Source organism: Melospiza melodia, chromosome 1 (assembly GCF_035770615.1).
Source record: "Melospiza melodia melodia isolate bMelMel2 chromosome 1, bMelMel2.pri, whole genome shotgun sequence".
Classification (NCBI taxonomy): Eukaryota; Metazoa; Chordata; class Aves; order Passeriformes; family Passerellidae; genus Melospiza; species Melospiza melodia.
In genome coordinates, this window is record NC_086194.1 from 126,680,959 (window position 1) to 126,825,137 (window position 144,179).

Here is a 144,179-nt window from a genome sequence, read left to right on the forward strand (position 1 = left end):
GGGAATAAATAAGTGGCCTAAAGTCTGATACTAACTGAGTTTTAGACTACTGGGGTTTCTAAATGAAGGTTTTTTTCTTACACAGGGAAGGCTTACAGACACATAGGGTCCACCCATTCTCTGCTGGTGGCTGCTCAAGGACCTGCACAGGGGAAAGCAATTTCTGACTGCTGCACAGCCACCATGCAAAAATTAGAGAAACAAACTATGGAGGAAGAAGCTTTTAGTTGCCATTAGTGTAGAGGCTGCAGCTTCTCCCACCAAATTTAACTAATGCAAGGCCATGCCTCCAGGATGGCCGTGCCTGTGAGTCTCATTCTCTCGTGCTTAGAGGGATTGCACAGCTTCCAGCTCAGGATCATGAGATACATGACCTGCGGCTGCAGGTCCCTCCCACTATCCAGTTACCAGGAATTTTCCAGTAAGTGAGACCCCATAAAGAGGTATCAGTGATAAAAGCCAACCTGAGAAGAACCCTCTCAGCATCAGCACTGAGCACACTAATAAATCATTTAGCCCAGCACCTCCTAAATCCCAGCCTCAAAGCAGCAATATTTACACAAGTTTCTCCAGCCCATGCACAGCTGGTCTCTGACTGCTCGTGTCAGAGAGCTCTCAGCATGAACAAGTGCCCTGGGTGGGGAACAGCTCAGACTTTTCACAGGGACAGTTTGCATGGTTAGCTTTGGGTACTAAACAGTGCAAAGTAAAGCAGAGAATATTTCCTAGGAGTCTGGGGATTCTGACTTAATTCTAAACAAGCATCTGTTTGCTCCAAGCATCAAAGCCATGAATAAGCACAGTAAAATCCTTCTTCTAAGAGTGATGGAAAGCTTTCAAACCCTTCAACATTCCCTTTCAGACTCGTGTGTTGGGGTATCAAGCAGAAATATCACCTCAGCACCTGCTAGGACGACAGGCTGGGTTGGCTGTGACGCTGTTTGGAACACCTGAGCCACCACCCAGCTGAGAGGACAGGAGATTGAACAGGTGATGCCTCATGTCCTCCCACCAGGACAGCAAACAGCACAGTGGAAGCAGGTCAGCCTTATCTCCTTGTCTGCCTTTTGGGACAAGTGGGACAGTTTCTCTCCTGCCAGCATTGCTCAGTGTGAGTAGTTGGTCCACACTCTCACTTTCCCTCAAAAACATAACATTTTAAAGCCATGCATTAATACAGACTGTCCTAGGAGATGCATCATCAAAGGAGATGCACACACAGCTGGGGCTGTGACACTGTCCTGTGCTAGAGTCTTCCACTGCAGCCCTAGGTTAAAAAAAAAATAGAAGCATTAATTCCTGATTTCTAATCTTTTGCATAAAAGAGGCAATAGCAAACACAGAAAAAAACCCCAAATCTAACCAACCAATCAAAAAAAAACCCTCACCCAAAACCCACAAGAAAAGAATCCAAACCAAACCAACAACAAAAAGGAAGCAATAAACATGTCAGTTCCATAGGGCTGTTTTGGAGGTGTCCAGGAGGCAAGGTTGGGTTTACCTGATGGTGTTTGCAAGTTGGGCATACAGCATCATTTGGCCTCCTCTTTTTCTCTATATTGTCATCTCCTCTTTGCTTCTGTTGGAGCCTGTGCTTCTGCAACTGCTTTGATAGGCAGAAAGCTCACTCAGAGTCCTGCCTGCAGGATGGGGACAGGCATCTGTCCCCATCTGCATCACACTGCACTGACATCCAACCCCACATGCAGGAATGACCACACTACAACAAAGCAGGAACATCCTCTGCCTCCAGCCGCTGTGCCAGCAGGAGTGTGGAGTACCACTCTACATGATAGTATCTCAGTATACACCACTTTTCAGCCCTCACTGACATTTTCAGCTCCTAGATGGGTGTGAGTTAGGATTTAATTCTACCCAACAGCCTCATGATAAGAAAAAAATTAAAACTTGGAGGAGCATAGTAATTTAAAAGTCATAACACAGAAACTGTGGACAATGCACCGGCTGCATGGAGTAACATGGAGCCCAGAACAACATTGCCAGGGCCCAATACCACCATGCAATTTTCCTTGCAGGTCTTTTGTCCCATTCTGCAGCACATTGCACACCTCAGACTGTTCCCCCTTTTCTACAACAGACCCATCTCCCTGGCTTGTTCCTGTATGCCAATCTCCTCTCTAATGCCAGAGCATTTCTAGCTTACCTGAACTCTCTTCTCTGAGACTGGGAAGGAGAAATTCCTATGGTCCCTCATCTCTTCCTGTGCTTAGATAAACAGTTTCCTCTTAGTTTAGTAACTTGGGATAGCAGAGCTGCCATGAACATGGGGTCAGGGAGTCTCAAGAGACAGGGGAGACCCCCTTCTCCATCCTCCTGTGCCACCTGGGGAAAGGGGGAGATAAATTGGGAGTGAAGTTAAGCCCAGGAAGAAGGGAGAGATGGGAGGAAAGTGTTCTAAGATTTGGATTTTATTTCTGATTACCTTGCCCTGATTTGATTAGTAATAAATTAATTTCCTGGAGTCAAGTCTATTTTGTCAGTGATAGCAGTCGGTGCATGATCCTTATTTTGACCCATGAGCTTTTCTATATATTTTGTTACTTTTTATCTCCCCCACCCAGTTGAGGGTGTTGGGGCATCTTTGATGAACCCCTAGCATCCAACCAGGGTCAAAACACCACAGCCTGTGACTGTGCATGCTGTAAGCAAAGGAACAAGGATCTGTCTGGCATCCACCCAATATTTAGTCCGCTCCCTCAGCAGGTAAATACTTCTAGAGCAGGGATTTCTAGAATACGTGCCAGGGAGATGCACAGCGAATCACAGAGGTCAAAGTAAGCAGTCAATAGAGTGACCCAAATGCAAAATGGTCTGGCACAATCTGTTCCACACCAGCACACTGAGCACCCATTCATGCTGCTGGAACAGTCTTCCTCACTCAGAGACAGACCCCAACAAACCTTCTCTTCCACCTGGGTGGAAATTTTGAGAATGGAAGGCAGCAGTAGGAAGAACACCTCCACTAAACCACTGCTGTGCCTTGAAGAGAGAGTCTAGAAAAATAACAAAGTGTAGCAAAAGTGTAAGTAAAGTGTAGCAAGCCATTCTTCCTGCAGCACAGCATCCCAACTTCCTGAAGTTCAGAGGTTTCTTGCACCAGAAGTTATTCACTGGACCATCATGTGAATACACAGCTTGCTCTCACCCTCCATGGAGGAGGGAGGCTTGTTCCCATGTGAAATAAGCAGATATCTCGGTGGAAGTGAATAAAATGTCTCCAAGGGACGCTGCCACCTCATTTGCCCCAACACCAAGGCTCATCAGCATCCTGCCATCAAGGCTCATCAGCACCCTGCCATCCTGCCCAATGCTGGTGCACCTCGGAGTGAGCTAAAGCTGCGAGTCAATAGCAGGATCCCCGTGCTGTGCATTAAAGGAGATATTTCCATATTCTCCTTTCAGATTGTGTTGAGATTGCCTCTGTGCTGTGGGCCTGACTTGGTAATGCTTGCTCACAGCAGGAAAAACCCAAGTGTCAGGTGATGTGGAATCCCTTCCAGGTCTCACCTTAGGTCCCTCAAGCAGAGGAATGAGCTGTAGTCCAGCAACAGCTTGAAGCCAAGGAGAGGGAGCAGGCTAGCCAGCAGAGGCTGGCAGTATCACAGTGACTTGTGACCCACCTGGAGGTCCTAGGAGGAGCTCAGGAGGTGCAATGTTCAGTTGCAGAGAGGGACTTTTCTCCCTGACAGCCAGAATGCCAGCTTGGGGCACTGCCGCTTTACACCAGCTGAGCTGATGTTACAAGTATAGACTGTTTCCTAAAAACCCTCAGGGAAAGCAATCTCCTGCCATTATGCTGAGGAGGAAGAGGATGCAGTCCTCAGAGAAGCCCTGCTGGAAGCTGAAATCTGTCCACCAGACTTTACCAGCTGGATTAGGACAGGCAGGGGAAGAAGAGAGTTTCCTACAGCCCTTCATCTCCTTGTTTTGGCACGTGCATGGCTCCAGACACAGGCTTGGATCTGTGAAGGCTAAAATTTGGTTTTAATCACATCTCTAAGAGAATATGACAAAAAGCTGTTAGCATATTTGTTTGCAGTATGAATAACTAATGGAGCAAATACCAACCAAAACTGAAACTGTCGTAATTAACCACAGTGTAACAGAGATTTCAGTTCATCATCACAGTACTTTTAAATTAGGGAGTTATCTGCACATAAATTGTAAGTATTATTTAGAAAGGGATTAATCTTAGAACAACTTGATTTGCTCTAGGAACACATTCTGGAAGTCAAATTTCTCTTTATTTACAGACAACCAAAATGAAAATATTATGTCTATTTTCATGTGACAGGCTTAGAAAACAAAAACAGTCACAGGAAAAACATTTGTGATGGAAAGTTACTGTCCTCTCACTGGGACTTCTCAGACTGTGAGAAAAGACAGAAATGGGAGGGAAGGAATATATATATATATATATGTGTGTATGTGTGTGTGTGTATATATAGATGTATATATTTATCAATATATATTTAGTGCATGTTTATTTATGTATATTTATGTAGAGAAGTAAGAATCACAATGTTGGGGGAAACCAACATGAGTATTTTTAGTTGACATGAGAATAAATAATATTGTTTCTTAGGCTGGAAGGGAGCAATATGTGCACATAAATGCATGCATCCCTGGTGGGAACTGGAGCCTGAACTATTGTAGTTTTGATGATGGCACAAATGGAAGACAACTAAATCCAGGCTCCAGTTGCCACCATAACTCATGTCCTGAAGGCTGGGTATGGAGAAGCATGAGGGGGGAGCTGCAGTCCTTCCCCAAGTTTCCCCTGCAAAACCTTCAGAGGAGATATGTGTTCTATAAAGACCTTATACACGGCACTCTGTGAATGTGGAAAGTGACAATTAGCATACTTGTCTCCTTTCCCTGTAATAAGGAACATCTCTAAGAGAGATACACAGAGAGAGAGGGAACAGAGAGAGAGCAAGCAGCTATCTCACTCAAACTCCTTTGTTCTGCTGCACCCTGTATTTCCCCAGCTTTGATTAAGCCAGTCCCAACAAACACCAGCCCTGACCTCGCTTCTCCCTCCATCTGCCCCAGGGGCTCAGCCCCTCTGTGAGGAAAGACAGGGAAAGAGAGAGGCTGTGGCCCAAAAAATCAGCATGTCAAAACATCAGCCAGGGCTTTTATAGCTGCAAAGGCAGAGCCATTGGATGGGCCCCTGAGAGGCCAGGGGGATGCTCGGAGCCCACGCCTGTGCACAGACACGGTGCCACCTGCGCGGGTGGGCGTGCAGCGAGGCAAACCTCACGTGCAGCAATGCTGCCTGACTTGTGGAGAACAAAACCCTCCACCAACCCCTCCAGAAAAGAAAACAAAAGCCTTGAACAAACCATGCCCGGGCCATTTCAGCCAGCAACAAAGCTAACAAGCAAATCAAACAGAGAAATATCCCAGCAGACCTCAAATGGCTGAACAAACAAACGGAGAGACTCAGGTTCCAAAGAGCAGGGGAGCTGGGTTATGAAACAAGATTTTTGATACAAAAGGAAGCTTACAGCTATCGCTGGTGATTAGACATGGAAGAGAAAGGTCACTCTGGGTGCTAGACCACACTTCACACACACATACACACAGAGGTTATTCAATCAATATTTGTCCTGGAATCACATGCGGCAGAAAAAATTTCAAGTGAATGGTCAGCAGAATTTAATGCTCGCATTCATTCATGTTGTGCTCTTGGATGAACTTGTGTTTTCATATCTAGTACAACCTAAGCTTTAGAATCCTGGAGGTTTTTAATCAAAATACAGGCAAGTCTTGGAATTAAACACTACGTTAGTATATGCCTTTCACTTACATTTTCAGCAGGACAGGAACACCTCACTATTTTAGAAAGGGATCTGTGACAGGAGGGAGATTATTTGAATCTCCAAGTTCTGGAACTAAGAGGAAAAATAATTCAGTTAGTGCTCCAGAAAGACAACACTGTCCACAGAAACTTCCCCAAAGCAGAAGGGAGGGACTTATTCCTGCCACTACTGTGTTCTCCAGCCATGCTGCTGGGCTGGCATTAGAGGTTTTATTTAGGGTCACAGCAGTAACAGCAGGCAGATATAATCTTCTGATGAACAAGCAGCTGTTACCCCCTGCCTTTGTGAAAATGATGATCTCAGGCTGAGGATATTGTTGCCTTGAATCATCATATTTTTTTATCCCCCTGTGAGTTTGTCACAACAGACTGTTTGCTTATATTCAGATCATAAGACCATGGCTCACTTTTCTCCCCTCAGCAAGAGTTAAAGGAAATTTGACCATAGGTACCCTAACCATGGACTTTAGAATTTGGGTACAAATAATGATGATTAAAGCACAAACAAAGCAAAACAAAGACAAAACCCAACCCTCTTGCCTAGTGACTTAATTACAAAGTATTTGTGAGGCACAGCAGAACATCCAGTTTGGGTTATGATATACCTGATGGGTGGCATTCAGAAGACTGCCACAAAGGCAGGGTGCCTCCAAGTCCTTCAAACAGTGTCACAGTGTGACTGAAGTGACATATTAGTGCTCACTAAGGTTGCAGAGGGGTTCATTTCAGCTGCTCAGGGGACAGCCTTGGAGAGGAGAGCCACACTGAACATCACAGAGAGTTACAGCACAAAGGCAAATACGGGGTGGCTGCTTCAAGGCAGAAGCTTTTGGGGAGAAGTTTATTTTAATATCCTAGTTGGAAATTCATTGGGAAAACAGTTCCACTAGTCCTGGTCAGGAAGAAAGAGAGGGCAAAGTTTATGTTCCTCTGGCAGTCGGTCCTGATGAAGCTCCCGTGCTCCAGCTCAGGACAAAGTGTTGCCACGTCCTGCATCCAGTGGCTGTGCTTTCTTCCTCATGCAGCTAACGCAAAAGAAAAAAAGCCGTAAGTTGGTCACACTGCGCTAAGGATCGCTTTGATGGACTTAAAAGAGCCTGCTGAAATCACTGCTGTGCACGCAGTGCCACTCTGCTGCCAGAGGAGATGCTGCAGGAGGGCAGGGAGCAATCCCAGGTCCGGCACCACGTCCCGTTTCTCCTGCAAACCATTTTCCTTCACCTGCACACCTCCTCCCCTCCACAAACACCCTCAGGGAAGGGCTGATGACCCACGGCGCTGTCTGCGGAGAGGAAACTCCCTGTTCCAAGCGGGACACCCTGGCACGAATCAGGGCTTATCCTGCAAATGGGCTGGCAGGTTTCACACGGGGATTTGCTCTTTCTAGGTTTCACCCACACGAGGCTATTGAATTTATATTTTGTAGCACTTGTAAGGGAATATTCAAGGCGGAGAGGGAAAACAAAGATTTTCCATGGATGTGATTTGTTACCCTCGGAGATTTGGCTCTCACTCTGTTGGGCATTGAGCACTACAGTGCCCTGCCTCACTGCTTCTCCAGCTCAGCACCGGGGCAAAACTGCACAGATTCAGGCACAATTAATATGATGTTTCATGGGAGTCACTCAATGCTCTGTAATGTATTTCCTTAAATAGCCACAGATTTGGCCTAATATTACTTGGCTTGATGCCCTTTAGAAATGTCCACTTCAGAAACAATTGCAAGCTGAATTTGAGCATTTGAAGTTTTGGGGCCAATTACCCTACATGCATTTGTCTTCCTCTTACCTTTATGGGCCATCATCCTCTTCCTTCCCTCTGCAATCCAGAAATATTGTACAGAGCAATAAAAACAACATATCCCTCACCTATCTCATTCTATTGGCAAGCAAATACTAAAGGCTCAAGACCAGCAGATGGCTGTTCAAACAAATTCAGGTCTTATCGAGCCTAGGAGGGATGGACACACCCATGTTTTCACTGTGTGGCTCTCCTGTGAGCCGTAAGGGCCGTTCTGAAGACAGAAACTACAATTTGTTTTTTCCAAGGGCAGAGTATGCTTCAAGATACAGTATCAAAAACTGCATTTGGTCCATGGAAATGCTGATTAGGTGTCAGGCAGTTTAAAATTCCTATGAATTCTGAAGAACAAAAACAGGGAGAGGTGACAACGTCATTACAGTTTAGAGCAGCATGAAATTTAAACTAGGAAATTTCTTGACGTTAGAAAGAGGAAGTTCAACACTAATTGAAGTTCTGCCATTTTCGAACATTTCTCTACAGCCTGTTCCTCTTGGCATTTTTTTTCCTCACAAACATGCTTACACCTCCCAAAATACACAATCATTCAGGTGAAACTGTACAGGCAGGTGGCACCTCAAGGCCTCTTGTGAGCTGCTGAGGTGGTCAAAAACACCAGTACCACAAAAATCAGTGAAGACAACTCCTGAAACGTGCTTCAACTTTCTCAGCACCAAGTGTCAATCCCACCACAACATGACCAAAAATCCCCTTGGATGTTTTCACTGGTGCCTTAAACATAAGGGTTTCTTAGACACCTTTAGGATTTTCTTCTTAGGGCCTCCTCACCACACTCTTCCCTAAGGGTGACAGGGGAAATGACACTACAAATGGTCCCCACACCTGTAGCATGTTAACATCTCATCCTGGCCCTCAGAACCTCAAGCAGGGTGCAAGAGAAGCTGTCTTGGTTTAAGAGCAGCAGTGAGGCCAACCAGGGCTATGTCAGCAGGTGTAGAACAAGATACAGATGAACCAGGACTAAGAACAGAGCCAGAGAAGGCATTTGAGCAGTGGTTAAGAGGGTTCTTGGAGTGGTAAGACCCTGACTGGAAGACACAGCTCTGACATCCTTGTTTTATTTCTTTGCATTGGAAAACTTGTATTTCTGCACTCCTAGTACTAGATGGAACATAACGAGACCACACTTGGGGTTTCATGTACAGATCTACCCTTGATGCTCAGGACTTCTGACTCCTTTTAACTGTGTAATTCCCCCAGCTTACAATCTTGCCTTGAAATCTGAGTTCTAGCGTCCCTCTAACTTCCAGTCTGTTCATTCATTGCCTGCTGACAAAGAACTGCAGTTGAAGTTCTGTTTCCCTCATATCACTTACAGACATAAAAACTACTTTGCTGGCAATTGTAGCAGCTCAGAGTTAAAAGCAAAGCACAGATATCTTTGATCAGCTTCACATCAGGGAATGAACACTCAGAACACAGATTCAAATAAGTATTCAGCTAACTGTAGCAATTGCTCTGGTCTCTGACCAACTGGGCAGATGAGTGTTTTTCTTCCCAGAATCCCTTCTTTTCAAGGCATATCATAGAGCTGCAGAATATCCCGAGTTGGAAGGGACTCACAAGGATCACTGGAGTACAGCTCCTGGCCCTGCACAGGACAAACCAAGAATGGAGTGCCATGTGCCCGAGACCATTGTCCAAATGCTTCCTCAGCTCTGTCAGGCCGGGTGCTGTGCCCACTTCTCTGAGGAGCCTGTTCCAACCTCTGGGTGAAGAACTTTTTTCTAATGTCTAACCTAAACCTCCCCTGACACAGCTTCATGCCGCTGCCTTGGGTCCTGGTACCAGAGAGAAGAGATCAGTACCTGCCCCTCCATTTTCCCCTGAGAGGAAGCTGTGCACTGCTAGGAGGTCTCCCCTCAGCCTCTTCTTCTCCAGGCTGAACAAGCCAAGTGACCTCAGCCACTCCTCATATGGCTTCCCCTCTAGGTTCTTCCCCATGGAGCCTCCTTTGGATGCTCTCTCATGGCTTTGTAACTTCCATATATTGTGTTGCCCACACAGGGCTCGAGGTGAGGCTGTCCCAGTGCAGAGCAGAGCAGAGCAGGACAATCCCTGCCCAGCTGGCAATGCTGTGCCTGAGGCACCCCAGGACATGACTGGCCCTCCCAGCTGCCTCATATCCAACTTGCCATCAACCAAGGCCCTTTTCCACAGTGCCACGCTGCAGAGTTTCATTCCTGCCTGTACACAAATCCAGGGTTGCCCTGTTCCAGGTGCAAAATCCATCACTTGTTAAACTCCATACACTTGGGAATTGCCCAGCCTGATGTCACCCCACTCACTTTGCACTCAAGCTGTGAGCAGTTACTCACCCATCCCATGATGTTTATAATATTCAAGAGAGCTTTGAAGTTCCAGAGTTTTCTTCTAGAAAACATTGTTCGCACTACAAGTCAACATTAAGACAACATAAAACACTTAATACATACAACACAAGACCTTGTTTTGCAGAATAGATCTGCATTTAGGGCAAACTTTAACCTAAAGCCAGACTCCAGCGTGCTCCCTCCCACAGTACTTAAATCAAGCAGTAGTCCCATTAAAGCCTATGGGATTACACCTGCAGTAAGGCACTTTTCACTAGGATTCAGCTCTGAGAAGCAACAGTGTGGTTGCATGGAGGGTGCAAACAAGCTTTTACTACCCAGGATCTCCTCGTTAGTCCTAATGATGGTTTGAATGTGACTGATTGCACCTTGCCTCGTTGGCAGAGTGAAAAAGAACTATTTCAATTAGTTTTGAAAATGAGCGAATTTAATTAGAGTATTGCAGAATGCTCCATATTTACAGAATATTTAATTTTGTGCTAAACACCAAGTTTTTAGCCAGGATTTTTGTACTCTTGCTATAAAACTCTGTTGCTTTGAAGGAGCTTGTTCCCATAGGAACACAGTCACTCTGGCCACATGGAGACAGCTCAAACATTTCCAAAATCATAATCCAGCAGAATAATTCTGCTATGTATTCCTTCTACTGCTCTGGTTTGAGTGTATGTATTATGTCCTATTATATCTAATTGGAATTACATGCCCACAGGGCAAAGTGAAAAAAAAATATATAGTTATGTACAAACACACACACACACACACACACAAACACACAGAGACACACAGACACACACACACACAGAGAACCAAAATCTTCTTAATTCTTTCTGCTGTGCACCTAAACTGTTTCCTTTTTCTTCTCTTTTTCCTGGGGGACTGGCCCAAAAAACAGCCATCTTCAAAGACATTGCAGTAAATTAGAACTAAATTATTCACCTTTAGTTTGGCCGAAGGAATCACCAGTGTGTCAAACATCCCAACAGAGACACCTGCAGATGCACCAAGTATGTACCAAATGCCACGCCAGGAGAGCTGTACCCTCCTGCTACATTGCCATTTCTTTCTGTTTCCTTTCTGGCCCCTAAGTAAGTTTTATTTTGTCATAAGTTTTAGGATGGATCAGACAGATTCTTTCCAGGTCTTACTCTTCCCAGGTCTTATTTCTTCACAACCTAATGGATTTATCCTTTCCTTGGGGCTCAAGGAAGCATGAATTTTAGTTTTTCAAGTTGAAGGCCATCTCTCTCTTCCCTTACTTTCTTCTACACTTGAATGCTTCATTTATTTAACAACCTCATTGATCTCAACATGAAAATTATTACACTGAGGTGCTATTCAATTTGAGCAGAGAAAGCATAAGACTGGATCTGTCTTGCCAGGGGATTGCTTTCCATTTATGTATTTTCCATTTGTTGCTTACAAAACTTCCCTGCCAAAACACTCAGAGCACAAATGTATCATGTTTAGACCAATTTTTAGCAGCTTTAATTGCTATCAGACTATGTAAAACATGTATGTGGCAAGTTGTGGTTATTGGGGGTAGGACTGAGCTGCTGTTTTTCCCTGCAATGGCAGTAAGACATGCCCATGCCACAGGCAGCCCCCTGGTCCTGGCAGGCCCCTCTGGGCACCCATGGCCATTCCTCTGGAGGAAAATTTGCTGCTCCTCTAGCAGCAACATGAAGGCAAGCGGGAGGATTTGGGAAGTGGAGGCAGCAGCCCCACAAGAGCACCACAGCCATGGTCCAGGGCAGCAGGGAGCAGTGAAAGACCCCTGGAGGGCTGTGATGGGAAGCCTGTGCCTTGACCTGGCTGTGATGAGAACTGCAGCCTCTGGCAGCTCACAGGTCTGGGGACAGAGAAGCTGCCCATCATCCTCCTCCCACCCAGCCTGCAGCTGAGGCTGCACCCAAATTCCCCTGCCACCAAAGTTGCTGCCATTTCACCTTCCTTCTCAGGAGCCCAGTCACTTGTGCCTGCTTTTCTGACCACTCTGGAACAGAGGCAGAGCTGACGTGGCTGGGTTTTATCATGTTGGAAATTTGCCAGTGGCAAATATTTAGCTGGGAATATTGCTCAGGGGATCCAGGCAGAATCTGTGCCCTATCCTGGGGGCAAGGTGAAGTGGCTGCAGACCTTTGGGACTCCCATGCAGGTGGCCCAAGGTGGCAGACCACAAAGATGCAGGCGCAGGTTTTATTTCTCCCCTCTGACTGCAAGCTTTCCACACCAGCCTGCAATGAGCACTGCCCACTGAGGATCTTCCAAAGTTAAAAAGGCTCTGAAACCTTCCCCAAAATTTTGCAATGAACCAAGTATGGTGCTCGTGGGATATCGTGTTGCCTGCAGACCGGAAACCGCCACGAAGCTGAGCACAAAAACCCAGCCTCTGCCACCAGAAGTTTTCCATTTGCTTCCTTCATTCCCCTTGGAGTCACACTCCTTGAATATTTTCAGGAGGAGGGGGAAAAAAAAAAATCCTTTGAACATTTTTTTTTCTTTTTCTTGGATATTAAACATTTCCAGTCAAGCTGAACTTGTAGGAGAGTCTCTGAAACACTCCACCAGCATGTCCCTCTGGGAACTTTAGATTCTATTTATTTAGTGTTTTTACTCACTGAAGGCTGTGTCTGAGAAGGTGTCAACAGTGTTTTCCTTCTCATCCAGCTCCTTGGGCTGACTGTCCTGTGAACTGGAGGGTTTTCTTAGCCTCAGCAACCAGCAAACTGAAAGACTTGCCAACATGAATGTTTCAGAGACCTGCAGCCTGTTTTAAAATTATCCCGAGGTGATTAAAAATTAACAGACACTGTGACAAAGATGGATGTTCTTCCAGGCTTCCCTCTGAAATCTTAATGTCCAGTGATTCTGTATTTGATTCCAAATTGCCTCAGAATGGTAAAGAACAGGATAAATCATTGCTGTCACTTAATGAAAACCTTAACACAGCTCTTCTTAGCAACGAGTCATTCTGTTCTACTGCAGTTGGAAGTTGGTTTTTATTTACACCACTGCCTAAGGTGATTTCCAAGCAAACAGGACATTTGCCCCTTGCTTGTTTCAATAAAGATTACTCCATTTTGAACCTCATGCCTATGTTAACTTATGACACTGAAAAAAACCCAAAACCCAAACTCTGATTTCAAAGAGGAAAACTGCAGGAAGACAAGGACAAACAGAAACAGGGGTTGTTTTCTGTACAAATGCCCACAGTTTTTGTTTTTCAAGGGAGGGAGGAGCTATGTGGCCCTGTTCCCATTTAATCACTCTAGTAGAAGCCAGTAGGAGCCAGCAACAGCCACATTCCAGTTGCAGTTCCTACATGGCCACCCTCCTTGTTTTGTCTAGTTATCCTGCAAGCTCACTGAGACATGGGAGATTATTTCAGCAGCACCCAGTAAAATGGAGCTTCTGGTGTGGTGTGTCTAAGGGATCCAATAGTATATAAAGTGAAAAAACAACAATAGCAATAACAAAAACCCCCTCAAAACCAGCTTAAGTTGAATGAGGAACTTTAAAAATTCAGGGATGCAAGAAAGAAGTGAGGAGGAATCCATGCTGGATGTGCAAGCCCTCAGTCCCCCCGCTGCGTGCATGCATGTTTTTCATGGTCTGGGCCTTGGAGCTCACATAACCATTTTGACCAGTTTCCCAAGAAATGCTTGTCCTGAATCAGATCTAGCATGGATCTAGCAATGAAAAATATTAATTATCCTTACTGAAGGTGCAGTAAATTGGAATAATGATACAGAGGCCAGTTTTGACTTAACTAGAATGTCCTAAATTCCTTAAGAGACAAACAACTATCAAATTGGTTCTACCACCAATAGACTGGTAGTGCACGTGTGTGCACTACCAGCTCACTGATGATCTCAGGAACTCAACACAAACACAAACACCGTGCATGCCACACCTCTGACAAGCAAAATAATTGGCAGGTTGGGTGCCCTGACCATCCACACTTCAGCTGATTTGAGGAAACACTGTTTCATCTTTGCTGAGGGCACCTGCCTCTGTCTTTGGGTCCTGCCCCACAGTCACATACACCGCTCCAAACATGATGGTTGGTGCTCACAAATTTCTGTCCCTTTCCCACTACTGCATTTGAATCTGGTTTCATGTCGATTGGTGATGTCAGCACCACTTGGAATGATGCAAGCAAAATTAGGTTCTGCACAGAGAGGCAAGCATGGACCAGTCCTACCCAAGGAACACTGCTTTTCCAAGAAGGTGACACTCTTCTTAGTCTCAAAATTCTACATTTTAATTAGCAAAGGTGACCCTTAACAAGCAAAACATTCAGGCTCCTCAAAAATCACCAGTGAAAAGCACAAGCACTTAGCATTTCCGAGAATCAGGCTAAATTTACAACAGACTGAAGGTTTGGGCCTGGCACTAAAACAGGTCTTGCTATCCAGATGCAGTATTAGTCCTTTGTAAAGAATTTGTACGGTCTTTATCCAATTTCCATTCTTAACTATGACTCTCAGTGAAATTTCTTCCAACTCCCCCAACTTTTTTTTCTGCCAGGCACTCCTTCTAAACAGAAGGATTATTAAATTCACATTCCAAACCTTCTCCAATGCTACAACTGCTGTCCCCTTTCGAAGTGCAATTCTCTTCTGCAAAGTAAAGGAAAAAGAAAGTGATTACAAAGATTGGATTTGGATTGTTTCTCCAAAGTCTTGCACAGCAAGATTAGAGTACTCACATGCTACAGGCACTCTGCCTGGCTATGGGGATCTGACAGTGATATCCAAGACCACTGGTAATAATGATCTCTGTTCTCACCTACAGGAGCACTATCACCAGACATCTTTGCTGAACTTCACATAACAGCATTACCTGACTGAGCCTGACAGTCAGAAAACAAGATTGTCAAAATTACAAGTAACAATTGCATTTACTCTTTCTTCCCCCAGCTGCCCAGGTCCTGCAGCTCTAACAAGTACCAGTGACAATAAGAAACTTGTTTTTGTCCCCAAAGCAGGCAAGCACGGTGCAGAGGCCATTCAAGAACCAGCCTGGTGACTCACACTGGTGACTCAGGACTGGTTATTCTCGCAGGGTTAACTCTCAGTATAACACAAATCTTGCCTCTAACTCAAATCCTGGCTGAAGTTTTCAACTCATCTGCAAAGATATTTTTAAGCTTGGCCTGACAAACTACTCAGGACCCCAACTTTATCTCAAGGTCTGTGGCCTTTCTGGCTGGCTTTTCACATCCTGCTGGCCACACTTGCCTTGCAGCAAGGACTGCACCCACACCATTTAAACTAAACTGAAGACAACATGAGGATTCTACACATGTTAACTTTCCTCTGAGGGCAGGTATGTAGAAGCACTGTTTCTCTGATCTCATTCTTCAGAAAGGTAAACTGCTGAGCTTTTGTTTTTGTCCAAACTCCCTCCACCCTCTTCAATCTCTACAAAGAAAGCCTCTCCATCACCTGTGTTAACAGGACCCCCAAATTCCATGCTGCCACTGAACACCCACAACCAATGAGTCTCTCCTGCAGGTCTTGGTGCACTGGGTGAAAAAGCCATCATGCTCCATCACTTCCATTACCACTTGTCATCTAAGCACTTACATAAGCCTGTGACCTCTGAAATAAAAACATTTACTTGCACTTGGGTAGAGCTGGTTGGTTGGAAGAGAACTTGGAGAAGGAAATGATTGAAAAAACAGTCACAGAAGCAAGCTTCCAGAATGTGCCTTTTTGGTTTTCCTTTCAACTTTGCTATTTCCTCCAGTCACTGCTTCTCCATCAAACAAATGTTTCAACCAGCAAAATCAATTTGTTTAACATTTTCACATATCCTCCAGCACACAGGACCTCTATAGCTCATGCTTTCACATAAAGTTTTGCTAAGCACAGATCAAGAGGACATAAGTAACTGGAAAAAAAAAACATACTATTTTGTGCACATAAATTTAAATTTGCTACTAAATGTATAAATAGGTCTAGAGAACCGGGAATTTCTAACATGCCAATTATCTTTGTACTGTGGTACTCCACTTGTTATCAAAAATAGTTTCAGACTGGAAAAGTAATTTTCCTCTTGCATGTGGCTTTCTCAAATGGATTTATTTTCACTTGCAATGGATGAGATGTTTTAACCAACCTTCAGTGTGATTTTTGGAAAAGACTATCCCCCAAGGCAGCTTGTGCATATTAGACCAGAGCATCTCTTTGGATCCATGGGAGGATTTAGGATTTAGTGGGCACAGACAAGCACTTTGCAAAGTGACAAAGTGAGCTCAGCTGGATGAGCCAGGCCTGGAAACACCTACAATCCATCCTGACCACTCTAATTTTGATGTAAGGAAGTTGATAGGCTCAACCATTCACATAAGTGTTCCTGATAGCAGAGACTGTAAAAAACGATTTTGTAGAATTCAGGTGCCAAAATCATTTGGATGCACACATGGACAAGGGAAGGGCTAACATTTCTCTCTGGGTCAGCTGTAGAGGAGCTCTAAAATATAGGTTGTGGCTTCATTTAAAATAATGCTTCCAACAGACAGAAATTTACTGCATCACAAGAGTAATCTTGTGAAAGGAGTGCACACTTCTGCACTCATAAAAGATGTCCTAAGTTAAATCAACTTCTGGAACCCCATCTGGCATTTTGGTGGTGGTTCTCTTTCCCAGACCTGTGTACTGTGAGAAGCTGAATTTGGGAAATACACACCAGCACTCAGCTGCCATACAGAGTTTTTGAGCTCCAGAGGAAAGTACACACTGTTGCTGCTGCCCTACAGAAATGCAAGAGGAAAAAAATATTCCAGTGTGTGTATCTTACTTGGTTCCAAGGTGGGAGGCCTGAGTTCCATCACCTATTTACCATTTGGTAGCAGTCCCTGGACCAGGGGTCAGCATTCAGTAACATACCAAGTGCCAGGTTACAGAGCTGTGACATTTTTCTGTGACCCAGGAGTCCTCCTCCAGAAAGTCCTGAACTCTTTCAGAAGTGATAAAAGAAGCCTGGAACTCCTCCACAGGAGCCAAGTGCATCAGTGCCCTGACATGTCACAGGTTGCCACAGCACGGACAATGCCTTAGGTCAGAAAAAGGCATTGCCATCAAATGAAGGTGGCAGGCCTGAAACTCCTCAGCCTACCTCTCCAAAACAGAAGTTTGAAGGAACCACTTTGCAACCACAGGGGTACAGAGCATCCTTCCAATAGATGGGACATGTCAGTTAGGCTTTTCTCTGGGGAGGAGAGTTTACCACTCTGGCCTACCTACTTTCCATCCAAATGATCCATCCTTGACATGCCACAGGGACAGGCACAGAAGTACCCTCTGGTAAGAAAGAAAAAAGCAGTGTAAACCTCAAGAGAGCAGGCTGAAATGAGAATGCCCATCTCAAAATAGCACTCACCTACCTCTCTAAGAAGGTGTGACATGGAAAACATCTCTTTCCTCCATCATTTCCCTTCCATTTCTCACTGCTCCTGCTCAGGATGCTGCCCATGCAGCGTCCCTTACCAATAAAGTATCACACACCCAGTATAAACTTGGGAGTTATGGTACTCAGTGTTAGTAAAGGCCAAAGGTTCAGAAGTAAATCCAAGTCAGTGTGATTCTAAGATCTTTGAATGTTCAAAATATCACTTTTGAGAGAAACACATATCTGGGTCCAAACCGTCCTCTAACAATGGGATCGGGTTCTTCTTTCTGATCAATCTTTTTTTTTTTAAACATCAAATTAGCAAGGTTTTGATAAAATTGTAGGAGACATCACAATATTTTGTGACAGTTTGGGATGGCTTGTGAATCATCCACCAGCTATAACTGGAATGCAATACAAGCCATTGTAATGCTTTATTAAGAAAGCGCGTGCCGCTATCTTGCGACAACCATATGTTCCTCTGTTTGTATGTATCTGTTATCCAACCCTTACATAAGCCCTTGATGAAATTATCATCACAGGACAAGCATGCTTATAGCACGGTTGAGTTGATCACAATAAAGTAATGAAGGAATGGAGGAGCTCGATGCTGAGGTGGACTGGCCACCTGCCTTGGCAGGCCTCAGCGGCAGACGGTGCAGACCTGCAGTCAGCTCTGCTCAACAGCCTTCACTTTGGGGGCGACACGAATACAGATATTTGGGGCTTGGGCTACATGCCCTTTTGGGAAAGAGTGAAGCAATGTGCTTTTTCTGGTGCAGGAGAGAGGGAAGGGCTGGGGACGGAGTTGAAGGAAAGGCTGGGGAGGAGGCTGCTTTAACGTTTTAGAGAACCCGTGAGATGTTACTTTCACACACAGAGGCACTCGCACGCCTCAGACGGCAGCAGGGGCAGCGGGGACCGGGACAGCCCAGGTTTGCCGCCCCGCAGAACGCACCGTCGGCACCCAAGCGCATTCCCGGGGGCCGCTCCCCGTCCCCGATTGTCCTCCGTGCCCACCGGGCACTACAGCGCCTGTCCCGGGCACCAGCCCCCGCTCGGGAAAACCGGCGGGCAGCGCCAGGGCCGCTTGGCACGGCACGGCTGCATCCCGGTGCTGCTCCCAGTGCTGCTCCCGGGGCCGCAGACGGGCCGGGCCGGGCCGAGCTGCAGCCCCGGGTCGGGGCCGGACTGTGCCGGGCTCTGAAGGCCATGTGCCGAGTACTACGGGCACTGACTCCACCTTCCTCGGCTCCCGCCCGCCCCCACGCATCCAGGAAGGGAAAAAGAGGAGGAGGAGGAGGAGGGAAGGGGGTGAAAGGGAAGAAAAAAAAAAAAAAAAAAAAAAAGAGAGAGAGGTTGAAAGGAGGGAGCTCGCCGAGACCCACCCTTCTCCCTCCTCCTCCGGGCTGCTGGCCGGGCTTTTGTTTTCCTCCAGCGCCCCGTTTCCCACACGTGATTGCCGTGTTATTGCACAGGGCGCTCGGCGGCGCGGCTGCTGCACCTATAAATACGGAGCGGGCGGGCGGCGGGGGCCCGGGGCAGCGCGGCGCGGCCGGGCGGAGCGCACCCCTGGGCACCCCCATGCACCCCGCGGCGCCCCTGCCCCGCCGCCCGCCCGCCTGACGGGCCGGCAGCGAGAGCCAGCGCCGAGGGGAGGGGGAGCCGGCCGACAATGGCGGCGGCCGCCACCGCCGCCAGCCCTGGCAGTCCTGCCGCCGGGCCCCTGCCGCCGCCGGCGGAGCCCTGCCCCAGGAAAGCGCCGCAGCCGCCGCCGCTGCAGCCGCCGCCGCCGGCGCGCAGCGACCCCCGCCGCAGGCAGGCCGCGCTCTCCTTCCTCACCAGCATCTCCCTCGACGGGCGGCCCCCGCCGCCGGGCAGCGACGGCCCCGCCGCCCGGCTCCGCCAGGCGCAGCCGCCGCCGCGGCTGGGCAGCCCCCCGGCGGCGCCCGCCGAGCCCCCGGAGGAGGAGGAAGACGAGGAGGAGGAGGAGGACGCCTTCGCCCCGGTGCAGGTGCCGCCCGCCGTGTTCCTGGGCGCCGCGGCGGCGGGGAGCCGCGGCCGCCTCAACTCCTTCACGGCGGGGGTGCTGCCGGCGCCCTTCGGCCGCACCAGCCCCCAGGGCAGCATCGGCGGCAGCGGGGAGCTGGGGCAGCCCGGCCCCGCCGCCGCCTTCGAGCTGCAGCGCTCCCGGTAAGCAGCGCCGCGGGGATGAGGGATGCTCGGCATGCGGGGATGAGGGATGCGCAGGATGGCGATGGGCTCGGTACGGGCGGGCACGGCCGGGGGAAGCCGTGGGGAGAGGGAGGCCCGAGAGCCGCGGGGCGGGAGCTCCCTCCGCGGGGCCGGCCCCGCTGCCGTCCGCCCGGGGCAGCAGCAGGAGCGGGGATGTGCGGGCGTGCAGGGGCAGGTCCGCCGAGGTGCCCAAGCCTCCCGGGCGGCAGCAGCCCGTCCGTCCGTCGGTCTGTCCCGCCTGGGCGCGAGTGGCTGAAAGTTTCCCTGCCGCTCAGCAGTGCGGGCGTGCGGCTGCACAGCGCCGTGCCCGCCGCAGCCCAGCCCAGCCCAGCCCAGCCCCGCCGCACGGCCGCTGTCACCCCGCGCTCCCGGCTGGCGGCGGGTTCAGCCCGCCGTGCTGCGTGTCCTGTCGACAGCAGGCTGGGAACGGGCTCTGAGTCAAGTGAGCTGTAGCCAGGTCTGGTAGCCCGCAAGGGGGAAGGAAATCTTTGCATGGAAATCGCGGATTACGGTGCGAGCGCATGGTTCATAGCAGCGTCTCGCTACCACCCTAAATAAGCTCTTTATCTCCAAGCACTTTGTTCTTCTGGGTTGTTTCTTGCCGACGGGTACTCTTTTGCCTTTTAATTCCCAAAGGAACAACCTCACCTGCTTCAGCTCTCAAGCTGAGACTTCTGGCTAAGACGGTGCAATCATGTAAAAATGTGTGAATGCCTGTGGATACAGAATCACCTTCCTTCACTTCCTCAACAACATACTCAGATATCAAAGACGGAGGGGGGGAAGAAGCTGGAGGAAATGACTGTGCTCCCCAAGCCCACATCGGCAGCCACTCCCACATTCCCCATTTGCCACACTCCCTCCTTGTTTCTCCCTTGGACAAATAGGTAGACTTTGAGTCACATGTTATTGCAAGGGTTTATAAGGGTAATTGAGCATAGATCGCGGTAGAAAAGTCCCTTTCAAAACCAACCAGCTTGGAGAAATTGGAAGTATTCCAGGGGAAAGTTATCTTAGCTGCATGCCCCACCGTTGGTTGTTTGTTTTTCCCCCTCCCCCCCCTTCCATCTGGGTTGTATTGGTGGCTTTTTTGGGCCCCTTTTCAGGTGCTGTGCTAGAGGGAGCCCCACCTTCCCAAGCAGTGTGCCTGCTGGTGAGTTGCCACCCTTCTTCTCCCAGTCATGTGTCTCTCAAAACATTTTCTGCAGTGACAACCCTCTAATTGCTCCGTGGATCAACTGCACAGCTGTGTCACACACACACACACACACACACACACACACACACACACACACTCGTGCATTTCACTCTGTGATGTGATTCTGCCCACAACCTTGTGGGGGAGAAGTGACCCACAGACCATGATTTGGGAAGTGCTTTTCTACTCTTGAACTAAGCATTCAAGAGACTGGGTTCTTCTCGACCTTCTACTTAGTGAGTTTATTATTGATGCAAGACTCCAGTATTAATTTTCTTGATTCCCAGGGATCATCCTTGGTTTTTGTTTCTTGCATGCTTTGATCTTCTGCTTGGTTCTGGGAAGGATGCTTAGATCTCACTGATATCACTTCACTTAGCCCTTCCTCTCTCTTCCAGTCATTTAGTCCCCTTGCTCCTTTTCCCTGCTTTCTGAAGGTTTTGTACAGCTACCTATGTGGGGTTTTTGGTTGGTTTGGTTTTTTTATTACATGAGAACAGAGTGGAGTTTAAGAGGGAAAGGTAATTACTGTTCTTGTTTACAACCTAGAAATCCAGAGTCTTGCAAGTTCAGTTGTGCTGCTAGTATGCAAACAAACTGAATGGATAGTCCAAGTCCATGGCAAGGGAAGTCACCTAAGGAAACCTTTCCAGGATGCTCCTCCACTCCTAGGGTGGCTGTCATTTGTGCTGTATAATTTCTTGTGATGCAGGCTGCAAGGAAAGTGCTGGTCTTCTCATACTGTTTTGTTTTCCTGAGAGCTGGATTCAGTTGTGGTGAAGACTTTGCATTACTGCACTGACAAGTTTGAGGCTCTCCGTTGTAGCACTGGTGCAGGAGAGCTCTGGATAGTGTCCCCTGCCTTTGCTGGCTGTCCTGATGCTGCACATGTGCAGTCCAGGACAGAATTTCCCTTCAATAGATCTCTTTCTGTTCTGGGAAAAGTGTATATTTTTAAACACCGGGAACGGGCAGCTGCAGACCACAGAGCTTGCACAGAGCGTTAGCAGCTCATGTTCTTAATGAAAAGGTGCGGCAGGAGCTCTGGTTTCTGGGTTCACCCGTGCTGCACAGAAGTTAAATCACAGGCATGCACCGGGCTGGCACAAGCCCAAGAACAGAGGGTTGCGGCAGCCCTTCTGCTGCTCTCTTAACAGAGGAGAGGAAGGAGCCAAATCCCCCGCACACAGCCAGCCCTTCTCAGGGTGACAGGGTGAAAGTCACAGCACTTGCCTAGGGACAGGCATTAGCTCATCTGAAGGATGATGCAGGGAGGAAAATTAGATTTTTTTGGTAGTTCACGTGTGCACTGGCTGCCTTTCCTCCCACCCTTCTGCTCTCCTTGCAGTGAGTGAGCTTGAAATTGAATTTGAGGAGTTGTTTGACAGACGAGTCCTGTGTGCTGAGACACAGAAGTTATAACATGAAACCTTCTTCTGTTACAGTATCAGGCAAGATAGGTTGTCTTATGTTATTTTTATTTGGTTTTCAGAAACCATTGTGAATGTATAATCAGAGTTCCCTGGCTTTTTTGTTTGTGTTAGCAGTTTGTATAATTGCACACTAGTTTATATTTAACAAGGTTATCATTAACGTGGTTTGGGTTTGTGTTCTATGTGTGTTCACAAGAAACAAACAATACAAAAAAAGGAACATGGAGCTTCTAGCTGCTTGGAGGCTAGTATGTAATTATATGTAAATGGCAAAAAATAGGCTTGTTCAGAGGTTGGCTGGTTGGTGCCGAAGGCTCCTGTCTTCCTGCAGGTGTTTATTTCAATTTGTGGTGAATAGGTGGACAAGGACATGAGTTTATTAGAAGCTATGGCCAGGATTTCTTTCATGTGAAATTATAATTCATTTTAATAGAATTATCTGAAATTAGTGAGGACTTCTGTGAAGCCGGGTGTCAGCAACAGAGGTTTAAAATAGTTGCACATCCTGTGCATTAGAGGATGGTCCAGGTACCTGGTTTTGTTTATGCCTAGAATTCTTCTTGCCATAGTTTTATTTGGGAAAAATATTGCTGTTTCCATATGTGAAGTTTCCTTCTCCAGTGGGACAGGTGGTAAGAAACAAGCACATGCTTTTTTTTTGTTGTTTGGTTTTGGATTTTTTTTCTGTTTTGCTAAGGAAGCGAATTGGTGATTGGATTTGGAGTTCAAATGTTGCTTGCAGTTTAATTTGTCTGTGCCACCACCATGTCAGGTTTGAAGGCAGATGGGCAGAAGAATTTCTTCTGGGAGCAGCAGGTGCTGGGAAGCAAGGAGAGATTATCTGCTGAGTAATCACTGAGGAGGGGTCCACTCAGAAGGACACTGAGGTTATCATGGTCCAAATAGATTTTTCTTCAGAATTTACTGACCTACAATATACCTCATTTCCTGATTAATTCTAAAATTAATTTACAGTTAGTAAAGCTTGTGAAAATTCAATTTATTTCTACCTATTAGAAAGGACATAGATGCATTTGGTTTGCAAAGTTCAGTGGGTTGTTAGTGCTGGAGGAAGCCCTCAGGATACTGAATGCTGCCATTAAGTATTTGTGATGGAGGGCTGAGAGGTCAGAATCCAGTTCTGCATGGCCCTGGGCAGGCAGGCAGTGCAGTGTCAGCCCACAGCAGAAGGTGCCTCCAAACTGGACACGCAAGAGACAAAAGAAGAGTCTCTCAGAAACAAGAATCTCACAGGCAGAGTCCTGAAAGGGGAGCAGAACAAAGAGCTGGGGGCACCCTCCACCCTGTGGGGTCATCCCAGCATCAGGAGGTGGCTTGTGAGCTGCTGGAAACACATCAGCCCTTTGGTGTGTGATGGACACTCTGCTATTCACTGAACCTAAAGCCCTTTGGGCAGCCTGAATTTCAGAATGATGTATACAAGCATAGCATGAAAACAGTGATTTAATGGTCTGAGAAGTCAGTGGGAAGTGCACATGCTAAACGAAGTCTTTCCTTAGGTGTGTGATCTTGTGTACCACGGATAGCTGCTGGCTCTAAAGAAAGGGATGCTTGTTGACCTCAGCTGTGACTTCAGGAGGCTGAATTCCTGTGCCTCCCTGAAGGGGGAATGTTCAACAGCAGGGTTAAGGCTCAGGTAGTAAGGGCTGTTTCAGTAGTAGCACACAGTGTACAAGCTCCATGAGTCCTGAAAGGAGCACGTCCTTCAGCACAAGCACGCTGAGAGGCTGGGTCCTCACGCTCACCATGAGCTGTGCAGGGGCACTCACTGATGCTGCAGGGCTCTCTGGGCTGTGCAGGGGCACTCACTGATGCTGCAGGGCTCTCTGGGCTGTGCAGGGGCACTCACTGATGCTGCTGGGCTCTCTGGGCTGTGCAGGGGCACTCTCTGAGCTGTGCAGGGGCACTCACTGATGCTGCAGGGCTCTCTGAGCTGGGCGTGTGCTGAGCATGGCCAGCCCCACATTGCAGGGCCTGGCTTTCACCACTGCTGGTCTCTGCCAGTCATTTCCCTTGCTCAGGGCACAGGTGTTTGTGCCTCCCTCTGCTACTTCCTTTGAAACTGGTGGAAATGGGGTCATCTTCCAGGTGTTAGCTGAAGCTGACCAGTGGTTGAGAAGTCACTGGAGTAGGATGGCACACACATGGATGCACACCATAGATGCAGCACCCTTGTTCCCTTAGTACACAAGCTTTTAAAAACAAATCCCACAGGAATTGGCTCTGGCGTATTTTAGGCTCTTATTATACTATTTAGTGAGCATCTCTGTCAGATAAAAAAGGTTAATATTCATCAGACAAGGAAAAGAACCCCTTTGCTGTCAATTCTGAAGAGTAGAACAGTGGGACAGAACATGGTGTTCATGAGTACTAGGGAATTAATTAGAGAGCTTCAAAGAGGGACAGAGGCTGAGAGGCACCTGTGTCTGCCAGAGCCTCAGGACTGTGCAGGTTTCAGAGTGAGTCAGCCTTGGAGCTGGACAGGTGAGAGGGATATTCCTGTGTGGGTGCACAATAACCCTGTGAGGAGACCTGAGCTGGTAACACATGAAAAGTCCTGTGTGCCCTCACTGGCTGCCAATTCAAAGCTTCCTAGGTCCAGCCATGCCTTGGGAGGTGGTGTGGTTATACCACACTGGTGTGCAGTGACCCCTCATTAGCTGTCGGGGGAGCAGAAGGAGCAAATTTCAGCGGGTTTGCTTATGTGGTGGGTGCATTTCCACTACCTGATCTTTCTTTTCACCCTTTTCTTCACCAGCAAATCTCCTGTGCAGGCAGCCAAACTGGGTCTTTGCCTTAGAAGCCTGCTACACAGCTGTTGTCTGCACATTAGTAGTGTTGAAAGCACCTTGAAATGGTGAAGATTGGTAGCAGCTGTGTGAGTCACTAGCCCTCCAGACCATGACAAAAACAGTTCCATGGTAGATAAATAGGATAATGACAGATCGTAGTTTGATGATAGCTTTTGAATATGAAGTGTGCTTTAGTCTGCAATTATTATGACTTTGAGAATTCTTCTGGTGGAAGATACTGCTTAGCTTGGAGCAGTTCAAAACACCTAAAACACAAATATGAGATTGCCAAGTGTGCTCTCTGAAAAGAGAAAAAAACAATCCTCTAGTAATTCTGTGATTTCCTTGTTTCGAAAAAGTAGATATCAGCTGGGCTGTCTGTGGATTCAGTAGTGCAGTATGATGGAAGGTAAAGATGAGAAGAACCAAATCTTGATTTATTTATTTTCTTTTTATTTTCTCCCCTCTGATTTCAGCTGTACTACTCTTGTAGTGTAAGTTCCCCACTACACAAATGAAAAGACTACTCTTTATAATTTAACCAAAAAATGCAGAAGTTGGTTTATATGTTGGGACTTGGATACCCTGAAGCTTCTGTAGGCACCAGCTTGTCCCTTACGAAGCGTGGGAAAACAGATTCTATTTGCAAATGGGACAAGCTGGTGTCTACAGAAATCTATATGCAAATATCCACAGAATTCACCCCTGAACATTTGCCAGTACCTCTGAGGGTGTGCTCAGCCTTTATGACAAACTCTTTTCTGGACCCAGAATTGCTATGGATGGCTGTGGGGCTGCCACCAGATACCAGACTTAGCAACGCAGCAGGTGCAGCAAGACACAGAGCTGGCTCTTTTCACAACCCAACTGAAAAAACCCTTGCCAGTTTGCTGTGAGAAGTATTCTTTCTAGAAAATGGAAATGACATAATTTGGCATATGGAGAGTATCTGCTTGCTGGCCTGTCGTTTGCAAATAGCATGCTGAGAAATTTAAGGGATGGTATTTGTTTTCATAGGAAAGGCTTTCAGAAGTTTTCAGGGTTTTGTGGTTATTTTTTTTTTCTGTTTTTGTTTTGTTTTGGGTTTTTTTTTTTTTGTTTTTGGGGTTTTTTTGTCTGTGTGTGGGGTGGGGGGGTGGGGTTTGATTGTTTAGTGTTTTCGGAGGGATATTTTCACTCCAAAGGTAGGGTAGAGAGCCTGGTCAGGCATTTAGCAGAAGAAAATTTAATGATAGTTGGAGAAAATGTGATGTGCCAGTGGGAGACTTCCAGGACTCTTGTGATTTGCTTTTCAGTGTGCAATATGCAGATTTAGGGGGATACATATTTAAGAAGCTGAGAGGTTCCTTCACAAGAGCTACTGTGTTATGTTCGTAGCAACTGCTTTCCTGTCATCAATGCTAAATGTATTTTCTGTTCTCATTATGTATTTCAAAGCCAGCACTGCTTTTAGGAGCAGTGTTTCAGGGTGTTTACCTAAGGAGGGGTTTTTGTTGTGGAAAATTGAGAAGTGAATGACTAGTGAAGCAAAGACTACTTCTTTTCTAGAAAAAGTATTTTTTAAAAAAATAACCTTTCGCCTCCTCTGTGAATATAAAGCACAATTGCATGTTCTTAGCAAGCAGTGATGTTTTCCCCTGTGCTGTTACAGATCAGGCTAGCAATTTTGTGAAATTGAGGTTTGGGGAAAGATTCACTTACCACAATTGAAATGTTTTCCACTCATTGTCTTGGATGACAGAAGAAGGTATGTCCTCTCTGACAAGAGAACCTGAAAAGCCTGGGCTGTCTGTTTGCTTATATATAAAACTGCTCAGTTAAATCAAGCACCAGTGTATGATGTTTTCCTAGTAAGTAAATCTCTGCAATATCAGGGATTTGACTCTATAGTATTGGTGGGATTAAAAAATGGAAAGCTAGAGAAGTTTATCATAATTTTTCAGTCAACAATGGGTTATATTTTGGTGCTCCTAGAGATAATCATATTACCAAGGTAAATATGATTAAATTTTCGAATCTACATGCTGTCAAGGCAAATCAGACATAGGCACATTGATTTGTAGGTAAAGGCATTCAAAAGAAGCATACATTTTCCTGCAAAGGAAAAAAATCCCCTCATTGTGTAGCAGGAAAAATCTGTAAGGTGACATTATGACTTCTTTCTGCACCATGTAGCTGGAACTGAGCTGTATGAAACAAACAGGGATGAAGCTCTTGAGCTTGCTTTTTCCTTTCTCTGGGTTTTGGGTGGGATGCTGGGCCCCAAGAATTCATCAGTGCCTCTGGGTTAGCAGCCTGCTTGCACTAAGCTGTATTTTTCTGCCATCCGTGTGCTGTCTGCTGTGTGTGGCTTCACCTGTGACTCTGCAGGTCATACCTGCAGATTTTTTGTGTATGCAAGGGACAGAGAAGTGATACTGGGATGTGGTGGTGGTGCAGCCTCAGTAGGTACCAACCACAGGCACTGTTGCTGTCCTTGCTGCTTGTGTCTTCTGTAGTGTGGCAAGGCTGGTGAGAACTTTCTCTCTATCTTCTCCCTTCTGTGGGGCACCATTTCCTTTTCCATTCCAGGATGAAGAAGGAGCCACTGCAGGTGGCTAACAGGGTTAGTAACTCCCAGGAGTTACTAAGGAGATTGAATGGACAAATGTCCATCAAATGGAAGACTCTAGCATTTCCAGCATCATTGTTTCTGATCGATCTGCCATGGGTGGAAGTGCAGGGAGATGTCCCAGCCCTCCAACACGGCTGCATGACACAGAGGTTCATCCCCCAGAAAGGGGAAAGAAGTCAAGAGACCCCAAACTGGGTTCTCTCCCTTTTTGACAGGAGGTGTACATGCTGGCAGAGTGGCATGGATTTAGTTTCATCATGATTGAAGGGTCAGATATTATTACCATTGCTTTTTACAGAGATAACTCACAGCACTGGAGCAGTCTGTTGCCCACTGCAGCTGCTAGCAGAGAAGTGGATTCTACCCCCCGCCTTGTGGTGTGCCCTTAGAAGGGTGCAAGCAGCACAGCTTCACCAGCCTGCTTCAGAAAGAAAGCTGCTGAATTTGAGTTTCTTGGGTGCATGGTGCTGGAGGAGGGGAGAGCAGAGCGTCACTGCCCCAAGGAGATGGGATGCCTTTGGCACTCAGGAAGGACCACTGTGGCAGCTGGAGGGTTGTCTGGTTTCATGCTGTACCTCCAGCACATGTAGGGATGGAGAAAGGGGAGCCAGGGGCTGAATGTCACATAAGGCCCTTTGCCTTCAGGCCTGCTTGGATAATTTACACACATTTGCATATGCACAGGTGCAGCCCATACCTACAGTTCATAAAGCTCTCATTGCTCCCTGTTCACAAGGACATGTTCTAGGCACCTGCCCTCCCCACCCCACTGTACTCAGCCTGTGTGAAGGTGGAGCATAAAGCAGAAGCTTGATGTCAGCTGTGGTCTGAAATGTGTCTTGAAGATATCTTTTTGGGGTTTTAACTCACCAACTTTATTCCTTGTGTTTTGTCAAACTTTATTTTCCTGTTGCTTCTGCACCTCTGTTAGTACCTACACACAAAGGAGATGAATTTCCTCCTTTTCCAGTCAAGGTTGCAATCAGCTCCACCCAGGCAAATGCTGGGTGACAGAAGTACTGCCCACGTGTCCGTGGGGTGTGGTGGATGGGCACAGCAGGGAGTGAAGTCCTCATTAGGTGACAGCTACTTGAAAATGAAGACACCCATCTTGATACCTGGGACGTGGGCACAGTTGAGGAGGTTTGGTAGTTGCAAGCACGCTCTGCAGTTCCCTGAATTTAGTTAAGTGAATGATACCATCTCTGACTAGAAAACATGGAGGTGTCTTTTGGGGTAATAGGAAGAGAGGCAAAACAGCCTTCAGGTGCTACAGTGCAAAGTGCAGTTTAATGGCTTAGGTAGGTGCGTCATGTAGGTGCTGCATCAGGTTATGTAAAAAGGTGTGGAAAACTCTCCATCTACTATTAATAGACTTGGAAGTGTGGCCTTTAAAACACAAAGGGTTGTGTTTGTATTTTTAAAAGTACAAGTTGAAGTAAGCCTCTGTCTTCAGCATTGTGGAACCTCCTTAATTTTATGAGGCTGTTTTCCTAAAGCAAAACTGGGTTTGATTTTTAATTGATGGTGTTCACTGCTTTGTAGAATCCCATCTTTTAGCATAAGCTAATCCAGACGAAGTGGCAGCTCAGAGGTGGTTGCTTTAAAAGGCAGAATTATTTACAGCAGAACACAAAGTGCCACTCGCAAGTACCTCCATTGTGACCTTTGAGATTTATTTGGAAAATCTGTATTTTTCCATGTGCATGCGCTGCCTCAAGATAAAATATTCTCCTATTTTAGAAGGCACTCCAGGTACTGCAGAACTCGAGAGCAGCCTCACAAGTAGCAAGTGACTGCACACATTTGTTTTAAGGACTAGACTTCATTGTCCCAGGCTTTTTGCTTCTGTCGATTTTAAGGAGATTATTAGAAATACTAGTTTCTTGTTTGTTCGTTAGTTTCATTATTGATGTTAGGCTATTCAAATCAAAGACAGTGGTAGGGTGCAACAGGGAGCAACTTTGAGCAGATGTGTTTGAAAATAAAAACTGCAAACTGTATAACTGTATGAATTTGCCAGCACCCTTGAGCAGGCACTTGCAAGGCAGTGTTTTCTGTTGCTGCCTTCATGCTCTGTGGGAAGGTTGAATAGATGATGTGAATGGAAATGTGTATTTTCTTGCAGTGTGTTTGTGAGCTCGCAGGCGTCCTTCTCCTGGAAGATGTAGCGTTGCAGCAGGAGCGAGGATGTTTTCCCAGTGCAGTACCGGGGCTGTGCTTGGTGCTGTACAAAATGCCATTACTCCTCCATGCTCCTTGGTGCTAAGCCCCAAGCCCAAGACCTGTTTAGTGCAGTAGGGCACTGCAGAAGGGTGTGGGTTGTAACTGGAATTCACTCCCTTGAGGAGGATGGGCTGAGAGCAAAGAGGCTGGCGTGAAAAAGTGCTTGTAAGCCGCTGCCTGTTTGCAAGGATCAAGGCATCTGAAAACGACCAACCTCTGCAGTAATTGCAGGGTTGCTCAGGTACAAATGAGAACAGGATTAGACCTGTCTTTTCTATTTTGAGTGCAGAGGTAGTATTTCCAACCCTTGGAGCGATTGCATATCTTGAATATCTTACTGGATAAATGAATGTGATAGCAACACTCAAGGGTGGCACGGTCTTTTTTGTAACTGGCACTAACCTTGCAGTTCTTGCAGTTCTTTGTTTTGTATGATTCCCCAGGAATATCTCAACACAGTCTTGCCTGGCTTTTTATTTGCTTTTTTTGGGTTTTTTTGTGTCATTTTCATATGTTAGAAGAAGCTGTCTTTTGAGAGGCTTTTGACCCTCATATCCACTTTCCAAGATGAGGGGTTATGGTAGTGAAAACTTGATTCACGTCCCTGGTGATGTGGAGAGGGAACTGTTTTCTTTTTACTGGTCAGTTGTGGACTCTCTAAATTTTAATTTTGTAATGTGGTAGATTCTGAAAAAATTGATATTATATTTTTTAATTAAGTTGTTCACATTAACAGACATATTTCCTGTCTGTTTAGTGGAAAAGGTGAAACAGGAAAACCAAAATTTCAACATTTCAAAACTGCCATTGCACACTGATGGCAGTTTGTGAGCAGTGTAGTGGTCTGATGTCATACCCAGCATGGTCTTACCCTTGTCCAGGGCTTTTTTTAGATGTGAGCATGCAGTGACTGAGGAAGTAGTGGTTTCTGTTTGTGTGGTCTGGCAAGGGGGGGGCTCATTTTTTTAATCAAAAGAAAATAAACAGCCCAATTTTATACAAATTATAGCTGATTTCACTTTCAGTGGAAGCAATAAGGCAACATTTTACCTGTGACTTCTATGTAAGTAGCTACCAAATGAGCCTTCATGTTGTATCTCTCCAGAAATTTGCCAGGGGGAACCACACTAAGTCACAGAGTGGGAGGGTTGTGGTCTTCTCTTGGTGCTGCTGTCTGCAGCTTCTCAGCCTTGTGAGAAGCACCTTTGTGTTTCTTCCTTATCCCAGCCAGATGCAAGTGGGCTTTGGCGAGCACATCTCTGCGTTTATCTGTTCTGACCCATCCAAGCACAAAGCCATTCCACCCTTTCCTCCGTGCTAGACAAGCCCATTATTGTTCAGGTCTGAGGAGGCAAAGGGTGACAGAAGCAAAACAGTGCAAGTTTTGCATAATCTGTTTTTTTTCCTGCGGCTCTGGGGGCCGTGGCCCTTGTATAGTGGCACTTTGTTCAACCTTCTTCCTTTGCAGAGACTACTGGGAACAACAGAAATGCTGTGGGTTCTCGGGCAGTTGAAGAGACAGCAACAGAAGTGTGGTTTTGGTTCTGTATCTGGACAGATTATTAAGGACCTGCTGCTTGAAACCGAAAAATAAAGGCATATGAATTGCCTGTTTTTCAAATAGCAGTTAGCAGATCCTGCCAGGAAAGGAAATCTTCACAGATCTCATTGTTGCTCTGCCACAGGTAGCTGAGTGCTGCTCTGTTAGCACTTGCGTCCCTCATTTTACTTGTTGAATTTGTGGAGATGGTTTCCTGCTGTCAGATCGAGTATCCCAACTACCACTGCTGGCAGTGCTACCCACTGCCCCACAACCACGCCCGTGGGGGACCCTCAGCATGGGCTGCACACCCCGTGTCTGCTGCAGCCTCCTGACGCCTCCTTGTCCTGGAAAGCTCCACCACAGGCTCATGGTGGTGACCATCAGGTTACCTGACCATCCCTTTCCTTGCTGACACTGTCCTGGCAGTCTGCAATGCTGACAGAGCCTGGCAGGGGGCTGGAGCTGTCACTGTGAAAGCTTTGGATGTGCTTTTCTTCAAACAATAGCTGTATGTCTACGTTATATTTGTTCTTATTAGTACAATCAAGGATGTTTATTCTGTGTTCAGAGCTGTATTTATTCTTTGTGAGGTGCACAAATAAGTTTTTCTGGTTTCTAAAACAGTTTTTCCTGTCTAGAACTGCAGCAGTTCTACCCCCAAATTTCTTCTCCATTTTTTTCCCTTTCTTTTTCTTAAAAACCTTCAAACTATGTATGCTTGCTATGGTTAGGTGAAAAATTAGTTCATATATTAAAAAGAAGGGAAGGAATACTCACTCCTAGGGCAATTTCTCTATACTCCTCTCTAATACAAGTACTGAAAAGATTTTGCATGCAAGCAAGTTTAAAAGGATGCTGAACAACTTGTATTCCTGTGTTGTTACATTGTCATCAGGATACTACTTTCTGTGTTTTACTTACCCAGGTATTACATTACATATAATTTGAAAGCTTTAAATTACCAAAAATACTCTATAGGGGTTTCATGGGCTCATACTTAAAGCAAAGACAGAGAGATTTGCGGATGTACATTTACAGATGATAAAACTTAATGTTTGGGGTAGGATTACTGTTACTTTAATTGCCTGTCTGATATCCTCCTTGGAAGATTAAGTATTTTTGGTAGCAGCTTTGTGGTCTGTACCCTGTTGGCTTAATATCTGTCAGAAAATGATGTAACTGTTACTGGCACAGGTAAAATTGAGCTTGTGTTCAGCTCCCTGGGAGGGTGTTGTGAATGGGAAACTGTTGTATGTACATAATCCCATTAGTCAATATTGTTCAAAATCCTTTTTTTTTTTTTTCCCCTTTCTCCTCTCACAACAAAGCTCCTAGGTCTGTGGTGAAGTGTTTTGTGACACATTTTTGAATGGGCCTTTTGCCCTGCATTCAGTTCTTTAATGCAAGAAGCTTTACCAGGAAACAAGAATCTCTTTCTTCTCTGTCTGTGTTTTTTCAGCTTGGGGCTGTGATGTTGAATATGCAGACAGACACACAAGTCAGATGATCTGAGATGTGTGATATTATGAGGTTATCCATTTCACATGATTAGTATCTGTACTGGAGTTGTTCGGTCTGCATTTCATGTCTGTGCCATCTAAATATGTCTTAATCCTTTTTAAAAGATAGTTTTTTGTGTGTTTTAGCACACCCTCAAGGCTGTTATAAAGTAAATCTTCCTTGTATTATATTTAGTGGCATCTCTTGAATGAGGCAATTTTTTAAATTAGCTTTTGTCATTGATAAAAGACTGTATAAAAATAGAGCCTGATCCTGCAAACACTTACAAATATGTTCAGTCTTACTTTTCCAGGTAACTTGTTGCCTTTGACTCATAAAGACATTACCTAAAATAGTAAAATTTAGTAGTTTTGTAGTTTAGGCATGCGCCCCATCGGCTGAGGTTTCTGCAGAAATGCATCATTAGTCATGCAGTTAGCACCTTTGTTAAGAATACTGAAGTGTGTTGAGTTTTTACAGGATTGGAACAATTTATTGCTATAAGTGGCTTCTTTGCACTACTAGGCTGGTATATTTTAAAATCTTAAAGTGAAAGATTTGAGATGTTCTTGTAAATGAATGTGTGCAATTAGTTCTTGTAATACTGAAAGCTGAATGTGGCCTGCGAGAATACTGAGCACTAAATCTGAAGTCTGACAAAAAATCATTTTTATCCAAAGTGGGGTCAAAATTAGATTTTTTGCAAGGCACTTCATGCTTTAAGTTCTTTTTAATATACTTAATCTAAGAAGACATGATGAGCTGCTGTGAGGCTTTCCCCAGCTGGTTTTACCTGTAAGAGTTTTGTTGTCTGGGTAATGCTGCTTATAGAGCAAAGATTTTCTGCCTGGAGGCGCCTCTAGGTGATTTGGGGCAATTAAAGGGATTAGTGGCCCCAAAGCAGAGCCTCACTGAAGCAAATATGTTCAAAATTCCAAGATTTTATTTCACAACCCAAAGTATCACCTTAAGCTCAAATAGCTGCTGGGTTAGCCAGCAGAGAGGTCTGCCTCTGGTCTCACATTACCTACCCCACATTTAATTTTTTCAGCTTTCAGAACTACACAGCTTAATTGATTGAATGGAGTAGGGGAGCCAGATCAATATTAACCATTTTCAGGGATTCAAATTTTATTTCTTTCTGCATAAGATTTTAATATGTTTTTTCATGATGGTTGGAGGCATTAGTAACATTTCTTAGTCACATGACCTAATAAAGGGTCTCATGTCTCCTTTCGATCTTTGTGGCAGAGGAAGTTATTTCAGTATTTCCAGCTCCAGAATCTTCCAATCTATGGTGGAGACTTTTCAAAGTCAGTGGATTGTTGAGAAGAGGTGGAGATGCTCAATCTAATCCCCTTGCATTCTGCCATTTTGACAAAGTTTCTAGCTTTCAAGATTAAAAAAAAAAAATAATGTGCTCCTGAAGAGCCACATAACAGAAGGCAGAAAATGAGATTCATTAAGGATTCACAGAAATTCATGAATGTTTAATATGTTTTAGCTTTATTTTTGTTGTTTAAACAGAGTCACAGATCTCTCATGCCTTCCACTTTCAGAGAATCAGCGATGAATACTGAATGCAGCATAAGCACATGCAGAGTCTTTTTGTATACGTTTCATAGAGATGAGGCTCTCTGGAAAATGCTGGATATCTCCATGGAAGTGGTCACAACTGTGCCCATTGCAGTGCTGCTTTTAGTGTCTGCCTTGGTCCTGCTGTCATGGGAAGATCCATCTGCTGGGGCAGCTCAGGTGCCAAAGGGTGCCCCAGGACTAGGGAGGGCTGTGTGGGGAGCTGCCTCTGCACTGGCACCTGGAGCCAGGGTAGATGTGGAACTGGAAAACAAGCCACCACACCCTAATGGTCAGCAGTTTGTAGGAGGAGGTAGGGAAATGCAGGGGGAACAGTGCATCCTTCTGGCTGCTTGACTCTGTTCTTGCATCTTCCACCCACCCACCCACCCAGTGGTATTTGAGGTTATGGCCTGGGTGTGTGGACAGCTTTTGTTCTCTTCTCTCAGAAACTTGTGATACTGAAGTCCATCAGGAGGGACTTCTGATTTTATTTCTTTTTTATTATTACTTTTCTTTTTCAGCAAGGCAATTACCTCCTCTTTCAAAACCACCTTCTTCTGGATGTGACCCAGGGCCACCGTTTCCTGTCACAACAGAACCAGCCAGCTGCTCTGGGGCATGCCAAATCCCCAACAGGTTGTCAGCCTGTAGTGAGATGGGGTGTCATCTCCTGCTGGATGGAGATGTTCAGATCCAGCTTGGAGCTTTTTCAGAGTTACCTGTTTTGTGGTCATACCCGCAGCAGTGCCTGCGAGTAGCTCGCCGCCTGCTCTTGCTGAAACTTGTCCCAGCAGCAGCTGCTGCTTTGTGGGGGCTGTGGGGCTGACAGTCCTGGCTTTGGGGTATGAACCCTGCTGCATGGTGTCTGATTAAAATGCCTGGGTGTGGTTGAACAGTCTTTGACAATAATACATTCACTGACAATAGTGAAAGTACCTTGAAAACTGAGCAGCGGCACTGCAGGGTTGTCCCAGCATGTTTTGTCAGGCTGGGACAAACAGCTGCCCCTTGAACTTGTGAGCCTTATTTATAAGAATTTCTCTCTAGTTGTTGCTGTAATCTGTGAATCGGAATAAAGTCGTATCTCCTCCTGAATATTCATGAACTTAGGCAATTCCATGGCCAGCTTCCCAGTCCATAGCTTGGGAGCTTGGTATTACTGAATTTCCTTTCAGTTTCTGATTTTTTATGTGTGTATGGTCTGTCAAATCATTTGTCCATGGAGTCAGAAGTTAGAGTGAGCATCTTTGAGATGAAGATAAGTATTTTGAAAATTTAAGACTTGATTCTGTGGAAAGTTTAATGGACTTTTTGTTATGCTCTGGAGTAGTTCACTGGGCTTCAAATGGGAATTAAAACTAAATGCTGGGAGTGACAGTTGTTTTTGCAGAGGATTCTGCAGCCCAGCAAAAGATGCTGCTTCAGCTCCCCAGCAAAACTGGCAGGGACAGGGTAGATGATTTAAAAGGGTAAAGGAGGATAAGGCTTTTTTGTCCATCATTTTACAGGACAGAGGAAAAGAAAGTATCTCCTGTTACATTCTATGTATAAAGTGGAGATCAAAGCTTTCAGAAGAGATACCAGGTTGGGAAGGGGAAGCAGCTGTTTCCTTCTTCCTTCCACTTTCCTCTTCACTTCCCTGTCCTCCCCCATAGCTGGGAGGATCTCAGAATGCTGCAGAGGTTTGGGCTCAAGACTTCTGTGGTGAGATGTGGATTGTGAGAGTGGTTGGGGGATATGGCTTCATGTGATTTTTCCTACATTTGCATTAAGTGCAGAGCTGGGGACACCATTCCTGAAGCCTGCCCCAGAGAGGTGGCAGTTGTGGTGTCATCCTTGTGTTGCCGTGGGAAACTGAAATTTCATTGACACAAAGTGTCTCTTGACTGTTCGTCTTTAAGAAGAGGATAGATAATTTGGTGTTCCCTGGTGAAACCTTGCCACCTCCAAGTGTTTGATTACTTTGCAAAATAATTTGAAACTATTTTTTTTCCTTTTCTGTCCTCCACTGGAGGACAGCAGTAGCAGAATACCTCCTGCTCCTCCTCTAGTTACAGCTTGGAACTAGCAGCTGAAACAATTTCTAGGGAATAAAATTGAGGGGTAATAGAGGATAGAGAACAGCATGGCCACACTTCATATGTTATCTGTGATGCCTAACAGAGCTTCTTTAATAGAAGACAATTCTTCTCTGCTGTCCTTGTGTTAGCAGGACACAATCCTACAAGAAAAAAATTGGATAAGTGAATATTAATGAAATCTGTCATTAATTATCACCAGAGCAGACTGAGGAGAATTGGGTTGCATTTTCAGTGGATTTAAACTTAACTTTGCTTATGCAATCCTGTTAAAAATTGTTGAAATATGTCACTGAGAAAGCTCATTATATTTGCTATATAAAGATTACGACTTTTGGGGGAGATTAAAGTTTTAGCAGCAGCCGCCGTCTTTCTTGTGGCCACAACAGCGACCTGTTAAATGTGGAGCAGGGGGAGGAAGCTGTGGGTAAGCCAGATTTTCTGTCTGTCTGGAAGCACAGCATTTAAAGCTGTTAAGCCAAACCAGAGGAAACTCTGTGAACTTTTTTTCAGGAAGCAAAATTCTTCAGAAAGGAGGCATGCTCAAACAGTGGGAAACATTCTTTTGTTTTCCTGAGTATGTATCTTTTGTATCGTAGATATCATAGATGAAAGTGTATATAAAAAGAAAATAAAATCTAATAAAACATTGGCTTTGGGCAAATCAAAATGCTCTGTTCCCCATGAAATAGGAGATTTTTTGATGTGAATTTTGATGATTTTTTGCTGTGAATAGTGTCAAAAATAAAAGCAGAAAGTGGGAGCTGGGTGCACAAGGAGGCAGGGCTGCCTTGGCTCACAGCTTTCGTGTGCTGGGATGTGTCTCAGGGGGCTGCTGTGCAGACACTGCCCTGCAGGGTATTTTATTCACCCCAGGCTGCACTTGCTCCAACAAGTCATCTGCCAGTCTGAGTTAAAGCAGTGTCTGCAGATCGATAGCTCTAATTAGACACAAGGCACCTGGTGTAACAGTGATTAAAAATAAGAAACATTATGACTAGTTATTGTACAACTTGCTAGAAACCACTGTATAATGATGGTACATTTGCCATCAGATTAGGTCATGAAGCAGCTTTACTGCAGCTTGGAAAATTAGGATCAAAAATAGTCCTCTGATTAAAACTTGAGCTTTTGAAAGCTCTTCAGAGAAGATATGCAAATGCAGATGTATGGGAGAAATTAAGCAATCTGGATATGCATGATTCTTGAATTTAAAGAGAGTAATTGATGTAACCACTGTGCTACTCATTTCTCACAGTCACTCTGTCTTAATACAATTAAATGAAACATCAGAATGAGTTGCCTAAAATACAATCCATAATGACTCAATAGATTAACTTAGGAGTTTGTGGTCATGAGCTCTTCTGCATGTACCAATGTCAGCTTGCAATGGCAGTTTTCTTGAGTTAGATTTATGAATTTCTCCCACATTTAAAAAAATCCCATAACTTTATCACATATTTATCAGCAGTCAAATAATTTCTCTTTGAAACATTTGCCTTCTGATATCCTCAGGAGTTGGTCTCCTCCTCCTTTGCCCTTTGCTGCAGCAGTATGATTCTATCAGCCTCGGGGCATCCTCAGGTCCCTTACATCCTGTTCAGGCAATTTTTAAACACTGGGAGAAAAATTATTATTTCAACCAATGGGAAAAATTTGGTTCAAAGACTGGATGTGACCAATATTAGCCACAGGCCTGTTTGGCATCTCTGTCTGTTGATCTTGAAGCAGCCCAGCCTATTCCCTGTGGCTGCTGTAGATGCTGCTCATGGCTGGGTTGAAGGAGGTGCAGTGGAGGAAGGTGTGAGCACAGCCAGCAGCTACAGGAGAACCTCCTGGGATGCAGGAACAGTTAAGCACTTCCTGTGATGTGGGGACTGTTTTGTGCTGACCCCACTGAGCACAGCAGATCTTTTCCTCCCTCACAAAACCCAAGAGAAGCTGATCACTAATTGTTTGTGTGCTTCCCTTACCTGGCTGGCTGCAGGAGACCTGCTGGTGTGATGTAGGGGGTGGTAGATGGCTGAAGCAGCACGGTGCCTTTTAGTCACAGCATCAGCTTATTAGTATAAATGAGGCTGTTTTAAACCAATCTGAAGCTGTAGTTTGCAGGAGGTCTTTGCAGGGGCTGACCTTTACTTTGCTTAATCTTACTCTGATGTCAGGATATTCTGCAGGTCTCCAGGGGTTAAGTTGTCCATGAAGACAGTTTCTCTGCACATCAAGCCTGCAGTTGTGGGCTTGTAAGGTTTGATAAGATTTGTAAGGTTTGATAAGAGTTTGATAAGTCTTGACGGTATTCACTTCCTATAGCCTAATACCCATTTTAGCTGAAATTCAGCGCTGTGTTTGTTGACATGTGTTTAGCTGATGTTTGTTTACACCTGGCCCCAGCCCAGTTTTGTGTTTTAGAAGTGATGCTCTGTTGAAGCAGATGTTGCCTGTTGTCTGTGACATGACTTGATTTATGCTGCTCATGAAGTGCCATGGTCATGGTGACTCCAATTGCTGCCTGCTCCCTGTGCAGCAGCTCCAGAAGCCTGAACCACCTCCTAGTGTGGTCTTGGAGAGGAGCAAGGAATTACAGAACAACATAAAATCAACTGATGCTGCAAGCAAGCAGTGTCCAGTAGGATGTTCCCCAAGTTCAAACACGATGTGCCCCAAAGTCAGAGGTCAGCACAAGTCTCGTGCTTATTCAGAAAATTCCCACAGGCTGGGCTGGAAAGGGCAGTAGTCCTGGCAGTGAGCACACTCCCTCATAGCTGGGGCAGTCACATCCCTTCCCTGTTTATCAGTGCTCCCAGTCTGAAAGGCTGATAGAAAGAGCTTCCTGATCAGCATGATAAATGGAATTTAGCATGATAATTATGTTTACAGAAGGACAGATGTACTAATGACATGTTCCCTAAAGACTTCAAATGAGCTATAAAAGAATCAAATCTCTGCTGAAAATGCTGGCAGCAGTATTATTGATTGTGTAAGTTACAGCTGATAATTGTCTTGTTTCATTTGAATGAGACAGTCAGCTATTAATGGCTTGTGCTCTGTAATACCAAAACAGCAGACTGTGCAAAATTTGTCAGTCTGGATAATATAGTTGTATATTAGCAATGTGTCCTAGTGGACATACTCTGGTGGCTAGGGATGGGAAGAAGTGTTACAGTTAATTTCTAATGCTGTTTCATCTTTTCTATCAAAATACTTGCGTATGGGCCTTCAGGAAGAGAACTGGTTTTTCTTATCTACAAATTGTTTGATGTAAGACAATGCCTGCAGTAAAAAAACAAGCTCTCTTTGTGGTTATCGAGGATTGAAATGGAGAATGACTAATTAGCTGTCTTGTTCCACTTACCTCTTCCACAGTGGTGAAATGAATGAAAGTCTTACCCTTTTTTTTCTGTGAGAGAGATCCCACAGATCTGTTGTGCAGATCTGTTACAGAGCATCCATAAGTGTGCAGTGGCATAGACATATATATACATATAATAGAGACATGACCTGAAAATCTGTTAGTAGTTATCAGGCCTGATTTTTAAAATAGCAATAAAATGAATTTCAAATTGGAAATCGTAGTAAGTATAGTACCAGGTTTACAGTTAAATAAAGGTCTTGTATGTAACTAACCAAATTCAAAACCCCACTGCTGCAAATTGAATTACTTTTTGTGACATCCTATTTCATTTGCATTCCCAAAGCACGTTTCATTTCATCTTGGGTAAGTCGAGCTGCAGATAATATCCCAGAGGAGCACAGTTCTTGTAGTCCTAACCTACATCCATGCTCTGGCTGATTAATCTGTAAATCCTTCAAAATTTCTCTCCCCTGCTATTACATCAAAGCATGCCTGAGTAAAAAACATGTGAGCAGAATCCTGAAATGTGTTCCCATAGCATGAGAAGGACTCTTTGTGTGTTTCATTAGGCAATACTTTGGGAATTTTTTATGGGGAAACAGGCGGTTGGCTTTCTAAAGAGTGTGAGATGTGTTCCTGGGTTAGCAAAAGAGAGCTGATGGTCTGGAAAAACTGCCTGGAGATGCTTTGTAAAAATTGTCCTTGGTTCCTTGTGACCTTTCATCAACTTAATTCATTGCTAATGAGCTGCAAATTCATTGCAATTCATTGCAGAGCTTTAAAATTGCCACTGAGTCAGATGACAAAGTGCCTTGTTTTATGTTATCAAGAAAAGTCCTCTGACTGAGGGAGGACTAGGCCATAATGCAACTCGGAAAAAAAGTCACAGACCCTTTGTCTCTAAAGGCTGCTGGTGGAAGTGCAGAGATTTTGAGAAGAGAAGAGGAGGGGGAGACCAGAAAAAGTGAAAGTCTGACATCCGCATAGGTTCTATCCGTATGCCTGTTCACCCCAGGGAAATGGTAATGTGATTGATTTGTTCCACATAGCTAGGCAGAGACTTTAAAAATCAAATATATCCATTTCTGCATTGGCTTAGTGGTTTTTCTTCCTAAAGCCATTTTAAAAGTGCATGTATATAAAGAAATTAAACACCAACAAGAAAAAACACACACAGAAAAGGGTCTCCGCTAAGGAAGAATTAAATATGTTTTTGCCTCTACAGTCATGGCATTTGCCATCCAAAGGTCTGCCTAAGGTTGTGCTTAGCATGGCTACAGTTACAGCCACAGCACTACTCTTCCAGACCCTGGAAATCACTCAAACTAGGTTAGTTCAGACTAACTCAGTGGACCACACCTCAGCTTTGGAGGAACCAACCACCACATCAGCTCAGGGCCCCTTGGCAGGTGTTTTTCAGGTGTGGTGCTGTGATTTGCTCCTGTGCTTCCCAGATACTTGGAGACAGAGACCTTGGGCAGCCAGTTTTGACTGCTGGGAAGATTTGATGTGTGGAGTGGTGCTTTATGCCCTTCTGAATGCTTTTTTATAAAGCTATTGACAAGGGGATGTCCTTCATCAAATGTGGGATTATGGAAGCCATCCCTGCCTCTCCTGAGCCTCAGAAGAGGAGGAGGGATATGCACTATCAAACTGCCTGTCCTGGGACCTTACAGTAATTTTTAGACTTTTTGCCCCCACTTCCTGAGTGTATAGATGTCTGAAGTAATGCACAGGTTATATAAACTCATCATAGCTTAAATGTTGTGTTGTTTGTTTGTGACAGGGAGAGGTCGGTAACTCAGGTCCTCCAGACTTCCTGTAAGGTCAGGGTGTGACTCCATTCCAATTAATCATCTCTACCAGGAGATGGGTTTGTAACTGCAGTTAATTGTTGTCTATTTTGCTTTAATGGTTGCTTTATCTATTTATTTGCTTATATGCTCTGTAGACTAGATCAAACTGGGGGCTCAGGACACATTTGAAGTGGATCACTGTGAACATTGGGGTTGGTCAGCCAACCTCTATCCTTCCTCTTTGCAGAGTATGGATGCAACAGATCTTTTGAGTGGGCTGGCAAGACACTGAATAAGTCAGGAATCATCACTGAGGTTGTTTGGTATCAATGGTGCTTTAAGGTGGCTGCCTGCTCTTGCATCTGCCAGAGCTGCTGCCTCTGATCCTTCTGGCACAGCATGAGGAAACCAAGACAGGGAAACATAGAAAAAGTGAAATTTGTATCTTGTGCTGCATTCTAATATCAGTCCCCTAAACTGTTGTTGGCCAGCTTTGTCACCATGAGATGCTCTTTTGTCATTCTGATAATATAAAGTATCGGTAGACTCAGTCTAACAGAGTGCTCTGGCAATTTTCCTCACTTCTGATGTGTTAATGAATCTGCATTTAGAATAAAATAGAGTAAAACATTGCAGTTGGAAGGGGGCAGCAAGGATCATCTAGTCCAACTGCCTGACCAAAAGTTAAAGCATGTTGTAAGGGCATTGTCCAAATTTCTTGAAGTTTTTTTTGTGTTTTCTCCCCCCAAAAACTGATTAAAAGCTGGTCTCTCATTGCTGAGTATTTCCTAACCAGCCAACTTGCTGGCACCCACAAAAATTCAGTTCTCCAGTAATTACATAATTTACTAAGTAGGAGATTGCTCCGATTACATTTTATAACCTAGCACTGTGGCAGTATGTGGGGAATATAGGAAAATAAAAGGCCATAAATTTGGAAACCATTCAAGTCTGCACATGCAGCTGTTTGTGGGGTGGCAGAGCAGCATGTGTTCCCTGAGTGAGTGGGGATGGTGCCCTGCAAAGATTGTTTTCAGCAGAGAGCTGGGGGGTGCTTTCTGGCCTCTGGCCTCAGCCCATTGCCATGTGTGCTCTTGGGGGCGTATTGATCCCGGGAAAGGCAGTCCCCAGCCTGCAGATGTAGGCTCCATTTGCCAAGTCAATGAATTGTTCATTAGGGGGCCTGCTGGGTACTCTCTGTTGTGAAAACAGGTGGGGAGGCTTCTTGGCCAGCTTCTCTAAATATTGGAGAGGACTGAACCTACCGTACCTTCAAAGAGAGCAATGATACAGCTCACAACCAAATGTTGCCAGTGTTATGAGAATTCCTGCATACTTCCTTACTGAAAGTAGGGGGAAGTGAGGGTTCCCTGTGGAGATCCAATCTCTTAAATGTCACCTTTTAAACCATGATTAGTCTTTGTGCACCTGTGATAGGCTGAACCACGGTGTTCAGTCTGTGTGTGGTCATTCACCTTGCAGAACTAAATGTTCACAGAGGAGTAAACTGGTTCTTGGAAACATTTACATTTTTATTGGAGTTCTGTACCAGGAGAGTGTAACTTCAGACTGGGAATGAGCCAATTGTGTAAGCCATGCTGAGCAAAGGACCTCAGAAGAGAGAGAAGAAATGATCACTCTGGCAGTTTGTGGTTTTCTCAAATACTTGGTTTGAAAGTTGATGCTTCATTTCTCTGGGATGTGGTGTTTAAGGGGAAACACTGCTTTTGAACAGAACAAAGTATTTATTGTTTTGCAGTGCACAGAGTTTTGTCAGGGACAAATGATACATGAAGAATCTGTTAGATTCATGTTAATCCAACGAAGGCTCTTAGGGTGTGGGTTTTGCTGCCACAAAAGGACATAAAGATGGACAGTTTGTATGTTCTTTACACTGCTATTGTATCTGCTTTGGCAAGCATTCTTGTTTTCATAAGGTCGGGTGATTAATCTTGTTGTTTGCTTCTTCCCTAGTTTTGAGTGTCTGTAATTAAGCTGATGCCCATTGATGTCTTACTGTGATAATGTGTGTTAGGTTATGAGGTAATGGTTGTTCTGAAAAATACAGCTATGGCAGTGTTGGGGCACACTCGGAATAAATCACTGCCTTCTGAAAGCTATCACACTGCTGCAGAGTCAGTAAAGTGAAGACAGTGAATCTGTAAATCACTGGATAAAGGTAACAGGATGTAGATTTTTGTCGCTTCAGCATCTGTGGGAGCTGTGTGTAAATGAATCTCACTAAATTGTGGCTGTAGCTCCTCATTATGGCTTGGGCAGAGCCAACAGTATGAGGATTGGCTGCAGAGGCAGCTGCCTGCAGAGGGAAGATAGCATCACTGAATCATGTAATCATTTAGACTGACCTTTAAGTTCATTGTGTCCAACCATTAGCAAGCACTGCCAAATCCACGACTAAACCATGATGGTAGGTTTCAAGCAAGATACATCTTTGAAGGACTGGGAATCCTACAGGGGGAGGTGAATATTAAGTGTTCCCCAGAGTTAGCAATATGTGGTGATTGCTCTTCTGTTCTTCCTAGAATAAACGCTGGGAGTTGTTTTCCCTTCACTAGAGATTTGTTGAAATCATGTCTTCTAGAAAGACTGACAGTGTGTCAAGTTGAACTGTGCATGATGCTAAAAAAGCCCAAAAAGTCCAAAAATCCTATTCTCCCATACCTTCTGGTTTTCTGCACAGTTGAACATACCCATTCACACTTTACAAATGCTTTGTCAGTGAAGTGCTTGCTACTCAGCACTTGTAGTGAAAGTTCCTTATCTTTTTGGAGTGCTGGTAATCTTGATTTTGTATTTGATTTAACTAGACACAGATGATCCCTCTGGGGCATTGGGACAGGGCTGTGTTAGAATTTTGTGTGCTATTTGAAGGATCATGTGTGTAAAACTGCGTAATAATATGTGAACATAGCATTGTGTTGCATTGTGAAAGGTCGGTGAGATATTTTGGTATTGTCATGTTTATTTTCTTCATTGTTTCTTAACCTCTTTCCTCATTCTTACTTAATAAATTTTTACTTACATTCTACCTCTGGGATGGCAGTGTAAGTGTTTTTCATGTTGAGATATTATGTGCAGACAGGTCAGGAGGCAGCAGTTCAAGTACTGCTGTATTTCAGAGTTTCTGCCTTGGATATTGTGGGAGGATGAGGCCTGGAGAAGGAGTTGGATGACAATATAGGTGAAATACTAAAATATAGGTGAGTGCAGGGGGTACCCTTGGTTTAGGAGGAGGGTGTAGCATGGAGCCATGTTCATGCCATACTCTCCTGTATTCTCTTTGTTTCTATCCATCTTCCTGCTTATGCCCAAAAGGTTGATGGAGACATTTGGCATGGCATTATTCTCCTAGTTATCACTAGATTTGAAGGTCTGTCTCCTTGCAGTGCATATCCCAGGAAAGCAGGTTGTTGAGAGTCCTGCTAGCTCAGGATCTCTGCTTCCAGGACAGCCCACTGCAGAAAGCTGTGGTCTTAGCATGTGTTGGCATCCTGCCTGCACACAGGTGACAGCTACATGGAGGGCTCTCAGTATGTTCTCTGTGTGTTTGGGTTGGGCTGCTGAATTAACAAAATAACCCATTTTCAGCATGTGCCAGATGCTTTTAACTCCCATTGTGTGCAGCCTTGACAATACACTGCACAGTGTGGAAGTCCTAAATGGAGTTTGATGTTCTTTGCAGATAATGGCTCTGCTGTGTAATTATGATAGCACACAATTAAAAACGGCTTTATATCGCTTTGGGTAGCTCCTGGAAATTCTATTTCCCTTAATAATTTTCAATAGTCTCAGGGTTTGTTTTTCCTGTGTTTGTCTTCCTGTAATATTGGCAAAAGATAGGAAGAAAATGAGCTGGGACATAAGAATCCCAGTAAAAATTTCAGAGGGAGGGTGAGAGGTGACTCATTAGCGGGTCTTTCATCTGGGTTCATGCTGGGGCATGGAGTCAGGGGTCAGGAAGTGAATGGGGATTCGTTCACAGCTGATGTCTTGTATAATATTTCAGAAGAGCGAATTAATTGTTGCAGCTTAGCCCAGGAGTTTGGGCAGAGGCGTTTGGCTGGCTGGCTGAGGAGGACTTGGAGAGAAGTGGCATTTGAGTTTCCCTGGAGTGACAAAGGGGCTGGAGCTGCAGGGGACAGGGCATGGCCTGTGTCTGGCAGCTCTGCTTATACCTTATCCCCTGGCCACAGAGGGGCAAGAGAGCCAGCAGCTGCACTTCTGTTCATACCCAACGCCAAAGGAGTTAGAGAAGAGAATGGCAAATGATGACTTACTCACAACTCAGAGAAGCCTGCAAGATATGTTTGTAGCCATAGTGCTGTAATATATAGCATACATATATTTGCATATATTATTTACTTTTAGTGTTTGGTTTTTTTGTTTTGTTTTTTTGGTATGGTTTTTTTTTTGTTTTGTTTTGTTGGGTTTTTTTCCCATTCTACTACATGGAAGCCTGATCTTAGATCTCACTGAATGTTCTCCTTGTTCTCCTTTTACTGTTCGAACCATTTTGGTACTGGAAGAAACAATAAGAAGCGCAAATGAAAAAAAAACAGCACTAGTGTTGCTGTTCCCACAGAGCATCAAGGTGATGTTCTGCCTGGACTGACCTATGGAAACTGCAGGTCCAGAGTATGTTTTGGTAGCTCCTGGGGGAGCGCTTGCTAAGGACAGGTTGGCTTTTGAGCAAGACCTCTCTGAGTCTGGAGCTGGCACCTTTCAGAAGTGAGATGGATGCAGAGGGAGACCCTTCACTTGCACCTCTAGGCAAGCCCTGGGTATCCTTACGGGTATCCTGATCTCATTCCCAATCACTGTGAGTTTATGGTTACTTTCTTTCCACTCCCCTTCTGCGCCTATCCAGGGTAGTGTTTCTGTGTGTAGGACACATCTTTTGTGATGAAGGCACTGTGGAAATAAAGAATCTGACATTTTCAAAGTGTCGAGCAGTCCTGTGCTTGTCTGATGCTTCCAAGCCACATTTGTATCAACACAGCTGTGATCAGAAGGGAATAGCCCAGAGGTTTCTGCCCCATGATTTTGCCTGGCCACCTGAAGGGAGGAGGTAGCCCAGTGGATGTGGGGACTGCCAACAGTCCTCAGCTCTGGAAATGTCTCTGTCCTCCCAAGCTCTCCCGTCAGTGTTAATGCAGCCAGCAGGCATTCAGATGGCTGGCACTTGTGTGTCCCATGTCACTGCGTCTCTGAAGGGATGCAGGTGTTCCAGACAAAGTGAAGAAGCTTATCCTGAAGGGTGTTTTTTGTTCTGGGAGCCAGCAGCACCCACACTGCTGGCTTCAGCTGTTACAGGTTTGTGATTTTAACAGAAGCAGGGGGGAAATTAGACTCCCAACTTTCGCAGAAATTAGTTGTATTTGAAATATAGCTTTTTCTTCCTGGTTTTGTAGCTGTGCTAGAAGGTCATTACACATGGATTTATTTTTCCTTATCTCTAGGATTATCATTTGCTTCCTTCCTTCCTTCCTGGATGAATTTATCCAGTGTTCTCATTGCAGCTCCTTCTTTTTTTTATCACCTCCTGTCTATGTGGCTTAAGATTTTGTGTGTTTAACATAACTGAACTGAGTATTTTGCAGCAGCTGAGAGCAAAGATAATATTCCACGGATTGATGAGGTTATGGTGAATATATTTGCAGTCTACTTGCTTTGGCTATTTGCTGTTTTGGCTACAGACCTGCCTTATTTCATTTTTCCTTATATTTAGTTTGGTTTTTTTTTTCCCTTGTATTTTATTTAATTTTTGCAACTGAGCCACACATGAATCTGACTTTGGAGAGGGGAAATGAAGACAACATTTTAGCTTTAAAGAAACCTCCACAGAGATTCAGACAGCTGGTCAAAAATAAATCCAGTATGCAAGCAGAGTCATGAGTATCTTAGAAAATAGCCATTTAAAATACTATAGCATCAAATGTTTCTCTCAAATGTTTTTTTCTTCGGTCTGCACTTGGAATTTGATTGCAGGGTACTGGTTATTTCTGGGCACATGCACAGGGAACCATCAGCAAGGAAACAGACGAAAAATGTTTTAGGTAGGTGTTGAAGGGAAAGTGATATTATTTGGTTTTTAAACAAAACAAGTCTGTAAGTTGCATGAAACTGTGACCATTGTCCTGCAAGGGCTGATGATTAGAATGAGGGGACCATCATCTTTCCAGCACTGAACTGCCTTTTTCTGTAGGGAGCAAGATGAGTTTGCTATACCTTGAATGTAGTAATAAACTAGGAGGAAGTTTTTAAGGCTTTCTGTGGACTAGGAGAAATTAACATTTTTGTTGAAGCATCTTTAATTTGGTTATTAAAGTCAAATGTATTTTTTGTGTTAGTTTGACATTTAGTCTACAAAAGTTTTAAAGCATTTTGTATTGAAGTTGCATCTGCTTAGAGACTTACCCCAAAGCCTGAATCCTGTGTGAGTCACACAGTGCTGTTTTGTTTTGTTCTGCATATATTCTTCCTCCACAGTAGAACGATTTTTCCCATAATTATTATTGAAATAGGGCATTTTTAAACACAAAATAGGTATCAACACAGCTTTACATCAGAATGATGGTGATGTGTGGTATGAAACAGTTTGGGTTATTTCAGTGCAAGTGTCTACATATACCAGCTGCTATACCATGCTAATCAATTTTTGAAAAATAACCCTTTTAGGAGTTCTATAGACAAATCCTGGCTGCTTGCCTGAAGAGAGAAAGATGATTAATTTAAATACTAAACACCAGTTGAGGTGATTAATTCTTAATGAAGTTAGTGGAAAACTGATTTTTCTTGTATTCCCTGGAAGATCCTTTCAAAAGCTTTCCTTTTCCAGAGATGTTTTTTGTCCCATGTGTGTGGCACAGGATGTGACTTTGTTCACAGCAGGTAGGTTCATTAGTTGGCATTTCTAGTATAATATCCAGCTGTGGAAAGCTTATAAAATACTGGTATTTAGGTCATCTTAATTAGCCTTGAAATAAAGATTTAAGATAAAGTGGAATAATTGTACATCCTTCATTGCAGCTCAGCTTCTTCAGTGAAAAGAGGATGTGATTCCTGTACAATATGAACTGATTTCAACAGAGTTGCTCCAAATCCACCTCTCTGGTGCTCCTTTGACAGTGCTGGGAGTTGAAGTGATTAAAACTAATAATTCTGGGGAGAGCTGAAAGATGTGGCAGTTTTCAGCTGGGTTAGGGGCTGGGCTGGATATCCTTGCTCTCACTGCTACCTGTGTCAGTACCTTTTATTTTATGTGTGTTTTCTTCCTTTCTTCCTGGATGGCTTTATCCAGTTATGCTTGTCTCATGCCCTGATTGAGAGGGACCACAGGTATAAGCGCTCCTTTCCCAAGTTGGGGTGAACAAAGAGTTTCCCCCACTCCTTTGTGCCAATTCACTTGCCATGTAAGGTACCCAAAACGCTGCAAAATCAGTACTGGTGAAAATTGGTGTGAGGTCCTTCACGCTGAGAGAGGTGGCAGGGATTCCCACCCAGCCTATGCTGCACTCGAAGTTAGCAAGCAAAAACCAGGAGGCAGCATCCCTGGTGCTGGGTTTAAGAAGCTGAGAGCAGTGAGGGAAGGCAGAGGAGCCCAGCAGGCAGCTGGGTGACCAGCTGGTGAAATGCATTTGTGTGTGCTCCTGCCATTCACTGCCACCCACTGCATGTGCCTTAATGACAGATGCAGATGTAGGATCTTCAAACCCATGTCTGACAAACTGTCAGCAATGAAGCTGAGGATGGTGTATAGCTTTGGGCAAGGAGACTCTTGGAAAAAGGCTTCAGTGGCAGCTGGAATACGCACCTGATGCTGTATTAGCACCTGGCATCTAAAGGAGATACAGCATGACTAATTTGATAAATGTAGTATGAAGAAGGTGGTAAGGTTGTACCATTGTTTATCTCCCTTTGACTAACAACATGCCAAGAATGCTTTTGGTGTTGTAACACCACAAGATGGGAGCATGCCATTATTTGTATTATTAAGCTAATGATGTGTAAAGAGGTATTAAAAAGCCAACAGCTATCATCTGCCACGTCATCTACTACTTGAAACTTCCAACTTTTGCTTATGGATCAGTGAAACTGAAAAAGTAGGAGGAGCTCCTCCTGATCTGAATTTCTCCCAATAAAAGCATTCCTGTATCCTCGGTGATTATGGATGGAGCTGTGGGAGCACCCATGGGTGCAGGAGACAGGTGTTTGGTCTCTTCTCCTTTGTCTATGCCAACACATCCTGAAATGCAGACTCTTTTTTTTTAGCATTTTGAAGGTGTATCCTATCTTGCACCAGGTCTTCTAAAATCCTAGTTTAGACAAAGCCTGAGGGGATTTAGGTTTGCATATTTTTCCTAAGAGGATTATGCTTCACACTTAGTTGATCTATAAATTGTTTGAGGGGTTTTCTGTGATTTTCTAAGGACAGAAGCTGCATGCTCATTCAAATTGTCCTGAAATGTGTTGTCTCTGGGTTAGGGATGGAAATTTGGTGTTTGAATTAATAACAAATGGAATCACTGAACCTCAGGGTTATTTTGAACTGAAAAACATTTTGGTAATCAGATTTGCAGCACGGCTGCAGGAGCAGTTGTAGCAGCACAACTGGAGGGGTAAGGGAATTGCAGGAAGGATTAGCAACTGCTTACACTGGCAACAGAAAAAACAATTTATTGTGAAAATGCAGCCCAGAAATAAATTAATGAGCACATAGGAGTGCATAATGGCATATAGGAGTGCTCATGACATTCTTTAAACTCTTTGCTTGCCGATGAAGGGAGTAAGGCAGCTCAGTGGGAATTGGGCAAGAAGCAGTAATAGTCTTTGCAGACTTTTGTCATTCATACCCATGAAGTCACTGGAAGGTGCTGTGTGCCTGAGCCATGGCCCTGGGGATGGAAGGGTGCTGGCACAGCTCCTGCCAGCCGGGTGCAGGGGCACAGTGCCACGGCTCTGCTGGCTGCTGCAGCTGCTTTGACACCCATCGACGACAGAGTAGCTTCCATGATTGCCAGCTTAATTTCTCTTTGTGTGCCTGAGGGTGGGCTGTGTCTTACACATTCATTTATGGTATTTACTGTAGTTTCGTGGAGGGTTGGGTGCAGTTCTTGTTTTGTGCTGCTGTCGGGGTGTTTGGAGGTTGTGCAACAGCAATGGCTGCTGAAACAAAGACTGTACTGGGGCATCTTCCCCGCTTGCTAGAACAGCCAGAAAACCTGTAATGCTAAGATTTCCATAATTATTTCTTTGAAGGTGGAGGAAGGATGTGACTCAGACCTAGGAAAATGGTTTAAAACAGAGCTTAGCTCACCTGTGCTGCTCATGGGGATGGTCAGAGCTTTTGTTTAAACTGCTGCTTTATAACCAGTGTCGCTGGCACTATCATCTTTCATCTCACTTCAGACACTCCTCACAGGAGTGATGAGATGGACATCATGGAGAAACAAGTGGCACTTGCTTGGTAGAAAGTGCAAGGGGCAAAGAGAAGTGCCCCTGTGGCAGTGTGAAGGACAGGCAGTCTCTGTGGATCTACGTCTGCATTATTTTGTCAGAGCTCTATACTTGTAACATTGCCAGCTGTACTGCAGCATATGTGGGACTGTGTTAGATGGGTGTTAAACCCTTGAAGGAAGGGGAGCACAAACTGAGGAGGAGCTGTTGCAAAGCTGAAGCTTCTGCTGTGCTGTAGCAGATTGTATGGAGTAAGTTTGCTTCTGGGTGGAATCAAGCAGATTAAGATAAGCAGAACAGAACAAAATTTATTAATATCCAAAGGCATGGCTTGGCTAGTGAAGGGCAGTTTGTGATCTTTACTCAGTAACAGCTCTGAGGACTTCCTTGTACCCTCTAATCAGCAGTGATGTTTTGTGTTCTGCTTTCTCTGCAGACGTCGGCTGATCTCCCAGCGATCTTCTCTGGAGACTCTGGAGGACATCGAGGAAAACGCCCCACTGCGGAGGTCATTTTATTTACTCTCTCTCTGGCTTCTTGTCTCTAAAGCACATGCATGGCAGGCTTGCTCTCCCTCCTCATGTTGAAAACTAGCTGGGTCTTCACATTAAGATATCCTTCATAGTGAGTAAAAGTGTTGAAACTTCACATGCCCTGCGAGGTGGTGGCTGATATGAATTGCACATTCCCTGGCTTTAGGTCATTAAACAAAAAGGCAGTATTTAGATGAAATGTCAGGAATTAAAATGCCAGATTTGACTAATAGAAAAGTTTTGTTTTTACCAATATGAATGACTAGCCCCTAGTCAGTAGTAACCTAACATCTGTTGTACATTTTAAAAGTATGTTCAGATGGTTAAATACCAGTTTAAATACAAGTAAGTTTTTGAAGGCTAGTATTTTTAATGAAGTTTTAGTCTAGTCTCTCAGCACATGCAAGCTTATTTTTTGGTTACCAGCATTGCTGTCTGTGTGTTGGCTGGTAGGTTTGTGACTGCTACCCCACTAATAAAACTGCTCCCATCCTTGTTATATTGGCCGCTTCAGTGTGGTTTGATCTGTGCTTCTGGGAGACCACAGCTTCCTCCTCTGGGGACCACAGCAATTAGTCTCTAGGCAATCCTCTGGGGTGATGGAAAATGGAACAACTGCTTAACAGGTCAGAAAGTGGCTGGTCAGTAATCTGACCAGTGCATGGAATGCTTCCAGGTCAGCTGTTCCGCAAGACAGCAGCCCAAGTTTGACTGCCTCTTTATCTTAGGACCTGTAATTCAGCTGGTTTATATTGGTGTTTAGCCTGCAGCCTTGTTTATCCGCATGCAGATTGGCTGTCTCTCCTTACCTCAAAGCAAAGAATAGCAGAGGCTGTACCAATTGGCTTATTACCAAAGCTTGATTATTTTTACAAAGCTCACTGTTGCATGCTTACCAGCATGTTATGAAGTGTTCCCATAAGTGATTCAAGCATGTATAATTGGTAAAAGATATAAACAAAGTATGGTTTGCCAGGCAGTATTTTTGCTTGCTAATTTGCAGAATTGGTGGTAGAATGTCTCTCTTGGTGCCATTTTCTTGTGAAGAATCTAACAAGGCTAATTGCAATCAGAAGGTGAGGCAATCTCAAAGCCTTTACTAGCAGGAGGAAGGCAGAAATTGATGGGGTGCCCCTCTTGGGGTGTGCCCGTGCAGCGCGATGGTACAAGTGGAAGGGACTGGCACAGTGTCTGTGGTTTCAGTCCAAGATAATGACCTCATGGAGCTGCTGAACTGTGCCTGTGCAGGGAGAGGATGGAAAAGAGAGGTTAGGGAAGCTCACCATGCACCAGCAGAGGATGCTGGTCCTGTGGGTGCCACGGAGGATGCAGCAGCCACGGTGCAGCCCTGGCTGTGCTGGGAGCACAGGACTCATCTCCAGTGCCTGCGAGGGAGCTCTGCCTCGCCCTGCACCAAAACAGGCCTGAGATGAGACAGAGAACGCTTTCACATGCGCTGTGCTTTCAGCTGATTAGAAGGAGCAAGGGTGGAAGGCAGGGGGAGGATATTGCTGTTTGTCTCATCTCTCCTCCCTCTGGCAATTTCTATCTGTAACTGCAATTTATAAAGCCCATTCAGATGTAAAATAGATTTAAGGCTTAATGTTTTGAAGAACGATTACTTTTTTTCCTGGGGTAGTTTATTTTGTTTTCAGTTGTTTGTGTACTATCAGGAATGTGAAAAGTAATATTTAGAGTTAAAATCAAATAGGAATTATCTTTTTGCAAATAGGAGATTTTTAATCTTTCTAAAATTAAAACAAGAAAGAACTTCCCTCAATGGCTCCTTTAGCAATAGCTGAGGAGCATGCAAAAAGCGTGGGTGTTGGTGTGAGCGGGGAAAATTGCATATTTACTAGGTTTTGGTTTGGTTTAATTTTTTTTTTTTCTTCTGAAAGCTTGGGCTTAGCTGTCATGGCAGATTACAGGAAGTTTTACTTTGCTGAGATTATTTTATGATTTTTTTTTTTGCGTGAAGGGAGGGGGATGGTGCCTTTTCTCATTATTACTTTAAATATTTTTTTTTGTTTGAGCTGTCACGTTTCCAGACTTATTGTCTTTATTGTTCTTGCTGATCCCTAACACAGGGTGACTTGAATCATTTGTCTCGTCTTTCCTTCCTGCTTTTGTGTAGGCTTCTTGGCGGTACAGCAGGGAACTGAAAACTTTTTTTTCTTCTTCTCCCTCCCCTGCCTTGCAACTGATTTATTTTTCAGATGTCGGACACTCTCAGGATCACCCAGACCAAAGAACTTTAAGAAGGTTCATTTTATCAAGAACATGCGGCAGCACGATACCAGAAACGGCAGGTACTGTGCATGCAGGGGCTGCTTCTGCAGAGGCAACCCCTGGGGTGTGAGGGAAGGGGCAGGATCAGCATCCCCCTGCAGCAGCACAGCCATTGCCACTCACCACCCAATGGTCCTTGCCAGGAAGTCCCTGAGGGTGCAGGCTGCAGTGCGTGCTCCATCCCCCAGGGAAGTACGTGCCAATGGAGGTGCTAGCCCACAGATTTTAGGACCTGTGTCTCCAAAATGCAAATAACCTGCAAAAAAGGAAAATCTGTGATGATGTCGGAGCAAATGAGGCATAATCTGGTTGTGTTTCTTCAAGGATGCTGTCAGGTTCTAAGTATGAGAGGGGCATACAGCTGAACCTGTCTGGACCAAGTTTAGCAATGGTTCAAGGATACTGCCAACATCTCTTAGTGGACACAGCTTGCTGGTAAATGCACAGCCCAGGATGGTTGTGGCAAGATGAGGCATGTGGGATCCTAGTTTCCATGGCAGATGTAGGCAGAGATGTAGGCTTCCAGGGGATGTGAGAGAGGTGTGCCTGTATATGCAGCACACCCTGAGCTGGGATGTGCCCAGCTTACAGCCACAGGCGCTGGTGGGACCTGTGCAGCAGCCATTGGCCGAGACCTGGCTTACTGCAAAGGCCTATTCCCTTAGCTGAAGGTGCATCCATCAGCAAAAAGGGTTCTCTGCTGTGGTGTCATCCAGCTCAGAAGTGAAACTGGCTCCTCCCTGCTTATAAAGAACATAGCTGTCCTCTCTGATTTTTCCAATGACAATTTCTCCCTGTGCTTCATGATTGTTTTTACTCTTGTTCTTCCAAATTTGAGTAGTTTTGAACTAGACCACCTGAATAGGTTGCATGTAGACTAAACTACCCCAGTGAGAGTTGACCCTTGCACGTGCCTGTTCTCGTAAAACTGAGAACCATGGCTGAGAACCATGTATGCTCTGTTGGACTGATTTGTGCCTGTAGCCTTTGATTTCCATCAGACATGGAACAATGTCAGTAGAAATTCTAACATTGCATTGAGTCACAGGTTTTATGAATTGAGTTCTGATAGGTGTTAATTGGCTCAAGAAAAATTTTCTTCACGGTTATTCTCACACATATGATTGAATGCAGTGAAAGGTAGTAATCAATATGAATGTTGTGCAAGGTGGCCCGGAGGGATTTTAGAAACGGCTTTTAGACCCAGCTTTAGTATCAAACAGACGCATGCAGAACTATTGAACTGTTGACTATTGTCTGACTAACTGCTGATTATTGTCTTTATAAGAAACACATGTGGAATCAAACACTGCAAAGCAACCCTTTAATTTTAGTCCATTTTGAGCATAAGTAGATATATGCTCTGGGAATTTCTTACAGCAAAATATACTTACGAGGTATTATGCAAATTCCACAGAGAAAAATTTCTGAGATGTGTACATAAAATCTAGGCATGAACTTGATAGAAATAATACCTGCAAAAGAATGAATAAACATTTGATTTGTAAACTTCTTTCTCAATGTTTTGCAAAGAAGTATTTGTAGCATATATGCAACATTTTACCTTAATTCAAAGATCAGTCATTATGTCTGACAATGTAACTGAATATTTTTCTTGCTAAGAAAGCTGTGAGAAAGCTTCTGTTATTCAACTGGCTTCTTATCTTTATCAGCAGACACAGCTTTCCAGAATATTTCCACAATCATAACAAAGATCTCTTTATCTAGAATACAAATACAGTAAGAATGAGAGACACACTTTTGGCAATAGTTTTCATCCTACAGTCGTAGAGCCGCAGTGATGCTAGCTAAAAATGAAATGCAGAGTTAACACTTTGTGTCACCCCTATGTCTAGCAGTAAGTAATTTGAGTGCAGACTGCTTTTCCCAGGGGTCTGGATGTAGTCACTGGAGTTAATAGGCATTCTGGATTAAAAGGACCTCTGGAAATACAGGTGGATCTCCTTTGTGTATTCATCCTAAACTCAGCAGTGTTTTTGAGTACGTTAAAACCTTTGAAGCTGGTCTCCTCCCCAGCTGCCTCTGACACAGAGGAGCACAGGTGTTGTAATGGATAGAAAACCCTCCTGGGACTCCTTTGCTTGCTTGAGACCTTCTCCCAGGTGGCTCATGCATGGTTGTGCAGGATGCAGGTGCTGAGCTGGGCTGGAGTCAGGCTCTGAGCCCCCTCCAAAACCCCTGATCCTTCAGTCACAGCATGTCAGTCTTTCACTTAAGATGAGGAACCCAGCTTTGAAAAAATCTACACTGAATAGTTTTGGGTGGTGAATTTGATGACTGGGCTTTAAAATAGCCAGTGCTTTCAGAACTTGTTTCACTGGCTTGTGACTGTGTCAGAGCAAAGAAAACTGCAGTGTGAGTGATAGCTCAGAGCTCCTCTCGCCCGTAGCTGCCTTTGTTTGCATCTCTCAGCCTGTCAGGTGATGTGTCCTTGTCCTGTGGCACTGAGAGCTCTTCCCCTCTCAGCCTCAGGGGTGACATGTGTTGAGCAGCGATGCTCTGGGTCCAGCCTTTGGCAGTCCTGCAGCAAGGCAGGACTTGCTGTGGTTAAAATAAGAGTTCAGCTATTTAACACAGAGAGAAAGCTCATACAGAAAAATACACAGACTGGAGCTTAATCAGTGAGTCCTTGTAAAGCTTCCTGTTGATAGTTCTGATCACTGGTTAAACTGGTTTCTGTGGATTTCTAGGTCGTGGCTTAATAAAGGAGTTGGAAAATGAGGGTTCCTAGACTATGCTAGCAAAGCAGTCTTGTAAAACAGCACAAAATAAATTTTCCCATTTAAAGACAAAGACAAGTCAACCCTGACATACAAACTAGCAGAGGTAGGCACCAGCATATGGTTTTATCCACTTTACTCAGCAGGTTTATTGGTGATGTCCTCCGTAAACAATGAAGCAGAGGATTAGCAAAAATGAGCCGCTGAAGTGGCAACCTGAGCCAGCTGAACAAACAGTTACTGGTGAGAATGGGACAAGGACTTCAGAGTTAACATATATGGCAGGTATAAAAAGCAGTAAAACAATGTTCCTCTCCCACCCCCATGCCATTGCTTTCTCAGATTTTTTTGTTAGCAAACACATCTGAGTGAAGGCCAAACACCATCATGAAATATCTCTTTTGCTGCTCTCTTAATTGCACATACATGCAGGCTAAGAGGTTGATGATTGGCAGCACCCTCATGGTTCATAATAACTCTCAGCCACCTTCTAATTGCCCTTGAACTTCTGACACTGCAAAATGAAGGCTGCCACCCTGGCAGCATCCGTGTTTTTTGTGTTCACCTTTGTGTGCAGGGCAACAGAGCCCTGGCAGTCAAAAATCATCAATCAGTAACAAGAAAAGAGTCTGCAATATTCCACATGTGGATGGTATATATGATGTATATTGTATTGCCTGATGGCAGCCTTTTGGTGGAACACAATCAAACCTAGACAGATGCTGGGAGAAGCAGACATTATTCTTCAAGTCTATCAAATTACTGATTCTGTTGAGAGCTTTGTGCTCATTAAGGTTTTTTGCAGTATACACTTCATAGAGAAATTGGAAGATTAGTTTTTATAGCCTTTTGCACATTGTCAGAATTCTCTTGCAAAATAATGGTTGCTCTGAACTACAATAATTAGTACAACTTTTCAGTGAAATGTGAGAATTAAAGAATTAAAATCTTTTTGTGAAGTGGTTTTAAACATGTCTAGGTGGCACAATTGGAATCAAGGCATGTAAACACTCTAACACAGCTTCTGAGATAACTCCTTCAGAGGTGTGCAGGATTATAGTTGCCCTTTGTTGAAGAGTTGAAATCCAGGAAAATACTTTTCTCCCATAAGCAATAATTTTATTTTCTTGAGCAGCAATGGACTTCCACCATGACTTCTCCAAAGCATACTTTGTGGCAAGTTTCTGGACTTTCTGCCCCAGCAAACCATTGCAGGCCTTCAGAAATTTTTCTGCTTCCATGAATGTCATCAGACCTATACATAAAATGCTGTTTTATCCTTCCATGATGAGTATCTGGCCACTTCCTTTCCAGTCCAGCTTCTAAAGCTGTTTTGCATCACTGTCCCTTGGCAGCTTTGCAGATGAGGTTTTGTGGCATCCTAGCAGTGGAGGCTGTGGGCTCCTCTCGTGCTCTGCCTGGGAGATCTTTGTGTAAGGAGGATCTGCTGATTTATGGAAAGAGAGGCAATACTTGGGTCCCAAGGGAAAGAAATCTGAAAAAAAATACAGGCTGGGCTGGTGCTTTTTATTTCCTTTCTTGTCTGATTCTTTCTGATACACACAGTTCTGTGGTAACTTCCTACTGTTGTCTTTGCTTGTGGACATGGAAGCACCAGTTTGTTTTTCTTTTAAGTATTAAGAGTTGAGTGGTATTTTTAGGGAGGTGTAGGGCGTTGGTGGAGGATCTGTATTTCCAGAAGCAGCCAGAGGGAGGGGGATAATGTGCTTAGTGGGTACTGTGGTTTTCTGAATTCAAAGATGCTTTCTGATGTCAGCCTCGAAACCTGTGCCAAGTTTCATACATCAGCAAACAAGGCTTCCAGTGAACAAGCAAGCTGTTGTGAGTAGCAACCATTCAGCAGTAAGCAGTGGCAAGCACAAAATTAATCATATGCCAGGGTTTTTTTGCTTGTGGATTGCTGTTCTCAAATGGGAAAAATCATTCCTCCCTGCTCTGTAACTCAGTGCCGCACCATGAGACCATCTTGAAGGATCTGGCACTGGATGTGGCACTTGCTGCCATGATCTAGTTGAACAGTTAGAACATCGGCTGGACTAGATGATCTTATAGGTCTCTTCCAGTCTTGAAAATTCTGTGATTCTGTGATTCTGTGATCTGAGATTTCCCTTAGGTAAGGAGTGTTACAGCATTCAGACAACAATGAAATTATACTTCATCTGCTGCAGGAGAGCTTCCTAAAGCTGTATGTGTGTTTATTATTGGAAACCCTTCTTCATTAAAGGGTAAATCCCTCTTTGCTTTCAAACGGGGTTTTAAGGAAGAAGATAGGATTGCCATAATGGAGTAATCCAGGAGAAGGAAAATCGATCATTCTGCATTTTTCCAAGGATTACAGCAGCAGCTCTCTTGGGGAGCTAAACCTTTTCCAAGAATGATGACTAAGCTGGTCCCTTAAGGAAACAGTGTTCTAATAACAGGGTGACTGGTATGAGATTCATAGGTGCATGTGCTGGTTTTCAGACAAGAAAGAGCAAAAGGGTTTGTTGTCCAGCTTTGACCAGTGCAGGACAAAGGATGAAAAATTCACAGAATCACAGAAATTCAGGTTAAATCCTCACATACAGATCTGTGGGACACAATGTCAGAAAAATCAATGTTGGAGAGCGGAGCAAGGAAGTGCAATAGCCCTGACAGCCAATGTAGTGGTGGGTCCTAGCATTTTCACCACAAGTGGAGATTTTTAGAAAGGTAAAATATCAGAAAACTCTAACACTAATCGGGTCAGAAAACATCAGAAATTGCTGTCACTGTCTTAGAGGAATTTGACATGGTGCAGCCTGTTAGCCAGCTTTAGAGGGAGGAATGGTCAGTTGTACAATGGTACAATTCTCGGTGTCCTGATGGTAATAAGGAAAAAGGGTCTATTTGTAAGCAGTTACTTACTGGCATTTTATATCTTACTTCTTGACCAAGCTTCTCTTGGCTTCTTGCAAGTCTGCATCTCCCAGAACTTTAATAATGTAGCTACTGGCATCCCACTCTGTTTTATGGGAAGTGGGTCTTGACTTCAAGGTGATTTTGATGTTGTTTAATATGTCAGAGCCTGACGGCTGAAGGCAACAGTGTGGCTGTGTAACAGACAGGTTGCTCCAAGCTATTTGATTTAAAGGAGATGAACTCTATCTGAGCTGAAACCAGGACAGTATCACACAGTGACTTTGCAGATGTTGCAGAGATTTAGAGACTGGTTAGAAATACAAGGCACTTTCTTTAACTGTCCTGGATTCTGAGATAAGCTCTCTGCAGGCAGATGATGTATGATTTCATGTAGCCAAATCTTGGCTGACTGCCTATGAGGAGCAAAGGCAAGCCATGCTTAGAGGAGGAGGGATTCAGCCCTGACATTGACAGACAGGAGCTGTGGGGTCAGTTATGCCTGAGTATCAATGCAACATCATAACCAAGAGGGCTAATGTGATTATTGAGCACAGAGGCTGGCAGGGTGTCATGGCTAGATGCTGATCTTAAAGGTAAGGCTGGAAGATGTGCAGCTTCTGAGGTCAGGGATAATGCCTGGAGACCAAGAAAGGTGATGGGGCAAAACTGGAGAAGACTTAAAAGAGGAAGCTTGGAAACAATGAAAGGATCTGGAAACATTATAGCAAACCTATCCTGATTGATGGATAAGGCCTATTTCAGGAACAAGAAGCTGACAATCAAGGGAGTCCTTTGGTTTAGCAGAGAAAGGTCACAACCAGCAGCCAGAGTGTCTATCAGTGGTATTTGTTGGTGTGTATCACCTGGTTGCTGCTGGGTTTGTCTGTTGGGTTTCAGGCATTGTAGTGAGTTGACAGAATGGTCCCGTGCCTCTGTGGGTAGACTCCTTTCACTAGGAAAGCATCTGTCCTGCATTCCAAGTCACATATTCAAGATAGTCCTCCTAGAAAGCCTGTAGAGGGAATGGGGCTCTACTACTCATTCACTGCTCATTTGCTGTGGCACAGGCTTCAGCACTTCTGTAAAGACTCCGTAGCACAATATCTGCAAGATGTAAAAGAAGACAGAGAAATCGTCCATTATGGAAGTTATGTGATTGCAAATTCCTCAATGGTAACATCTATTGCTTTGCTTATTGTGGTGGGATTTTTAAATTTTAGTCTTTGATTTCTTTTATTTTCTTTTATATTTTAGAATAGTCCTTATCAGCAGCAGAAGATCCTTCTGTAGCATATTTTCAGTGCTGCCATATCGAGACTGTACCCAAGTCGGGTATGTATATCCATACGTGTACTGCATAGTCTTTCTGGGCCTGCATGTAGACCTGATAACAGAACACAGCATGATGGAGCCTAATGCTTTTACATGTCTGCTCTGAGAAGAGATAAATGCTCTTAGGTGTATTTGCTTTGTGGACTATTACCAGGTTAAAATTACAGCTCTCAGTCCCCACTTTATTTATATGTGTTGTGGTATCTTTGATTATTAAGCTGGAGAAAACTACTCCCATGAAATCAATGTTCTTGAAAAAAATGCACTTTTTTATTGTTTCTTCTGGTTTCACTCGTCTTTGACAAAACAAATACTCTAGTCAGCATGACTTTAATTGTATAAGATATCTTAGCTGTCTCTTTCTCCTAGGCAAACATAGTGCTACTAAATCTAGATTTCTAGGACTATGAATATATACTTGGATTTAAACAGAATACTTTTGTATTTAATACTTTTAGTCACAGGTCAGATAATTTAGTCAGTGAAAGCATTATTTTGGTGATAATTTTGTACAGGTTCATAGCTGTCTGTGCAGCTGCCTCGCATCCCCTGACATGCTGAGACTCTGTAACTCTGATAGGAAAGTTCCTTTGGAATGAACAAGTTCTCCGGAGACTGAGAAGGCTTTTAGCTCTTCCACTGAAACCACAGAAGTGGCAGGAACTGGATTTGGCTGGGAGATGTGGCCTGGCAGGCTGTGATGGCCAGCTGGGTGCAGAGCAAGGCTGGGATGGGCAGTGCTGGTGGGCAGCAGCTCTGTGACCCTGGCACAGGGGAATAGCACGGCCACCATGCTCACTTGCCAGAGACCTGAGAAGTCCTTGTGGTTGACTCAGAGCACAAAATGTGTGGGAAAGAGTCAGATGATACACTGAGGGGGGTTTGGAAGATCCACAAATCATCTACAGTCAAATCTTTCCACTGTATAAAAGACAAATTTGGCTCATACTTTCCAGCCATCTATTTAGTTCTGGAGAGCGATTTGTCACAATCTCCTTGTGCACCAGTAATCCAAAACAAAGGGAGATTATTTTTAATGCCCAAAGGAAGCACCTTTGTCAGGAGGGTGACTCTGTCTGCTCACTCTTACAGTAAATTTTTTCCCTTAATTAAACTGTGATGACACATCAGGCAAATTCTTGACAGACTGGCAGATTTGTTCTTTGTTCTTGAGTACACTGTCATTCTTTTATGGTCATCATCCGGTGGAAATTGCCTCTTTATTGAAAATTGAACACATTTTGAAACTTTGATGACTGGTTATACCTTCTAAATTACAGCAGTAACAAGCCCAGCTGAAAAACTAAATATTATTTCAGCATGTCATGTCTTGTACTGTGCTTGCACAGCAAGAAGGGCATGGGATGAGAAGGTAGAAAGTGCCAGTACACAACAATCCAACCCTGTTCCCTTGGCTGAAAAAGCCAAGATTTAAAAAAATGCCCTCTGTCTTTCTTCCAGAGCATCAGAGGAAGAGAGAAACAATTCAGTGGCACCTCCTTCCAAGAACAGCTGGTGCAAAGAACAGATGAGGCAGTATAACATAAACTGTAGCCACTCTGTTCAGGCTGCACAGTGCTTGCTTGCTTGCACATTTTGGATGTGAAGTAGGAGGGGGGAGACACTGGATACTCCTGTGAAGTACTGTAATGACAGCATCCTTTAGCTTTGCTTTCTCTGAATCCCTGGATTGCTGATGTCTGTCCCCAGGTAAGATGTCCCTGCTGGTTTGTGCTCTGCAACTACCACTGAGCAGTTAATGAAAAGAAACGGGTCCTTGCAGGGAGCTGTGGACACATCTGAAATTTGAACTGAAGAGAGCCCCAGCAGGAGTGGGAGAGCAGGATGGATGAGCAGGCAGGAGGAGCTGTTCTCTGTCAGAGGGGCACATAGTGGAGCTGCTGCTGCTTCTCCACCTCTGCTCCAACTCACAGGCACTGTGGCCAGTGAGGAAATCTCCAGGCACAGCTGTTTGTGGAGGCTGCCAGCCCATGTTGTACTCGAGGCGGTGCAGAAGAACTGTACTCCACCAATGCTGGTAGATACAGTCTGCAGGAGCAGATGCATTATAAAAACATGGTAAAAGGCACTTTCTCAAGTCCCAACTCTATGTACCTGTCCTGTGTGGATGGGGCAGCATCGCCCCTCACCAGTGAGGTGTGAGAAGTGTATTCCAGACTGTGGTCCTTAATTGCCTGCCCTCCATGCAGAGGTCAAATGACAACAGCAAGAACCCTCCCCAAAAACCTCTAAACCACGATTTTAAGTGGCTGTACCAATACAAATGGAGGTCTGGGGAGAGAGACATAGTTGTACATGAAGGGATGAAGTTTGAGGTGCCCCTGGAATAAGTTTCCTAAATGCTTACTCTTCTTCATCTATCTAGACCAGCAGAGCAAGTGTGAGAGCAGATATTGCCAGGTGAAGGCACTGTAAGGAAAGCTTCACTGCAAGTCAGGAGCTGAAGGAGGTGCTGGCATCTTGGCTGCTGGCATTTCTTGCCCTTCAGTACCTCTTGATGTTACAGCCCAAAGTCACCAGACCATAGTTGGGGTTTAGTGGTAGCTAAGGGGAGTATGTAGTGATGTGAAAACACTTGTAACAGTGTTATTGCCTCTGTTCTTAATTGGACAGACACAGAGAAAGGTTTCCTGAATGTTTGGTTTTATGGCATACAGAGTCGTGTGATGCACAGGTTAGAGGCAAGTGCTAGTACTGCAGGTTTGGGTTGTGCAGTTGCCTCTCATTTTTCAATGCATTGGAAGCCTTAATGGATAAAGCAGTCCTCTTTCTTCTTTAAATATAATATTCCAAGAGATGCAAGATCTACTTTGTGAACCATGTTGAAACTGCCTCAGTATCCATTTCATATCTTCCTTGCCACAGATAAGCATTAATCCCCATGTAGTTCTTTAGATGGGCAGAAAATTGGAGGTGTTGACCTCCCATTTTTGTCAGAGGTGCACCTTGTGCATCCCCTGAGCTGCTGTGGCACACACCTCCTCTGTCAGAGGTTGGTTGTCACGGTGGAAGCTCACAGCAAACAGACTTGAGCCTCCATACTGTTCCACTTCCAGGACAGGGGAAGATGCCTCAGGTCAGCAGCAGGGATCTGTCCTACCACACAGGCGTGTGCACCCTCATGCTCACCTGCTCTGGGCCCTCAGAGGGGATTTGTGTCACGGCAAACCAAAGAGTGAAGCCATTTGCAGATGGATTAAATAAGACTTGAGGGAATTATTTGTTTGGAGATGGGTTCCAGATGGTTTGAGGTGAATTGGATTTCAGCCCTTTGAGACAGGAGACGGGGATCAGACACAGCAGATATTATCCTTTTAGCCATTAGGGAGGTCATGCTCCGCACACTTGTGTCCCTGAAGAGGAGCTCTTACAGCCAGACTCTGGGAACATTCCTGAAGGTTTCTGCCCACCCCACTCCCCAGCTTGGTGTGTGCAAGGGCACTTTGTGGACCCACCTTGTGGCCCCAGCCAGGATGGAGAAGAGCCAGCTTCAGTTCTGCCTGTCCTGGAAAAAACAGATATCCTGGGCAGGGGAGAAGGGATTCTCCATTGCTTGCCTGTTCCTGAAGCTTCTCTAGGCACCACTTCTCCATCAGCTTCCAAGGACATGGTACAACTCTGGCAGTGCTCACAGATGTTGTCAACATTGCTCCCTGTGGCCAGCGGGATGTGTTGCCCTGCAAAAATGGTCTGCTTATGTTTGCAGCCAAGTGAGAACAATCCAGTCCTCATTAGTATAGCCTAAGAAATTTCCATAAAGAACAGTGACAATGTCTGTCACTGTTAGAGGTGTTAAAAAGGAGGAAGAAGGTACCATGTTGATTTTCACCCCAAAAATAAAAGGTATTGCAGTTAGTTGGGTTTACAGTTCTGACACAGTGTGGTTTGTTTTTTATCTTTGGCACACACACCATTATGCTTCATGATTTAAAAATGTGTTTTGGAAAAGGCACTTTTAAGGCTTGTTTTTATCAATGGCAAAAGCATCCACGGATTGAAATTGTACCTATTCTGATGATATCTTTTGTGATGTTGTAAGAATTCTTTTAAGAGCTTCCAAGTTCCTGTGAAGTCCTGTCCAGAAGATGAATCTGGAGGACCTGGGGGAGGAGGAGAGCTGGCACTAGGACACAAGTGCAGCACTGCAGCCTGCTTATTCTTACATGAGCACTCAGACCTGGGCTTGCAGTGACTGACTGACAGCAGGGCTGGAGGTGATGAGCTGTGGGACAGAAAACTCAAAGCATCAGATAGTGCACATCCTTATAAAGATGGCCAGTTCACCTCATCTTTTCTTCTTCCTGGCATTGAATTCATTAAGTGGATAGAAATTTACCTGCAGCAGGCGTAGCTGCTGAATATTGCTGTCTTGACAAAAATGCAGGTACTCCTCTGACAAAACTTGCCTCCAGCTAAAGGAAATAATGCAGCATGAGTAATCAAATGGATTGATGCCCAGGAAACAGACCATTCTTCTGAAGTAAAGCAGCAAGTCACTAGATAAAAAGAATTTGTGTCCTTCTCAGAAATGCTACTAACCAGCTTCATCCAGTTTCTAAAGATAAGTCACTGCTGAATTTAACTTCAGATTTAACTAAATGCTGGCCAGGACAATATGCTCAATGATGCCAGGAGCAAGAGGTTTTCAATACCATCCCCCCAGTTAGTATCTAACCAAAATTATCAATTAGTCCACAGACCTGGCATTCCCAACAGCCTACTTTATCTAAACTCTGCAATATTTGTTCATATTTAGTGTTTAAACTGGGTAAGAAAGCCATATGCAAAATGAGGCAAAAAGGACTCGTGTGGTTGTCTTGCTGCCATCAGTAATTTGGCAGGTTAGTGAGTGTGGAAAAGAGGGCAATATTTACAGGAGAAATGAGAGCATCTAAATTGCCATATGGATAGTTGCAATAAGCAGACAGCAAAGCAGGATACTCTGTTACATCCTTCAGAGTTCCTTGCTGCTCTTCCCCAACAGATTTTGTATGCAAGGCAGTTTTGATTAAGTCATCAATCTTGAGTGCTTTTCCTGAGCATGTATCATTCTGTAGGCCTGGGGAAGAACAACTATCTGTTTTTAGCCTGTGACAGGGAAGCTGAAATATCCTTGCATTTCTTTACCATTGCCCATTTTCCCTGCTTCTCACAAATTGAACAAAAAATGGAACCAAGCGAATATTAGCTTTACAGAAAGACACGTAAATCTGAAGGTTTTTTCCTCACAATAGGAGATTTCAAAACTCATCATCTCATGTATGAATTTTATAGAGCCACTATTGCTCATTCTTGAGTGAGTTGTCCTGTTCCCTTAGATTGAAATTGACAAATGAATCTCCAAAAGCTAGTAAGTTTAAATTTTGAACTTCTACTCTGTATTGCGCAAAACATCAGGGAAAGAGCTGGCATGCTGACAGCTAAATATCTTTGGAGAGAGAAAAAGGAGGCTGACCCATTAGAGCCATTTTTCCAGGAGTTTTTTTGCTCCTTCTCCCTGTAAATTGCAACTGGAGTTGTTCTGGCAACACTAATGGCATTAGGATCTGAAAGCTCTTGATCAATTATAGCAGGCAGTCTCAGGCAGTGGGAGATCTGCTGCTAGTCTGACTGGCAGTGCATCTTTTCCAGAGCTCTCAGTGTCCTTGTCTCTATAAACAGAAATGATAAGTAAAAATTATTTACACTGACAGATGAGAATGGCATCTTTTCTTGATGTCTCATGAACCTCTTTTACTTTTAGAATAAATCTTAGCAGTGTGGGGGGGGGGATAGCTAAGCATAAAATGCAGGCACAGAGGGCTGACATCTCTAAACAACAATTATCAGATTCCTTTTTGCAATAAGCAGAAGGCTTTTTCATGTATCTGGAAGTCTGTTTAATATTTCATGAACTCCTAAATTATTCACAGGTTAGAGTGCTCAACTGTTACTGTCATTTAAAGAGCAAGTGCCCAGCAGGAGTGTTGCATGGGACTTTGTAGATCATGTCAAAGCATAACATTTGGTTCATTAAAGAAGTGCTATACTTCCGAAGGTAACAGCTTCCAATTTATACTCTGTTAATCCTGGCCTGGCTAGTAGAAGACATGGGATTGGTTTTTTTGATCCTTATCTATTTGCTCAGTAAAACTTTTCACCATCTGACAACAAATCTGGGATCCCATGTCACCTGGTATGGTTCCTAGAAAATCTGTGAACTCTGTTAGATGGAGAAACTTTGATTTTTTTTTTCTTGCTAAGGAAACTACCCAGTCAGACTGCTCAAGAGACTGCTGGTCACATTCCAGTGCCAGAGACTTTCACTGCTGGGATTGAAGCTGCTTCTTGGTGGGTGGCTCCAGTGACCCAGTGGGTCCCTGTTTGATTCCTCACATACCCCATTCAGACCAGGTTTCCTCGGCAGTCTGACCCCAGGTTTCCCATGGCAATGTCCCAGCTGTCTCATTCCATAAAGCCATTTATTCACGGTGCAGTAGCACAGGAACAGCCAGAGCTGGGGCCTCTGAGGTGGATCCCCAGCCAAGGAACCCCTGGGCATTTATACCCTCACTGTCTCCAGAAGTCTCCTCTTCCTCCCAAGTCTTTGGCTCCTGCCCCCTCTCTGTGCCCATCCACCTTGCTGGCTCACTGGTTTTCCTCTCCTTTATTACCCAAAAGGCTGCAATTCCCAGCTCTCCTGTGTTTCCCAGTGTCCATTCACCTGGCTGGTGTCACCCACCATCCTGCCCTGTGTTGTCCCAAAGCCAGGCAGTCCATGGTCTCTCTTCTCAGGCTCCTGCTTGGAGCTCTGTGCTTCAATCTGCATCTCAGTCTGCAGCTTGTGAGCCAGCTACTTGTATCTCATGTATTCCTCAACATTCTGCACTTATGGATAACTGAGACAATATGTTTGGTTTTGAGGGTAGTTTCTAACACTGCTTAGTCTTCCACAAATGGTATCCATGAATAGAATATCTAGAGCTTGACATTGATGTAAATCAGGGTAACTCCCCAAACTTTGTCAGAAACTGAGATATAGTTTTTTTGCCTCCTAAGGAAATCTTATCCCTGATCTTCTCGTTTTCTCAAGCTTTCCCTGCTCAAATAAAGTGAAGGTAGTAAAATTAGTTCCCATGGTTTATTTTTGGATTTGGGTGTCTGCTTGAATTCCTTGAAGTTTCCTAAAAAGCACTTTTGGAAATAAAGCAGGAAAATCAAAACTGAGGAAGAGGAGGAAGGAAGTTTTCCTTACTGAAATGCCTCTTTGGCAAGGACTGCTGTTCCTTTTCTGCATTTTCTAAGCATAATTTACTACTGGACAGTGGTTTGTGCAGTTCCTCAGTCCCATCGGTAATTTAAATAACTTAAACAACAGTGAAAGCTTGATTGGTTTTTTCTATGAAGTACCTGTCCTCCATATGCTCCTGCTTCATGGGACCCCTTGACCCTGATGCCATGTAAGGACATGTCCTGCAAAACCTGGTGGCAGTGGATGGCCACACCAGTGCAGTGGCTGTACCCAAACAAGTGTCCTGACCCTTCCCAGGCACGACTCACCCATTTGGAGAGCTCTAAGGGAAAGCATCCCCCAGATCTTTCCTAGTTGTTCTTGGGATGCTGGGGCTGTGTGGAGGAAGCAGCTGTGCTGGGGTCCCCCAGCAGTGGACAGGCAGCCTTTGGGCTTGCTCTCTCAGCAACAGCTTTGCCAAGAACTTCTGGAGCTCTTTGTCTTTAATAGGAGTGAGGAAAAAAAATAAAGGCTTGTCATGCAAAAAATTTTATTTGCTTGCTGTTGATCATACTGATAGGGAACTCAAAAAAGGATACAGTAAAGTTGCTTAGGAATTCCTTATGAGGTGTTAACCAAGCTCTTTTACAAGAGAAAGGAGGATGTGTATAAGCCAGGATGAGCCTTTCCATTTATATGCTCATAAGAAACTGCACATTGTTTAGTACTGATTTTCCTCAAGAGAGGGAGTTTAATTCTCTGTTTTATGGGCAGATTTCTCTCCAAACAGTAACACTTTATTACTCCATTTTACAACACAAGCAGTCATATACTTTCTAGAAATATAGAGCATATGTGGAGAAGGGGAACACCCTAAGTAGCTTTTGCAAAACAGGGAGAATTACTGCAGTGCTGTTCACAGGGTCCTGAAAGGAGAATACTCTTTAGAAACATCAGAAAGATGGGGAATGGAGGCAACAGTGTCCATCAAACTTCAGCTAATGTCCAGGAATCATTCCTGCGTGTGCTCGCACTTGCCAGCTGACCCTGCTCCCTGCTTCAAAGGCACTGATTTCTTTCCAGTCCTCAGAGCTGTTTTTTATTTTTTAAAGCTGCTGTGCTGACTCTTCAAAGGGTGATAGGTTTACATTTGATGAATGACAGAGTTACCTATCCATGTCTGTTAATTACATGGAAAAATTTCTCCATGACATGTTTTCAGAGTTGTAACGGCATTATTTCTTGCTCTGTATCTGTAGGGTCTTGAATGGAAAGAAACTACACTATTCTGATTTCAGATAGTTCAGATATTTGTTTTCATTTTGGGGTTCAGAGGCTTCCTCAGGTTGTGTGTTTGTTTCATAGATAACTGCTGAAATAGTTACAATTTGGCATTTATCTCTGTGAGAAATAGTTCCCTTAAGCTCTTTCTGCGCAGGAGCAGAGAGGCTGATACCATGCTTGTGACAGAAAGCTATTTTTACATCATTATTAGTCCAACCCCTCGGTAACATGATATCAGGAAACAAGAATGATAATATGACACTGTGCTAAGTGAACTCCAATCAAGAAACTAAGAGGACTTTGTTGGGATTAGAAACTTGATACAGCCTTTTCCTTTATCAGTGAACTATGTTTTCCAGAAGATAGATGTGTTGGATTTTTCCAGCATTGAGGTACATGACTTACTGGGGGCTCAGGATGGCCGTGTTTCAGAGAAATAAAATGTTTGATAGGTTGGAAACAGGGTGTATTGTATGTCACAGCAGGAGATAGCCCAGCCTGCGACTGAGTGAACAGCCTGCAGGGCTTCTCCTGGCCTCCATGTCAGCATCTCTCCCACACGGAGTTTTGAGCACACACTTGGACTCCAGCAGCAACCAACCAGGAAAATATTGCAAAATATATATTGTGGAGTTTCATATAGCTCTCATTTGTGAAGCACAGATTTGCTTCTAGTCTTTTCTACCTCTGCTCACATTTTGGTCATGATGCTAAAGCATGGGATACAGCCTGCTCATCTCATATCTCCAAATGGAAGATGCCAGGTGGGTCAGTCCTTCTAAAGTAGATCCCCAAGTTTCCATGCCAGGGTGATGGAAAACTGGCTTTCTCCTGTCAGCCTCCAGCAGAAGGGTCACTGGGCTTTGGCCACTCTTTTGTGTTCTCAAAGGAGCAGGAATCCTTCCTGGAATCTTCCAGAGGAAATTACCTCTGTTTCATGTAGGGGAACGTGGGGATGTGCTGTGGGAACATCTGCCTGCTGGATACATGGCAGTCAGGTGTTCAGGCTGGATTGTTGTATCTCACCTGAAGTGTGTATGACTTCCAGTTCCTTCCCAGTGCCAGGTCCTGTCAGAGGTACCCAGCAATGGGGAACCTTGCTCTGTGCCACAGGCTGGGCTTTGAGCTGCAGCCATGACCAAAGCGGGGGTTTTCTCTGTAAGTATTTCAGACAACAAAAGTGCTTCCCATAGGAAAAGTTGTCTGGTCTGTGCTTTGCATTGGCATGTCTGGATTAATGCTGCACCTTGTTTCAGCATTTGGTGGTGGGAGGTGAACAAGGTGTGTGTACTAAGAGCTTATTTCTGCTCTTCTTTCTGCTTCCCAGGGACATGAAGCTGGATGGTGGACGCCAGTGCCATTCTACTGGAGTGTGTCTGAAAGAAATAATTGGTCTTGAAGGTGTGGAGCTCGGAGCAGATGGGAAGGTGGGGATGCTTCAGTTCCTACTCCCTTCGTTTTGATGTTATAAGGGGGAAAATGGATTAAATAATAACAAGCACAAATACAACATGCAGCATAACACAATAGTTAAAGCACAGTGTGTGCAACTGTAAATAAGCTTAGCAGAAATCTATGAGGACTGCCCAAGCTGTCAACACAGACAACTCTGTATCCTTGAAGAAATTTGCCTCTGGCAATATCTGAGTGTGTAAAGCATTACTGAATTACACAGCCTTCCCCTTGCTCTAGCAGGAGGTATCACTGCAGTGTATATTGTCAGGAGCTTGAGAATAATTTCTGGTGAGAGTTGTTGCTGTAATTCTATTTGCTTTCAATTGTATTTAATAACATCTTGCTCAATATTTTTCCAGAGAGCAGGAAGACAGTGGCACAAAGCTGATGAGTCTTTCAAAATCCAGAAGCTCGTTCACTTGAATAGAATAAGCAAATATGAATCTTTAGGGAACTGATTGATTTTAAATAAATATATAGAGGAGAGGCAGTTTTAATTGTAGAAGAAAACATTTCTTCCTGAAATCCTGATTTACTTTCTATAGTTCAGTTTTACTCCGTCTGCTGTCATCTATGGATTTAAAGGCCCTGGGTCAATGCTGCTACACATGTTGTGCTCACCTAACCAGGTGTCAGGCCAGACCACAGGCCGTAAATTCCTGAGGACAATCTGTCTGCTTATAAATAATGAAAGCTCACATGCAACATGTTTTATTTGATACCTGTTCTGACCTCCTCATAAACCAGTCTAGAGTCTCAAACTCTTTTTTTTTTTCTTCAATGCAATGTTATTGTTGGAAAATGAGCCAACAAGAAGCAAGGCATAGCTTTTTCTTGGCCAGGGTACAAGCAGAGAATCAGTGCACTCTAAAAATAATTTTGTCACAAGTTACTCATTCACACTTAGTCCGTGTTGGGGGGGTAGTAAATGATCTCCCACAATGATTGCTGTGAACTGGAGCTCACTTATTACATCAATAAGACTCTGCCAGACAAAGTCCTGGGAAAGAAAAATAGTGGACAAAGTGCTTTAGTTTAGCAGTGTTTAAGTGATTTGCCTCTGGCAGCTGTGTGCTGAGGGACCCATATAGATGATGCTAGTTCAGTAAAGAAGCTGCTGAAATGTGCTACAGACGAGGCTCACTGGAAAAAACCTGACCAAACTGATATATTTTTAAATCTGACCCTTGAGTAGGATTTCGTAAATCCAGTGTATTAGAGAGTGTGTGTGTGTGTGTGTGTGTGTGTGTGTGTGTGTGTGTGTTTTGCTGAAGAGCTAATGCCTTTGCAAAAGCATTTTTTGCATGAATAAACTGACTGCACTGAAGCAAATGTAGGTGACTAGTTTATATTCATCTGTGCCAAACTACTAAATCCAGAAAATCCTCCATTAATTTGGCTTCTCTTGCTTCCAGTTGGAATGCACCAAAAGCATCCCACTGCATCCAGGCTGGGCTGAAATTAACTGTCTGTCCATTCTGACTTTTTTTTTTTTCTTTTTAGACGGTTTCTTATACCCAGTTCCTATTTCCCACCAATGCCCTGGGAACTCGGAGGAACACAATAGACTCCACCTCATCTTTCTCCCAGTTTCGCAATGCAAGCCATCGTAGCCTTTCTTTGGGAAGAGCTAACAGCACCCAGGGGAGCATTGATGCAGGTAACGTCTCAAGTAGCTCTTTTTAATACCCTGATGGTAGGCAGTTATTGCAAAGGACTGACGTGTGTTTTAGTCCCCCCATTAGCTTAAATGAAGTAAATACAGTCTCCTGTTGTGGGTGAAGCACAGCTTATTCCATATTTGCTTAGAAGGCTTGCTTGTGGAGGATGGAGGCTAAATAAACAAGCACGTTGGTAGTATTGACAGCCCCGATGGCACCCAGCATGCCTCCTCCTGTCATCAGCATTGTTTGCTCCTCCTGCATCAGGCTTGTCCTTACCTTCCTTTGCTATGGAAAATTTACAGTGGCAACACAGTAGTCACAAGCTGAAGGTGTAAATTCCACTGGTGACCTTTGTTAGGCTGGAAAGGGCTGTGTTTACAAAACCGGACACAAAACATAAGCCAAAGCACTATATGCTTAAAATATTTTGGCATGATAAATGAAACAAATCAAAACATCTGTTTGAACAGATGAAAACTTGTTGCCGGGAATAAAAGTCACTGTGGAGCTTTAAATAATTCTGCAGTTCTCTAAGCCCTAAATCACATTTACCAGGTAATTCATAAGTTCTAGGTCTTCTATGTCTTGGCAAATCACCTTAATATAGAAATATTTAGAGTTGTCAAGACTTAGAACAATTTTTCATCTCTTTAAAAAACCTTGCATGGAGATAATATTGTGCATTATCTGTTAACTCCTTTGCCACTTCTGTTAAGTCCAGAGATGTCTTGATGTGATGAATTCCTTTCAAAATTCTATGTCTAAACTGTTGTTTTATAGGTAGCGACCTGGGAGACTTTGTTGAATACGACCCAAATCTTTTAGATGATCCCCAGTGGCCATGTGGCAAACATAAGCGGGTTTTAATATTTCCTTCATATATGGTAAGTGATTCTCTGTAGGACAGACGAATTCCCATAACAAAATTCTGAAGGTTGAGGTGTCATTTGGCCATATTTTAAGAAGACTGTTATTATTTTTAATCTACTAATAAGAGCTGTTCAGAATGCTTTGTTCTAAATGACAGTTACTTCTCAAGGCATGTTAAAACAAACTCTTGGAGGTATTACAAAAGCAAACACTTTTATTACCGCTGTATTTCATAAATGCTTTAGATGAAAGACTTGTTCAAACAATGCACTCATTCTCTGGCATTCAGAGGAAAATTTATACTTCCTCAGACTGGCACCTATTACAAAATAGGAGGATGCCCATTGGGGTTTTTCTGAAGTCATGAAGCTATGCTGTGTTTTGATGCTAATCATTCACTGCTCTGAACAGCTTGGTTTCCCAGGTATTTATTTCACCATGGGATAGTCCTTCCTTTAATTGCAGCAATTACGAGCAGAGTCTGTATATTTCCCACTATATCCAAACCCTTAACAATACAGAGACATAATTGTTCTGTGCTCTGTGCTCTGACTAAATGTTTTCTGTGGTGAGATACTTGTGTAGCCTTTGTTTTGATTGCTCCAAGTCTGTAGATTATTTTAGCAGGACTGTTGCAAGATGCAGTGCAGTCATACACATGTGAGCATGGATCTGTCTGGACTGTACATCCAGGGTAACAGTAGGCAGTAGGGAAAATATAATTTTTTTTCCCCAAAGTGGTGACCTACTTCTCTTATCTATATACAGATATGATAGAATTTGAAACACTGAGGTCTAAAGTGCTGTCCATGTTCTTGTTTAGTTTGGAACAGAAGACATTATTTAAGAAACTGCTAATGTATGTAAAGATACAGCCTTTGTATGTTCTCATCTGCCCCCTGGCCCACGGGTAATTTGACTTGTGGGTGCTCCTTGTTCAAAATAAGCTCTAAGTGCTTCATGTGGATGTTTATCTGGTTGCACACAGAGGCTTAACTGAGTTCTAAGGCTGTGTTTATTCTAGATTTTCAAATGGCATATCCAGAGTGTCCTCTGCTTACTTGCTACCAGTTTTCCTTTAAGGGCTGGTGAGTTATTTTTTGGCTGCCAACCCACAAAGTCACAACCTTTTATAGTAGCTACATCTGTGTGGGGAAATATTTGTCAGGTTTTGATAGGGTTACTGTCATGGACAGGGAACTGTCTTCCCTCAAGAGAAAGCCATTGTTAGCCAACATCCAAAGAGAACACATCTCTAGCAGTCGTGGCTGTGTTTCTGACCTTCCTCAGGCTGCGAGTGTCTGCCAGGCAGTACAGGTCCCCTGGAATCACCTGAGATCTTTGAGCCCCTTTTAACTTGATGTTCTCGTGGACATGGTTAAATGAGTAAAAAGGAAGCAGCCAGGCTGGCATCCTGCAAGGGAGTTCTCCATCCAGGAGTGGGTATTCAGTGCCATTCTTCTCTGTATGCTGGTTGACCATAGCATTTCAAAGTCTTGTGTTTGTACTTCTGTTGTAAAAAGAAACTGCCTGGGGATTTGACAAGGGGTATGACTAGATGCCCTAAAGGTGAAAAATTACTTCAAGGACAGTTGTTAAAATCAATGTCATTGTTTATCTAGAATATATTTGCATTGACAGGGGTCTGCTGCTTTTAAATTTTATCTAGCGTTAATTACTGCTGTATCTGAAATAATGTCTTATTTGACATTTGAGGGCTTTTTTCCTGAATGTACCTTTCCAGACATCACTTCTTCAGCACTGTCTGAGGGTCTGTGGACTTCCCCCTCCCTCTCTGAAGGCAGGCACTAATCTAAGAAAGGGTTAAAGGACATTAAGTGCTCTGTTTCTTTTGTTGAGGTAGGTCACAGGCAGGTGCCAAGGGCTCTCTTGGCTGGGTTTTTGCCTGCCCTGCCTGCCCACAGCCAAGCAGCATAGCTGTGGTCCCATGCAGGAGCTGCATGGCTCTGCAAGAAACTAAGGGATGGATGGTTGTTCGTCAGTGCTCAGCTGAAAGATTTTACAAGGTGCTGGTGCTTCCTTCAGCCAAGAGAAGGGAGAAATTGTAGTGCTGCAGTGTTCGGGGAGCTTGCAGGTTAAGTAGGAATTTTCAGTTTGGGCAATAGAGCTGAATATAAAGCCATTTTGGATATGTAGGAGACTTCACTCAAATCTGTTTTAGACTTTCCTGACTCTCCTGACATTCCCCCCCCTCTCCCTGCAGTTCACATCAGTCTGAGCAGGAATGTAATACCCTTATAATTTCAAGTCATTTTCTTCCCCCCCAAATATAAAAATCTGTGCACACTGCAATTAAAGCAAATTGCAGTCTGGGGCCAGCGAGAGACCTGTGCTCTTTTCCTGACCATCACAGCCACTGCAGCAGTGCCAGACCTCTGCTAGAGGAGCACAGAGGCCGGAGCAGCCACCGGGGCTGGGCGGAACGTGGCTGGAATTGCTGCCTCAGTGCTGGGCAGAATGGGGTTGGAATTGCTGTGGTGCTGGGTGGAATGGGGCTGGAATTGCTGCCTCAGTGCTGGACTGAGTGTGGCTGGAATTGCTGTGGTGCTGGGTGGAATGGGGCTGGAATTGCTGCCTCTCAGTGCTGGATTGAATGTGGCTGGAATTGCTGCCTCAGTGCTGGGTGGAATGGGGCTGGAATTGCTGCCTTGGTGCTGGGTGGAATGGGGCTGGAATTGCTGCCTCGGTGCTGTGTGGAATGGGGCTGGAATTGCTGCCTCGGTGCTGTGTGGAATGGGGCTGGAATTGCTGCCTCAGTGCTGGGCAGAATGGGGCTGGAATTGCTGCCTTTCACAAGCGCCGGAGCAGCTGAGAGCGGCTCTGCTGTCAGCGCCCAGCATTCTGTTGTGCGTGGAGAGCTGCAGCTTGTAATTAAAGTTTCGTTACTTGGCCGGGATTTAGCATTAATGCTTGACAGCTGCAAGCTTGTCGATATTCCCCTCACCCCTCCTTATGGATGTCAGAGCAATTAATGGGAGGAAGGTGTGGAAGAGGAGGGGATGCTGGGCTGCGTCACTGCCGGCGGGATAGAGCTGCATGCGCTGCTGTTACTCCCATGAGCCTGGCTTGTGCTTCTTAGGCCAGGATTTCTGTGCTTGCTGGGAAAGCTCTGTTGAGGTCTGTGTGAATGCTGCATCAGTAAACACTGCAGGCTTTATCCCGAGGCATAGGACAGACAAAATGTGTGGTCCGGTTTAGACTTTACTCAGAAATACGTGCAGCTAGCACTCGGTGTGCTCAGTTTTTGTGGAGCCTCGGTTTATCATCACTGACATTGACTTTATAGTCTTTTAATTTTACTGAGCTGAATTAGCCCTGACTCTTGGAGAGAAGTGTTAGCTGCAAGTCCTCAGCTGTTCTCAAGGAGAAGCTGAGCTTCCTCCTTGAAGATAGCTCCGGGGAAGCAGAAGTGCTTTTGGTTTAGTCTGGTTTGAGGTTTTTTTGATTTTTTGGTTTTCAGTGGGTTTTTTGTTGTTGTTTTTTTTGGGGGGGGGGGTGCTTTTTTTTGTTTGTTTGTTCTTTTTTGGTTTGGTTTGGTTTAGTTTTTTCTGTAATGAAGTCTCAGGCTTAAGAGAGCATACACTTCCCTTTGCATTTCTAGAAGTAATACCCACAAATTGCCTGTCAGGGGACAATTCTGAAAAGTATTCTTCGATACTTCCCCAATACCAACTCTATGGCTTCTATTAATTGTATTAGCTGTATTTAAAGTCTAGTCTGCTTTGGATAAATTATTTCATTTTGTGTTGTCTTTGTCAGAGAGTCTGCACTCTCTGCTGCAGGATAAACAGTAAGAGGTAGAAAAAATTCATGCTGGGGGGGAAGGGAAACATCATGTCATGGTTAACAGATGTCTTCCTGGCTGATACTGCTAAAACAGGAATTCGTGCAGATTCTTAAATCTCTCTAGAACAGGAACTTTATCTACCAGACTAAGCATTAATTTCTTTCCTCGAATCTCGTGCTGACTAGCCTATGTACAGACTAGTCAGTGCCCCCCTGGTCTCTCTGCATTCTTTCCAGCAGAAACTCCTTCTGTGCTGGACTAGAAAACTCATTGTCAACAGGCTGGAGGCTGATCCTGCAGTACTGCTTTTGTTGGTAACACAGAAGCACAGGAGCATGTTAGCTGGTCGCTGTGTGCTGCCAAAACTTGCAGCAGAAGAAAAGCCCAGATCAGCAGCACGTTGACTTTGAGCGACCCATTCTGTATTCTCATCCCTGAAACATCCATCCATCTGTGCTCAGAGGATACACGTGGAATTAGGTTTGGATACTGAGCTGCAGTGTCAGTGTGTTGGTTTAATTATATAAAAATAAATTGACATCTCCACACCACTAATACAAGAAGCAGGTCACAAAACTCTGCAGAGCTGTTGCAGTGCCTGCCTGCCGGCCTCGCTTGCCAGGTACCGCGCTAGTGGTGAGCACAGCCGGGCTGCGTTATTCAATAGCAGTCCTCCAGTGGGATTTTAAAATTAGAACTGCTTGCTACCCTGGCCCTTTGGTCCAACAAAAGCCCTGCATGATGATATAATGCATTTGGTCTGTCATTCTCTCGTTCTGCCTTTCACAAGGAGCACCAAGGTCAGGCAGACTCCACTTTCAGCCAGTGAGTGTCCTTCAGTGCTGTCACCCTATTCTTTGAGCCTCTTCTGTAGCTGTGTATTAAGTATCTCCAGGCTGCTTCTTTATCAGCTACTGACCTTGTACCCAAAAGTCTCAGGGAGCAGAGGATAGCAGTGGTAGATAATCATGTATAAATCCTGTGATCTATGCATTTGATGCTATATTTGGCTGAGATTCCAATAAATAACTATTTTGAGAATAATTCCTGAGTGTTAACAGTATGAAATAAACCGGTGTCCTTCCATGTACTTAATTTCAAAGAGGCAGTTTTTGAGACTGTTTGCCTTGTGAAATTTAAAATCTTTCCGTTTAAGGTCCTTGAATGTTAGTAACTTTGTAACAACAGAAACATATTATTTTAGTCTAGCTTCCCTTTTTAGAATTTTATTTATAATTCGGAACCACCATTTTCCATCACAGCTTAAAGTCTCTTGTCTGTCAGGATTTCTCATATATATGCATCATAAGCCATAAGTGTATGAATTAGGTTACTGGCAGTTGATAGGTACATAGCTGGTCTCCTATGGGATGCATTAAAGTAGTGAGAGAATGCAGAGTTATGGACTTCTTTTCACTTCTTGTGTGGCTGAGACCTTATCAGTGACCTACCAAAAGTCTGTTTCAGGTGTCAGTCTTCTGTCTGCTCTCTGTGAAGCAGATTTATCAGGGATACACAGTAACAGCAGCTAAGAGAGCCTATCATTCATCTTTCATTTTATTCACCTATTTTATTCTGATTTTATCCTTCTTAAGCTAAGAGATAGAGGCATCCAAGGCTAGATCATCTTTTACTGGTTGCATGCCAAAGTAGGATTTATTTTCTACAATATTTCATCCTGCCAGTCTTACCAACCATTTCAGGCATTCTCTCTCCTCCCATATTTATGAAACTATATATACAGCTTTCCTATGAGAAAGCAGCTGCCTGAAAACACTTGTGAATAACACACGAGCTGAGCTCCAAGTTCAAAACTGCCAGCCAAGCAAAAAGTGTGCAGAGTAGAGACTTGGGCTGAAGCATTTATCACTCTGTCCAGGCATCTGTCAGCTACCATATATCAAGGTTTTCATTTGTTTTATGCAGCTTCCATCACCAAAGTAAAATATACATATGCAGATTTGTACACAGAGAATGTAACAGAGCCCACAAAGGAGTATGGCTGAATGCTGAACTGAAATGTGTTCCCTGCAAATAAGCTGTGAGAAACAAGACAGACGGTTCTGGAGGACAGAAGTTAAAAACATTGGAGATTAGACTATGAGAGAGACAGTTTGGTAGTTCCCAGTGCCTTGTTCATGTGTCTGACAGCTCTGGGAGTACAGAGTGCCTGCCTGGTAGTGAATAATATTATGTATAAGAAAGCGTGTTTGGATGGAGAAAAGCTGTGCTCCTTTTAGGGAAATATTTGCAAACCCTTTGTAAAGTTTTGGAGCATCAATACTGATCAGAGCCCTGACACAGGCAATACCAGAATTGTCCTGGACAGACAGTCATGTGTTTTTCTTCACATGGCAGCTTTGTGTGGGACACACAGGAAGCTCAAGAGCAGTGGCGTGGCCTGAAACAGAGGAGAAGCGTAAATGCTGAGCAGGGAGCAGGCAGAGGAGCATGGCGTTGTGTCCAAGCCCTCCCCTGTCAGACCCCAGCTGCTTCTTGTGGGTTGCTGGACCACCCCAGAGCTCAGCTCCACTCCCTTACTCGTGGGCAGGGGCAGCAGTGGGGCTGCTGCTCAGTGCAAGCTGTTTGCAGGGTGCGTGAGGTGCCCTGGGCAGGGTCAGGGCTGGGGACCAAGATTTCTGTGTAACCTCGTGAGTGCTGTGCCCCAGCAACAGGGGTGCTCAGGTGCCTGGTCAGAAACCATTTGAAAGGGTAACTGATTTGATCACTCAACAGATGTTAATCCAACATTGCTTTTAAACTATCTCTCAACAGATATTTTTTAGGGTTATTTTCTGCCTGCCTCTCTGCTGGGCAGGGTCCTGCATGCACAGGATGCATTTCTGTAGGTACCAGCTGGACAAGCAGCATCCTGTTGCTCAAAGTCCAGCTTCTGCAGCAGCTATGAAGGAAAAAAAAAACCAAGCACAAAAAAAAACTTGCACAAATGCTTTTCTTGAGAATAAGGGCAGTTAGCTGAGCTCTCCAGCATGGCACTGACAAGATGAGACAGCTGCCTTCAAGCCAGTGTGTTCAAACATGCTGCTGTTATCCTGTTACATGAATCAAAACCAGCACACACCAGCTTTCATCTGGATTTCATTATTGTGATTTGTATCGTAGAGACTGTTGTCTCGCAGGAAGCAGCAGTATTCAGGGTTGGAGAGGGGGAGATCCTTATCAACAGGACAAAATTGACAAATCTCTGGGTTTAAAAATAACTGTACCTCTGTACTGTTCTTAGCTTTAAGCTGTCTGCTTAGTCTCAAGCGCCTGAGCGCTTTGCTTTAAATGAAATTTTTAAAAAGAGCTTTTCTCCTTCTGAAGAGAATTTAGCTGAATTCTGGCAAACCTCCCACAGGCTGGAGGAGTCCCAGGTAAAACAAGTCGGTGCCTGCAGAGCAGCCATGGGGAAAGGTGCATCCCAGGGGGCTGCTGCTGCTGCTGAGTGGCAGAGCCCAGGGCTCACTGCCCCTCTGCACAGTGACCCCCAGAGCCACCCTGACTTGTTAGAGGTGCAAGCAGCTGAAACCTGCTGTGTGGCACAGCAAGAGCCTGGAAGATGGACAGGCCCTCCCTCCACTGCTGTGCCCTTTCTGTTGGGAAGGGGTTTCTGTTGTGCATGTAAGCAAAAGAAGAAGATAACCTGGAGAGAGCTAAAGGCAAGTTAATTAGGATAAAACTATGAGCTCTGTGCAAATGAAGAACAAACAATGGGCAGTTAGGTTTGTAGTGAAGCATGAAATAAGGTGTCAGGTAGCTTTGTAAGGTAACACTAAGCTCACTATTTATAGGATTGCCCAAGACAACCAAAAAATACTGGTAGTAACTAAAGTCATCTTTACATTGCATAGGATGTATCTGGTTAGTGTCTCTTGGCTCTGTAAGAAGGAGCAGCATGGACCCATGTTTCTATACCCTGAGCAGCAGACAGCAGTGGTCTAAATTAGATGTGGCTTGTTTCAGTGTCCTCTTCTAGCAGTACTGAGAGGAAGCCTCTTATCACATAAAACTCCCAGCATATCTGTGCATCAGCAGCACCCAGCTTGCTGATGATCCTTTGGCAACAATACCAAGGAGCAGGCAGGCCAGCTGAAACACTCCAGGGAAAGAAAAGAAAAGGGTTAGTTGTTAAGATCTTAATTCTTCTGCTTTAGAGGTCTGATCCCTGCCAGGGGAGATGGAGCATGTGAGAAGCTGTCTGCAGTGCAGAGCCCCGGCTGCACAGTGCATGTGTACATCCCTCCAGCCTCTGCAGGGTTAAAACCAGGCAGGCCCACTCATTCCATTGAGGCTTTCCCACCCGGGCAGGGCAAGGCTTCTCCCTTCTGTCTTTTCTTCTCTTCCTTTTATTTAGGTGTGGCAGCACATTGCCTGCTTCAGCATCAAGGCAGCTTATGAATTTTTAGCCTCAGGGGCGCTGCACTGTCTGCCTGCACCTGCAGTCAGGCTCATCCCTACACGTGCAGGGAAGCAGGTGTGGCTGAGGAGTGTTGATGTGGCAGAATGGCCCATGTTTTAAAACCTGTGCATGACCATAACAACACCCCGTGGCAAAAACCTGGGTTTTCCTCTCTATTTTGTTTGCATCAAGTACTGCTGGGCATTATTCAGGAGAAACACATGCTCTGCTCTTTTTTAATTTGCTAATAATTCAGTACCATATCTCATAAGTAAAGTGCAGGAAAAGTTAGGTGAGTTTTACTCTCCTTCATGCTTATTTTGGAAGCAGAGAACAATATGATTGGATAAAGGGAATTGTCTGCTTTCTCTCTAGAGCCATTGCACTTTGTATTCCCCAAGCCCTTCCATATATTATTTTTATGACAGAAAAGAAGCCTGAAAGCATATTCAGTCAGTCTTTTTGGCTGATTTCAATTCCCATGAGGATACATTTCAGCAGAGCTCCACCTTCTATAAAGGCATAACATGCAGCAAGGGTTTCATATACCTCTTTCCACTTCTTGTGTGGTGTTAACAGCCCTTTGCCACAATACAAATTAATCAAACCAGATATCAGATTTGAAATATTATTTTATGAGCAGGAGAATGCACTGCACTATCCACTGCTGCTTTCTTACATGCTTGAAGCTGGTAGGGGCTGTATGCCTGGGGACCATTCTGTCCCCCTGGTGCCCAAGCTGGCGCTCCTCTCCACTTCTGTCCAGTGGGCAGAATTGCTAAAGCTTGGAAGAGAATTGACACATTCCCAAAATAAAGGTTGGTTTGTTGGTGAGGTGCTAGATTTTGGCCAGGTGAATGGTGACAGAGGGTTTGGGCAAAGTGCTACCTGAGCAAAGACTAAGGGAACAAGAGAAGTGCTGGACACACACAGATGCAAGGGCTGTGTTGGCCAGGAGAACCCTCTGCAACTTGGGGAGATTCATTAGGTTGTAACAAAAAGGAATAGGAAGCTTAAAAGAAATAGACTGTACACTTTGAATGTTGTCCTGACTCTTTTGTCCATTTACTGCCTAACTTAGCACAGCATTCCTGCCTTCCACTCTCCTGAGTGACATGCCATACAAGCTGGTTACTTACTTTATTATCAATGTATGCCACAGCAGGCAAGAGTTTGTACCTGTGGTTTCTTTAAAGAAACAATCTGAGAGAAACTCACAGTGGGTATCAGAACCACACAGAGGTATGCACCAAGATCTCGTCATCATATCAGTTATTGTGATGAATATTTTTTTATCTTACAAGACTTCTCAGGTAGGTTTCATCCAGCCACATTTATCTTCAAATCACTCTTAGCAATACTTAGAGCATGCTAATGAGGTGTGTATTGTTCAAGGCTTGTGCTGAACAGGTCACTTGTTTTGTCAGTCACAAATAAATAGTTGCCTTAGTTCAGGCTTAATTTTCCTGTCTGCTGAAAGTGTTGGGACTGGCTGGAACTTGTTTGGTATTCCTTGCTTCTGGGAATTGAGTGACCTTCTTTGTTACAAACTGAAAGAGTAATTCTCTCTTGCCCTGTGTTACAGACCACGGTCATAGACTACGTGAAGCCATCCGATCTCAAGAAGGACATGAATGAGACCTTTAAGGAGAAGTTCCCTCACATCAAGCTAACCCTCAGCAAGATAAGAAGGTAAGTTGCAAATCTCGATAAGGCTGCAGTGTGATGCAGCTGTCTCACATGTCAGTGCAATTCCTGCTGTACATGGGGGGAAGCACAGCACTGATTGATCTCCCAGGAGCAGTGACCAGCAGAGGTGCAGAGTTAGTCAGATGACTGCTTGGATTACTGGGATGAGTAAACAGGATAGAGGAATGTGCAAACATGTGCTGGTCAGGTGTCAAACACCACATCTAACGGGATGGGGATGAGAGCTGGGCATGCACTACATTAAAATAGCCAGAAAAATAACCCAACAGAGTCTCTAAGCTCATGGGAATTGGCTTAAAAAGAGACTGAGGAAAGAGAAGTGCTGCTTTTGTGCCTTGGCCAGAAGCAAAAAGAGTATTTGGCTTCACAGCAAAGTTGTAATATTCCATCTCTGTTTCTGGTGTAGCATATTGCTCCACTGAAGTAATGATAATTTCATTTGACCCTAGTGGCCAGAAGGACAGTGAGCCACACTGCTCTGTAACCAGACAGTGCTGCAGTACATGGACAAAACTGTCAGCTTGGATTTGGCCAGCCATAACCAGCAGCAAAAGCTGCATACAGAACACCAGTAATCAAAACATTGTTACAAAACAAATGGTATTCAGTGAAGGACCTCTGATAAAATGTTGTTGCTAAAACTGTCACAGCTTTTTTGGTTGCTTTTATAGTTTGACACAACTGTCTATTGGGGGCAGTGAGGGTCACTGGTGATGTAAAAATGTGCCGTGAAATGTGCCCTCAAAACAGCATAAAAATATCTGCCCAGTAAATTATGTTTTCCCTTCCATTTGACTAAGCAGGAATCTCTGAAAGCATGGCTCTTAGGGTGAAATGAGAAATGCTTTAAAACTCATCTCACAGCATACTTGTCTGGTCTCTTTACTCAGCTTGAAGAGAGAAATGCGCAAGCTCGCTCAAGAAGAATGTGGTTTTGAAGAGCCCACAGTGGCCATGGCCTTTGTCTACTTTGAGAAGCTCGCTCTCAAGGGGAAGCTGAACAAGCAGAATAGAAAGCTTTGTGCTGGAGCTTGTGTTCTTTTAGCAGCCAAAATTGGCAGTGACCTCAGAAAACATGAAGTCAAGCATCTTATAGATGTACGTATCCATAGGTTTCCAGTGTTCCATCTGCATGAAGTGCCAGTGTGTGGTCTATGCAAGCCTGTTTGTCAGTGGACATGCTCTCTTTTAGGCTCCCAGATGTACAGCCGGCTAAATATCTTTTTTTGTTACACATTTTTGTGGAAGTAGTAGTGATCAATGTCCCTGCAGAGGCGTGGGAAGCTTGTTTGGTGGCATAGAATGCCCTGGTGTCAGATACTGTGAGGTTTGAGATGTGTCTGCCCATCATTTTGTCAATACAAGGCAACAGGTGAACCCTCAGGAAATTAATTTTGCTTTTAGTTATGTTTTCAAGAGTGTCAGTAAGGATTCTCCTTTGGGAATGAAATGCAGATACTAATTTCAGATAGAGTCAAATAGACGTTTTTATTTATCAAGTTCAGCTTTTGGGAAAGAAAACCTAAGGAGATGTTCCCATCAGAACACCTCATTTGAGATTTTTTTTTTTAGAGTAAGGTGTTTTGTCTTCTACCCACATGACAGAAGTAACATGAGGGTGTTATGCCCTAATCCTCTGCAAGCACTGAGGTACCAATCTGATTTAATGCTACACAAAGTTAGGCGGGTGTCTTTGTATGTGGCTACAACCAGCTCACTCAGTGGAAGAGGCATGGGATCATGGCAGGACTGGACTCATGCCCTCCTCCCACAGTCACAGAGCTGGGGCGACAGTCAGTTTATTAGAAAACCCTCTGAATAATCACAAAAAAAAAATCAGCCAAGTGGGAATTGTAAGATCTGGCCTCTTTTGCTATCTTGAAATGTTGGTCCATAAGACATTGAACTTTGCAGTAGGCCCAGTAGGCAGAGAAGTAGCAAGCCAGGGAGATCCTAAGACGAGGATGAGGGGGAAATATCCCTGAGCAACTGGTTACCTACTTGTAGCATCCAAATCCAGTGAAAACAGCAGAGCATATGGGAGGTTTAGTACACTACAGCACAAAAACAACTATAAAACCCATCTCATCCCCCCTGAGGATAGCAGCTTCTATTACTCACTGTTCTTACGACACCTTCTGCCTCTGAGGTATTAAAATCAAATTGTGGCAAAATAATTTCCCCAACAGGGCGTTGTAGCACAGTCTAATGCTGAAAGGAAAACTAGTGATTTCAAGCAGTGCAGGAAGTTTGTGGACAATTACAAGATGCATGTCTTCCATTACACAAGTGATTTTGCTGTTTGCATGAAGCTAGGAATTTCCTGTTGCTGCTGTGGTAATCACTGTGATCATTAGAAGATGGATCTGCTCACAGTGGAATGGGTGAAGTGACGAAGGTGTCAGAAATAGCATGGCTGGCTGAGCTCTGTGAGTTCACCTTCACAGTAAGGATTCGGAACATCCAGTTCACACAGCTCTGGTTTTCTGACCCCAGAGCCGTGCAAGTCCATCAGGACAGAAGTTTAATGGCAGCAGCATGCGTGTTTTGAATAATGCCATTTGTGGGAAAGCTCTAGAAGGGCAAACCCTCGTTCCATTTTTGCTCACTTATATTTTTTCCCCCTGGCTGTGGTTGCAGAAACTGGAAGAGAAGTTCCGGCTGAACAGGCGAGAGCTGATTGCCTTCGAGTTCCCGGTGCTGGTGGCCCTGGAGTTTGCTCTGCACCTGCCCGAGCACGAGGTGATGCCGCACTACAGACGCCTGGTGCAGAACTCCTAGCGCCGGCTGCCGCCGGGGAAGGGGCTCCCGACTGTTCCCGCTTGGCTCTCCCAAGCCGCAGTTACTACTGGAAATGCAAAATCAGACTCCTAACACTTCACACTCTCTCCCCCCACCCCCAAACAGTTTTTCTGGCTACAGGAAATACTGCGTTGACTCTTGGCTTTGACGAATTTATGTATCGTTACTTTCTCAAAGCAGGTGAAGACTGAGCTGTTGGTGAATGGTTCACGTGCTGAAACTGGGTGGCGACTGACCCTACCTGTAGGGACTACAGCTATAAAAGTAGGCAAAAATTAGAAGGGCAGCCTCCATGACCACCCCTCTCCATCACACAAACCCTGGAAGCCCACTGAGTGCATTCTCGTAGCGCTTTTTCTACAGACCTGCTGCAAATTCCAAGAGAACTTCTTGAAGTGAAAAAGCTTTTAAAGAAGATATCTTCACTGTGTCAAAAAGAATGTGCCAATCTATTTTTGTATCAGCAATTGAAAGTGCACTTTTTCCTGTGGGGTATTTGTGTGTGTATCCGTGTGTGTGTGTGTGTGTGCGACACCGAACTGATCTCAGTCCAGGTGGTTGGCTTAGCTGTTTCCAAGTGTATCAGTTACTGATGGTGAAGATCAAGGTGACCTTACACGTTTACTCCTTGAAAAACGTAACTACTGGAAAAGTGGTAAATGGGATCATTTTTGGACACTTGGGTTTTTTTATTCTCTGATCTTTCCAACATTGTACCTTTGAAAGGATTACACTACTACTACTGCTGGAGAAGGATCAGCAATTGACCTTAAGTTTTCAGTCATGTTTGTGGTAAAGATGAAAGCATTAGTATAAGATTTCCGTGTCATGTTTTTTAAAAATATCTTGTGTTAAGCCACATGCATATTTTTAACCTTCGCACTTTTCCCACTGTGGAGATGGTTAGACTTGCACTCTGTAGTGTTGTATTTCTGTGCTCTATGTTAGAGTGCGTAATAAGCACATTTATTGTGCTTTATCTTAAAACAGTGTTTTATTAAAAAAAAAAGTGTAGGGCTCAGCAGTTAACGGGTGTCTTAAGGCTCCAACAGCAGGGGCATCAGCCATTATACTTTTGGATTTTTAATTAGGATTGACTGTGCAAAACCTAAAATCTGTGCCCATTGAGATTCAGTTCCTTTAGACACTGCAGTGCTGGAGTTTTATGGTAAAACTTCTTGCAGCCTCCCTGGTTCTGACTGGACACCCAGAAAGCTTGAAGGCTTTATCCAAGCTCCTGATGTTATATCCACACTAAGCTAATGCCATGCTGATGGATATTGTTGAGTTGCTGTTATCATGTGGGATTCCACCCCTGTCCAATCTTCTCCTGTGCTGGTTCACTTAACAAGCCTTGTCCTCAACATGCCCCACATGGATCTGCTAAAGTCAAGTTATTACATTTGTGGTAATTATAAAACAAATAATAGTCTCAGCTGTGAGATTTCAGCTGAAGCCTTACCTCTCTAAGTTTGGGAATGCTTGCTCAGAGTATGAAAAGGGCTTGTGAGCAGAACATAGAGAAGTGGGACATATCAGAGGATGCGAACACACTAATGCTTACTTTCTTTCACTCTTAATCAGTTTTATTATTTCCTTCAGTTAAGCCAGGAAACATCCAGTTTCTTTACCAGCTTTGACTCCTTTAAATTCTAGTATGAAAAAAGCCTGCATATAATTGCTCTACAGGATCTAGAAAGGTTACACATCAGGACAAATGGGAATTTGTTTGACGCTATTGCTCTCCCCCTATTCTAAAGGGGAGGGTGACCATGCTAGCTTACAGTTATTACTAATACTTACCTGATTACTGATATAGATACATTCCAACAGGACTGGGGAGGAGGGGGTAAAGAGAAAAGTGTGCACTTAAACCTTCCCAGTATAACGTCCCATGTCGCTGCAACCCTCGCGTCACGCAGCCAGCTGCAAAGTGAGGGGAGGGAGGACAATGTTACTCCCTCCTCCTCCTCCTCTTCCTCCTTTTCCTCCTTCCCCTGGCCCCCACACAGCCCAGGAGCAGTGGAGCAAAGAGCCGGGAGGGCACCTGGAGCCTGTGGCTGCCTTGCTGGTTTATTCAGACCAAAAAGGCAGTGGGTGTAGTATGGACCTACAATCTAAAACAGTCTGTGGGTCAGCTAGGAGGGCTTTCACCCTTGGCCATGTCCCTTTCCACCCAAATTGTGTATATACATTCAAGATTTGTTTCTGATTGTGGACATCTGTTTCTAATAGCAACCACTCAAAGCTAAGCAGAAGCTTTACCTTTCCATGAAGGCTTCTACCTTTTACTTTTGAGTCTGATTTTTTCTTATATTGCTTTATAGCATTGCAGGGGAAAAGCAAATTGTGATTGCAACATGCAGACTAAAGAATGACAGTCTTACAGTAGTCTTTAGAGATGCTATTGAATCAAGCTGTCACATCTTTTGCCTTCTGTGCTGCTACCCAGCCCTGATCTACAGTTTACACAGATTTCTGGATGAAATCTGATTGCTGGAGACTTTCTGCTTCTCATTGTTATCACTGTTGTTTTGGGGCAGAAAAGGGTTTCTGAGTGATGTTCAGTTACAGTCTGAATGTGGAATAAACACTTAAGGTGGAGATGATGTTGCACTGTTCACTTAGGAACGTATAATAAGCCATATGTTGCTAGATCTCAGAGCACAAAGCTTGGTCAGTACAATTATGATTAGGACAATGGGCAGGATTTGCCCCCCTTTTCTGCCCAGCCCTGGGAAAATTCAGGCTGAAGAGGTAGAGAAAATCTGTACCAAACAGAAAACATGTTGATTGTTTTCCTTTGTCTTACATGGCAATGAGTGTTGATTTACAAATTATTTTAGATTCAACTTTAAATAGTTTGGGAAAATAATCCATTCCATATAACTTCTTCTGTTTTGAAATTATATACCATACACTCTACCATGCAGAGTTATTCCTTTTCTAAAAAAAAAAATAAAAGTTTTAAAAAAATTGAAAAACAGTCTGTTTTTCACCAATGACAATATGTAAAATTATTCTGACTCTCATCTGTATGTGAAAAGGGTTTGGTTTTGTCTGCCCCGGGACACACAGCTGCTTATTAATAAGCCAGTCGTGGGCTTGCCAAAGGACCCTGGCCATCTCCTGGTGTTCAGCTCCCTGCAGAGGCCTCACTTCAAACATTTTCCCTCCGTTCAAGATCATAACCTTTTTCGCATACCACTGTTTTGGGGTTGTTGGGATTATCAGCACTTCTTTTTTGGCAGCACCTGGATCTGCCAGAAGCAGGGTCTCTGAGTCCCAGCTGTCGCTATGCCAGAGCATGAGGCACAGGCAGGCTCTCCAGGCAAGCTCTGTTCATATCTCACGACCCCTTGTTCACAGGACAGTTTGGAAGATGCTACTTTGGGTTCGTCCAGGTGGTGGTAAAACTTACAACCAGCCCACGTGCCAGTTGGGGTTCAAAAGCAGCTGCTTCCTCTTTGGAGGCTGAAAGTTGTGGTTTGGACATTCATGTGTTGCACACCCAATTGCCCACCACGTGTTTGCATTCAAGCAATGTTTTTTGCACCTATGACACCCCCTAAATCCAATGCCTGTCTAGGTGGTCTCATCAAACACACCCATTTACTTGTAGTTTCATTCCATGTTAATGAAATTATGGGAAAGGTTTGCCTCCCTATCTTTACCCATCGCTCCAGAGACCCACAGCTTTAAATCATAAAAGCTGTGACAATATTAACATTACCATGGTTTACACAGACTCCAGAACATGCAAACGGACACAAAAATACTTGGCAGTCATTTTCCTAAACTACTTATTAACTTGCAGTAGCTTATTTGGAATAGTTTGTAACATATCTAAATGACACAACTTCAGCTAATTGCTCCAGCCTCCTAAAATCCAGAGTATGAGACTTGTGTGGAAGCAGTGAGGAGAGATTTGCTAAGAGATGATTGCACCTTCCCACGATGCTAAAGGATTTTGGCACCAGGCCCCACAATAAACATGTAAAAATACACAAACAAGGTAAAAGTAGTTGAGCGAGGCAAGAGACTGAGCAATCAGAGTAACAATGCCAACATCACTAGCTGAGACTGAAATCTGTCCCAGGTTGCACCTTTGGGAAGGGAGGAGAGTGTGGGAAGCAGATTTGAACTTAATTTGTTCATCTACCATTGTAAACTCTACTGAAGAGGGAGGAAAAAAAGAGGGGGAAAAAAGCATCAGGTGCATCCTTTCACAGAATGTTGTGTGCAAAGCAAAAAGGCCTTTGCAAAATCCTAAACTGATACATCAATCCTAAACTTCGCATCAACTTCATGAGAAGCAGTAACGGGCAGAGATCCACACCTCAGCCTGGAACCTGATGGTCCAGATGAGCTCAGAGGAGAGCTCTTCAGTCCCTGAAAAAAAACCAACAAACATACACCCTGCCAGACCCAGCAGCAAATCCCAGGACCCCCAGAAAGAGAGAAGAGGCGGTGCTTAAAGTACAGTCCTGGGAAAGAGCTGGAACCGTGATCCTGGAAAATGGCCTGCACACCTTCAAAGCAAGGCAGGGGTGAACCAAGAAGTTGCTGCTGACTTGAGCAGCAAACACACCCTGTCCTTAACAAGACCTAAATATTGGCTGCTGTCATAAATTGCCCTTCCTACACATTCATTTATCCTGTCATACACTCCTTTCCATAACCTTGCTAAACATCATCTTGAGCCAGCTAGGACCCTTGCTGCTGTTACACTGTTTAGACAGATGCTCCAGGGCTTAATTCCTCAAACCTGAAGAAGTCTTCCAGTTTGCAGTCAGATTTCACTGGTGACCAATTTGTACCTTTTTGAATTCATGTTAGTTGTTTATCTAACTTGAAACTGAAATCTTTCCCCTGAGTGAACTCTGGTGTGTGGTGCTCCTTAACAGCAATGCTTAACAAAATTCTGGAATGTCGTTAAGAAAGACACTAAAAGGAGAAAGTAGAGGCAAGAAAACCAATCCTCTCCCAGGGGCCTCCAAGTGTAATGAAGTGTTGTCTTGGTTAACATCAATGGGCACAACCACCGGGGAAGAAAGTGCAAGTCAGGTTTTCAGAAACACTGACACAAGACCTAAACTTCCCTCATTTTCAACGCAGCAGCATCCATCAGCAAGCCTTTGTACCCTTCTATCCCTTCTTTCACCCAAAGGGCAAGTTTCTCTTCCTCCATTGCTTCCTTTTACCAACAGTTGAAGGATTTTTACCCTTGAGAGTTCACTGGGAGAGCAAAAGGATGAAGAGGCAGAAGGGTTTATTTACAAACCAGTGTTAGATCACCCATGTTCAAAAACAAAGACTGGTTTGCCAGGAATGGATTCTGTTCGTTGATTTAGGAGAGGAATATTGGGATTGTCTCTTAGATCTTACATGGTGCTTTAATGAAACTTTTCTTTAGGCTGAAGCCTTGCAGCAAGGAGGGGTTTGGAGACATCTAGACTAACTTAAACCACCTGTTCTTCCCCTGTTAGTGTACCATTTATAGTGAACTGTGCTGAGTTTTTACAGAGGACAATGGCAGTGTTTCACAGCACAAAAATTACAGGCACGACACCAGCTTGTTAACTCCCACACCAGAAGACTAAAAGAACCAACCCTGTTCTGGTCCCCAGATTTTTTCCCATTTGTTTGTGTATCAGGAATCTCCAGGAGTTAACAGGTCTCAGCTCTTTCTCCTCATCTCACACTTCTCCAATCATCACATGCATCCAAATTAAAATAAAAAGGAGGTAAGATGGCAAATCTCAACATATTTATAGAGTGCTAAGAAAAGAGCAAGCTCACCAAACAGTAAGCACAAGACTTTGATGCTGGTTTGCTCCCTTCTTGCAAGGAATGCTCGTGGCAGTCACTGGCTGGGGAACAGCACACTCGTGACGGCCTCCCCCAGCCCTTCACAACTGAGCATGCTGTTAACTGAACAGCCACTCTGGATGGGGAGGGAAGAGAACACGCCAGGAATAGATTCAGGAGAATTGCAGAGCTGAAGAGTCTGACAGGCTGCGTGAGGGAAGGAGGAACGGTTTGCAAAATTACAAATATGCAGAAAACAACAGGAGGCTGTGGCTTCTAGTGGTATTTTTTGTTGACAACCAAAGAAGCCTGAATATTGGGGTGGGAGTTTTGCTAAAAAAGAGAAAGAGCTACTGAAGAAACAGTAGCTGTGAAGTTTTAAAAAGACACGTAAGATGCTTTTATTTCTGAACTGCTGTCATCCCACTCAGTCAAAAAAGATTGAATTGCAACCATTTGAGTTGGATTAATGGTCTAGACCACACTGTTCCCCCAGTCCCTTGCCGCTTGCCAGCACATCTGCAACCAGAAACCTGAGCCCCAGACACCTTCTTCATGTTGCCTTGCACCTGTGAGTGCTCACAGCTCAGAGCTTCACAGCCTGTGAAGCAATTAACACCTGTCAATTAAACTACCTCATGCAGTCCTTTTTAATTGGGAAAGATGTAGTTCTGTCCTCAGTGCAGGGCAGGAGTGTGTGGTGGGCCTGGATCCCATCTGGGTACATTGGCTGCTGCTTAGTTACATGCTGGGATAAGACCTGGCTGTGCACCCACCCACACCCATTCAGCTTTCCTTGCAAGGGAACCCACAGCACTGACAAGAGGGGTAGAAAGAGATCATCACCACAACTGTCCATGGTAACATCCCTAGAGGAAAAGGGAGAAGAAGGGAGAACTGAAGCAGGGACACTCCAGTCATCATCATTGTCAGTATAGTCAGCATCATCTTCATCTTCACCTTCATCTCAAGGAGTGAGCCTCTCTTCTCCCAGCAGCTGTGAGAGGGCTAAGAGGTTGCTGAATCAACAGCATTATTGAGGTGCAACCATTAGCAACCTTCCTTCTGCCCCCAAGGTCTGAAGGGGTCTTTTGAAGAGGGCTCAGTCTGAGCTCTGGCCTCCCACAATGCAGCCAGGCATGACTGCACTGGGACTCCCCATGGAACACGAGCATTTCAGCAAAACAGCAAAGCTCAGGCTTAGACTTTTGAGGTGGACTAAGTCCCACACATCTCCAAACATCAGTAAGTTGCAACTCTGTCAGTCTCTTCTAGTTTTGAACATTTTTTCCAGTCAAAGCTAGACCAACTCCAGCTTAATAAGCAACCCCAAGGCATTTACATCATTTACACGCAGATCCTCCAAAAGCACAGCATGTTTTTGAAAGCTCAATATTTAATGCCTTCCTCCAGAGCAACATCCTCCCATGAGCAGCAGAGACTGTGGTACCAACATCTGGCCTATTTCCATGGGCCAGGAAGACAACAAACAAAACCAGCATCAGAACTGCAAAATGCTCATCTCCCTGACAGCCCAAAAGGTTCATTCATATTTTCTGAATACAAGACCCTGCAAGCTGCATCTGCCTGCCAGGGCAGCCTGTGTATCTGTACAGAATGAAGGTAAATTAAGACAACAAGCCGAATAGAAAAAAAAAAAAAGAAAAAATTACTTTTCCTTTTTTTTGGTCTACTGCATAATCTTTCATTTCCTCAAATCTGAGAAATACCACGCCAAGTCAGACCTCCACCAGCCAGTGGATTACAGGAGGCATTGCATTCAGATGTAGTGAATGAAGTGTTTCTAAGGAACACTTCAGATCACAGTTTAAATTATGTATTGTGCAGATGCATAAAGAACTAGACCCCATTTCCTCTTTTATTTCATGTTATGTGCTTTTCTCTTGACTGCTGCTGTCTAGGCATCTTATTTTCCTTCCCCCCCCCCCTTTTTTTTTTTTTGTTCACCTTTTATTATTTCAGTAAGCACAAAGATAAACAGAAAGAAGCTGATGCAGTGCTGGGAGTTGGGTCTGGCTGACTCTTTCACATGGTGCATCTGGAGCTGCAGACTCCACCCTTTGTCTGATTTATTTTAAAAGCCTGCTGTGTCCATTAATGGAAAATTGGACCCTGTTCAGGCTGTGATGGTGTCCATGGACAGGAAAATGGAAAGTTTCAGATTAAAGCTGCAGGAGACCAGGAAGAAAAATATCTGGAGAATTTAATTGATGGTGGCAGCACAATAATCGCAGGCAGATATTAAAGAAATGGCAGTCTGTGACCCAAAGCAGATCCTTGGGTCACAAGGAGGGGAGCATGAACGTCTGCAAGGCCACAAGGCTATGGAATTAAAATATTCCTCACCAGCAGGAAGTTCAAACATTTTGCAAACTGAACACATAGGATAGAACCAGTATCACTGTGATGTTACATATGCTAACCATCCAAGTTATTCACCTCTTAAAGATGTGAGACATATCTGATTACACCCATCTGATTTGAGAAATTGGTAGGGATCTTGAAGAAGTCATTCTGCAGTTTCATTAGAATAAAGAGCTTAGAGAAGTCACCTTTACTGAAAACCTGATCAGATATTGGGGAAGCCCCTTAAGGCACATGGAAAACAATCTACACCATGGAGCAGAAGACAGTGAAGAGACTTTTCAAATCCAACCAAGCTTAGAGCCTAGCAATGGGATTCCTAAGGGGAAAGTAAATACATTAAAAGCTGTAAAACCAAGCAGAATTGCAGCTTTAAAACCCGCTGATTGATAGAATAATAATACTGTCTTCATATGATGGGTTTTTTTATTTTTTTTTGCAGTTAACAGTGTAGCAATAAAGTAAAAGTATCGCTGCAATTATGGCTACTTATATAAATCTACCATAGAATACAGGAGAAGATGAAACCACTATGATGAAATGGAAACTTTATGCATTTTACAACCATTCCCCACACCCCCAACCCCCCCAAGAAAACAAAACCTTAAAGAATGCTCTAGCAGAAATCTCATGCCATGGTCTTGCTTTATTGTTTGTTTTTAAAATGTCACATGGAAAATGATGATAGAATTCTATAGCAAGAACATACTTGTGGAGTGGTCAAAAATATTTTGGGCTACTTGGTATCTTCCTATTAAGGCAAGCTAGCCAAATCTCCAGCCCATGAAAGAATTTGTCATGAAGTGAGTGCATGAAATCTCTCAGAGAGACCAACATGGTTAAGAGCATGTTCCATTCTTTCCTTTCCCTAAGAAACACAAACACTTACAAAATCTTTCCAGTCTTTAGTTTTGGATGAAACGATTGCAAGGACTGGGAGGTGGTGCAACATAATATTCCATTCTTTTCCTCCTGCTAGCTGAAGCCACAGCCTAAGACATTCCCATCAGCACAGCCATCTGTTTACAGGAGCTGTATCTAGCCTGAAGCCCATACAAAGGGGAGAGAGGAACATGATTGACACAGAAGATTTGATTTGCATCAGTTTAAAAAGATTTGGCTTATTATCTTATGGTGCAGAACACAGTACTAGACCCAAGTTACCTTCAGCCTAAAAACCCCTCCCTGATTTCCCACGATCTGTTGGAGCCCCAGATGCTGGCAGCAAGAGGTTACACAGCCACCTCAGCTGTTTTCCACTGCATCTACTCCTTCAAAACTGACTTTCTATGGTTTCAAAGAGGGGTTTGAACCAGAATGGTGCCTTTGTGCCACGTTTTCAGAAACAAGAAGTGTAAAAAACATAAGAGGGACTTTGAAGGGAAAGGGGAAGTTATCCTATAGCTTTTACACTTATTTTGTAGCAGGAGGTTAAGGGTTCCTCTGGCAAAATTTTCAGTGGCACTGCCTTTGTAATTCAGCACTTGCTCTGGTGAGCTACACTGCTTCTCTCCAAATATTTCTGAATCACAGAGGGTTTGTTTTATGGGTTTGTTTGTTTGTTTTAACCCAAAAGAAAACACTATAGATGAGTTTTTTCCATCTGAGAGACTGCGGTAAGCAACTTACCCATACAGACGGCTATTCACAACAGGAGCCATTCAATTCTTTGCTCAGCAATTTTAATATTCCCCTTTGAATACAGCTGAACCACATGAAATTCTGTTGTGTAAGGCTCTCCTTCAAAGTAGAGATTTATTTTCTTTGGTAACAGCTCATCAAGTCTTGAGGCTACAGCCATCTGTGTTAATCTCTGCACAGTCTGTTCTTATTCATCATCAATAATAAGACCAAGGAGCACCCATGCTGAAGACAATATGAACAGACAACTATAATAAAGAAATAAAAGCTGCCTTGCTGAAATTTTTAGCTTCTGTGTCTATCCTACATCATAATTCTTTGACCATAATTGGAGACACCAAATGAGGGAAAACAATTAACTTCACCCAAAAGGAACATAATGTTTGAAAGAAAGTTCAACTATGTTTTCTGAGTGGCCATTATGGGAGTGATTTGCAGATCTCAGGCTTTGGCAGGGAGTCAGCCAACAGCAGAATAGAGAAGAGAAGAGAAGAACTTGGAGGCTGTTTGCTTCTGCCTGCTAAAATTTATTGTGTCTCTTACACTGCAGCTATGGGGATGTTCTCTACTAACTACTAACTGAAGCTTCCTGCACAAGCAGACCGGGTTGTTCAAATGCTGGCAGGTGAGATCCACGGCAGTGCCTGCAGAGTCACATAACAGCAGTACCTCCAGCTTGATCTCCACTGCCACTGAAACGGGGCTGTCATTTTTGTCATTCAGCTTAAATGAGAAACTCACTGTAAGGGCTGAGCATGCTGAGCATCCTTTGCAACATGCTGATAATCTTTTTCCAGGCATTGGATTGCCCACAGGGTTGCAGACTTATGGGCATGAAGGGTCTCAATTAAAATTTCTCCTGCCTGCCCAAACCTGAAAGAACTTAATTTGCTAACTTGAGATGGCAATTGGCACACAGACCTCTTCCCTGAGAGGGCAAAGAACAGACCAGTTTCTAGGTGATTAGTAAGGGAGAAGCGACTCCTTAAGAGATGTTTTCCATGTTTGAGGTCAAGCTCATCCATTGGTGTCCCAGAAGGTTTGTGACAGAGAGAAAGCAAAAATACCTTTTGGTTTCTGTCTCTAGCCAGGGCTAGAGGGGACGATTAGCCAGACTAGCTTGGTCTCCACAGCTTTAGCTTTCAAAGGAAGGTCTGAGAAAGATTTGCCTCAAGGTGTTTCCCACCCCAGTCAATAAGTGCTTTCTGCTTTTGCCATGTGACTGCTAATTACAGCCACACAGTCCTTACAGTGGACACGTGCAAATCTCCAAAACCTTTCTGCTTAACAACAGCTTCATGCCTGAAACCCAGTCCTTTTAGCAGAAACTCCAACCCCTTTGTTAGTCTAACTGGTGTCAGTGATACTACTTCGTGTTATGCATGCAAACAACGTTCCCAGCTCTCCACTTTCCATCTTCATTGCCTAATGACCCAGATTCAGTCTGAATAACCATTTCCTGCAAACAACATCAACCCTTCTCCTTATCAGTTTCAAAAGGGCTGTGCTGGTTGTTTTATTCAGCCAGCTTGCTCCAGGCAGGTGCTGTTCTTACACAGTATCACAAGGCACTGGTTGCCTGCAACTGCAGCATAAACAAACTTGTTGGTGCACCAGCCTTCCCCATGGGCAGTGGTACAGAAATCTGAAGTTTGAGTGTAAACAGGGATCACACTCCTACAGGAAAATGGGCCTGGCCTTTGATTCCCAAGCTGTACTGGCCCTCAAGTACCTGAACCAACATGAATCTTAGGGTAGAGCAACCACTTCTTCACCAGCCTCACCTATGAATGTGCAAGTTTTCCTCCCTCTGAAAGCCATGTTTGTCCGGAGTCATCAAAGGTACAGGACTGCTGATGGCAAACAGGAAGCAGAAAAGCTCAAGCAGTCACAGGGTTTCCCACAGCCACATCTGTGAGTGCAGTTCTGGGATCTCACCCATTGCCTGGCAGGGGCACAGGGAGAGACACACCCATGTCACAATATTCTTCTATTACAGCCTTCTCTATAGGGGCAGCAAGTTCACAGCTGAACAAGTCCTGGGCTATATGTTTGTAAATCTTAATGACAAAACAAATGACAAAATTTACTAATCATGCTCCCAGTGCGGCTTTCAAAGGGGTTTTGCATACCACCAAATCAGGAACTTAACATGCTGGCTGGCTACTCCCACCTACTGTGGAAGCCAAGGCAATAATTAAAAGGTAGGAGAGTAGTGTGACTCCGTCCCATCACAGATACTGAAGATTCCCCATCTTGGTGATCAAGAAGAGAGCACAACTTTTTCCCCAGCATTATTACAAGAACCAGTCTATTTCCCAGAAGAAATCAAGGCTTACACAAGGACACTTTAGTTAAAAAAATGGTTAAGCTTCCCAAACCAGGCAAATAATATGGAAATAGTTACACAAACTTCATAGGCTCCTCTAATTCCTTTTTGGGACTAAACAGACATGTATTTATAATACACCCTAATTTTAAAAAAGCAAAACAACAAGCCCACAAAGAAAAGCCCCAGCCCTCACCCCCCAAACCTATGAATAAGAAACACATTTTCAGAAGCAAATCTCATCCCATTTTATCTCCTTGTACAAAAGTATACCAGCCTCAATTTGTTTTAGTCCTGTCCCCAATCTCCTTCCCCTCACCCACGCCTTCTTTTCAAACCAAATGTGTCTATCCTCTGGAACAGGATTAAAGTTTCACACCGAGCCTGTTGCCGGGTTCACAGCAGCAGATGAGCTGTTTGAAAGCTGTTCATTCAGCTCTGGGCAAGGCAAATTGGCCATGGAGTTTTCTTCAACCCATCATCTCCTTTAGCTTACAGGAGATTGAGAAAACCTTTCCTCAGCACTCAGTAGAGCTCCTAGCAACTAACTTTTTTACAATACTTAATAAAGCATCGTTTTCAAAGCATATGCTATGTTGACATCACATTTCTTGAATTCTTTAGATCTTGTTTGAGGGTGGGAAAGGAACATATGTGTGTGTATATATATATATATATACTCATCCACCAACTCAGATACAGGTGTTACAAAGAGTAATGGTAAATCAGAATTCTATCCCTTACCAAATATATTAACAGGTACAGAGCTTCTTTAAAAAGAATTTTTAAAGTTTTCCTATTGCTTTTTGCTAAGATTACTTGCTCTTCAAATTTTCAGCTTCTTTTGAAAGGCTGGCATAAATTCTCTGCCAACACAACATAGCAATAAGCAATAAAAGATTCACTTCAGTGTTAAGTATCAGGTTCATTTAATTAATTTAATAACATTTTCTGCTGGAAGCTATGTTACAACCACCAGATCCAGAAGATTGTTTCAAAACAGAATCCCTGTGGCCTGCATTTTTGTAATCCACTTGTAGTCCATATCCAGCAGCTTTACTCTTCAAGTCTTCTTTTGATGGCACTTGGCTTTAAGCAGATGCTCTCTGTGATGAAGGCCAGCCACATGCATGAGTCATGCCACTGCAGTGGATAATGAAAGCCTTGTCCCAATTACTTTGTAAGGAAAAAAAAGACATTTAAAAAAGACATTTGGAAAATAGGTGTAAGCAAGGTAGGACCAAAAAGATATGACAGGATTCAGGACCATCTCTGTCAGTGATTTGATCAAAACCAGTAGATGTGAAAAGGGCATGATGGGACAGCCTCCAACTGCCTTTTAGAAAGACCAGCACATTCCATTTTTTCTCTGTAGTCTCACGTGTTGACAACCCAAGAACAGTGAATTCCTTAAATGCTGGACAGCAATCAATGTGGAGTGTTTTGTATCAGCTGATCTACAGACCCAGCACTTTGCATGCAGGCATTAATTGGTGTCATTGCTTCTCTGCAACCTAAAGGAGCTCCTCCTTCCTCAAAGCTGTGTGTTTGGCACTTTACATTTTTGACTGACTCAGAAAAGGTCAATTAGATAGAAATGGTCCAACCTTGCATGTTCCTGCTTCAAATTACTTAACATAACTTTCATGAGTCCTGCAAGAGCCATTTTAAGCTTGAGCTTCTGAGGTTTCCTGCTTTGAAGATCACTTTAACAACCCTGAAGTGCGTTCTTTATTATGCAGCATCCCTCCTTCTGTGGAGAGCTGAATGAAAGACCAGGGCACTGCTTTCTCAGGAAATCACCAGGTTTGCTCTACCCCATCCCCTCCAGTGCCCAGCCTCTGCAAGCAGCCAGTAGTGCCTGCCCTGCCCACACTTCTCCTCTGCTGCCACTGCCTGCTCACCCAGGGCTGTGAGGACCAGGGAGCCCAACCAGCTCTGTGTCTCTGCTGCCTTGGGTGCCACTGGTGGGAACACAGACCTTCCCAAGGGCAGTGGTGGAGAGCCAGGGTCTTCTTGGTGCCCTCCCAGAGCTGACCTTTAGGTTTGTATGACCTGCTCTGCTCTGGCAGCTGAGATGCCATCTTGGGGCTTTGCAACTGCTGCAGGTCACCAATTCCTGGCTGTCATCCCCAATCCAGCACACATGTGTTGAGAAAGGCACCACTTGTTCCAACAGCCAGAAGTCCCCCAAGGGCTCTCTCCCCACCACTGCTTGCCCCACCACAGGCTGACCCTTTGACAGCCCCCTCTAAGCAGCCCTGAATCAGCCCTTGGCTCACAGGACTCTCCCAAAGGCAGATGCCACACTGGAACCTGGCCCTGCTGGCCCCCCTGCCTGAGCAAGAAGGACACCAAGCCATGCCTTCAACACCTTAAGACAAGTCCAAATATGCAAAGATGGATTTTGAAGGCCACTGAGCTCTATTTCCACCCTAATCTGAGTTTTCAGCAAGACTTATGAGCTTCATGCTGCTCTGCAGGGGTCGTGTTTGACAGAGGAGCCCAACTCCCCTGCTAACTGTGGTTCTTTGATTTGCTTATATAGCAATCAGTTTAAACCTGTGCTTTTTACTTACCTCAAGCAGAGTCTCAGAAATGCAAGACACAAAAAGTGCAAGCAGAAGTTAAACAGTTCAGTGTTGTTTAACATGCGTGAGTTAAATAAAGAGGCAGCTGCCTTACTGTGCAGGATTCTAATGCAGTATCTGCAGGCCCAGAATTCCCCCAGAAATGCCTGTTGCAGCCAAATAGGCTTCCTGCAGCCATGCCAAGCTGCCCTCTGATCAAAGTGCTATTGCAACCCTGGCTGCTGGTTTGGCCTCTGCCTTTCTACTGAGACTACCAGCAAGAAAGCAAATGGGTGTTCTGCACATTGCTATGAACAGCACAGGCAAGATAGAGGAAGAAAAAAACCAGACTGTAGCCTACCCTTGAAAGTTATGCAAGAAGAGAGGTACAAGATGAGCTTTTCCCACAGCAAGGGTTCCAGCTACGATTGCAAAACCTCGGCAGTCACGCAGGGACTCTTCCATGAGGTCTCCCAGGGTCACTGTTCACTTCAAAGTCAGCAGAAGGGTGGCACAGCACGGATCCTACTGCATTGGCACAACTGGCTGGCAGAGAGAATTGTCTGGAGAAAGCCAGAATGCTGCAGCCATCACTCCCCGCCCTGTGAATTTACAGACTGGAATGTCATGAGGACCCATGGCTGGCTGTGTCATGGCTCACTGGGTGTACGGGCCCAACTTCCCATGAGGCTCATGCTGGTTTCTGGACTAGTGCTCAATTCAAGCATTTATTTTTTTCATGCTTGTCCCTCTCTTCCCAAACTTGAGTTTTACCACCTGGCTAAAAAATGGCTCACACAAAACTCAAGACAGAGTGGGACCCAACATACACAGACAGCAGGCCCATGTGAGGAGATCTTTTGTGATAGACTGAGATCAGCTTAGGTACAATATTGACCAGAGTACTTACCTTTTAAGCTTCTCTTTGCAGTAATTTTTTTTTTCTGAAAACCAACTAATCTCTTTTTAAAATTCGCCAGTCATAGAAACTGACTGCAAACATTTGTAAAATTTACCTTCTTTGTAAACCTATGGTGTTTTATTTGAAATTAAAATGTAGCCATATTTTCAAGCCCATCTGGTTGAATTTGTTAGATTGAAGCCTCTGGTAACTGTAGGCTTGTAGAAATCATGTGTCTTGCCTAGACTAGTTACCCAGTTTCTATCTACAGAGAAATATGCACTTCCTAACATAGCGATCGATTCAAGAAGGATCATCTCTGTGAGGGCAACCCTCTTTCCATTGACCATGAAGGAAATTTGGTCAGCTTAGATTAAAGGACTACACTTTACATATCTAACAAGTGAGACGAGACTCTTTCCATATTGAAGATTTGTTATCAAGTGCTTTTTACCATGTAGACCTTTCCCACAATATAAACTCATCATTTAATATTACTTTCACATAGATTGCAGGCTCTAATATATCAAGACTAATTTCTAACAACCATTAAGAAACCAGAAGTGAAATTACTTTAAATACACTTGAGATTAATTTCCTTACACTCTTTATGACATTCATTCAAGGTTCATGTTCTTTGTTTCCTCTTGCAATAATTTAAGAGACAAACCACTGCTGGGAACAGTACGTGTCCCTCCACCCCCTCCAGCTGACAAAAATTGGCAGAGTTCAAGAGAAATCTCAGCAAATGGGAGAGAAAAAAATTCACAAAGAGCAATCACTACAGATATTGAGATTTATTGCTGATTTTCCCTTTCTGAAAGGCTGTCAAACTGCCACGGTTCCAGAAGGGGATTATCTCCACAAGCCCTTTGGCCTCAGTCCCTGTGCCAGTTCAGACAACATGACCAGAGACCTGTGTGTGGCAGCTCGCTGCTTACAGAACAGTTGGAGGCCAAATTCATCCTTCCAGATCCTGAATTTATACATTGTTTGGTATGACCTGCTGTCTGCTTCAAACAAAAAAAAAGCCACTGGGGCATCCAGTGGGGAATGCTGCTTTTCCTGAGTTTAGCTCCCTGTGTAAGAAGCTGCTACTGAGTGGTGCTCACACAGAGCCGTCAGCATGATACAGTGCAGTTTTTTCTTTACCACATCAATCTGATATAGTCGGTCTTGTGCTTTGAGGCAAAGGCTCCTTACCATCTCTGCCAACTATGCTGCTCCCTTACCAGCACTATTAATAGCATAGGTTCTTTTCTTAATTAAAAAAAAAACAACAATAGATCCCTTTCCTCGTGTTTGGTTGCACTTCTTCATTCCTGCTGCCACTTTTTTCATGATAGTGTCTCTAGGCTGCAAGTCAGCTCTGTTCCAACTGGTGAGATCTGGTTCCTCTTTATGTGCCTGTCCTTTCAGTGTAAACAAGCAATGCTTCTCCAACTCCACCGACCACAAGGCTGTAAACAAAGTATATCACAAATTTAGCATCATGCAAGTCCTTCTACTTGATACAAAAAGGTATTATTTTATCTAAACACATTCCAACCTAGAGACAGTAATCCAGGTGATTTTTTCATTTGTCTTGCTAAGAAAATGCTGAAACCCAAAATATTTAAATGATCTCATCAGAAATTACCTTTCCTGTGTTTTCGGGCTCGTGCTATTCAGTAAAAATGCACAGACAGGAATCTAAATGGAGAAGGTTGCCCCTAGTTACAACAATAGATGCACACCCCTACACTAGCAAGAATAGAAAAAGGAGGCAAGAGAGTTTGAACATTATTAGCCTATTGATTCCCTCTTGCAATTTCTGTTTGTATTCTGTCCTGAAAACTTGCCAGTTGACAACATCAGGAAGAGATGTAAAGCCTAGGTTTTGTGGACAAGGTGAAATCTGGGAAAACCTTTGTGTGCTGGGGTGATCCCATTGGGACAGTAAGGCCAGTAGAAATTCCTGTTTGTCTCTCTTGGTGAGGTTAAAGGAGCTGCCCCAGCCAAAAAGGCACCCGTGCCCAAGCACTCCTTTCCTGTGCTGCTCTCAGCACAGCCATGGCATTAAGGCTGCTCCCCAAGAGTCAGCCTAGGAGCAGGGCTCCAAGTCAGGATGAATGGTTTTACAAAAGCCTTCCCTTAAATATGCTATCAACCCACTCAATGCATGCAATAGTTAATAATCCCCAAGTCTCCTCTGTTATCTCTCACTGCTGACAAGAATATGGTAAGATGCCGACTCTTCTCTCCTTTTAGAACAGTGCAAAGCTAAGTGTACTGACCTTTCATCTTAGCCCCATGGCTTAATTAGCTTATGAAACAGAAAAGCTCCTTACTGAACTTTACAAACAAAACAAACTTCTGTTAAGTTCATTTCTAAGAGTACTTTTTTTTCCTTTGGAAAAAAAAAAAAAAAAGCATGTAAAGCTGAAGGCTCTTTGGTCTAATAGCATTACATTCGTTTAAATCTTAGCTTTGGTGAGCTGTTTTAAAAAACACATAATTGCCCTTGTTCCTGAGAGGAAAAAAATATTGTATAACAACAGCACAATATCTTACAATTCCACAGTAAACAGCCCTGGAAAGTAGGTGCTACAGACAGTCTGTGAAGGTCCACTGGGAAGACAGAATAGCTTTGGTGTGCAATTACCAACAAGGAGCAAAAGGCTGCAAGGGCTGCAAGCTTTTCAAAAAGGGTCTAAACCACTGAGTCTGGCCACCTGCAGTTGGTAACAACATCTGAGTGCTTTTTTTCTGGAGAGGGTTAACCCCCATGTCTTATTTCAGCTCCAGTTATAAACACACCCTATGCATTAACTCCTTTAGAATCTATGGTTAGATAATAAACCCTTTATCCTAAAGGAAAAAAATTCCAAAACACTACATAAAAAAAGACCTTAGAAATATTTTTCCTGTTTCAGTAGTTGTGTTGTTTTCTAAATTTTTAACAGAGATTAAAAAATAAATCTGTCTCTGACATACCATTTCAAAAATGAGACTGGCAATTATGTACAAAAGATAATAAACTGCCCAGCCTTGTTCTGTACAAAGATGCCTGTACCAGAGCTGTTCTTTAATATCATATGTCTTACATCAGAGAAGAAGAATCCCTTTCTGAAGGACTTGAAATCTTGGGATCCACATGCCCATGCAGTCCAAATTACTAGGCAAATGGAAACCATTGTTATATCTTCAAGATGAAGCAGAGCAAAACTCACAGCTAAATGCCAGCCCTTGATTTTACCTTCATTTTCCCTTGTGGCAAACCCTCCAGGTTCTGTTTATAGTGGGGTGACAGATAACTGCACTTGCCCATAGCTCAAAAATTAACATATGATATTGTCCATGACCACACTGGAGCAGCACTAAAATCCTCAGTGATTAATGTTCTCATGAGTACTCTGCAGCTGCTATCATCCAACAAACTATTTCCAGAGCTTTGCTGCTAAGTCAAGGCACTGCCAATGCACAAGCACTAACAGAATTAAAATTTTTAAAATATATAAATAAAAGAAATAGTTTTCTTTTTTAATTATGACAATCAAAATGTAACAGTGGCCCAAGGGCTAAAGCAAATTTTCTTGTAAACATACAGATGTGTTCATCATTTATAGAAGTTTCAGTCCATATAGGGCAGGTGGCATGTGTGCAACTACATGGGTCTGTGTGCTCACATTAACAAAGGTGCACATTAATAAAGGTACACATGAATTTTTAGTGCAGATGTCAATGAATACAGATGTATAATCAAAGCCTGCCTCTAGCACACAGGTGACAGACCTGCACAAACACATGCAAAACATAGTGAATGGCCTAGACTAGGAGTGTTTTGTAGTTGCTTTGACATTGGTTAAGTCTCTGACATGCACAGGCAGCGTGTATTTCCTAGAGTTAAAAAAAAGCACAACTTACTTTAGCATTTGAGACTACATGTGCCTAAAATACAGATAGGAATCCATATCAACACATAAGTAAATGGGGCCAGTCTGAACTGGAGATTCTCCTTTCTATAAGGTTCTTATCACACCTGAAGAAAGGATATGCTAATTCCATTCAGTGCAGAGCTGAATCTTTAGGATGGCAATCAAACTGAATGAATCATGAATCAAGTAGAAAGAAAGAAGCTTAGAGCTTTTCAAAAGTAAGTAGATTTTTATTTCCATTAACAAATCTGTCCTCAGAGACACAAGCCTAACCCCATATTGAGAAGTTATTTGCACGGCAGAAGCATTTAGGAGCACCAGCCATGCTCCTTTGACTGTGTGCTACACAAACACAGACCAAAAACACTGCCTTGGACCAAAGAAGCTTGCACCCCAATTCTTTATATTACTACCTAAAAAATTCAGGTTAGGTGATTTGTACTGCGTGGCCACACATTACAAAATCCAGATACAGCTCTGGAAAAAGTTTATCATCACTATTTTTCTCCAGTTTAATTTTATGCATTCACAGTGTGCAGTGTGTTAGGGAAACTTGAATTCACTCTCTTGGTTAAAAAGATACTGTCAGCAAACCTTGACTCCTGTGTTTCACTTCCAGTTCCACCACTAAATTGCAGCATGACTTTGAATGGGTCATTTATTTGTCTATTGGATCCATTTGCCTCACTGTAAAATGTGCTGAGTGAATTGTGGTGAGGCTTAATGTCTAAAATGTCCATGTTCTCCCAGAGAGGTAGAAAAACCACTTTTCTATTACTGTACTGCATCCATCATTGCACACCTGGTTCTCCTTACATGCAAAATAACACTGACAGCAATAGAACTTGACATTTAAAAATATTTCCACATGAAGCACTGTGTGAAAATTCATCTTTACTGTTAAACAAAAAGCTCATGTAGGCACTTACCAAGAAATTGTTAGTACATTGGCAGTCATGACAAAGAAGAACGGCGATAAGCTAGCAGTGATAACCTGTTAAATTGAAAAGAAGGAAAAAACATTTTGTGAACTTGTGATATCACAAATGAAAACTAAAATACTTTTGCTGAAATTCAATTTCCATGTGTGCAGTCACATCTTCTTCTTTCAGTTGAAGATAGTATGATAGTCACACATCACAATTCGATTTTGACCCCGACAGAATCCAGGACAGAGCAGAGGCAGGGCAGGGAACCAGAGCAGGGGATCCTTGTCACATATCCCAGCTGGCCTGGCCTAGAAGCCTGCTGACTTTTACTTGTTGACAGCAGACTGGGGAGAGCAGTCGGATCCCAGGTTTGGAAAGCCTTATATTTTTGAGAATGAGAGTTTGAAATGTGTTTATAGGTGTATAAAAACAAAAATTAACAGGGTACAGGGTTAAGAAAAACAACACAACTTCAGTAGGTTTATGTTACAAGTCTCTCGTTACCCCCAGGTGTTCTGGGCAGAGAAACTAGAGACAAATGACTCTGCTTTCCAAGTCCTGATCCCAGAAACAGCTAAATCCTGACGTACAATGGTTTGTAACAGATCCCTGCCTCAGCAGCTACAGAGCCACCACATCTGCAGCCTGCGTGCAGTTTTGGATGTTTTGCTGCCAGATGGATAATGTAAAATGGAAAGAGTTCAAAGAACAGTGACAGAGTCATTAGATGGGGGGATTGATTTTCAGTCAACAGTTAGGATAAGCAATGCCTGTGGGAAAGGAAGACTTGGTAGTGGTTTACAAAAACTTGAGAAACACAAGCGCTGAGGAATGAAAGGAACTATTTAGGTTAATAAAAATTTGCCCAAGGAAAAAAATGAAATTAAGAAACAAAACATTTAAACAATTATCAGCTAAGATTTCCTAATCATTGTTTGCCTAGTTGACTCCCAGGGGAGACAGCAGAAACTTCATTCTGTAATCTATTACTTGTTAAAGCATTACTACACGTGCAGTAGGGAACCAAATGCCATTTTAGAGTAGATTCTGTGCACCAGAGCTTGGACTAACAGTCTGTTAGTGAATACCTGCTACAATTGTTTTGGCTACATTTTAAAAGGCAGGCTCTAAATCTGCCTGGAGTGTAATCAACGCAGGATCCCAGGCAGGAGTGGCAGGTGAAGAAGAGAATGTTGTGTGTCCTCTCTCTGGAGTCCCATTCTATAGTTAGGTGGAGAGGGGACAACAATCTAAATGCAGCAGTGAGACCATGCAGTGCCACAGGAGCAAAGGTGTTCAGTAGGGACTACACAAGGCGTGCCTCCTCTGGCCTCTTTGGGGATGTTTGCTACTTTAGGGACATTCAGGTGTGCAGGTGGCATTTTGCTTCCTAGATATTACCATAACTTACTCCTTGATTGTTCTCCATGTGCCTGTAGCCCAGGCCCCTGTCAAAGGAAATTAGGCAGGAGATGGACTTGATCCAGACAGGACAACACATGACTGCAGGCCCACTCCATCCTTGCTCAGCAACCAAACTGCTGGTACCAATACAACCACAGACACACCTCCTGATACAAACTTCACCTGACTTCAGTGTTTTCACACTTCAAGCCACAGAAGTGTACAGCACAGGCAACGCTGTATAGCTCCAAGCCAACAGAAAAAGTGAGCTCCTACTGCTAGGGAAAATCAAAGATATGTATCTACTCCTAAAGCCTTGTATCTATACAGGTAAGCAAACATACACCTTAACATGCATACTCAGAAGAGACTGACAGAGGACAAGGACAAGTCACAAACAGAGAGTTATGCTTCAAAACTCAAGATCATATTGCAACTGTGCACATTCAGTGGCGTGTCTCATAGTTATTTGCACCCAGAGAGAGCTGATATCTACTCCAAACAGTAGAAGTTAACTATTTAGGAGCTGAATCTTTCATGCACTTTACCTAAAATCCAGCTGCAAGGCTGAATATCCTTTAGTTCAAAATCAGTGCTCTAAAATAAGTTTGCATCTTGTTCTAGTGGGCTGGGTTCTCCCCTCACATAGAGTGCAGCAGATGCACTGACCTACAAGGAACCATTTCTCATTTACTCTAGTGTGAATGCTTCTGGAATTAACTGTACTGAGCTTATTTTAGGTTAATGCTAACTTATTACATAAAAATATACAATACCAATTACTGACCATGTAAACAGAAACTAACAAAGGATGGCAGCTGTGGTACACACAGAGCGTTCTTTTCCTAAAGCTCATCTCCTCAAAGAAACTGAAGTGCTGTGTTTGAGAAGTGGCACAAGCTAAAGTTGTGTCACCCACTCCCTTGTTGAGCCCTGTTTATTAGAAACTTGAGAAGAGGCCAAGGGCAGAGAAACAGGCATTCAAGAAACCTCAGAAAACAGGCCCTATCAGAAACAATACACCATTCTACTGTGATCATCCCAAACCTCTGCAAAAATGCAGGCTGTAGCCTTTTGGACTACTATAGCTGAACACTGTTGTATTTTTGAGAAATTATGTAAGAGAGTCTCAGTGCCAAAGACAAACAAAATGTGGGCTGGAAGAGCGCATGAAGTAAGTGTGTGTAAGGAAAGAAAAAACAAATCACAAACAAACCAAAAGGAAAAGACGTTGCTAAAATGTCTACCTTTGATGATTTATCGAAAAGAAGAATATGTTTAAAAATGAAAAACAAGTTTTCAGAGAAGCTAACAATGTCATTTGTTCTGGGGAAGAATCTAAATACTAGAGACACAGTAGAGAACGTAATTTTCCTTTAAGTACATTTCAGTATTATCTAAAGTGTTTTAAGTGCACATTTAGTTGGAAAAAAACCCACCCACCTACACTGATGTTCTGAATGGTCTTAAAATAAAAAAAAAAGAAAAACCAACAAAATAAATTCACAACAAGCTAAGTGCAGTAATCTATCTTTCTTCACTTTAAAGGTCACAGTTGTTCTCCTAGGCATTTAGATGCTTTAGTAAAAGGAATGAGTTTTCAAGACAAAAGAAAGCAAGTTAAAGGGCAAACTAAAGTTAATGATTTCCAAATATATTTTGATGCCGAATCTGTGAAACTAAGAGGTGGAAAGGAAAATTTTAATTAGCTATAATATGCCTATTTTCAACAAAGCTCCCCAAGATTTTGACATACAGTCACTAATTCTATCAAATTGTACAAGTTGGATGCTTGAACGCCAACTATTTTGGAAACAGGAATAGCTCCATGGACTCTGCCTACTTTTAAAGGAACTGTGACCAGTCAGTATTACGAAAGCTACTTTAAAAACATTCATACCCGGAAATTTTCTTACAAAATTCTGACACAGCTTTCGATGATTAGGAAAAAAAATTCAAGCGCAGCATAACTTAACAAAACATTTCCATGTGAGCTGAAATTTTTCCTAAGAAATCATTTCAAACCCTTCCTTGCATGAAAAATCAAATCAAAACAAAACAACCTCCCCTCAAGATTGTTGCTTAAAATAAATCAGTCTAAGTTTATTCTGCCATTCCATTGTACCGTAAAAATAAGACTCATTTTAAAGGAACACTTTATTAACACCTATTTGTCTTGATTTCAGCTATTTCTGTAGTTCAAATCACTGAGTTATTCACAAGTCATTTGAAATTTAACCAAAAACCTTGGCATTTCAAACTGTGCTTTGTACCTCAACCAAAACCAGTTCTAGTTCTTTACAATATGTATCAGCATTGCAAGAAATCGTGTATCCTTGATACTTCTCTGGGATTAGGTCTGAGGAGAGTGGGTTGGTCCCCTCCACACAAGAGATTGGGCCTGAATAGTCAGGGAACAAAACACATAAATACTCCAATATTCTTCACATGAATACTCTAGTACAAGGGATCAGATCCTGTTTCTCCTGGAACAGAAACCAGGAGAAAAAACAGAGCAACTCAGCCTGTTAGAGGCTTCAAACTTTTTGGTTTCAGGAGATCCCCAAATTCAGGTCCCCATTTAAAAGGTGAAAACTTCAGGCATCCCCATTATTCTGGGAAACCGAGAAGGACTCAGGTGCCATAAAACATTCCACACATTGTTTACATTTCCATTTACATTTAACAAGCTGCTATCAAGGACAACACAGCACTCAACCTCAGGATCCAAAGAAATTAATTCAATTCCTGAGTTCTAGAGTTTGCTCCTTACCAGGCTGAATTAGTGGCAACTAGAAAAACAATGGTATAATTGAAATGCTGGGTAACAGACCCATGAAGCAGAAATATCCCAATGTGTGGAAGAACTTGTTGCACAGTAGGGATAAATCCAGCACATAAAATCACTTCTGCACAGGAAAATAGTAGGCATAGGAATAAATATGCTCCAATGTGCCCACGTTTTCTAAATCTGCTTTAGTGATTCCTGAGTGGAGGGAGGCACAATTGCCACTAGCTTTAAAGGGTTCCCAAAGAACTTTGACAGACAGACCACTGCACAACTCATGATGTGAATGATTTCCTCCTTTCACCCTATCACTTTGGTCAGATAAGAAAAAATTTCCAAAGAGAAAGTAAAATTTTTCTCATAAATGTTGTTTTAAGAAAATATGAGGGGAAATGGAATTTATTTTGGAATAAGAGATTAATTCAGTTAACAGATAACAAAATAAAAAATAAAGACTGGAGAATTTCTAGCTGTAGACATTAAGAACAGGTAAGATAATTACTGAGCCAGCTTCCCTCTTAGATGTTTTTCTTGAACATATAACATCAGAAAACTCTGATAAGTCTGATATGCGGCTTGAACACAGGAGATGGCACCCTAAGGGTTCCTGGTCCTTGATAATGCACAAACTTGGATCCTGGGAGATAAAAGAATGTGGAACTCTGCATTCTTTGCTGCCTTGAGTTCTCCCCTGACCAGCTGTGGTTATACCACAGACTCTGGAGTGTCCAATTTCGATTGGTTCAAACCAGACATCACTGCCAGATAAAAGTGTCATTCTTGACCAAGCTATCATGGATCCCCTTCAGCCCTGACTTTACAATCACTTCAGAGAAAGACTTTCAGGCTGCAGAAGCTTGCTGCAGATTTTGAATATTTAGCATTTCTGAGTTGTTCGAGAAGATATTGTTTATATAGCCAAGAACACCGATGAGGACATTTTCAAAAATTAGATTCTGATTTAATCCTTCTATCTGGAATAGAAAGACATGGTGGGGATTTAGTCCTGTCATGACCATGATTTGTTAATATTAGCACTCTACTTGTACATTCCATATAAAACTATGTTTTCTTAAAACTTTTAAACTGCTAAGAAGTTAAATGTCATAGTTCTCACTGTGAAGTGAACACAGAATACTTTACAAAAGTTTTCTTTAGTTTGTGTACACAGAGCCAATCCTTGTAACTTCACTTCCCCAAACTGCCAAAACCGCTGTCCTTACAAAGACGCGTATTTTTTCCAAAGAGAGTGTTTTGAAACAGCTCATCAAGTTCACTCACTGTTCAAAATAAATCATTCTATTTACCATTGGGTCATCTTCTCAAAACATCAGGAAAAAGATTCTGATGTACGTAACATTTGTTTTCATTCTACTGTCGGAATTAAAGTAATATCAAGCTTTTTATAGACATAATATTTGTTCTGTCCCTCTTCTGCATGGTTTAACCAGCTGCTAAGATAATCATCAAAAATCACCAGGGAAATGGATCATTGTTAGGGCCACAGAAAACAGCTACATCAAGATAATCCAGTGCTACCAAAAAGATAAAAATTACAGCAGGAAAACATCAATAACAACACTTTTTTTTTTCTTGAGGGAAAGCCACTGAAATAATTTCCCAGATTTAAGACTTATATCTCCTTTGTACATATGTTTACTGCAGAGTAAGCATATGTTACATGAGCATACAAAATGTTTGGAATGGAAATATATCAAAATCTTCAGAATAGAAAAAAAGAACAACTAATATTTTAATGCCATCCTCTGTATTCATTAATTCACATGAATTTTCTAAGCTTTTAATACCATTTCTCTTTGTTTGCATACATTTTCCATCTCAGGTGGCCTACAAGCCATTTCCGTCTAGCTCTCCTCTACTTTCCTTCATCCAAATTTAAGACAACGAAACATTGCCAGATGGGTAAATTCTCTGCAGCTTAGCAATAATACTTTCATTCACACACATCCAGCAGCTACAGAACCAGTTGAACAGATGAAGGCATTTACTGGGACAGCCAAATACATGGAAGAACACTGAGGGACTGGGATCTCCGCTGTCCAAACCCCAACTGATGTGGTCCAGCATGTACTGCCAAGTCTTTTTAAAATAACACAGACTTGTGAGATTTTTATAGAGCAGGTGCTGACTGTGATGTTTCAAGCTGCAGAAAATTAGCAATGTTTAAGGAGAGGCACCAATGACCACCTGTAAGCTCACTGATTGTGCAGGGCTGGTACTGTCACTGGAAATCTGACATGAGTTGGCAGCAAAAATCCCTGCTAAATATGACAAACATGGTACATCCCCTCCCTCACAAGAAAGAGAGGATGGGACTAGAACTAATGTCATGTCTGACTGGATTGCTGGCATTTGGGCAAGGAAAAAAAAGTACAAACAAAGTGTGTAGAAAAAAATCTACTTTTTTTCCTATGGTGATCAAACAAAATAAAGCACTGTTAGCAGCAGCAGATACTGTGCACAGGAGATGTCTTCCATTGTGAGCAGAATTAAGCATCTGAATGAATCCTGCATGCAGAAACAGACCAAAATCAAAGTAGCATTAGCTATTTAATTTTAGGTCAGCTTTGGAGATGATCACAGAAAAGAAACTTCCCTGGAAGCTTTCAATTATATTGCCTATTGCAATTACAAAACTTTCCATGAAATCATTAGAAGCTCAAAGGCTCTTCACAAATCGGTTTTACCATACCAAGGTCAATCTCTGGTTAAAAAAGATATAGCAAATTCAGGCAAAATCCCTCTGACCAACTCTCCTTTAAAGTTTCCTCTCCCTAGATATTTATTTAGTTGCATTAATCAATACAATGAAACAAAGTCTGAGACCTTTCAACTTTGTTCTGAGGGTCTGTTGTTACCAATCAAAAAGCAAGGCAAAATTTGCTGCTTAACATAAGGGCTTCAGGTGATAATGCAGCTCCCTGAAGGAGCACTGCTAGTAAATCCACTGACAAGGAAGGGTTCCAATCAGCCACACTACTTTTTCCAAGGAAAGGTAACGAAGCTTTAACCTTGAACCACTAAAATAATGACTCTTCCCAAAAGAAACAGTAATGCCATGATCCTGCCTGAAAAGCTGAGGAGCCCAAACAAGGGAAAGAAACAATTCAAAGTGAAATAAATTGGAGGAAAGGGGAAAGCAAAACAGGCTTCACTCTCAGTTCTGCCCATTAGTTTAACACTAACTCGAGCACATCTGCTGTGTTACCCTCAGCCTGACCAAAGTGTAGACATGCCCTGAGGGATTTCATCCCCTGACAGACTTCACTGGGGACTGGCAGCCTATGAAAGCAGCAGACAATGAAAGGAGTTTGTGCATTGCAGCATACTTAGGTGCACGTTGCTCATAGGAGGAGCAATGCTCTGCTCCAGTCTTCTGAAGGAAGAAAACCCTTTAACCCTTCTGAAATACAAGCTGCTCCTTAAAGGATAACCTGGTGATGCTGGCACCATGGCAACAGTGGCACCATGGCAACGGTGACAGTCAGTACTTTCATGATCCACACAGCTTTGATCCAGCCACACAGAAGTTTTTTCAGCTGCTGTAAATTTCTTTAAGAACATTTATTTCATATTTGCCCAAATGCCTGCACTCATCCCCTTCTCTAAAGCATCTATTTTCTAAAAGGAGGTTTTGGCCACTCTCTTCTGCCTTTTCTTTATATTTTATCTTTCTTCTTTCTATGTATTTTTTTTTAGCATTACAAAAGTAATGATGTAATATCCAGGGGTTAAGAACACAATTAATTCCATGTATTGTGACTCAAAAGCAGGCAGAGTTTCAACATGCCTTAGCAGTCAAATGCCTAATGATAATGATAAAACTTAGTTCTAGAGTAAATGAGTCTATCTGTATTTCATAGGAATAGATTCTGACAAAGCTTAAAATCACCTACATGTTACATTTAAAAAATAGAACATACTAAAAGCAGGGGGAGAGGGTATATCAAATGACACACAACCAGCAACTCACCCTTGAAAATATTTTCACAACAAAAGCAGGACAAATGCATGCCTCTAGAAAAATCATCAGATATTTTAGGGTGGTTTCTCTTTTTTTATATTACAAATACCTAAACCAATAATCTCTGTTAATATTTATTAATATAATATTTATTAATATAAGATTAATATTTCTATATATTAGCTTTTTGACTGCTATGAAAAAATAGATTTCCTAATTAGCCCTATGTGCTTAGAGAGAAGATAATCCTCTGTATTTCTGTGGCTGAATACCTCTATACAGTTCCAGTATTTAAAGAATTAGGTATGCATCCTCTCTACTTTCTATCACATTTATGAAGATTTTTTTCAGTAAGTTCTTTTTTTCCCAGGATTTGATTACCAGTACAACCATGATGCTGATCCTACAAGTGCAAGGTGGGACCAACAGGTGGTTGAATCATTAAAGCTTCCTTAAAGTCATTGAGCATCCTGTTTTACCAGATTAATACATGATCAATGTACAATCCTTTTAGATTAATGTGCTATAATAACTAGTTTTTAGCCCTGAGCATCATGTGAATATCAAAAGAACTGCTGAACTGCTGTCTAACTTCATCATTTTTTAATTCTGCATAAGACAAAAGTGGCCAAGCTATTGTGCCTGCGCCATATGCATCTGATCAGCAGTTTGGCTGCAGGAGTAAATGAACCATTAAGGTTTCGTTTCTTGCCTTTGAATCACTTCTAGAGAATCCTCTGCCTTCACCTCTTTGAGGCAGCAACCCGTCTTGCTGCTCTCAGCCATACCAACACTTTAAATATAGCTCATAGATGGCCATTTTGAATCCTGGCCTTAATTTTCTTGTCTCTCCAGTGTAGCTTTCTTTTTTAAACTTTACAATAGCCACCACAAAGATATGATGATTATTTTATGTTGCAGAAACATATTGCAATGTTAAATTACAGTAAGGAGAGAAGGATATGTGGATTACAGAATGTAATTAATAGAATCTATGTACGAAAATTCTCCTCTTATGAGAAACAGGATATCGTGGTCACATTTACAATGATCAAAGAGGAATTTCCTTTTCAGCAAGACCTACATCTATCAATGCATAAACATGTGTCTATATATGCATTTACACATAAATGTGTACCATATATGTACACACTGCAGAAATACATAAATATACATGACTGATGAGATAGGACAGAACTATTACAAGCACATTATAATTTATTCTGCGTTCCTCAAAAAAAGTCATACATTTAAAGAAAATCAAAACTCTTTGCTCCTTGGAAAATACCACATTGGGTTGAAAATTATGGTGATTGTAGTGATTTCCTTCCGAACAACAAATAGCCACTTTACACTACCTTCATTCAGACATAAAGATCAGAATTTCTGATCAAAGACAAAGCCACGAGAAGAATCATTTGCCCTCTACTATTGGAGATAATGCCCAACACATCAATTTTCTCTTCTAAGACTAAGAGCAGTGACACCAATCTTCAGCCTATAAAGGGGCTATAGTACAGAATCCAATTGTAACAGTACCTCTGCTCATATTTTAAATATTTCTCTTACATGTGCCCATATGTAATCCAGATACTGTTATTACTTTCAGAGTTCCAGTTCTAAGAACACAGCCTGCACAATTCTTCTATAATTGCTGTTCCTAAGCATGCTTTGCTGATCTGGAAACACGATCAGTCATGACCCAAACAGGTGTGTGCACATGCTCCAGACTAACAGCATCTGTTCAGGTCAGGTCTGCAAACAAGAGGCACAATCCATACAGCTGAAGCTTTGCCAAGCAAGGACAACAAAAGTCATTAAATGGGGGACACAAGAAGGCTTCTTTATACCAAATAAATTTGATTTTCTTTGAATTTGCTGAGAAGCATTTTGCCCATTCTTGCTATTCACCAAATTTAAGACCCAACACCCCCTGTTTCCTGTAGATGCTTCATGCATTATAATGCTTAACTGTACTTTTCCTGTATCTTTTCAGCATGTCAAGGAGTCTCTTTTGCTTATATGCTGCCTCATTACTGCAAAGGCCTTAAATGGCTCCTGACATTTAGCTTCTCCCTTGAAACTTCTAAGTTCAGAAGCTGACAGTGCAATATGATTCATCATCTTGTTAATATTTTATGAATTATTAAATATTTGTGCAATGGAATAAGCATTTCAACAACAACCACAACTGTAAAGTTCTACCTGCTAGGACCACAGACAAAAACTGGATTGGACTAAGATAAGGTTGAATCAAGTATTGGAGGATGGCAGAGGATTTGGGAGAATTTATGAATCTCCCCTAATGCAGCAAGGCTGGCATCAGAGAAAAGGAGGTATTTGTATCTTGACCTCAGCTAATACAAAACTTACATCTCATGGCATGAAGGTTATTAATCTTTCCTTTTATCTCCAAGAAAAACTTCCACAAAATGTTTACTATTGCTGAAATTGCTCAGTCTCTTGGAACCTTTTAAGCAGATCCAAGCCTGTAAAATATCTCTTTACTTTTACTCAGTCTCAGTATTATCTTCTCCTTCAGACACTGAATTTTACTGATCAATAATATGGTACACTGTGTAAAACAATTACTTTTTCTATCTGTTTTGAGAAGTATTGATTTTCAGTTTTGAGCAGCAGTGAGCTGTACTAACCCTCTGCTGCTGTAAAATACCACAATGAAATACACTTCATTTCATGTTAAGCTCAGCAAGAGCTAGCCTCCTGGCATTCCAAGTTATTCTTCATCTCATGAGATCATGAAGATAATCCAGATGAAACAACCATGATTTTCATTGTCACACTTAAGTGGTGAATTTAACAGCCAAACTGACAGTTTGCTATGTATATCTGGCAAGAAAGGAGCTGGCTCCTTAGGGAGGAATGAGCTCAGCCTCTGCCTGTGCCTATCTTCTTCCCAAGTGCTGGATGCCCATGAGTGGGCATCAATCAGGAATCAATCAGGTTACTATAACTGCCTTGCAGGAGAGGATGCACTTCCAAACAGGTGAACCATGACCTCCACAGCAGCAGCTCGGTGCTGGCTCAGCTGGCATCCAGGAGAAATGAAAAAGCTGGTTCCAGCAGACAGTGTGTACATTAGATAAAACCTTCACAAAACAGAGAAGCCTGAGAGCAGTAAATGCCCTTTGAGCAACCTGGGAATCCAACAGCAAAATTTTCTTTTCCATATAGGCCTCAGGTGGGTGAATACCCACCCAGCTGTGCACTCTGAAGTCACTGCCATAACTGGTCCAAAGATCCAGATGGGGACTAGCCCAAGACTGATCACATGTGGAGCACTTTACCATAGAGGGGGTGTTGAGTGGGATGCTGCACACATTCTCAGAGATTGCTCTTTCCATGCCAGATTGCCCTCATGCTGAACATTGCTGACTGAGGCTGTTGTCAGTACAAGATCTGTGCATTTCTTGAGTGCATCTTCAAATGCCTCCTTGCCCCCAGAGTCACTGCTACAAGAGAAGAAATGCACATGCTGTTTGTACATGCTGCTTGTACATGCTGCTTTTCTTATGTGTGGAAAGGCCAAATGCAGCTGAAAAGGTTCAAGGGGGCTATGAGAATCAACAAGGATGCCCAGCTTAAGGGGAATATTTTAGTGAAAAGAAATGCAATGCTATTCTCCATTGTTAAAATCTATAAACACACCTGAACTGCCTATGTTCCTTGTCGACATTATCAGATGTAAAACATTTTTCTGTCATGACTAATTCAGAACTCTGTGGAGGATATCAGCAGTATCAAAATAGCATAGGAAACTTTGGAATGCGTAATCAAGGGTTTTTTAAAAAATCTGTTAGCAAAAATAGCAAGTTTCCATCAGCCTCTCTCCCAGATGACACTTACAGATTTGGTATTTCTATGCATGTATAAAGTCCACTTCCTATTGTATTTCCCATCTCACAGCTCCTTTGGGAAAACCTAATTCATAAACAAACAATTCCCAGAGAAGATAACAAAATCTCTCCACTGACCCCTTTCCATACTACCCAACAAGAATAACAGAGGCACAGTCTCTGCATTGCCATTCTTTGGTGTGTTTATACTGTTTTAGTAATGATGTAATGGAAAGAAAGTGACATGCTATTATTACTGTTGTTATGCTAAGGACTGCAAGGAAGAATTGATTTTCTTTAAGGTTTTATTTTTCCATTTAAAAATGACAGCCTTTCCAGGGCTTTCTAACCATTAAATGTTACAAAAGGTCAAAATATTCTATCAGAAGCTTTAAAAAATGTGATACTTGAAAAAATATTTTTTAAAAAGCATTCATTTAGCGGATCAATTTTGAGCAATGCCTTTTATGAGCAATGTCACAAGGTTACACTCAGCAGTCTCTGTGTGTCCCATGCATGGGAAGACAGTGACAGAACTGACTATAGCTGACTATACTCCAAACACTTCCTCCAAAAAGAGTTGGGGAAGCCTCTGCAAGGCAGGTCCATTCCCCTCTGGTCCCTTAGAACAACCATGCACAGCAACATGCATAGAGAGAAAGGTGGACTCTGCCCTCCTCCTCTCCATGCTATAAGACCTGTGTACAGGTCAAGAAAAGCCCACTGCCACCTCCTGACATTGTCTGGAGCCTATGGGACTTCCCTGAGTACCACATATTTCAGGAACAGAACATAATCCATTCAGTCTGCCTTCCCTAGAGCTCTGTGGCTGGTTGCTGACTTTTGTCGAAAGTCAAAATCTAATCCTTAAACAGGTGTATGGAGTTGGACTGAGAAATGAATGCACTTGGGGTTTGGCAAAGAGTTTGTATGAGTTGGGGAGGAAGAGGAAGACAGAGACCTGTTTCAGAGAGCAGCATCTGAAGTTTCTGAAGGAAGCCACCTGAAGTGTGACACCCAGTGCCTACCATAGAGGTCAAGGTTCAAGATCTGTGAGACAGCCTGGAGATATTTCACCCACAAAGGTATTTAAAAATCAACAGGGAACATTCTGAAAAGAATAGAGAACCAGCAAATCAGAAGAATGTGGCTATATCTTTCTTGGTTTTGGAAGTCCAGCCTTATCTAGTTTTGGAGTCTTCTACATTAATATGTTACAGAGTGCACAGTTCTCCCATGTAATTTTGGCATTTACATCAGTGCATTAGCAACGGAAATGACTTCCAAAACAGTTCTCATTCTTTTGATTTCTCTTTGTCACAATAATGATTCATCTCCCAGCCTCAGCTCTCCATATGCTAGTAACTCCAGGAGACTAAATAAAAACATGGGAGACTAGCAATCTATTATGCAGAGGAACAAATAAACCTGCATTCTCTGCAATTCAAAATTGTTAGATTTGAAAAATTTCCTTTTGAACTGTTGTTTTGTACTGTCAAGCACATAGAGATGGTTTGTCAAGGCTAGGAATGATAAAGTATATTCCAAATACATACTCCAAACCCACGGTTCTGCCTTAGCTTTACATTAAAGAACATGCCAGTACTAAAAATACGCTTCAAATGGATATCATAATAGATAAAAGGAAACAAATTATTTCAGAGCACCTCTTAGGGCTCAAAGTTAAAGTTTGCTGAGACTGGATTTATTATATTAAGCAAAGCTGAAAAATTGTTCTGTGATACCGCCCCTGAGTCACAACACATAAGTTTGTGTGACCATGCAATGCCCAAAAGCTGTGTAGCTGGCTTTTTCAGTGGATACACAATTGCAGCCATTTACACCACCCTCACAATATTAAAATTTTCCATTACCTGGCAATTCAAAATCTCCAACAAGTCTCAGCTGTTCTTACAAGACAGCTTCCTTAAATTGCAACAGTGCCCCAGGGAGCCTGTGTCACTGAGCTTAGTGGCCATGGAGCACACAATGAAGTTGTTATGGAGACTGACGTCTCCCCAGCAATTATATGCTGTAATTAGTGTTGGCTGCTACAACGTAACTATGAAGCTGTCTCTATGGAAACTACCCTAAAACCGGTATTTTTAAGGTTTCAGCAACTAGTCTTTTTTACAGACCCTAACAATGCAGGGAAGTTCACACTGATTGCCTTCTCTGCTTGAAGCTCAGCTGAGAAACACATTTTCTTTTCCAAGGTATTTGCATAGTCCCCATGGTGACTCACAGGAATCAACTATATGTAGCAAGAATAAATGTACATATTTCATACAGTGAGGACCAATCAGAAAGCAATAAGTATTTTTACCATCTTAATTGTCTTTATTACATCTACATGCATGACAGTGCACAAGGTGTGAAGGTGGAAGAAATTCAGTTCTACTTTTATGAACTCCTTCTTGGAATCCTTGAAAACTTCAGAGTCGCAGAACCTTCCTCTCTCAAATTAGAGATGCACTTCTAACCACACTGTTGCCACAAAGAGCTCCTACCAGTAGAGTCCAGATGGGTCTAGGACACAATTCTCCCTCTCTCACGGGGTTTTGGCATGCAGCTGCAGTTTTCCCAGGTCGGTGAGCAGAGATCTTGCACAAAGTGCAGGATCTTTGCTGCATGAAAACGCACTCTGTTTATGGAACTTCAACGGGAGTTTATGACATTTTTGCCTAAAGCTTTATGAGGTCCAAGCCAAGAAAGAAATGGGATTTTCAGCCAAGAATCTCACTGTCGCTTTTTCCTGAGCCAGCAGCATGCAAAGACACTACTTCAGCCTACAATATTACCAAGTGGGCAAGTGCCAGAAAACCAAACACATTCTTGTTCTAGTTATGATATTCATATAAAATTTTTAAACAGGTTTTTAAATTCCAGAATCCTGTTCCATTAAGGCAGAAAAGAGCAAAGGAGAGACATTTACTACAGAAGGTACCCATGGCAGGACTCTTTTATAAATTTCCTGCAAGTAAATAGCCCCCAGCAGAATATTTTCTAGCACTTGCATGCTAAGCAGCAGTGAGAAAGGAATTAAGATGTATACAAATTGAAGCAAATGTTTTGGCAGCGGCTTTAAGATTGCAACAATGTGGAAAAGCATTAATTCATTTTATTTCTCTTGGTCGGTTTGCCCCTAGAATTACAGAAGATAAAATTCTCATGTGAAATGCTATATGTGAAGAGAGGTGCAGTGAGCATAACAAGGCTAGGAGCCCCAGAAGGCTGCAGTTGTGGCTCTCCATTTTATGAGAAGCAGAAAAAAGAGAATTTGTGCTTTAATAAAAACATCAGTACTTTTCCAACCATTACGATGGATATCATCATATTTTTGCACTGACATGAAGAGGGATCTAGTCTATCCATTCTCTTCAAGACACCATGGGGAACAAAGAAGCAAAAATACAGACACAAAATATAAAATCCAAGACTACAGGAGGAGTCATTCTGAATAGCAGGAGGGATTCTGAACAGCCATTATACATTTGGGGGGACGACTAAAGCTGCTGTGGTATAAGTGCAGTTGGTACACAGAACCCACAGATAAGAGATGCTTTCAGACACTCCTGCAAAGCTGCTTTCGCAATGTCTGGCAGCCAGCATTAAACACAGGATGACCTGGGGCATACACATCTAAAGTTAACAAACAAGGAACCAAAGCAGCTGTCAGAGGATGCTTTTATGTACTAGGGAGCCTCCAACACTGTTCAGATTAATTATAGATTACATAATAGTGCCTGGGATGTTTATATAGAAAATAGTTGCATACTCCTGATCCGATTATTCTATATTTCCTTCCAACCCATGCATAGGAAAATCAGTAAACCTCAATGCAATTTAATTTCAGTTATTGAATTTCCTTTCTTCAGGTGAGGGAGGAAGAAAAAGAGAATTCAAAATCCACTGACCTTCCCATTTGTTCTTCCTGTTTATAACAAGCTTCTTCAATAGGCTCTTACTGGAAACAAGCTGAATTCCCTACTACAAGTTTTTTAGGATAACACTAAACATGACATGGGAATACAAATTCATAAGTAACCAGTATCTTGCTGAATTTTTCCATTCTGTTAATGATTTAAATTATTTCTGCTGGTTAACTTTTAGAGACCCTAACAGGCTTCATCACCAGATATAGATTGGCAACCTTAATCAAAACAAACTCACTGACAGTGCTGTTAGAGCTCATTATCATCCTCAACAGATGCTTCTGTCTGTATATATGAGCGTCTCCAGTTTTTTCTTTCCAGTACATGACCCAGGATACTAGCACAGCTTTCAAATTAAAACAAGAAATCTCAGTACAGCTTCAAATCCTTGCTCTTCCGGGGATTAAATCTGTGCAAAGCTATGACAAAGCATTTTGTATTTCTTGGACTTCTTAAAAACTTTTTTTTTTATACAGATCACTTCACTGATTTTTTTTGCATTTCTCAGGAATTTACAGAAATATAACTAACACATACACTGTTTGCTTTCACAGAAAAAGTGCAGAGAGCATTTGTCACTATAATTATCACACAGGACTTTATACACAGATGAAACCTGTGCTTCTGTGACTGTGCAAAGCAATGCCCTAACATGAGAGCTGTAAGAAATTATCACAGGAAAGAATTTTAAAGCCTCATGCATTGATTAAGTTGCCACAGCCAAAGTAAAGATCATAACAACAAGTTACGACCCAGCTCCAGTTTTTAAGTGAATGAAAAATTAGAGGGTAGGGAGGCCAAATATGTGGGCTTCACAAAGAATGTGTCCTTGGATGTGCAAAGCAGAGCCGATCAGATCCCATGGTTAATTTATTGGAAATGAAGTTGTGACAACGATCTCAGCCCCAGCTCATCAGTCACATAGGTACAAAGCATCCAAATGGAAAACAGATTTTCCGATTCCCTGCACCTCCCTGGAGGCCTGTGCTGCTGTCTGAGGACTGCAGCGTTCTCCTTTCTTGGCTCATTTGCAAGATAAATATATTCTAGCCTCAAACACTGCTCCTTTCCAACTGCTGGTGAAAACTCCAATCAGTCTGAGAGATTAGGAGGATGATCTAGGGCACTACTCAATCCAAGAAAAATGCTCATGTGGGAACACAAAGCTGTTGTTGTGACCAGAGGTTTTTTTTTTCCACTGGATCCCATTCTGCAAGTCCAGATAAAAATACTTTCTACCTTTATTCTTTATCCATATTAACTTCCTTCCTTTTCTGTTTTTTTTTCAAGGGAGCCAGACACTTAGACTTAAACAGATTTTTACAGTGCTAGTTAAATGCTGCTTTTCTGCACTTGATTTAAGATGTGACTCACACAGCCCTCATACCTGGGCAATACTGAGTTAGATCAGGACATAGTTTTACCATTTTCAAACACCTTCAGGAAGTAGTATTAATGATCAGAGAGATGGAACTCAAATCTTAACTGCACAGTACATAAATTTATAGCTCCTTGTAGATAGAAGGTTCCTTGGGTTTTTGGGAGCCAGTAGATCACCCCTACCCTTAAGACAAGCTCCAGTTCAGCTGCTGCTTTCTGCCTGTCTGTGTCTGTCTCTGCTTTGGTCCCTGTTCTAAAACTGATGTATGATGCTTCCAAACTTTTCAAGCATTCACTGACTTTTAACCCCAAATCAACTGCATTTCAGCACTTGGAGCAGCAGTTCCTCCATGCTCCTCATGAGTCCTTAGATGGGTATGGTAGAACCCTAAAATAAGTCACATGGCAAGTTTTAAAACACTAGTGGAAGACTTAGGGAAACTGCTAGTGTTGATGAAATTATTAGTGCTACAGACAGATCTCATGTCTTCATTATTATTGCCCTCTTCAAACTCGAGATAAGACATAGAATTTGAGCACTGGGCTAGAAGATACAACAGGAAAAGAACTAATTGCTCTGTTACAAAAATCTTCCAAGCAAGATAATTAAACAGTGTACATTAAAAAGCATGCACTTTAAAGGATAAAGAACAGATTAAATTCTTCCAGTGACACAGAGACAAGCTTTAAGTTCCTATGAAGGCACACAATTTCATTGACAACAGTGGCTAGAACAAACTTCATATCACTTATGTCTAGAGATGGCCAAACCCCCACAAATCTAGAAACCCTTGAACTCTGGGAAAACTTTGATCCAATCCAGACTTTATGGCTCTGATCCACTTCATCTGGGATGGACCCAAATCCGCTTAAAATATATTTCACAACACATTTTTGCTTGCATTTTTTTCCAGTAGGTCATAGATACCACATGTAAAACCATTTACCCTCATTCACAACACCTACTAGCAGAGCCAGCTATTCCAATCTCCAACCCAGAATGTTAAACAAAAAACAAAACCAAAAAACCAAACTAAAATAAAACAAGAAAACAAGAAACCACAACAACAACAACAAGAAAAGACTCAAGAGCATGTTTTAGATCAGTTGACTTTGCTACATTAAGCATTAATGCATTAAGAAGAAAGCTAAGGTACTAAAATCTGCACACTCAGAATGTTTGGAAGAAATTCAAATTAGTGAGAAACTCTATGTGACTTGGACAGTGGGGAAGAGCTTACAAAGCACAAACCAAGTCACATCAGTCCACTCTTGCTATCCCCACAAAAAAAAGATTGATTACAGTTTCTAAGGAAGCATATTATGCAAATCCAGGATTTGGGGTGGGGAGGGTGATAATGTAACAGCTTCATTCACTGTAGTAGGAAAGGTGAGATCACAAACCACATCAGAAGGTTGTGGTTTTCAGATGACCTAGATGAAAGTGACAAAACTAAGTAAAATCTAAGCAGGGAAAAGGAGTCTGAGAAGTTCTTTTGACTGCATTCACCACCAATAATTTAAAAACTGAGTTGTTAATAGCTTAAATCAAGTACAGCCAGACCCCAGATCACAGGATAATTCCAGAAGGAATGGACCTTAGGAGCTCAGACTGGGTTACTTAGGGCTTTATCCAGTTGGGTCTTGTAAACCTTCAGAGTCGGAAACAGCACAGCCTTCCTGGGCAACCTGTGCCCTTGCCTGACTTGTCTTTGGGGTGAAAAAAATTTCCCTCACACCTAATCTGAACCTCTCTGTTTACTTAACACAACCCTACACAGCACTGTGAATAGCTTGGATCTGTCTTCTGGATGACTTCTCCATAGCTACTGGGTGGCTGCTGTTTCTTAGGTGCTCCCAAAGATGTCCCTCTTCCAGGCTGAACAAGCCTGATCCAGCAGCCACTCCCCAAAATGCAAGTGATCCAGTCCCCTGACTTTCCTGGCAACCCTCTGCCAAACTCATTCCAGTTTAACAATATCTTCCCTGTACTGAGGTGCCTGAAACAAGGCTCCCTTTTCCAGATGTTGACTAACAAGTGCTGAGGAGAAGATCATGATCATTGCCATGGATTTGCTGTCTATCCTATTGTAAGTATAGCCCAGGATATTTTGGGGTTTTTAGTTGCCAGGGCACACTGCTGCATCATGTCCTACTTGCTGTCTACCAAAATCCCAGGTCCTTTTCCACAGAGTTGCTTCCCAACTATGCAGCCTTCAGGCTCTATTATTGCCATCAACTGTTCTTTCCCATGTGCAGGGTTTCACATCTGCCCTTGATGAATTTTCTAAGATTTCTGTTGGCCCATTCCTCCAGCCTGTCCAGATCCCTCTGGAAGGCAACCCTATCCTCCAGTGTTATTGACAGGTCCTCCCAGTTTGGTGTCCCTTGGAAATGCGAGTGCACACTCTTACTTCTCATTCTTCAATAAAGATATTAAATAGGAAAGAACGCAGGACAGATCCCTGTGTCATTCCACTTGTCACAAGACTCCAGTCAGAGTAGGAATCATTAACCTCTACCTTCTGAACCTGATCCTCCACCCATTTTTTATCCATCTAATTATCTGCCCATCCAGACTGTAGTACTCTAATTTTTATATAATATTATTGTGGGAACATCAAAAGCCCTGGTAATGTCAAGGCAAATGACATCCTCAGCTCTCTCCTGCAACAAAAACAGTGAGAGTTCTGGTATTGAACTTCAGGGAATTAGCTGTAACTGTTGGCTCAGGAAAGACACACTGCAAACTGTGTGCAAAATGGCTGGTGCACACACTCATAGAAGTATTCTCCAAAACACTGTGGAAAGTATAGGTTTGTATTACTGGGATGCCATACTCCAAATCCTTAGCTGCAATAATCATCCCAGTTCCATTAGGCTCAGTCTACACACAGTATTTCATCTCAGATAATGATTCTGGGATATTACACACATGATATTTGTTGCCACAGCTGTATGTGCAGGTTGCACAAACAGGACCATGGAAGCATCAAGGAGGAACAGCAAGAGAAACCAGAGAGATGCAGAAATTCCTCAGTTCTCCTGGGAGATGCACAGATCCTCTGTGTTCCTGTGTGTGTCTTTCTCTTACCTTTGCAAGGAAACTCCAGGCTGCATATTGCCCCGAGGTTGTGCTGCTTTTTAGCTTCACTGTGTGCAACATCAGAAAGAATCCCAACAGTCCACTGCAAAGGATGAGGAAAGCTTGTTAATAAAATCTCTTAACTTCAACTAAACAACCTCTTACAGACATCTTGGTTTTCCTAATGAAGAACTGCAGCGTTAATCCCATTTGGAGAAGGAAAGCTGGTGGACAAGAGGCTTACGCTATGTCCAGTACACCTAGTTCAGTCACCTTGTTCAGTCAGTCACTAGAATCTGAATAAAGTAAGTCTGACACCCTTATGGCTGGTGTCTAATGCACTTGCATAATCAGAAAAGTAGAGATTATTGAAAACATGAGGTGAAATATTAACTTCAGGCATTGAAATGGCTCTGAATAACAGCAACGCTAATTTCAGCAGGAACCACACATATTTGGCAACTAACTCACTTCAACCTCCACAGAGCCTTGAGCTGAAAAAATAACCACTGGAAAGTTTCTGCCTGAAGCTTTTAAGCTGTTTAAACTTCATGAAGCCAAAATTCCAATTAGGAAGTCAAATACATCTCTACTGTATAACAAATAAATGGCTCAGTAGTGCTGGGAACAGGATACTCCAAAGTTTTCTGCTGACAATTAAGAGAATTTTGACTCTCAAGTCTTATAGGACAGCAGTTCGGAGCTCTCCTGTAGCCAAGACTACCCTTAAGGAAATTTTGTTCCACATCTCAACAGACTTTATGGAGCTCATGAGGTTGGATATGTACAACCCACTCATTGTGAACCAGGGGAACAGTGTAAACCAGCAAGCAGGGAACAGAAAGGGACTTCAAAATATGTACGGCAAAAATTACTGTGAGGCATAAGAGACAACAAAGTGCTGTGGGAAAGGAGATAGGATCAACACAGCAAACAGGTGGTGAAGCAAAAAGAGCCTTGGTATTCACAGAGGGTATGCTGCTCTGGATAGAGGTGCCATGCAGTTGGTCCCCTCTCTACAGCAGCAGGAAGGGTGGAAAATGGTGGCTCCTCAGGTCAGAAGTCCTGTGCTGGGCTCCAGTATATTAGCCAAATGCTGTTCCTGTGCAACACATGTGGCCAAGTTCCAGCTCAGCTGCATGTCCATACAGGCACCAAAGAGCAGGGAAAGATAACTTGTCAGGAGAAGAAGGCATCGAGAATTTTTGCATTGAGCCATAACGCAAGATACTTTGGGATGTATGTGAAGTCTGAAGCCAAGGAAGCAGATGCTAATTTGATGACAAAAAATAAGCCTAAACTCAGCAATTTGTTGCAGAGGATGGAGTGCTGAGCAGTAGAGCATTCACTCTGAGAAATGAATGAGTTCAATGAACCAACATTGCCCATACTTTTAAGAGTTCAGTAACTTATTTCAGATCTTCTGCCCTGCTGTGAAGCGCCTTCAGTCATGAAGATCTGAAGATATTTAGTGCAACTCAAGAGATAAAAAAGTGAAACAGCAAATTATGATACCTAAAATATTGATGCCACAATTAACAGCATTTTATTCCATTAAATAAATTGAGCAGTTTTCACCTTACTGCTGATGCTTCAGACATTTTTCAGAGGCAGTATGAATTGCCCTTACCTTACATTGCATAGGTTTTCCTCCAAATCCCACACATCTACAAAGACACTCAATTATGAAATGTAGGAGAGCAACTGAGATGTTTGTTTCTCTATGTAACCTTTCTCTATGTAATCTTCAGATCTTCATTCCTTTCCCCTTCCTGCAGTGCACAGTGCTACCTACTACACATGTACTACACTGTACATTGGCCTACACATGTAGGCCAATGGAAACAGAAGTGGGAAGCTACCACAGAGGTAAATGAAGTGAATGAGAAGAATATCTGGGCTAGACTGATATCCATTAGAACCTGCAGTTAGACCTCACCTTCAAGAAAAATAGATTTCACCTATCTACAGAATACCTAATTGTGAGTTACTTGTAGTGTGGATAGACCACGCTTGGAAAAACATAACAAAAACCTATATACATTGGAAATTATTTAACAGTCATTCTCAATATATCCTTTCAACAGAAAATCCAGATACAAGTCAGAAAATGCCTTTCAAGAAATATTTTTGCCATTAGTTAGAATGAAAATATCTTTTTCTCCCTCTTAAAAAAATACTTTAATTTGGTAAAAGACTAGGGGGGAAAGACAGGAATTAAAAAAAAATTTAAGATCTATGGGAAACATATTTATGTTGTCCTGTGAGAATTATGCTAATATGCAGTGAACTTTTGCTACTGAAAATAATGGAATGCTTGTTAAAGCTTTTCCTTTTTACCCAAAACAGCATTCTGCCAAATCACAAGATGTACAGGCAAATAAATCCATGTGCACCCCATATACTGCTGAAGACTAATACTTAGTAATTGCTGCAAACAGCAAGTTTGGGTTAATCTGACTGCAGAAGCATTTGAGAGATGTTATGTATCACAGCTTTGCTACATTGGGTAAACATTATATTACTGGTGACTGTGAACTCTCCTAATCAGAATGCACTCACTCAAGGATACACATACTTTCAGCACATTTGAATCTCAGGCCATCAAATGCATATCCACAGACATGCAAAGATTTAATCTTTGCAATTCTACTGGCTTATGGCAGCAGAAACCAGTATAAGTAAGGCTTTACATGATACAAAAATTTTTAACTGAGAGTATAGGCTGGAAGTCAATTGAACCTCTTATTTTGAAAACATTTACATGACCTATTATAGAGAGGTTACCTGGCACAGCAGCTGCTATGAAACCTGTAGAAGTACAGGAATGGAAAATCCAAGGCACTGAAGAGATCACCTGAGGGACAAAGAAATACACTCAGTAGGTGGGAAAAAAATTACCCACTGTTACAAGCAATGCAACAGTAATTACATGAACATTACTAGTTTAACATTCCTTTGAGCCTTTACAGCTGGCTGGCTTTTCATTTATGATGCTTTCCACATTTCTGGCGTGTTTAATGATTTCTCTCTGACCTTGCTTCTAGCCAGTTCTTGCCTTTGGTTGTAAAAGGGAAAAGGGATACCTAAGAGTATTTATCCTTTTCCAGTGTTCAGAAGGTCCTGTTTAAGCAAAAGTTGCCAATGAACAGACATGTATCATACCCACTTCTTTTACTGTTCAGCATGCGATAGCTCCTACCGAAACAACAGGAAACACAGACATATGGTGCCTGCTTCCCCCTCTGGCATTTGAACTCTGTAACACAGAGCATGTTGAGAGGTTCAAAGAGTTCTCCTAGGTCTAAGTAGAGCTCTTGAGTACTTGCATTTCCAGGAACCTGGACTTGGGTGCTCTTGGTGGCAATTCCCAGAGTTCTCTGGCCTTCAGGCTCTACAGATTTGCATGAAGCTCCATCTTTCACTTTTTGAAATGCAAGACTGTTTCACTTAACATGTATGTCTATCCTGGTGGGGGTTTCCTATATACACAATCTGCACTGCCAGGGAAAAGGGAGAATTTATGTTTCTTTAAATGCTTCCTTCTTTGTTTTCCTGGCTGAACAAATGTAAGCAACAGATGATCACCTTTACCCTCCTAATTATGAACACACCAGAAGGTAGGAATATTAACCACTATAAAATTTCTCAGTTTTTACCACCTGATGTGCTGCTACTTCAAATCCTGCTATGGGCCCAAGCAATGGGGTCCTTGTTAGGAAAGCAACAAAAGAAAAACTCTGCATAGCACTAGGGACCATGCAGAGAAGGAAACTCAGTTCTGGACTGCTGGGACACTGCTCTGAAGAGGATATGATGGCTTAGGGAATCCTTCTTCTTTACCATGCATCACCTCAAAAACTATTCTTTGTTGTCAGCCCCATACTGCTTGTTTGCATGGGACAGCTAAGAATGGTATTGGGAAATATCATGCAACTTACACCAAGTTATATACCCTTCTTTCCTCTTCCTACATGACAACATATTCTTGGCCATATTCAGGGCTAAAATCCTAAGGGTTTGGTTACTAAAAACATTCACAAAAAGCAAAAGCAACATGGAAACTCCAGAAAGAAAGAACTCAGTTCACTTTACCTGCTGGATGGGATGCAGAGGCCAACAGCACCACACTAAAAAAAAAAAAAAAAAAAATTGGATACTACAGAATTTATGACATGGGCTGAAGACTATAAATTGACAGCTTTGTGTTTATTTTTCCATGGTCAAACTTATTCCAGTTAAGTAGAATAACTGAGACACAAATACCAATTAAAAGAAAACACAAGTTGATTGGAAAGGAATGTCTGGGTCACCTAATAAAATTTCTGACCTGAAGCAGGACTATCACAAATATTTGGTGATGCCCTCTGGTCCTGTCTAAAAAAGGCATGTCTCAAAAACCTACCAGCACAGAGATTCCACACCTCTCTGGGTAACTTTCCCAGGGCCACTCTACCCTCCCAGCAAAGAACCTTTTCCTGTTGTCCCATTTTTAAACCACCAAAGTTGCAATGTATGGTTGTTGCTCCATATTATCCTGAATATTGCATGTATAAGTTTAAAAACACATGAAAATAAAACCAAGCACCAGCCCAAATTATTCACACTTTCCAGATACAAGTGAACAAGAAAACCAGTTGTGACCAGTTCTTTATCTGAAGTATTATCACTTAGGTTTTCTGAGGTCTTACAAATACCTCACCCTTTTGCAATTGCAGTATAGATTGTACAGAGCCTTTGAATCAGTGTTACTGATTCTTCTTGTAAATTTCTCTTTTTTTTTTTTTTTTTCTTTTTTTGCATATTTTTCACTCCAAATCGCTTCTAAGGTTAGAGAGCTACAAAAACATTCTGGGGTGCTGTGAGATGGGATAAGCATGCATGTCTGTAGAGCTACAGCTTCTTCCAGTTACCAACAACATACATCCATGATGGTGGGAGAAAAGAAAATAGTATCTCAAGAGTTTGCTTCTTGGTGAGCAGCAAGCACTGCACTTACAGAGGTAAAAAGACATTCATTAATGTTATGAATGCTCAAGCATTCCAGGCCAACTCCCTTTTCCAGTGTTAACACAGCGACCATTTCCAAATCTGTTCACTCACAGCTGGTCCCAGCTCTCTACAGGACCAAGCTTCCTTGCTTGGTGACCTGCCCTTGGAAGGCCTTGGAGGACCCCAGCATCAGTCACAGAATCACCTGCAGCAAAATGAACTGCAGAGAGCATAGAAATCCCATGGCCAAGGAAGCCCTGGGGGAAGCTTGTCACTGAAATCAGCTGTGGAATACAATAGGCTGAAGGAGAAAAGGGTTTATGAGGGCCAGACAGGCAGTTATTATAGGCTTCACACTTTATAAGCCTTTGAAAGACATCAGATGGTACAGTATGTCTGCATTCTCAATATTTATACATGGTTTTAAAAGATGTTATTGCCACAAAGGTATTAAACAAGGCAAAGCAGATCACTTACAATAGGTGAGTTGCCCTACCCCTCCTCCCCACACATGGATGCTCTCCCTGTAAAGGCATGCCAAGAGTAACTCACAATAAACAGGCCCAGTTCCTCAGTTTCCTGGTAAAGAGAGAAAAGGAAGCAAAGGTCTACTGTTTTGACTGAATAACAGAGAAAATAGGAAACTGACAGGAAAAGTGAAACTGTATCAACAGTGATGAGAAGTAGGGCTAAACTATGTTTCTTCACTTACTTTTTGAATTATTACATTTTAAACAAAAACCCACTGAGACTGGGAAATAGTCAGAGAGAAACTTCCTTCTGCAACCAAGGGGAATTGATAACCCTAACGGACATCCCAGGTTTTGGTCCAAACAAAGCAACAGGAGAAAACAAAACCTTCATTGTGAAGTGCAGGGCAGGTTAAGGCAAATGGATTAGATGGCATTACAGCTGCTCTGCAGCCCTGCTCTGAATGAAGCATCTGTAAAAAAGACATGATGATGCTGTAAAACCAGATTAGGGATTCAGAGGTTTCTAGCAGGACAGCCTGGATGGATATGAGGCTGCAGCAAAAACAAATTCCATGGGCTGGATTTTTCTGCTCCTCTCTTTTCCCCCCTGTACTAAATACTGAGGGCTGGGTCACTCGTGGTTTCCTTTCTGAAAAAAAGGTTTTGTCAGCAAGAAAAGCAATTTATGCCTGCAAAGCTGCTCTCCCCTATTGCAGAAAATCTACTGCAGCATTTTTAATTCACAAAAGTGACAGATTAGCAGCTCTTCCAGAAGCCAGATGTAGTTTTGCTGCATAGAGTAGAGCCTTTACCTCATAACTTTGCCATTTATTCACCATTTGAAACTCTCCTGTATCTGTTCTCTCCACACCAATGGCTGCCAAGCCATCTAGGTATGCCTTTATGAACTAATTTCAGAGAGAGATGGTATTGGGATGCACTGAAACTTTCTGGCAGGTTCTTCACAAGAAGTAAAATACCTCTACCTGCCTCAGCATAGGAGAAAGCCCAAGAGGAGCTACAACTTGCTTCTAAGACATTTATGTCTCCCTCAACATGCCAGGCAGGCATTACTGCTCCTCCTCTCATGCTACCCCTCACCAGCTAAGGGGGAGAAATCTGGCTTCCCCTTTGATAAAAAGTGGGGGACGAGAAAGGAATAAAATAAAATGTAAGATTATGAGAAAAAAAAACCCACTATGAAGTAGAACACTAATGCAGAAGTCAGAGTACAGAGAAATACAATACTGCAGTTGATAAAAGGGGGAGGATCAAGAGGATTGGAGGATTAGAGGTGGATCTTGGAAGTACATTGACCCTCTTCTCTTCCTCCCTGCCCCAGATGCTTAAACACAAGGGAGAGAGATGATCTGGATGGGGCTGGGCACTGAGAAGCAACATTACCCCTCCCTTCTCTGCATAGCACAGCTCTGCTTTCCCTCCTACACTTGTTCCTGGCCTGGCTCCCTCTTCAAAAGCCATTGAATAATCATGCTGGAAGTGATGAAGTGAGAAGAAAGACAGAATTTCGACATCAGCAAATATTTCTTCAGATCTGTTTGATTCTGGAAAGTTCCCATTCATATACATTTACTTAGGGTGTTCTTTCCTTCCAAACTGTTCCAGATTTCAGAACAAGAAATAGTGCATGGTGTGTAAGGACAGCATATGTTAGGAGACTGCTCATTTCATTTGCTCTTCTGGAAGCATCCAACAGAGCCTTCTCTTTTATATATATATAAATATATATATATATATATATATATTTCTTTTTGCTCTAACATATTGGTATATTCTAACATCCAGTAATTTGTGGCAGATCTTTGAATCTGCCACAAATTAATGCAGGCAGCCTCTACACTCAGTAAGGTACATTTGTGCTTTCATACTGAACTGAGAAATACTTTGAACATAATAACATGAACGTAATGAACACTTTGAACATAATCCTATGTGTTTTTCCTATGTATTAGGAAAAATTTCTTCACTAAAAGGCTTTGGAATCAAGGATTGGAATAGGCTGCCCAGGGCAGTATCTGAGTCACCATCCTTAGAGGTATTTTAGAGACATGGGGCTTCGGGACAAGGTTCAGTGGTGGTCTTGGTAGTGCTTGGTTAATGCACTTAATAACCTTAAGGATCTTCTCCAACCTAAAAGATTGGATGATTCTAAACACTATCTGGCTGTGCCCACACAGCTGCATGTTTGATCTAGGTTAGAAATAAAGAGCTTTAAAAACCTATTGATAATAGTTTAAGGAGGAGAAAGTTGCACTGATACCACACTAGCAAGTTCTTTAATAAATCATAGAATCATACAATCATGCTTGTATAGACAAGAGCTCCAGTACACATTAAACTGTCCTGTCCTGGATGTGGAACTGTGATCCTATCATGACCAGAACAGTCCTTGAGAAGGCCTGAGAAGAAGAAGCAGCATATGTCTTAACACCTTCTAAATGACAAAATTTACTGCTGGGCACCCTCTGACAGAGATAATCCATGTCTACAGTAACTCTGACCCAGAGCTGCCTGTGAGGAGTTCATTCAGAGACCATTCCTTTAGTCAGTGATATTAAAAGTATTTTGGATTGTTTTCTACAGAAATCAAGTTTGTGCAGTTAAGCTGGTGTACACAGCTCCACACAGCTCTCAAGCATGCTGAACAGCTTCATCCAGACTTGGGAAGTGGCAGTGGTCTCTGAGATAACTACATATGCACGGGTCTCACACAGAGGCAAACCTTGCCAGTGCCTCCTGCAGCAGGATTCCAGCCCCATTAGACACTGGAAAAGACATGTCATAGAGGTTGCAGACCAGGAGAGAATTTCTGCCAAACTTTAAACCCTTTCAAACATCATTAGCTATTTTGACAAAATAAAACTCTAAAAGAATTCAGATGTCACTTATCCCATTGTCCATGGTACTGCTTGTTTTCCCTAGGCAAGATGAGATCCAAATGCTATGGATTGTGGACTTCTCTAACACACAGAAATGTATACCCATACAGACACACAGACATACAGATATACACAGACCCAAACCAAACAAATAAGCATCCAGTTTGCCACCTCCTTAAGCCATCTGCTTTCCAGCAAGTTGCTTTGCACCATCATCTTGTGAGCTACGCTGACCTTTAAGCCTCTTCTTGGGGAAAAACTTTGGAAGCTTTGAAAACAAATTTTTGCTCTTAAACAGATGTTGAAAATAGCCATCTTCCAATTTGCATAAATCCATTGTTGGATTGTTTGTTAGTTTCTTTTCTGTAAAAAGAACAGTTTTAGAGACATATACTGCTGCACCTCACAGTTCCTTAATGAGAAGTTTCTCCCTTTCAAAAGCTTCCAAATAAATTATCCTACTTTTCATGTAATGTGGGACTCCTGCTCTCTGCTGGACACAAGTTCACAGACTTCAAAGGGCCAAGATCATGAACTTACAGAGAAACAGCCCAGCCTTGACTTTTCAATCAAAGCTGAAAAATTAAGACTTTTGACCAAAATTTGAATTTAAAGGTTCAGGCCTAGATGCAATTTTCAACTAAAATGACAACTGAGAGACAGTCAGGCAGCTGTCAAATGAAAATCAATTGATTTTACTGCTTGGTTCATGATTTCCCTTCAACACAGAGAGATAGCTACATCTCATTCCAGACTTCATAGGTTATTTCTGCATGTGGCAGCATATTTGCAAATTCCATGACTAATTCTTCCAAAGTTTCAATAAACACACCTACCCTCTTTGTGCAAAATTGATTTGCTTTGCATTTCATAGAAGATGGAAAACAACAACTGACTAAAACAAGAGCCTACTTCAAGCAAACTGATATCCAGATATTGTCCATTAATGAGGGCCTGGTGAATCATAAAGGCAAAAGCAGAGGCCTGCATTACTTATTTTCAGAAACAGGAGATTTGATTGAACTAAGACAGAAAGAGACACAGTGTTATCATATTGACTATGCTCACAAGACAAATGGGAATTGAAGGAAAGCAACTGTCATACATTGGTGTCCCTGATGTACTTTTATCAAGGATCTTTCATGTGGCCAGACAAGAGCATATATCCATCTAATCAAATAGACTAGCACAACTTCATTTTTGTTATGCTTATTGCCAACTTCTGCTCCCTCTTTCACTCCTTCTGACCATAGAAAGAATTTCTTTGAATTTATTATTCATATTTTGTGTTCCCAAATGACCTCAGGTGTGAACCCAAGAAAAGAGGCCAACATACATTAGATGTGATTTTGGATGGAAGAAAATTGAATCAAGTCTCTAGATGCCTTACTTGAAATAAAGCCTCACAAAAACCTACCAGAAGCCATGTACACTGAATGTCCTGGTTTGTGGCTCGTTGAAGAAAGGACTAGATTTTAAAAAGCAGGGGAATCTGGTCAGTGACTCAGACTCTTTCACCAGCTACAAAATAACAAGCCACTCATCTATCTCCAAATCAGAAAAACAACTGAAAGTCAGAATTACTCAATCCCACTAATGGCACTCTGAACAATCAGTTACTGCTCATGTTCTTTGCACACAGTACTTTTGTAATCACTACCTCCTCTTCTGGCAATTTTGTACAAGTTTTATTTTCTGAAGTGGGGTATTGCCAGGGAGTTACTCTGTAAATATTATTTCTGGAAGTGATAGATCACTTGTGCACGTGGTGATTTAAAAATTCATAATTAACACTTCGTTACCTCCTCAGGTGTATATTGGCATGTCCATCTACAACTGGAGCCAAAAAAATTCAGCTGCTAAGCCATTCAGCTTAGCACTGTTCTTTCAGTGAATATCCTGCTAAATAAATGCATTTAAGTAGTGGTAGCTCTGAGTTTCTTCAACAAGCCAAGGTTGAAAATGAAAACATATACCACATAAAACCAGCTCTGGTGTATCAAAGACTTATTCATTTTACCTGAATACATAGTTGATGTACTGTTGGTCCAGATCACTGGGAGAGGAGGCAAAGAAAAAAAGGTGTTTTTTTTAGCAATGCCCTTCATTTGGTGTAACAGATCAGTATATTAAGCAGTAATATACAGTAATGCTGTAATATTACATTATATTAATTTATATAATAAGGTTAATATTAGGTAATACTAACATTATATTATAATTATATACATTATTAAGATAACATAGAAATAATTATATCAACACAAATCAATTACTTATCAATTAACCAACATATTAATTTACACAAGATCCACACATTATTTCTGTTGTTACTATCAATAGGAGTTTCATTTAAAATGAAGATAAAGTAAGACTGATTAAAATTTAGATCCTTTAACCACAGATGGAAAATGGTTTTGAAATAAAAATCTTATATGTGCATGTATATTATACATCATATGCAGTGTCAACATACTCATCTCCATCCATAAAGAAAACTGCAGATTACAGACACTGTGAACATGCAATGCCACCTGATTCCAAGACTACTATTGTGTGGCTGCAGTTCTAACATGCACATAGGATTAGTGCAAGGTTCCAAGGTGTTTAAGATACTCAGCCATTCCCATCCTGTGGTAAGCCACCAGCTGCCAAACACTTTTGAGACTGTCACAAAGGCAGATACGGACAGATTCAAATCATGTAGCTTTCCACATGAACACAGACTAGTATCTCCTCTTAACACCTGTGCCAGTAATTAGGGGTTCTTTTTCCAGGGCTGAGTCATCACCCTTGGATAATACAGTGTTTAAAACTAATTCAGTGTTCCAGTTAGCAGAATAACTGTCAATAACCACATGCTGTTGCTACCAACAATAAATAAGGCTCATCTTGCAAGAGAAGTCATTAATGATTAACCAGGAGTGGCCCAGCTCCTGCTGATCGTGCAGAGCTCCCTACATCACAGTCATCTCTCTTTATGAAAGAATAGGAAAACACATTACCTTAAAGATCCAGGTTTCCACAACTTGTGAAATACTTTGTAAGCCCCTGTAATTGAAATGACATGTGTAATTGCCACATCGTGCAATCATTCTGACAAACAACAGCTTGTTTGGCCATGGTACTGGCAGACATGGAACCCCTCTGAATTACAGTTTAGCAACATAGCACAAAGGATTCCTAAACCATGAGTAAAATGAACCTATTGCTTCAAATTAATGGTTTTCAAAGTGTTATCAGCTCGGAGCACAGTCGTGGTTCTGCTAGTCCTTCTGAGGACATCTTCTAGCTCACAGCAACAACAAAGGAGAGATTGTGTGTTTGTGCATGTCTTTGTGTGTAAATACATACAGAAAAGTGTCACAGAATGGGTTCTTCATCCCACACCATTTTGGAGGTAAGTTCTAAGATATATATGATCACGCACATAGAGCTGTCAGGTCTGAGCCATCTTTCCTATTTAAAGTTCTCTCAGCTCTACTGTCTCCAGGTTCTTCACATTCTTGACCCACTCATCTACCTCTTGTTAGCTTCCATTTCTGTCCTGGGTAAAGATTTGAGCACTCATGGAAGACATGACACAGCTTCAGGCTCTGTTTTTTCATATCCTTTCTTCCAGGCTTTGATTCACAGAGCAAATCAGAATATGAAAAGTCAATCCAGTAGAAGACTATGAAATAGATATCCTCAATTCTGCTTCCAGTACACAAGTTGAAGGGTAGAACACTCATCCTTTCTGTAATGCTCTCTCTTGATTTACTATGCAGTAAGTTAGTTCATCTCTTTGCCCTCTCTCGTAGCACCTTCATTCCAGCAGATAGGAAATCTAATTACACAAATAATTCCCAAGAGCGATATCAACAACTCTCAAAACCAAGAGAAATGGAAGGCAGCTATATTTTGAGCATAAACACTCTGTTGGCACTTCCTACACATTTCAAACACATAAATGAAGCGTTCTGAATATTCTCTAAGCAATTTTCCACCTCCATGACCAAGCATTGCTTTACAAATGAGACTCCTTGGCTTTGAGAAAGCAAGAACATCACTCATCACAGCAAAAAAGTATTTGTAGTGGAAAATCTATAGCTTTTACTTTTATATAAATGAGCAAATGATATTTCTCAAAAAAACACCAAAACTATTTCTTATTTGTATGTTAACAACATGTCAGATGGGGATCTCTAGACCTTCCTAGACTGGAATACATATAAACATATTACCTCTGCCCTGAAAATTTTACAGTATGAATAGAAGAAATAAAGAAGGAATCATCCCTAATCTGCAGACAAGACTTAACATATGAATGAGTCACTCACTCAGTATATAGGACAGATAAGAATCAAATACAAGTCCCTTATTAACCACCAAAATACTCCAAAAACCAAAAATCTCCTATTAAATATTACTGCTCTTGTTTTCTTCAGATTTTCTAGTCTGACTGTTTCTAGCTTTTCGGGGAACAACTATGATTTATCCAAATAAACATCAGTCTGAAAAAAAAGACAAAAGAAAACCTGATAGGTTATGCAACTTACTGTTAAATTTTTTTAAAAATGCATATGATTGCCTAAAAAACTCCAATATTTCAACATCCTTCCTCAGGGACCACAGTCCATGATATTTTAGTATATTTTTGACAGTTTTAAAATAAAATCTGTGTGTGCAACAAAGCTCCAAGTACAAATTATTGCTTGTTTTTTTTTTTCATGTTTCTTCTCCCCTCAAAAAGAAGTCTCTCTCAGCAGGCAACCATCAAAAAACAACCAGAAAAGCTTAGTGCTGATTAAAATTGTATGTGCATTTTCTCATCCACTGTTAACAGACTGCAATATGCAGTGTGTTCTGTTGTTGCTTTCAACATAAAAGCTATAAAAAGAATGCACTTTCTTATATTTACTGATCTCCCTTCTTTCCAAGTGTTTCTTACATATAGAGTTTGAAATATCAGTAAGTACATAATAAAGCTGGTTTCTCCAACACATTTTCTCGTCTTAATGCTTTTTCTAGAAGAAAATTACTTACCAAGACAGATCAAGTGAATTAGAGCCCATAAATATCCGTTTGGATCAAACTGCAATAAAGAACATCTACATAAATAAAAGCACGAACATGTAAACATACATATTGCATTTTCCCTGCAGTTAGCTTTGCAAAGCAAGTACAGCAAGTGGGAGCTGTGCTACAAAGAAAGGGAAGATGACTAAAGAAGACTAGATAGACTGAAATTCTTCCTGTCACACTCAGAAACCTGGCATATGCCAATTATGCAGGCTCTCAGCTCGTCTCAGCAGGGATAATTCTATTTCAGATGTGTACACCAGTTTCCAGACTCATCTGACTTCAGATATTAACTGAGGTATCTAAGCAAGGAAGCAGCTTTCCTAAGCCTCCAAAAGAGAATGTCCAGTGATTAGATCTTTCCTGAATGGAGCTCTCTGGAGGCACCTCCTTTCCTTCTCAGACAGCCACAGAAAGAGTGTACAGTGAATAAAAAAAGTAATTCAGGAAATTCCTGAAAGACAACTAGCTCAAACCTAAGTGATTTGCTGTAAGCACTACTAAGAAGTAAAACTGTGGTTTCCCCAGCCACCACCTGTATGTCCACACTGCTCAGAGGTTTTACCATGATGCAAACATAGTAAACCCAGCAAGACTACAACACAGCAACAGGAAACATGTACAATTCCCTTGCAGGAATCCTACTCTAGCTTACCAGTAAAAGCTGCATCCCTCATATGCTAACAAGAAGTCAAGCATCAAGGCCTAGCTCAAGCTGCTTTACAAAGCAGAGCTCACCTGTGTGTCACACAAAGGAAGGCACACTGCTGCTGCCAGGAGGAACAGCACACTGTGGAGAAGAGAAAGAAAACAAAACAAAACAAAACAAAACCAAAAGCTTTCAACCTGGATGTCTACTCCCAGCAAAGTAGAGGCAATTCCACTCAATTTTACACTGACACTTCACTTCTTTAATTTTCTTATTCCATGTTTAAGAAATAATTTCTGCCACCAAAATTTTTACATGATGCATTCTTCATAACTTTTACACAAAGTTTTATGGGAAGAGAAGCAGCACAAAACACCTCAGAAGTGATAATAAGCAAGTTTTTTTGGTAGAGAATATTTTTCTTCACTAGCCATCTGGCTTCCCTAGGCTTTTTCAAAAAGCCAAAATCAGCCAATATCTGGCTGAATGGCTACCAAAAAGTTCTTTCATTGAGATTAATTGCCTGTTACAGCAATTCCAGCAGATGTGACTCCATTACAAATGACATTGTTACTCCAGAGCACAGAGCAAGGTAGAATTGACTGGTATGTACTGGAAATGTCTTAAGGACAGCACAGGTCCTCTCCTAGTCCACCAACTTAAGCTAAATAAATTCTTAACCTGTGGCTGAGTCAGTATTTCTTTAAGCTACAGGGAATACACTGTGGAATTTCTGTGGACTGTCACTATTAATATTAACGTACACTTGGTTTTGCAGCTTATTTTCTTACTCTCTAAGGGCATGGGAAAAGACAGAATAAAGATTATTTTAAAAATGGTATCCTTGACAATACTCCAGTGGTGAAGACAAGGCCACATTGTCAGATAATGGAAACAACAGGAAGAAATTAGGAAGATAATGCCTCTAAGTACACTAAATAATAACCCAACATTATCCATTCGAAAGTACAGCTAAAAGATTACAGGATGTGGAAGAAAGCAAATATCCATTCTTCAAGAGGATGTGGGGCATAGAATCAAAATTTTAATACATGACTGGTTGATTTCTGTTTGGCTCTTTCCATCTCCTTTTTGAAGCCTAAACAACCAGGGCCACCAAGGGTTGGCAGTTGTGCAGTTTAATATCACAGAATTACAGAATCACCAAGTTTGGAAGAGACCTTCAAGATCATCTGTCCAACTGTCAACCCAGTGCCACCATAATCACCCTAAGCCATATCCCCAAGTGCCACATCTTGAACTCTTCCAGAGACGATGGCTCTACCATCTCCCTGGGCAATTTATTCCAATGACAAACCACTCTTGTAGCGAATTTTTTTTTCTAATATCTAATCTGCACCTCTCCTGGTGAAATTAAAGGCCACTTCCTCTTGTCCCTTCATTTGAGATATGGCAGAAGAGACTGACTCCCACCTCGCTATGAAAGATTCTAGCTGAAATGGATCTTATTTACTTTCATTTCTAAGGCAGGGAATTTTTAGCTACCTTCTAACACACTAATTATCTTTCTCTTACTGCTTACAATTACCGACTGGAAGTTCAAACCTTCCAAGCCTTTCCAAAAGCATTGTTACGGGTTGTTTTATCATTAATTTCATTTTTGTAAGGAGAAAAAACATATCAAACTATTCAAGCAATTGCTAAAAAAAAAACTAAAATATTTAATTACTCCTGTGTTGCAACTCAGGCTCACTGCCCACAGGAATGTGCATTACATTCTTCATTGTTTTGGTGTGTCATTATCTGAAGCAAATACAGAAGCTGGAGCCAAAACAAGTCTGAATCTGAATCTGAGTAGTTTTAAAAGCTTACCTACAGACTTTCAGATGAGAGGTCTGCTGTAAAAAAGAAAGTATGATTAAAACATTAAAATTTAATGATTAAAATGGTAAAATAGTGTTTTCTCCTTCCAAAAACTGGAAAGTGATGACAGCTGATCTTACTGCACCATACACATTAAAACTGCAATGAGCAGCATTCAAAATTTGAGCACTGCTTAGCGAATTTAATTTGATAAAGAAGAATCAGGATTATGGATCAGCCTACTTCACCTTGATTTATATTTTCAGATTACTTACCAGCAAGTAAACTTAAAACCGGACATGAACTTTATACCTGCTCCTCAAACTTCACTTGAATTGTACCAAAACTGTGTAACGTGTATTCAAATATTGAGTTTTCCTAATTAGGTACTAGCTCATACAAACCAATTTTGATTTAAACTCATTACATTTTCCCGATATTTTGGTATAAAATTATTCCTGAGGAGCTTTCTGTTAGGCCTGTGTTTGCATTATCCTTGTCTGTGCTTTTGTTTTCAAAGAGGGGAGTCATAAGCTTGTGACATAGAAGGAAAATATGAAACACTTTGACAGGGACACTAATCAGAGGACAATGACACAGGGACATGCCATGGTACATGCTGCTATGTCCCTTGGGCATAACCTCAGTGATCTCTTCTGTTTGTTAGATGAAGTAAACACCCATTTATCTGTCTTCTATACAGAAAACAGTTATAATGAATGGAAGATGCCTTTCACAGCAAGCCAGAGGCCACTGTAGAAACAACTTTGTGATGAATGATTTCCCAGTGTTAGTTCACACAACAACTCTGTAGTCAGTTAGAAAAACATTTCAAAAAAAGCCTAAAAAGAAGGCTCCCGAATGCAGTTTGTAAGAAAAAAAAACAACCCAGTTCTTACAAAAGGGTGCAAGAGTTATTCTCCTGATTTTCATAGGGGCAAAATCTCAAGCATTCAAAACAAATTAAAAAATGCACTGTTCCTCCTGCATTTTATGTGGAGATGTGACCTATCTGTAATTATACAATACACAAGGTCTATTATACTGATTAGATCTAAGGGCACAGTCCTCATTCCTCTCAGCTCAAACAAT

At 42.8% G+C, this 144,179-nt stretch overlaps 2 protein-coding genes across 5 annotated transcripts in view; one reads left to right on the top strand and one right to left on the bottom strand.

The window, feature by feature from the left end:
* Positions 1-19,075: 19,075 nt before the first annotated feature.
* Positions 19,076-89,254, top strand: CABLES1 (Cdk5 and Abl enzyme substrate 1). Its single transcript, XM_063167466.1, has 10 exons — positions 19,076-19,593; positions 51,683-51,754; positions 53,996-54,088; positions 60,965-61,042; positions 70,885-70,984; positions 72,516-72,672; positions 73,457-73,560; positions 83,342-83,448; positions 84,357-84,564; positions 86,107-89,254. The coding sequence occupies exons 1-10, from the start codon at positions 19,076-19,078 to the stop codon at positions 86,245-86,247; spliced, it is 1,578 nt and encodes a 525-aa protein (XP_063023536.1). The 3' UTR covers positions 86,248-89,254.
* A 13,433-nt stretch (positions 89,255-102,687) lies between these two features.
* TMEM241 (transmembrane protein 241) overlaps positions 102,688-144,179 on the bottom strand; it is a 54,864-nt gene continuing 13,372 nt past the window's right edge. Inside the window, exons 6-16 of one of the 4 annotated variants that reach the window (XM_063167491.1) lie at positions 143,097-143,119; positions 141,353-141,404; positions 140,579-140,627; positions 138,556-138,601; positions 137,571-137,606; positions 132,730-132,756; positions 131,281-131,315; positions 129,973-130,042; positions 127,195-127,288; positions 106,752-106,816; positions 102,688-103,365 (exon numbers count right to left, since the gene is read on the bottom strand). In XM_063167491.1, the coding sequence (XP_063023561.1) occupies positions 103,305-103,365; positions 106,752-106,816; positions 127,195-127,288; positions 129,973-130,042; positions 131,281-131,315; positions 132,730-132,756; positions 137,571-137,606; positions 138,556-138,601; positions 140,579-140,627; positions 141,353-141,404; positions 143,097-143,119 (558 nt within the window). In that variant the 3' untranslated portion in view covers positions 102,688-103,304. Of the gene's footprint in view, positions 103,366-106,751; positions 106,817-127,194; positions 127,289-129,972; positions 130,043-131,280; positions 131,316-132,729; positions 132,757-137,570; positions 137,607-138,555; positions 138,602-140,578; positions 140,628-141,352; positions 141,405-143,096; positions 143,123-144,179 lie in introns of all 4 variants that reach the window. The other 3 variants (XM_063167482.1, XM_063167507.1, XM_063167500.1) reach the window with 3 other exon arrangements.

Coding starts and splice junctions, on each gene's coding strand:
- CABLES1 (XM_063167466.1), top strand. CDS start 19,076: ATGGCGGCGGCCGCCACCGCCGCCAGCCCTGGCAGTCCTGCCGCCGGG. Junction 19,594..51,682: donor TTCGAGCTGCAGCGCTCCCG/GTAAGCAGCGCC, acceptor CTTTCTCTGCAG/ACGTCGGCTGATCTCCCAGC. Junction 84,565..86,106: donor AAGTCAAGCATCTTATAGAT/GTACGTATCCAT, acceptor CTGTGGTTGCAG/AAACTGGAAGAGAAGTTCCG.